Raw genomic sequence first — 144179 nt, 5'->3', positions numbered from 1 at the left:
GGTATTACTGTGCTCAATTGGCCTGCCAACTCTCCTGAACTGAACCCCATAGAGAATCTGTGGGATATTGTGAAGAGAAAGTTGAGAGACGCAAGACCCAACACTCTGGATGAGCTTAAGGCCGCTATTGAAGCATCCTGGGCCTCCATAACATCTCAGCAGTGTCACAGGCTGATTGACTCCATGCCACGCCGCATTGAAGCAGTCATTTCTGCCAAAGGATTCCCGACCAAGTATTGAGTGCATAACTGAACATTATTATTTGATGTTTTTTTTGTTTGTTATTAAAAAACAATTTTATTTGATTGGATGGGTGAAATATGCAAATTTATTGAGACAGGTTTTTTGGGTTATCAGGAGTTGTATGCCAAAATCATCAGTATTAAAACAATAAAAGACCTGACAAATTTCAGTTGGTGGATAATGAATCTATAATATATGAAAGTTTAATTGTAATCATTACATTATGGTAAATAATGAAATTTAACACTATATGCAAATTTTTTGAGAAGGACCTGTACTATTGGAAACGGCCGGTAATGAGATCCTGGGCACTCTGAAAAGGCACCGTATGAACGCTCGGTCCTATGGATGAGTATAAATGGATTTCTTTTTTAATAATGCCTTTCTAAGTCACCTATTGAACATATGCCAATACGGACAGTCCCTTAAGTTAGGCATATATGTATTCTGGTGAAATCTTTGGGCAAAATATTTTGATATAGAGACTCTTTGAGCTTGCTGTTATATTGTACTACTACTTTTCTGCTATGATGACAGAGGTTATGGTGGCTAATTGCCAAGCTATCAGTAAATAGTGTTAGGAGTCGAGTTTCCTCTGCTACACAGGGGAAACTTGATCCGTCTCCGCTGCGGTCTCCCATTCTCCTCCAGCCGCAGTGGAGTCTGCTCAGCAGGGACGTCGATCCCAGCGTCTCGCTCAGTCTGACTCTGTGCGAAGAGTTGCTGCTGCTTCTCCAGTCTCTGCCATTAAAGTCAGTGCTGGTCAGCAGCGAGCGGACTTCTCTGGGACTAAGTCCTTGTCTGCACGTACTGAGCATGCCCAGGGTAAGATCTCCCGTTGGAGATCGAGGGTCATGTGCTCAGGCTCTGCAGCACATTCCATTGGTCCTCTTGGCAGGTCTTGGAAGGGCAAAAGTGCTGTAGCCACTTCCTGTGCTGCAACTATATAAACTGCGCATGACCGCACGGCCATGCGCTAGTATTGTCTCATAACATTATATGTGTGTGTGTAGATGAATGTATGTCGATGGATGAAAGCTCCTAAATATCCCTCCCTAGAGTTGTTGTCTGCTCGCGGATGTTGGTAGCTATCTAGCGCCCGACTAATCATCTGCACGATACACACATTACAGCATCCTCTTGCTGTGTCCGCCTGTACGGCGCCGTGCGCTTGCCTTGCGCTTTCCATACCCTAGCCAGTGTGGTTGGTGGCGTCCGCCTGTGCGGCATTGCTCGCACTCCTGTGCATTTATATATTTAAACTTAGTTTCCTTACACACCCAGTTGTGGTGTAGTGCCAGCGAGGGTCTAATCGGACTTCAATTCCAGTTGGGGTTAAGCACGCTGACTACTCGCTCGCGCTTTAGGTGCGGTACCGCGATCCTGTGACGCAACAGGATTGCTCCCTTCACGCTGGGTGAGGTTGAACCCACGTGTATATACTTTAGTGTACGCCATATAGTCTGTATTTACTAGCAGCAGGTTTTCACCTGCACGGTGGACCCCGGACTGCGAACGCATCTATATCACCTTTCTTGGTGCGTTCCGCCAGTCCTAACAGAATACTAGCGCCAGGGTCTGGCTAGTAAATGATGGACGATCAGCGTTTACAGCGGTACATCCAGCAGCTGGAGGGAAGGTTGGCGGCTCTTGAGCGTTCAACTTCAGCTGTGGATGTCACTGCTGTCGCTGTTCAGGCTGCTAGTGTTGCTGCAGCCACCTTGTCCACTGCCGCTCCTGTCCCGACTCTAACTCGCCTCCCGCTTCCAGAGAAATTCTCCGGTGACAGTAAGTCTTGTAGGGGTTTCGTGAGTCAGTGCTCTATCCATCTCGAGCTTCTGGCCTCTCGTTTCCCTACAGAGCGGGCTAAGGTGGGATTTATAGTGTCTCTTCTGTCGGACAGAGCGTTGCAGTGGGCTATGCCGCTATGGGAGAGTAGCGATCATGTGGTGCAGAGTGCTCCGTTGTTTCTGAGCACTCTGAAACAGGTCTTTTTAGGACCTCGTGTCACCCATGATACGGCGCTCCAATTGTTGGCATTGACTCAGGGCTCGTCCTTGGTCAGTCATTTTGCCGTCCACTTCCGCACCTTAGCATCTGAGCTGGAGTGGTCGGATAAAGCCCTCATTCCAATATTTTGGAGGGGGCTGGCTGACCACGTTAAGGACGCCCTGGCCACTAGGGAGATTCCCGCCACACTGGAGGAATTAATTACTCTATCCACTCGTATTGATCTCCGTTTTCACGAGCGGAGGTTAGAGCGAGCCCAGTGTAGGCAGAGGTTTCGGCTGGCTCCCACCTTCGCCAAACCTTTGGAATCTCCAGACCAGGCTCCTGAGCCCCATGAGCCTGTGGTAGAGTCTCGAGCAGGATCTAAGTCCCGGACCGCTCGTGCACTCCAGATTTGTCATCTTTGCCAACAGTCTGGACATCTTGCCTCCAGATGTCTCCAGCGGTCGAGGAAACGTCAGCGTCTAGTGGTAGTTGGTGGAGGTGCAGTAGACACGGCGACGTTTGCCTCCAAATTGTCCTTTAAGGGGACAATAACATTGGGCTCATCCTCTCACTCGGTGGAACTCTGCGTGGATTCTGGGGCGGAGGGCAATTTTATGTCTTCAGCCTTCGCCCAACGTCACGCAATTCCTCTGGTCATGCTATCTCAACCAGTAACGGTACGAGTGGTGAATGGGTCGACACTGCCAACACAGATTACACATCAAACTATCCCTTTTACTCTGTCCATGTCACCATCTCATCAGGAGATTATATCTCTACTCGTCATTCCTGAGGGAATTGATGAGGTTCTCTTGGGGATACCTTGGTTACGGTACCACTCTCCTCACATCGAGTGGTCCTCAGGCAGAATTCTGGGATGGGGTGAATCTTGTGGGAACAGGTGTCATCGAGAGTGCGTTCAGGTTACTACTACAGAGGTACCCGCAGATCTCTCCTCTCTCCCCAAGCAATATTGGTCTTATGCAGACGTTTTCTCCAAAAAGGCAGCGGAGACTCTTCCGCCCCATCGCCCCTATGACTGTCCTATTGATCTCTTGCCTGGTGCTGAGCCTCCCCGGGGTCGAGTCTATCCATTATCTCTCCCGGAAACGGAGGCAATGTCTCAGTACATACAAGAGAATCTGGCAAGAGGGTTCATCAGGAAGTCAGTGTCACCTGCTGGGGCAGGGTTCTTTTTCGTGCAGAAGAAGAATGGAGAACTACGTCCATGCATAGACTACAGGGGTCTTAATGCTATCACAGTTAAGAACAAGTACCCTTTGCCGTTGATATCTGAGCTTTTCGATAGGCTTCGGGGAGCTAGAGTGTTTACTAAATTAGATCTGCGGGGTGCTTATAACCTGATTCGCATCCGTGAGGGGGACGAGTGGAAAACGGCATTTAACACCAGAGATGGGCACTATGAGTATCTGGTGATGCCCTTCGGGCTCTGTAATGCACCTGCCGTTTTCCAAGACTTTGTCAATGACATCTTCCGGGATATGCTTTCCACCTCAGTAGTAGTCTATCTGGATGATATTCTCATCTTTTCTCCAGATATTGACTCCCACCGGAGAGATGTTGGCAGAGTCTTCGACCTCCTACGGGAAAACTCTCTTTACGCAAAGTTGGAGAAGTGTGTGTTTGAGCAGGAGTCCTTACCTTTCCTGGGCTATATCATCTAAGCCCAGGGATTGGCTATGGATCCTGCCAAACTACAGGCTGTGATGGACTGGCAAGAGCCCCATTCTCTTAGAGCGGTGCAGCGCTTTATGGGGTTCATAAACTATTACCGCCAGTTCATTCCCCACTTCTCAACTCTGGTAGCTACCTTGGTAGCCCTCACCAAGAAGGGAGCGAATCCCAAATTGTGGTCAGAAGAGGTCTCCAAGGCCTTCACTTCTATTAAGTCCCACTTTGCTAGCGCTCCCATCTTACATCGTCCCGATGTGGATAAGCCATTCCTACTGGAGGTGGATGCCTCGTCCGTTGGTGCTGGAGCAGTCCTCTACCAAAAGGATGCTCAAGGTCGGAAGCATCAATGCTTCTTCTTCTCCAAGACCTTCACGCCAGCGGAGAGGAACTACTCCATCGGGGACAGGGAGTTTCTAGCAATGAAGTTGGCCTTTTCGGAGTGGAGACACCTTCTGGAAGGTGTGCGGTTTCCCTTCCAAGTTTACACGGACCACAAAAATTTGGTCTATTTGCAGACAGCTCAGCGGCTAAATTCTCGCCAGGCCAGATGGTCTCTGTTCTTCTCCCGGTTCCACTTTTCCCTTCATTATCTCGCCGGGGAGAAGAATATCCGTGCTGACGCTCTCTCTCGCTCCCTTATGTCAACTGAGGAGGAGGAAGAGGAGCCTCGGCTTATTGTCCCTTCCGAGAGCCTGAGAACCGGGGCGCCGGTTTCGCTAGAGTCTGTGCCTCCGGGCAAGACTTTTGTGCCCATTAATTTGCGACCGGAGGTTCTCTCTTGGGCTCATTCGTCCAGGGTGGGTGGACACTTTGGGACAAAGAGGACATCTGAGCTACTGGCGAGGACGTACTGGTGGCCGCATATGGTCCGGGATGTCAGGGATTATGTTCTGGCGTGTGCCTCCTGCGCCAAAAATAAATCTCCGCGTCAAAGGCCAGCTGGTTTGCTCTATCCCTTGCCGGTGGCAGATAGGCCCTGGGAGATGGTCGGGATGGACTTTGTTGTGGGTTTGCCCAAGTCTCGCGGCTGTACCATCATTTGGGTCATCACCGATCATTTCTCAAAAATGGTGCATTTGGTGCCGCTGCCGCGGTTACCTTCTGCACGGGCCTTGGCAGCGTTGTTCATTAGACATATCTTCCGCCTGCATGTTATGCCAGACAAAATTGTCAGTGACCGGGGTCCCCAGTTTGCGTCTCGGTTCTGGAGAGAGCTCTGTTGTCTTCTCAGTATTGAGTTGAATCTCTCTTCCGCTTATCATCCCGAGACGAATGGGTTGGTAGAGAGGGCCAACCAGACCTTGGTCACATACCTGTGACATTTTGTTTCAGCCAGGCAGGATGACTGGGCATCCTTGCTATCATGGGCAGAGTTTGCACTGAACAACGCCGTAGCTGACTCCACTGGACAAACCCCATTCCTCCTCAACTATGGTCAGCATCCACGGGTACCTGTGCCTATGCCCATGTCTTCCGCCGACTCCAGGGTGGCAGACTGGGCTTTGGAGGCACGGGATATTTGGGACCGCACTCAGGATGCCATTCGGGCCTCTAAGGAGAGAATGGGGTCCTCCGCCGATGCTCATCGGCGCCCCGCTCCGACCTTTGCTCCTGGCGACTTGGTGTGGCTCTCCGCCCGTAACATCAGGCTGCGAGTTGAGTCCACTAAATTTGCTCCTCGCTACTTGGGCCCATTCAAGGTCCTCGAGCAGGTTAATCCTGTGGTCTATCATTTGGCCCTTCCACCACGCCTGGGTATCACCGACACCTTTTATGTGTCCCTCTTGAAACCCGTGTATATGTCCCGGTTTTCCGAGTCATCTGCTGGGACATCGGGTTCGTCTACGGACGATTATGAGGTGAACGCTATTTTGTGGTGCAAGGTGGTGCGTGGTAAAAAATTTTATTTGGTAGACTGGAAGGGTTATGGCCCCGAGGACAGGTCCTGGGAGCCTGTTGAGCACATTCGGGGTCCGCAGCTCATTGCTGCCTTCGAACGTAGCAAGGCCCAAGGAGGGGGGGGCCTAGAAGGGGGGTAATGTTAGGAGTCGAGTTCCCTCTGCTGCACAGGGGGAATCTCGATCCGTCTCCGCTGCGGTCTCCCATTCTCCTCCAGCTGTAGTGGAGTCTGCTCAGCAGGGACGTCGATCCCAGCGTCTCGCTCAGTCTGACTCTGTGCGAAGAGTTGCTGCTGCTTCTCCAGTCTCTGCCATTAAAGTCAGTGCTGGTCAGCAGCGAGCGGACTTCTCTGGGACTAAGTCCTTGTCTGCACGTACTGAGCATGCCCAGGGTAAGATCTCCCGTTGGAGATCGAGGGTCATGTGCTCAGGCTCTGCAGCACATTCCATTGGTCCTCTTGGCAGGTCTTGGAAGGGCAAAAGTGCTGTAGCCACTTCCTGTGCTGCAACTATATAAACTGCGCATGACCGCACGGCCATGCGCTAGTATTGTCTCATAACATTATATGTGTGTGTGTGTAGATGAATGTATGTCGATGGATGAAAGCTCCTAAATATCCCTCCCTAGAGTTGTTGTCTGCTCGCGGATGTTGGTAGCTATCTAGCGCCCTACTAGTCATCTGCACGATACACACATTACAGTGTCCTCTTGCTGTGTCCGCCTGTACGGCGCCGTGCGCTTGCCTTGCGCTTTCCATACCCTAGCCAGTGTGGTTGGTGGCGTCCGTCTGTGCGGCATTGCTCGCACTCCTGTGCATTTATATATTTAAACTTAGTTTCCTTACACACCCAGTTGTGGTGTAGTGCCAGCGAGGGTCTAATCGGACTTCAATCCCAGTTGGGGTTAAGTACGCTGACTACTCGCTCGCGCTTTAGGTGCGGTACCGCGATCCTGTGACGCAACAGGATTGCTCCCTTCACGCTGGGTGAGGTTGAACCCACGTGTATATACTTTAGTGTACGCCATATAGTCTGTATTTACTAGCAGCAGGTTTTCACCTGCACGGTGGACCCCGGACTGCGAACGCATCTATATCACCTTTCTTGGTGCGTTCCGCCAGTCCTAACAAATAGTATATTGTGTATAAGCCCTCGGTGTGTTGGATTGCACTGAGCCTTTGGCACTACTACTAAGACCTCCCCTATCTTTCTCTCTGCATACAAATTGAATTCCTTTATTGTTCACAGACTGCTACTTGCATAACATTTTACACAGGCTATGATAGTTCCTTCTGATTAACTTCTCTATACAGTGCGATGTGATAGCTCCAAAGTATTAATGAGAAGCCCACGAGGTTACATCTCAACTTATGTCTATTCTCTTTGAAAGATAAAATTTTCAGTAAGGTATAAAAAGGTTTTTTGTTACTCAAATTGAATTGCAAATTGTTTGAATTTGACAGGCCTAGAGATTTAATAAATGTGATTCAAAATTGATTCAAATTGGTTCAATTTTTTTCTACTAATGAATACAAATATATTCTTTTTCCTCCACACAAAGCCTTATGGGCAAATTGCAACTTGCATGGAATTATAAGAGATTTCAGCAGAAGAGAAGAGACACTGAAAAATGGGGTATGATTGAGTTTCAATTTTCAAACAGGATTACATAGTTATTCTGATATGGATTTCTCACTCAAGTGCACCAGCCTCATCAGATCAATAATATTTATTCTATAATGTATGCAGTTTTAAGTATGACATCTGGGGGCATAACATTTCAACACAATACATCATTATTCTCAAGTATTTCACTTGTATGTCATGTGTGACATATAAGTGTAATATACAGGGAAATAAAAGATCAAAATATTTGCATAGATCATTATGTGTTATAGCAAAATTGAGTTTTCAGTATCTAAAAGTTCCCTAATCAGTAGGCATTTGGTCAATTCATAAATTCATAAAATGGCCTTAGATGGGATAATAAGGATGCATATATCAATGTTCATTGTTAAAGTACAACAGCTTCTGAGAGCACAAGAAATTTCCTATTGTAGTATAAGCATACTACAATACAATACTACCATACCATTCCTCAACCAAGAATCTACAAAAACCATAGTCCATGCCATCATCATCTCTCGCCTTGACTACTGCAACCTCCTGCTCTGTGACCTCCCCTCTTACACTCTTGCACGCCTCCAATCTATTCTAAACTCTGCTGCCCGACTAATCCACCTGTCCCTGCGCTAGTCCCCAGCTTCTCCCCTCTGTCAATCCCTTCACTGGCTGCCCATTGCCCAGAGACTCAAGTACAAAACCCTAACCATGATGTACAAAGCCATCCACAACCTGTCTCCTCCATACATCTGTGACCTCATCTCCCGGTACTTACCTACATGCAACCTCCGATCCTCACAAGACCTCCTTCTCTACTCCCCTCTTATCTCCTCTTCCCACAATCGTATACAAGATTTCTCTCGCGTATCACCCCTACTCTGGAACCCTCTACCCCAACATATCAGACTCTCACCTACCATCGAAACCTTCAAAAAGAACCTGAAGATCTACCTCTTCCGGCAAGCCTATAACCTGCAGTACCCACCGATCGACCAAACCGCTGCATGACCAGCTCTACCCTTGCCTACTGTATTCTCACCCATCCCTTGTAGATTTTGAGCCTTCACAGGCAGGGTCCTCTCTCCTCATGTACCAGTTATGACTTGTATTGTTTAAGATTATTGCACTTGTTTTTATTAAAAGAATATTCAGAATATCTTTCAAAATGTTAACTGAGGGAAGATATAACATTATGATCCTTTGTAAGCATATTGTATGGAAGGAACAGGTTGATCAAATTGTTTTTTGATCACAAAAGGTGAAACACTGTCTTCAGGTTGGAGGCAAAATGGACAGGTGGAGACTCGATAGTGGTATAAAAGAGGCACGTGTGAGACAAGGGAAAAATTAAGAAAGGATTGGGAGATATCGTTAACGATATCGTTGCAACGTCACGCTTTTGGTAATGTAGCAACGATCCCGCTAACGATCTTGTTATGTGTGACAGCGACCAATGATCAGGCCCCTGCTGGGAGATTGTTGGTCGTTGGGGAATGATCAGGACCATTTTTTGGAGCGTGTGTGATGCCGATCCAGCGATGTGTTCACTTGTAACCAGGGTAAATATCGGGTCACTAAGCGCAGGGCCACGCTTAGTAACACGATATTTACCCTGGTTACCATTGTAAAAGTTTAAAAAATAACAGTACATACTCACATTCTGATGTCTGTCACGTCCCACGGCGTCCACAGGGTTAAAACTGCTTTCGGCAGGAGCGCTGCTAATGTGTCAGCGCCGGCCATAAAGCAGTGCACAGTGGTGATGTCACCGCTGTTACTGCCGGCGCTGACAGTCAGTGCAGGGAAGCTCTCGGCCGGAGCACATGCATTACCAGCGCTCTTGCCGAAAGCAGTTTTAACCCTGTGGACACCGGCGGGGGACGTGACAGACATCAGAATGTGAGTATGTAGTGTTTTTTATTAGAATAATAACAAAACAGGATTATAAGGAAAAGGGCTTATACAATTAATTTAAATATCAATATTTTTATATGTCAACGTAAGATAACATACAAATCTACAAATTGTACTTTACAATTTGCTTTCTAAGAAATTAAAGTGGAATGATAGTTACTTGATGAGAATGCAATGGGAATCGATTGGTGAAATATAATATATAAAATGCAAGGCAAAGAAGGAATTAAAAATAAAAGATTTTTAAAACACTACAATAATTTTATTTTAATAAAAAAATATATATTTCCCAAAAAATATATACACAAGCAATTGGGAATCTTCTAAGGGGATTTGTTCTGTGATATGAATACACATTTTCTAAAGTTATTCATTTGATATGTTTCTTTGTTTTCTTTGATCAAGACCTGCCGGTCTGTTCAAGCAAATATAGCTGCTTTTCAGGAAGATAGCGGGGATTAGAACTCCCAAGAAATAAACCACCCCAATAATTGATGGGGATGTGTATAAAACTTTCCGCAAGTCACACAGTTCTAAATATCTGAATAAGGCTTTTTCAGAGCAGAAACACCATTTTTTTTATGTGTTTTATTTATGTTACTTTTATATTTTTCAGAATCAGTATGACGGATTAATTCAATATCTGCAGACTTTTAGAATAAATCATTTTTAAATGTATGAAAGCGGTTTCATTACTACCATGGATATTAGCCAGTGGTTTGGTTTGAATCAGACGTCCATTTGGGATCACATCCAAGAGATGGAAGCGCCACCAAAATCTCCTCTTTTTACACTTGCACTTGGAGTTGTGGATAGAACAAGACTAGCATAGCTCTATGCATCTCGGATGGGCACCATGCCATAGTTTTGGATCCCAATCATTGTTAAATTCAAGCATAGTGTTGTGCCTATCTCACATAAACGACAAAGGTGAGTGCTTATATATGGATAACCCCTACATTTATATGTTTTTATTGTGCTTATGTAGCGCTCTCTTATTTTCTCTCTCTTTATATTAGTCTCCTGTACAAACCTTTGTTGATCCTCTGTTGTAATCTAATGCTCTATACTTTGCCCTGAGGTGCAGATGCACCATGCTACTGAGTTTCAATGAAGCTTTTCCGCTTGGATGAGAGTAGCAGCTCAAATCACACTTAGGCCGGCGTCATACACAGCGTATGAAAATACGGTCCGTATATTACGGCCGTAATACGCTGAAAAGTCCCGAAAATAGTGGTCCGTAGCTCCTCCGTAGGCAGGGTGTGTCACCGTTTTTTGCGCATGGCATCCTCCGTATGTAATCCGTATGGCAGCCGTAATGCGTGTTTTTATCGCAGGCTTGCAAAACCGACATACGGCTATACAAGGGATCCATGTGTTAAAAAAAAACATATATACTGTCTCTCTCTCTCTCTCTCTATATATATATATATATATATATATATATATATGTCAGTGAGACACATATATATATATATATTAATATTTCATACAGCGCGAGATAGCAGAAAGCCGGTAATTCAATTACCGCCTTTTGCTTTCTCCTTCCTAAACCCGACATGATATGAGACCTGGTTTACATGCAGTAAACCATCTCATATCACCATTTTTTTTTTTTGCATATTCCACACTACTAATGTCAGTAGTGTGTCTATGCAAAATTTGGCCTTTCTAGCTAGTAAAATAAGGGGTTAAATGGTGGAAAAAATTGGCGTGGGCTCCCGCACAATTTTCTCCGCCAGAGTAGTAAAGCCAGTGACTGAGGGCAGATATTAATAGCCTGGAGAGGGTCCATGGTTATTGCCCCCCCCCCTGGCTAAAAACACCTGCCCCCAGCCACCCCAGAAAAGGCACATCTGGAAGATGCGCCTATTCTGGCACTTGGCCACTCTCTTCCCATTCCCGTGTAGCGGTGAGATATGGGGTAATGAAGGGTTAATGTCACCTTGCTATTGTAAGGTGACATTAAGCCTAATTAATAATGGAGAGGCGTCAATTATAACACCTATCCATTATTAATCCAATACTAGTAAAGGGTTAAAAAAAAAAAAAACACACATTATTAAAAATTAATTTATTGAAAAAATCACAAAGGCTGTTGTATTAATTTATTCTACTCTCAATCCACTCACTGAAGACCCTCGATCTGTAAATTAAAAAAAAACAATAAACCAACAATATACATACCTTCCGAGGATCTGGCACGTCCAACGATGTAGATCCATCTGAAGAACTTCGTTATACCAAGAAACAGAAAGATGATCGGCACAGAGCTTCACTATAGCGCAATTGGAGATTCGCTTAAACGATCTGTTTCATACCTTCGGCACATACGGCTTTTTTTAATATTTGCCGACGATATTTTTATGGTGTGGGATGGCGAAGAAATTAAATTTAACGAATTCGTTACTTTCCTGAACAATAATAATAAAGAAAACATGAAATTTACTTCAGTATTCAATAAAAAAGAATTGGAATTCCTAGATGTAAAAATAGAAATTATAAATGAAAATATAGTAACGAAAGTCCACAGAAAAAGCACAGCGACGAACAACATTTTACATTTTAAAAGTGACCACCCGAATCACACGAAGCGCAGTATTCCATATAGTCAATGGTGAGAATACGTAAAATCAACAATAATGAGGAAAATTATAAAACTCAGGTAGAAGAATTAAAAACACGCCTTTCAAACAGAGGATATCCAACAGATATTCTCCAACAAGCAGAAATTAGAGCAGCCAAATTATCTCAAGTTCAGCTGTTAGAAAAGGGCAAAAAAAGAAAAAACAATGGAAAAAGAAAAGATGCAAACGAATATCAAAATAAAAATCGCAGATTCACATTTACATTTAAACATAGCCCTTTAGATAGAGATATACAAACAGCAATACGAAAAAATTGGCATGTGCTGCAGAAAGACGTGGACTTTAGAAATCTCCCGTATACATGTCCTCTATTCTCATATAAAAGATCAATTAATATAGGAGACCTTGTTGTAAAAAATAAAGTATCACCACCAACAAATAATTGGTTAGCAAAAACCATACCGCAGGGTAACCACAGATGCGGCAATTGTAGCATATGCCATCTGCATAAAATTGAGAACCCCTTGCAAATAGGTATAATTGAGCATTTTGTGAAAGACTGCATAACCTGCAAGAGTAAATTTCTGGTTTATGTAATTTTCTGTCCGTGTCAACGGTTTTATATAGGTAAGACTATTAGACATCTCACAGTCCGAATACGAGAGCATTATAACTCAATTCGGACAGGAAAGGGACGCGTGCGTTTTGTAGAACATATGGCAGAGACACATAATAGTGATCCAGATCAATTGCGGTTTGCAGGTTTGGAAATAGTTAAATGTTCACAAAACGGCGGTAATAATGACCGCCTACTGCTGCAGCGTGAAGTGAAATGGATCCTACAAACAAACGCACAGGGCCCAGGGGGTCTTAACGACAAACTTGACATGGCGGTGTTCTTATAATACATTTGTAAATGTTCATTTTGTAATATACTTGTAAATGTTCATTCTGTAATAAGAGATCTCATTGTTTTTAACTCGCACAATTGTAATTAATAGAATCAGGTGAGTCAAAAAAAAAAAAAAAACCTTAAAAAGGAAACGACATCACCTGTTTTTAGCATGGACCTGTAGAAGCGCCGTAGCGCGAAACAGCTGTCGTCCGGTCTCTCCTCACTCCCGCTCCCTCACAGAACACTGCGTATGCCAGTTCATACTATGCATAGTATGTTTTGCTGAATAAAGAGCACACTTGGAAGAAGCGCAAGGGTGAGTGCTGCATCATTTTTCTTCTCATTATAAGATCCATCTGAAGGGGTTAAAATATTTTGCAGACACGAGCTCCGCTAATGCAGGATGCTCATTTCTGCAAAACCCCGGCGAATGAAGCTAAATATAGGTCAATGATCTATATTTAGCTTCATTTGCGGTGAGGCGCCCTCTGCTGGCTGTTCCTAGATCGTGGGAACTTTCCTAGAAAGCTCCCTTGCTCGAGATCATAAGAGGGCGCCCTCTGCTGGTTGTCCTCATATGAACTCGAGCAAGGGAGCTTTCTAGGAAAGTTCCCAAGATCTAGGAACAGCCAGCAGAGGGCGCCTTACCGCAAATGAAGCTAAATATAGATCATTGACCTATATTTAGCTTCATTCGCCGGGGTTTTTCAGAAATGAGCATCCTGCATTAGCGGAGCTCGTGTCTGCAAAATATTTTAACCCCTTCAGATGGATCTACATCGTTGGACGTGCCAGATCCTCGGAAGGTATGTATATTGTTGGTTTATTATTTTTTTTTTATTTACAGATCGAGGGTCTTCAGTGAGTGGATTGAGAGTAGAATAAATTAATACAACAGCCTTTGTGATTTTTTCAATAAATTAATTTTTAATAATGTGTGTGTGTGTGTTTTTTTAACCCTTTACTAGTATTGGATTAATAATGGATAGGTGTCATAATTGACGACTCTCCATTATTAATTAGGCTTAATGTCACCGTACAATAGCAAGGTGACATTAACCCTTCATTACCCCATATCCCACCGCTACACGGGAATGGGAAGAGAGTGGCCAAGTGCCAGAATAGGCGCATCTTCCAGATGTGCCTTTTCTGGGGTGGCTGGGGGCAGGTGTTTTTAGCCAGGGGGGCCAATAACCATAGACCCTCTCCAGGCTATTAATATCTGCCCTCAGTCACTGGCTTTACCACTCTGGCGGAGAAAATTGTGCGGGAGCCCACGCCAATTTTTTCCGCCATTTAACCCCTTATTTTACTAGATAGAACGGCCAAATTTTGCATATACACACTACTAACATTAGTAGTGTGGAATATGCAAAAAAAATGGTGATATGAGATGGTTTACTGTATGTAAACCATGTCTCATATCATGTCGGGTTTAGGAAGGAGAAAGCAAAAGCCGGTAATTGAATTACCGGCTTTTCTCTCTAACAGCGCTGCGTATTCCTCGCAAGTCACACTGCTGGTCCGTGTGTAATCCGTATTTTTGGGGCTTCCATAGACTTTCATTGACGTTTTATTTGCTCAATATGGTGACAAACGCAGCATGCTGCGATTTTCTACGGCCATAGAAAGCCGTATAATATGGATCAGTTTAATACGGCAGATAGTAGCAGGGGCATAGAGAATAATTGTGCCGTATTTTTTGCGAGTTTTACGGACGTAGTTTCTGCGCTCTTACGTCCGTAAAACTCGCAAGTGTGACGCCGGCCTTAAACATTGCTTTCCTTCTGCTTATGTCTGTGCAGACCCAGGGTGTGCCTGTAACCCACCTGAAACAGCCTGAACTGTTAGCAGATAACAGGGAGAATTCATCAATTCATGTTGCTTGGGAAAAATTCACCAGAAAATGTTTTTACAATGCTCACAGATTCATTTTTTGCTCTCTTTTGTCAACTGAAGTCTAGCCTTTCTTCTTGTCCTAGACAACAATAGCATTGGAATGAACTTTTATTGCTTTTATATGCTGTAGAACAAAAGATAAATTATGTTGGACACATTCATTGAAGCATTATATTCAGTTGCAATTTTCTAGACTGTGCACTAATATTTGTTGGAATGATTATTGACAACTTCCTTTGACTTTGTCCATTGACAAGTTAACATATCACAGGACGCTCTTTTATTTCTCTTAGCTAGACTAGGACTGATGACTTTGCCTTGTTTAAAATCACTTGGATTTTTTGATATTCCCAATTGTTTTTGTCAATTTCATTCATGGAAAACTTAATAAAGGACACTATGAAATGTGAAAGAGCAAACATATCTGATTAAGAGACAGTTCGTTGTATATAATATACATGCACAATTAATAAATACTATTTATATTTGCCACATATCAATTTCACAGAATGTTAATGACATGTGTGAATAATAAGTTTTAGGTGAGATAACAGTCTAGAAGTAGAGTATATTGGTAAATTACTAGAGATGTTTTTAGGTAAAATTGTGTTATACAGTTGTTCTAAATTGTGAATTTAAAGAAACCAGCTGAAACGAAGTTCCAAATATTTGAGATTTTCAAATTAATTTCAAAGTGTGACACAGCTAAATTTAAACAATCAAGTAAATAAGGCAGTGCTGAAACATGCAAACATGAAACACGAAAATTGAACTGTATTACTGCACTAGAAATATCAAAAATGAGAGCGTTTAGCGCATAAAAATGGCCAATTTTATGTGTACCTGGTATGAATGGTTAACTGTGAAACCTCTTCTTAGACTAAAATTCTCGCTGTGGAGGGGTATTGGACCTGCTGTGATTAAAACACCTGTGGCTAGGAGGCGGAGTGCTCGGTCAGAAGGCTAAAGAATACATTTAAAAAAACTGACCGTCACATCCAAACATAGACTAAGTGTGAACAGGTGCTGAACCTAGAGTCACCAACTCATATACAGTCAAGTAAATAAGGCAGCACACTGCAGCGCTGAAACATGCAAACATGAAACACGAAAATTGAACTGTATTACTGCACTAGAAATATGAAAAATGAGAGCATTTGGCGCATAAAAATGGCCAATTTTATGTGCACCTGGTAGCCACTTTAGGGTATCTCTCTTATACCAGGTCCTACACTTCCCTTTCCTCGCTGAGAATAAACGTCTCCATCTGAATGGGTACATGTGAAACCTCTTCTTAGACTAAAAATGCCCTAAAGTAGCTACCAGGTACACATAAAATTGGCCATTTTTATGCGCTAAACGCTCTCATTTTGAGTTGTTCATTTTGATGAAAGTTAGGCTGTCTACATTTTCAGGGGACAGTTTATCCATCAGGACACCACCAGCAGCACTGAAGACTGAGGGGCATGACAAAACCTCCAAGGCCTGATAGGCAAGCTCAAGCCTGTTAGGGCTAGCGGAACGCACCAAATATTTAGAAGGATGGCATAAGGTGCGTTCGCAGCCCGGGGTCCATCATGCAGAGATGGAGCCTGCTGCTGAGTAATGATGGACTATATGGTGATATAATGTGGATACACACACGGGTTAGCTTCACCCGGTTTGAAAGAAGCGGACCCTGTTGCATCACAGAGCCGCGGTACTGCACAAAGAGCGCAAGCAAGGAGTCACAGAACTCTGTTCCAAGACTCAGAGAAAGAGTTCCTCTAGACCTCTTGTGCTCGACACCGCTACTGGGGTGTCAGAGATTAATAGAAATAATAATTTAATGCACAAAGGTGCGTACAGTGCAGCTCTGGTGGATGCCACTAACCACCCAGACTTGGGCCACGAAAGCGCTCTATTAGTCACGGTGCCGCACTGGTGGTCACTGCTATCAGACACTGTATCATGTGCTAGCTGTGCGGAATAGCACTGTCAGGCACTAGGTAGCTTCCACCATTCACGAACAGTCAACAACACTAGGGATGGGAATGATTCGGAGCTTTCATCCATCGAGAGGCATACATCCACACACACATTAATAAGTTTATACTAGCGCATGGCCGTGCGGCCATGCAAACGTTTTAGAGCAGAAGCTCTCCAGGACCTTCCCTTGGTCCAATAGAAGCTTCTACAGGGCCTGAGCATGTGTCACCCGACCTCCAATGAGAGGTCGTCCTTTGGGCATGATCAGAAGAAGAAAAGCAGGACTTAGTCCCAGGGACGCCTGCCAGCTGCTGATCAGTACTGGTTACAATAGCTAAGCCTGGACGGATAGCAGTAACCAGCCACACAGTATCAGCTTGAGCCAGACGCTGCGACCGACGTCTTTGCTGAGCAGGCTCCATTGCGGCTGGAGGAGACTGGGAGACCGCAGTGGAGATGCTTCAAGATTCCCCCTGTGCAGCGATGGGAACTCGACACCTAACACAAGCCACTCTTCCATTTTTGAAGACCAAAATGAAAAAGGGGCCAAATTCTCCCTGATGTTATTGATTGTGAGTTCAAGATGCTCCTGAACCATCCTCTCAAGTCGTTCACAAGGTATAAGACTTGTACTCTGTTCTGCTGGTGCACGGGCTGATCTAAAAAAATGTCTGGAATGACTAACAGAAATTTCTTACTCCACTTACACTGCTGCTAATGTTTCTGCGATGATGACTTGACATTTTCGGGGTTGGAAGCCAAGAATTGCGATGCACACTGTGTGCCTGACTGCTGTTTTGGGGAAAACCCCTCTTAAGATCGGATCTATTAGAGTGGCAATCCAGTGGTTAGCACTATTTCTAACCCTAAGAATATATGTATCATGATGAAGATGCAGCAAGAAGGCACTTTTCTGTTTGGCACATCCACGAGGTCCAAATCCATGGTGTGTTGGTAGTGGGGTGACACTTAAGGTTGCTTCCTCTGTCTCCTCCCATCAACCATGGACAACAGAGAGAGGGTCATTATCCTCTTCATCTCCTGACTGTGGCATATACATTACCTCTTCTTCCTTGTACTCCTCAATTTGTTCCTCAGTTCCTATGCCTTCACTAACAGTTTGCCTGGTACCATGAGCCCCCCTCAATCTCTGTTATCAACTCTCCCGTGACACCCACCTGTGCGATGGCAGTCCAGAACTTAGATATTGTTATCCCTTCTGCATCCTTCTCTGATGCACCTCTTCCTCTGGGACACATTCAGACTGTTCAAAATGTGCTCCAGCATGTAGAAGACAGAAATCTGATGATGGGATCACCAGAACTAACCATCTTAGTAGACATTTCAAAACTGCACAAAAGGGTGCAATGATTTGTCATCTGTGCCAACTCCATGATTTGCACCACGGCCATACTGCATTGGCCCAGGCTATGCAAAAGGACATACTGCACCAGTGCTCATTGCTACTGCTACAGTTGCTGCAAAATCTGCAGAATGGAATTCCACAGTATCAGAACATTGCAAATCAGTCAACCGATAGGCCAGAAGACCTTTTGAGTGTTTCAAGCTGATGACCTGCATCATGCGATTGAGTGAGCACACAGCCACCATGCTTTCTAAAGTGCTTTCGGCAGCAGTGATTCCAGGCCAGTATAGTGGCGGAGAAATTGTTGTACCACTAAGTTCAGGATGTGAGCCATGCAAGGCACGTGTGTGAGGTTGCTCCGGCGTAGGTTTGCACCGATATCACACATGGTATTCCCTGGATACATGTTTAGTGGAGACAGTCATTGCTCTATCTCAGCCTGGATAGCTGTCCACAACTATTGAGCTGTTTGACTGTGATCACCAAGGCACATTAATTTTAACACTTCCTGATTCCAGTGATCCCTGGCTGTGCAGTATGGAGGTAGGGGGATTCTCTCTGCACTGCTTGAACACATGTCTCATTAAGAGAGAGGTTGAGGGCATAGATGGAGGCCCTTGAGGTGGTGGAGGAGCCAGAAGCAGAGGAACAATCATTAGATACAGAAGTTTGTCCCACAAGCCTTGAGGATTCCAAGACTTGTGGAGCATCCCCTTGACCTCCTGTCCCACAGCCACCAGAGTCACCTAGTGCCCAGTCAGCGAGCTGTAGGGCTTCTGCCCATGTTTTTTTGTTCAGGTGTCAGCGGTGAAATGCACCCTGGCAGACATAGATTTTTTCAGGGAACGAGTGATGCTATCTGCAACATGCTGGTGTAGCGCAGGCACAGCTTTCTTAGAGAAGTAATGGTGACTGTGCAAATGGTACTGGGGAACTACGATGGCCATCAATTTTTGAAAACCATCTGTATCCACCAGGCAGAAATGTAGGATTTCAGTGGCAAACTGATTGGAGATGGTGGAGTTCAAGATCTTAGCTTTGGCATGTGCAGGAGGTAACATTCTTTTACATGATCACAACTGCGGGACCGAGGGCTGGCTGCTGTGGTGAGACAGGGTGGAGTAGAGAGAAACAGGACAAACTGCTGGACTGTGCTAGGCACTGGGATTCTCCCACTGAACAGGGTGGATCCCAAGCCATGTCTGCCTCTGCAGTCTCCCATTCTGCTTCGGCAACAGTGGGAGCTGTTCAGCAAACACGTCGGTCTCAGCATCTTGCCCAGCCTCATGCTGTTCATTTGGTTACTGCTGGCTCTCCAGCCAAAGCTATAGTAACTAGCAATAGGCAGCAGTGAGCAGGTGTTCCTGAGGCTAAGTTCAGAAAACACACTACTGAGCTTGCTTGTGAGTTGGTGACCTCTCATTGGTGGTCAGTCGTCAGCTGCCCGGGTGACGTGGCATTTCCGGATTGGTCCATGAGTAAGGTCCTGTCTTACTGGACTTGAAGAGGAATTTATAAAAGGTTGCCTGGAGAGCACATCAGCGTGCTAAGATCATTAATGTTTTATGAGTGTGTGGAGCTTAATGATAGTGTGTGTTGTGAATTCTGCTCTTGGGCTCCCTCCGGTGGTTATGAGTGGTAATGCTGCGGTAGTTGGATCGCAGCATTTATCAGGTGTATCTATTTTTTTGCAATTTGGGCTGGGCCATATAGCCTTGCTTGTTCCTTAAGTCAATGCCAGTTGTCCATTGTTTTTGGAGGATTCACATCCCTTCTGGTCTCTCCTGTTCACTGTGCTTTTCTTCAAAGATAAGTCCTGGCGTTGTTTTTGCTGTTCTCCTGCTGTGGACCTTATAGTTCTGTGCATTTTTCATGTTTTGTCTTGTCCAGCTTTGTTGTGAAGGATTTTTTGCAGCCTAGCTGTGTCTCTGGAGATGCAGATATACCCTCCATGTCTTTAGTCAGATGTGGTGTTTTTTATTTTCTGTGGTGGATATTTTCAGGTGTTTTAATACTGACCGCATAGTACTCTGTTCTATCCTTTCTTTTTAGCTAGTATGGCCTCCTATGCTAAATCCTGATTTCATGTCTGCGTATGTTATTTCCTTCTCCTCTCACAGTCAATATTTGTGGGGGGCTGTCTATCCTTTGGGGATTTTCTCTGAGGCAAGATAGGTTTCCTGTTTCTGTCTTTAGGGGTAGTAAATGTCATGATATGTACTTTTGCCCTGTCCTGTATTTGAATAATATGCCATTTGATGTATGTAACTGTTCTCTGGTTTCTATTAGCTGTAATTTATGTATTCTCTTGTGCTGGGAGTTCACCTGTAACAATATGTCTCCTTTCCCCAATACTTGCAGCCCTAAGCTCTAATGTAATTAAGCTTTGTCAACATCACTAGTGGAGGAATAGCCATTCTTCCTCACAGCAGGTGGCTAGTCAAATGTACATACTACATAGATTAAGCGGAGCCCACCAGTCTAGAATCTTCTGGTGGACCCAGCCATTGAATAGAAGGTGTGACCCCTACCCCCCTTCATGGGCGGATCCCAGGAGCTCAGACAATCCATTCTTATTTTGAGATCAGATGTGAGTTGATCCTTGAAGGAGAAGGAGTGGGGATTCTTAGCTGAGGCAAGACCCCACGCCCATCTGGGACTGCGGAAGCGAACGGGGCGAGACTTGAGCTGAGGACATATCTCGTCGTTTGTGAGATTGTTTTGGGATCCCTTGGACTAATTGTGGACTCTGTAGATCTACCTGCATGTGTTGTTCCAGCGTTCTTGATAATAAATCTGTGGAATCATCCCTTGGCCTGTTGTCCCTTCTTGCTCTGCCGTACACCCCGTCACAGTTAATTCTTAGGCTGTGTCGAGGGGTCTAGGGAGCGTTAGGTACCCCCCACGGCTACTTCTAGTTGCGCTGCTAAGTTCAGGGTTTGCGGTCAGTACAGGTGCCACCTTTTCCAGAGTACATCTCATGCTGCTCCAAGGCCACCAGATCATAACAAGTGTGGCCTTGTCTGCTTGTGTTCAGGGTTGGCATATAGCCTTTAGAATCCTGGCACCTCTGGAGAGGAGTTTGAGTGAATTCAGGGCAGGCGTAAAGCCTTTAGAATTCCAGCACCTCCGGAGAGTTCTTATGTGTGCACATGCTGTCTTTGTTTCGACTACCTGTTCCCTTGCCCCAGTGAGGGAAGCGTTCTCATGTGAAGTTAACAGGGTTCGTGTTTTAGCACCATACCAGCTCTGTTACTGTGTGTGATGTGCGAGTGACACAGCTTTTCTGCGGAGCATATTTTCTGTTGCTGTGTGCGATTGACATTGTGCTATACACTGAGTAACAGTGTGAGCTAGCTATCACTCTCTGTGTTGTATCGCCATTGTTCTCATTAGCTGCAGTTTTCCATCTCTGCGGTTGCATTTCATCTTTATTTATATTTAGAGCGATCTGCCAACCCTAAAAGACTGTGAGTGAGGTGCAGGAGGAGATTTTTTGGTAAATTGATAGTTTGTGTTGTGCTTTTGACACAAAAACAGCAGGCACAGCTGATCTCACTCATCCTGACTGTAGGGGGAAAATAAGTGGAGATTCTGCTGTCGGAGATCTGTGTGAGAAAACTTAGCATGATGACAGAGGAGGAAGAAGCAGCAGATGTGCTTGATGGGATGGCCGGTGGTTGACAAGGACTACTAGCCAGAATTTTAGCACAGCAGGATTCTCAGACTAAGGCATATTGATCGCGGATGTGCTTGTTCATGCATGTAATTGTCAAATTATTGCCATTTTTGCCTGAGTTTTTTCATTGCAAATTTGGCAGATAATGTGCTATCTCAGAAAAGGTCCAGGCTAGGCAATCCTTGCCGCCACTGTGTACTGTAGACTCACGACTGGTGTTGGCCTCAGCCAGAGTTGTGGCTGAGGATGGAGTGTTTGTGGTGGTTGCATCACTCCATAACATAACATAACCTCCTTGTCTTCCTCCTGCTCCAACTCCTCTGCTGAGCTACTTAGCTATGCACCTCTGGGTTCACACAAAGTGTGATCTGCAACCTCATCATCAGCCTCTCTGTTCTCCCACTCCTCACCCTGAAAGTCTCCTGCCTCCTCTTCCTGCCTTTACACCACAGTACAGTTTTTAGGGCACCTCTGATCTCTCAGGATCACCTCCACCACCAGTGGTTAACGTCTGTTGATGAGGATATGGATTTTGCTTAAACACTACTTCTTCTGGCCCTTGATAGAACATGAAAATATTTGGAGCTTCGGAGCAGATGCTTTCCCCCTCTGGATTCTGTGAATCTTTGGAGTAGACTTCTGATGCCCATGGAATAGAATGTGTGAACAGCTCTGCAGAATAGTGGTTCCCCACAGTCAGTTGGAAATTTGAAAATTTGTGGCATAGGGGGAGGGTAATTGGAGTGCCCCCTCTGAGGATTGTACAGTGTGTGATGTTAAGATGGAGGAAGAGGAGGAGAGGCCACTTGAAGCTACGCTTTCTATCCACTGGAGCACATGCTATTTCTGAGCCTCTTCTACAAGGTGTAGCGCTATGAGGTTGCCAAAAAAAGGAAGTTGCCCATCAAGTTACAGATGGTGTCAGTTGTCTTTGGATAGGACGAGATGGTATTTGTTCAGTAGAGCTTTTTGTAACCACCTAACCTACGTACACGTCAAACACCAAACCTTTTGCCCCCACTTTTTCCCACTCATGTTGTATGTGCTCTTACCCTTTTGCAGCCTGCTGTTTCACAACCTTTGGCTGGACACCTGTCAGTCACCTGTCACTAAATGAACAATCACTATTTATTTTCTTAGATAGTGTGCCTGAACAACAGTCTTATTCCTAACATTTTTGATGAGTAAATGGGACCTCCTGATTCCTCATTGCAACACAGTTTTAACCCAAATTATTTGTAATAGCAAATAGGGCCTCCTGGCTGAACCTCAATTTTAGGCGTTCATTTTGTAGAGGAAAATTGGCCTCCTGAATCCTCACTGCAACACAGTCTTGTCACAAACAATTTGGATTAACAAACAGGGCCTTCTAGTTGAACCTTCATATTAGGCCTAATGTTATGGCTGGCAATCAGGCAACACAGCGTGCAGTAATCAGCGCACATACAGAGATCTGGCAATAACCAAAAACAATAGGACGAGCTCTGAGACGTGGAATCTCTGTAGACTGCAGTACCTGATCTATCCTCACACAACTATAAGCAGCAGTGGATTGCGCCTAACAACTACCTATGCAACTCGGCACTGCCTGAGGAGCTGACTAGCCTGAAGATAGAAATACAAGCCTGACTTACCTCAGAGAAATACCCCAAAGGAATAGGCAGCCCCCCACATATAATGACTGTTAGCAAGATGAAAAGACAAACGTAGGAATGAAATAGATTCAGCAAAGTGAGGCCCGATATTCTAGACAGAGCGAGGATAGCAAAGAGAACTATGCAGTCTACAAAAAACCCTAAAACGAAAACCACGCAAAGGGGCAAAAAGACCCACCGTGCCGAACTAACAGCACGGCGGTGCACCCCTCTGCTTCTCAGAGCTTCCAGCAAAAGACAATAGCAAGCTGGACAGAAAAAAACAGAAAACAAACTAGAAGCACTTATCTAGCAGAGCAGCAGGCCCAAGGAAAAATGCAGTAGCTCAGATCCAACACTGGAACATTGACAAGGAGCAAGGAAGACAGACTCAGGCGGAGCTAAATAGCAAGGCAGCCAACGAGCTCACCAAAACACCTGAGGGAGGAAGCCCAGAGACTGCAATACCACTTGTGACCACAGAAGTGAACTCAGCCACAGAATTCACAACAGTACCCCCCCCTTGAGGAGGGGTCACCGAACCCTCACCAGAACCCCCAGGCCGACCAGGATGAGCCACATGAAAGGCACGAACAAGATCTGGGGCATGGACATCAGAGGCAAAAACCCAGGAATTATCTTCCTGAGCATAACCCTTCCATTTGACCAGATACTGGAGTTTCCGTCTAGAGACACGAGAATCCAAAATCTTCTCCACAATATACTCCAATTCCCCCTCCACCAAAACAGGGGCAGGAGGCTCCACAGATGGAACCATAGGTGCCACGTATCTCCTCAACAACGACCTATGGAATACATTATGTATGGAAAAGGAGTCTGGGAGGGTCAGACGAAAAGACACCGGATTGAGAATCTCAGAAATCCTATACGGACCAATAAAACGAGGTTTAAATTTAGGAGAGGAAACCTTCATAGGAATATGACGAGAAGATAACCAAACCAAATCCCCAACACGAAGTCGGGGTCCCACACGGCGTCTGCGATTAGCGAAAAGCTGAGCCTTCTCCTGGGACAAGGTCAAATTGTCCACTACCTGAGTCCAGATCTGCTGCAACCTGTCCACCACAGAATCCACACCAGGACAGTCCGAAGACTCAACCTGTCCTGAAGAGAAACGAGGATGGAACCCAGAATTGCAGAAAAATGGAGAGACCAAGGTAGCCGAGCTGGCCCGATTATTAAGGGCGAACTCAGCCAACGGCAAAAATGACACCCAATCATCCTGGTCAGCGGAAACAAAACATCTCAGATATGTTTCCAAGGTCTGATTGGTTCGTTCGGTCTGGCCATTAGTCTGAGGATGGAAGGCCGAGGAGAAAGATAGGTCAATGCCCATCCTACCACAAAAGGCTCGCCAGAACCTCGAGACAAACTGGGAACCTCTGTCAGAAACAATATTCTCAGGAATGCCATGTAAACGAACCACATGCTGGAAGAACAAAGGCACCAAATCAGAGGAGGAAGGCAATTTAACCAAGGGCACCAGATGGACCATTTTAGAAAAGCGATCACAGACCACCCAAATGACCGACATTTTTTGAGAAACGGGAAGGTCAGAAATGAAATCCATCGAAATATGTGTCCAAGGCCTCTTCGGGACCGGCAAGGGCAAAAGCAACCCACTGGCACGTGAACAGCAGGGCTTAGCCCTAGCACAAATTCCACAGGACTGCACAAAAGCACGCACATCCCGTGACAGAGATGGCCACCAGAAGGATCTAGCAACCAACTCCCTGGTACCAAAGATTCCTGGATGACCGGCCAGCACCGAACAATGAAGTTCAGAGATAACTTTACTAGTCCACCTATCAGGGACGAACAGTTTCTCGGCCGGACAACGATCAGGTTTATTAGCCTGAAATTTCTGCAACACTCTCCGCAAATCAGGGGAGATGGCAGACACAATGACTCCTTCCTTGAGGATACTCGCCGGCTCAGATAACCCCGGAGAGTCGGGCACAAAACTCCTAGACAGAGCATCCGCCTTCACATTTTTAGAGCCCGGAAGGTATGAAATCACAAAATCAAAACGAGCAAAAAATAACGACCAACGGGCCTGTCTAGGATTCAAGCGCTTGGCAGACTCGAGATAAGTCAAGTTCTTATGATCAGTCAATACCACCACGCGATGCTTAGCACCCTCAAGCCAATGACGCCACTCCTCGAATGCCCACTTCATGGCCAGCAACTCTCGGTTGCCCACATCATAATTACGCTCAGCAGCAGAAAATTTCCTGGAAAAGAAAGCACATGGTTTGAACACTGAGCAACCAGAACCTCTCTGTGACAAAACCGCCCCTGCACCAATCTCAGAAGCATCAACCTCGACCTGGAACGGAAGAGAAACATCAGGTTGACACAACACAGGGGCACAGCAAAAACGACGCTTCAACTCCTGAAAAGCTTCCACGGCAGCAGAAGACCAATTAACCAAATCAGCACCCTTCTTGGTCAAATCGGTCAATGGTCTGGCAATGCTAGAAAAATTACAGATGAAGCGACGATAAAAATTAGCAAAGCCCAGGAATTTCTGCAGACTTTTTAGAGATGTCGGCTGAGTCCAATCCTGGATGGCCTGAACCTTAACCGGATCCATCTCGATAGTAGAAGGGGAAAAGATGAACCCCAAAAATGAAACTTTCTGCACACCGAAGAGACACTTTGATCCCTTCACGAACAAGGAATTAGCACGCAGTACCTGGAAAACCATTCTGACTTGCTTCACATGAGACTCCCAATCATCTGAGAAGATCAAAATGTCATCCAAGTAAACAATCAAGAATTTATCCAGATACTCACGGAAAATGTCATGCATAAAAGACTGAAAAACAGATGGAGCATTGGCAAGTCCGAACGGCATCACCAGATACTCAAAATGACCCTCGGGCGTATTAAATGCCGTTTTCCATTCATCTCCCTGCCTGATTCTCACCAGATTATACGCACCACGAAGATCAATCTTAGTAAACCAACTAGCCCCCTTAATCCGAGCAAACAAGTCAGAAATCAATGGCAAGGGATACTGAAACTTAACAGTGATCTTATTAAGAAGGCGGTAATCAATACACAGTCTTAGCGAACCATCCTTCTTGGCTACAAAAAAGAACCCTGCTCCCAATGGTGACGACGATGGGCGAATATGTCCCTTCTCCAGGGACTCCTTCACATAACTGCGCATAGCGGTGTGTTCAGGTACGGACAAATTAAATAAACGACCCTTAGGGAATTTACTACCAGGAATCAAATCGATAGCACAATCACAATTCCTATGCGGAGGTAGGGCATCAGACTTGGACTCTTCAAATACATCCTGAAAGTCCGACAAGAACTCTGGGATGTCAGAAGGAATGGATGACGAAATAGACAAAAATGGAACATCACCATGTACTCCCTGACAACCCCAGCTGGTTACCGACATAGAGTTCCAATCCAATACTGGATTATGGGTTTGTAGCCATGGCAACCCCAACACGACCACATCATGCAAATTATGCAGTACCAGAAAGCGAATAACTTCCTGATGTGCAGGAGCCATGCACATGGTCAGCTGGGCCCAGTACTGAGGCTTATTCTTGGCCAAAGGTGTAGCATCAATTCCTCTCAACGGAATAGGACACCGCAAAGGCTCCAAGAAAAATCCACAACGTTTAGCATAATCCAAATCCATCAGATTCAGGGCAGCGCCTGAATCCACAAACGCCATGACAGAATACGATGACAAAGAGCACATTAAGGTAATGGACAAAAGGAATTTGGACTGTACAGTACCAATAACGGCAGAGCTATCGAACCGCCTAGTGCGTTTAGGACAATTAGAAATAGCATGAGTAGAATCACCACAATAGAAACACAGTCTGTTCAGACGTCTGTGTTCTTGCCGTTCTACTTTAGTCATAGTCCTGTCGCACTGCATAGGCTCAGGTTTACTCTCAGGCAGTACCGCCAGATGGTGCACAGATTTACGCTCGCGCAAGCGACGACCGATCTGAATGGCCAAGGACATAGACTCATTCAAACCAGCAGGCATAGGAAATCCCACCATTACATCCTTAAGAGCTTCAGAGAGACCCTTTCTGAACAAAGCCGCTAGTGCAGATTCATTCCACAGAGTGAGTACTGACCATTTCCTAAATTTCTGACAATATACTTCTACATCATCCTGACCCTGGCATAAAGCCAGCAGATTTTTCTCAGCCTGATCCACTGAATTAGGCTCATCGTAAAGCAATCCGAGCGCCAGGAAAAATGCATCAACATTACTCAATGCAGAATCTCCTGGTGCAAGAGAAAACGCCCAGTCCTGTGGGTCGCCGCGCAAAAAAGAAATAATAATCAAAACCTGTTGAATAGGATTACCAGAAGAATGAGGTTTCAAGGCCAAAAATAGCTTACAATTATTTCTGAAGCTCAGGAACTTAGTTCTGTCACCAAAAAACAAATCAGGAATCGGAATTCTTGGTTCTAGCATCGATTTCTGATCAATAGTATCTTGAATCTTTTGTACATTTACAACGAGATTATCCATTGAGGAGCACAGAGCCTGAATATCCATGTCCACAGCTGTGTCCTGAAGCACTCTAATGTCTAGGGGAAAAAAAAGACTGAAGACAGAGCTAAGAAAAAAAAATGATGTCAGGATTTCTTTTTTCCCTCTATTGGGAATCATTGGTGTGGCTCCTTGTACTGTTATGGCTGGCAATCAGGCAACACAGCGTGCAGTAATCAGCGCACATACAGAGATCTGGCAATAACCAAAAACAATAGGACGAGCTCTGAGACGTGGAATCTCTGTAGACTGCAGTACCTGATCTATCCTCACACAACTATAAGCAGCAGTGGATTGCGCCTAACAACTACCTATGCAACTCGGCACTGCCTGAGGAGCTGACTAGCCTGAAGATAGAAATACAAGCCTGACTTACCTCAGAGAAATACCCCAAAGGAATAGGCAGCCCCCCACATATAATGACTGTTAGCAAGATGAAAAGACAAACGTAGGAATGAAATAGATTCAGCAAAGTGAGGCCCGATATTCTAGACAGAGCGAGGATAGCAAAGAGAACTATGCAGTCTACAAAAAACCCTAAAACGAAAACCACGCAAAGGGGCAAAAAGACCCACCGTGCCGAACTAACAGCACGGCGGTGCACCCCTCTGCTTCTCAGAGCTTCCAGCAAAAGACAATAGCAAGCTGGACAGAAAAAAACAGAAAACAAACTAGAAGCACTTATCTAGCAGAGCAGCAGGCCCAAGGAAAAATGCAGTAGCTCAGATCCAACACTGGAACATTGACAAGGAGCAAGGAAGACAGACTCAGGCGGAGCTAAATAGCAAGGCAGCCAACGAGCTCACCAAAACACCTGAGGGAGGAAGCCCAGAGACTGCAATACCACTTGTGACCACAGAAGTGAACTCAGCCACAGAATTCACAACAGCCTAATACGTTTTAAATATAGAGAACTCAAGGCATGGTACACATAAAAAATCATGTGAAGGAGGGTGCCATTACCACCAATGTGCACCAATGGAATATATAATGGACAAATCAGTAATTCAAAGAGAAAACACAAAGAAAAACCCGAAACAAAGTCCGATGTAAGGTATATATAACAAAATGTATTTAAAATATATGCTAATGTGGTACAGTGGGAAACGAATACCAGAAATGGGCACTACACCAGGGACATACAAATGGCAATCATAGATAATTAATATAGCCACAGTGGAAATTCAACATATAAATATGTATATATATATATATATATATATATATACAGTACAGACCAAAAGTTTGGACACACCTTTTCATTTAAAGATTTTTCGGTATTTTTATGACTATGAAAATCGTACATTCACACTGAAGGCATCAAAACTATGAATTAACACATGTGGAATTATATACTTAACAAAAAAGTGTGAAACAACTGAAAATATGTCTTATATTCTAGGTTCTTAAAAGTAGCCACCTTTTGCTTTAATGACTGCTTTGCACACTCTTTGCCTTCAATTTTGAATAAATCCCCAACAGTGTCACCATCAAAGCACCCCCACACCATCACACCTCCTCCTCCATGCCCATGCTTCACGGTGGGAACCAGGCATGTAGAGTCCATCCGTTCACCTTTTCTGCTTCACACAAAGACACGGTGGTTGGAACCAAAGATCTCAAATTTGGACTCATCAGACCAAAGCACAGATTTCCACTGGTCTAATGTCCATTCCTTGTGTTCTTTAGCCCAAACAAGTCTCTTCTGCTTGTTGCCTGTCTTTAGAAGTGGTTTCCTAGCAGCTATTTTACCATGAAGGCCTGCTGCACAAAGTCTCCTCTTTACAGTTGTTGTAGAGATGTATCTGCTGTTAGAACTCTGTGTGGCATTGACCTGGTCTCTAATCTGAGCTGCGGTTAACCTGCGATTTCTGAGGTTGGTGATTCGGATAAACTTATCCTCAGAAGCAGAGGTGACTCTTGGTCTTCCTTTCCTAGGGCGGTCCTCATGTGAGCCAGTTTCTTTGTAGCGCTTGGTGGTTTTTGCAACTGCACTTGTGGATACTTTCAAAGTTTTCCCAATTTTTCGGACTGACTGACCTACATTTCTTAAAGTAATGATGGCCACTCGTTTTTCTTTACTTAGCTGCTTTTTTCTTGCCATAATACAAATTCTAACAGTCTATTCAGTAGGACTATCAAATGTGTATCCACCAGACCTGCTCAACACAACTGATGGTCCCAACCCCATTTATAAGGCAAGAAATCCCACTTATTAAACCTGACAGGGCACACCTGTGAAGTGAAAACCATTTTCGATGACTACCTCTTGAAGCTCATCAAGAGAATGCCAAGAGTGTGCAAAGCAGTCATCAAAGCAAAAGGTGGCTACTTTGAAGAACCTAGAATATAAGACATATTTTCAGTTGTTTCACACTTTTTTGTTAAGTATATAATTAGACATGTGTTAATTCATAGTTTTGATGCCTTCAGTGTGAATGTACAATTTTCATAGTCATGAAAATACAGAAAAATCTTTAAATGAGGTGTGTCCAAAATGTTGTTCTGTACTGTATATACAGTTAGGGCCAGAAATATTTGGACAGTGACACAATTTTCGCGAGTTGGGCTCTGCATGCCACCACATTGGATTTGAAATGAAACCTCTACAACAGAATTCAAGTGCAGATTGTAACGTTTAATTTGAAGGGTTAAACAAAAATATCATATAGAATATGTAGGAATTGTACACATTTCTTTACAAACACTCCACATTTTAGGAGGTCAAAAGTAATTGGACAAATAAACATAACCCAAACAAAATATTTTTATTTTCAATATTTTGTTGCAAATCCTTTGGAGGCAATCACTGCCTTAAGTCTGGAACCCATGGACATCACCAAACGCTGGGTTTCCTCCTTCTTAATGCTTTGCCAGGCCTTTACAGCCGCAGCCTTCAGGTCTTGCTTGTTTGTGGGTCTTTCCGTCTTAAGTCTGGATTTGAGCAAGTGAAATGCATGCTCAATTGGGTTTAGATCTGGAGATTGACTTGGCCATTGCAGAATGTTCCACTTTTTGGCACTCATGAACTCCTGGGTAGCTTTGGATGTATGCTTGGGGTCATTGTCCATCTGTACTATGAAGCGCCGTCCAATCAACTTTGCAGCATTTGGCTGAATCTGGGCTGAAAGTATATCCCGGTACACTTCAGAATTCATCCGGCTACTCTTGTCTGCTCTTATGTCATCAATAAACACAAGTGACCCAGTGCCATTGAAAGCCATGCATGCCCATGCCATCACGTTGCCTCCACCATGTTTTACAGAGGATGTGGTGTGCCTTGGATCATGTGCCGTTCCCTTTCTTCTCCAAACTTTTTTCTTCCCATCATTCTGGTACAGGTTGATCTTTGTCTCATCTGTCCATAGAATACTTTTCCAGAACTGAGCTGGCTTCTTGAGGTGTTTTTCTGCAAATTTAACTCTGGCCTGTCTATTTTTGGTATTGATGAATGGTTTGCATCTAGATGTGAACCCTTTGTATTTACTGTCATGGAGTCTTCTCTTTACTGTTGACTTAGAGACAGATACACCTACTTCACTGAGAGTGTTCTGGACTTCAGTTGATGTTGTGAACGGGTTCTTCTTCACCAAATTAAGTATGCGGCGATCATCCACCACTGTTGTCATCCGTGGACGCCCAGGCCTTTTTGAGTTCCCAAGCTCACCAGTCAATTCCTTTTTTCTCAGAATGTACCCAACTGTTGATTTTGCTACTCCAAGCATGTCTGCTATCTCTCTGATGGATTTTTTCTTTTTTTTCAGCCTCAGGATGTTCTGCTTCATCTCAATTGAGAGTTCCTTTGACCGGATGTTGTCTGCTCACAGCAACAGCTTCCAAATGCAAAACCACACACCTGGAATCCACCCCTGACCTTTTAACTACTTCATTGATTACAGGTTAACGAGGGAGACGCCTTCAGAGTTAATTGCAGCCCTTAGAGTCCATTGTCCAATTACTTTTGGTCCCTTGAAAAAGAGGATGCTATGCATTACAGAGCTATGATTCCTAAACCCTTTCTCCGATTTGGATGTGGAAACTATCATATTGCAGCTGGGAGTGTGCACTTTCAGCCCATATTATATATATATTTGTATTTCTGAACATGTTTTTGTAAACAGCTAAAATAACAAAACTTGTGTCACTGTCCAAATATTTCTGGCCCTAACTGTATGCCATAGAAGAAGTGTAATTAGCAGAAATACCAAAAACTGTATAGATTAATAAAGTGCATGTGCAAAATTGATGAGGTAGCAAGGAAACCAATAGAAAAAACCAATACTTAACAAGTTGATGTATAACACTACAATCACAGTGGTGCCAGCATAATATAAACCAATGTACTGTAGAATAAACAAAGGGAAAAAAGAAAGAAAGCCATCTGGTATTTACCTGCTGTATTTGAGGATAGTCCCTAGGATGTGCCTTGGCTGCAGTAATGTAGACATATTAAGTTATAAGAGAAAAAAAAATGAAAAATGACACTCCGCAGCTCCTCTGACCTAGACACACTCCCCCCTTCTTAAAACATGTCCCCCATTCATCATACAGCACCACTATCCTAGATAAAATCAAAACAAAAGCATTTGTGGAGATGGGATAATTGACAACATTTTGCCGACTTTGAGGGAAAATGCTCGGGAAATCGAACACGAATCCGAATTATTATTATTATTCATTTATATAGCACCATTAATTCCATGGTGCTGTACATGAGAAAGGGGTAACATACAGGGTTATAGATATCGTTTACAGTAAACAGGTTTACAGTGACAGACTGGTACAGAGGGGAGAGGACCTGTCCTTGCGGACTTACATTCTATGTACTATGTGCTATGTTCGTGCCAAATTTGATATTTGCAATGTTTTCTGAACAACTTTGGTCATCTCTAGTCAGGACTTGACCTAGTGACTTCCTGTGCACCAGGCAGAAGCCTTTCCACTTAAGCTATTCAACTTTCTGGACAGTTCCTTGCTAAAACCAGATACCAGTACCTGTTGTTTTTGATCGTCTCCTCCATGTGTTTTCCTGATTGACTCATCCTGTGATTGGACATCTTACTTTATTATTGACATGTACTTGCTTCCCTGCAAGATTAGTGAGTCTCTAGACTTTAGACAAATCCTTCACGTGATGCTGCTCTACACCTTACTGCTGTTTCACATATACTGACCTCTGGCTTCCCTACTGACTATGCAATTTTATTTGTTTCTGAACATGTAGAAATTTGGGAGAAAATTTTGAAAATTTCACAATTATCAGACTTTGAATTTTTTATGCCCATAAACCAGATAGTTATATCACATAAAATATTTAATTAATATAATTTACCACGTGTCTATTTTACAACAGAATCATTTTTAAAACATTTTTTTGGTATGAAGTTGGAAGATTTAACAGTTGATAAGTAATTACTTGTTTCTCCAACAAAAATTTACAGAACCAGCTTTTTAGAGACCACATCCCATTTGAAGTGCATTTAAAGCAATTTGTAAGGAAAAAATTAAAAAAATCATCTTTTCCAACAAAAATGTTGCTCTAGCTCCAAATTTAGAATTTTCAAAAAGAAGATAGGAGAAAATGGACGAAACAGTCTGTTAAGCAATTTCTCCTGAGTACATCAATACCCACTATGTGGTGGAAAACTACTGTTAGGGCACATTGCAGGGCTCAGATGGAATGGAGCACCATTTGACTTTTTGAACACAAAATTGTCTCTAATAGAAAGTGGATGCTATTGCATGTTTGCAGAACCCCAAATGCTAAGCAGTGGAAATCCCCCATTAGTGACTGCTCTTTGGAAACTGCACCTCTCATGGAAGTTATCTAGCTTTGTAGTGAGCACATTGAACCTGCCCAGGCTTCACAGAATTTTATTACGTTAAGCTGTGAAAACAAAAAAATTACATTTTTCTCAAAAAAATTTAGCTTTAGCCCCCAGGTTTTTCTCCTAAGTTCACCAACACCCCATAGGCAGAGGAAAACTACTGTTTGAGTGGATGTTTATTCACAATAGGGTGCAAAAAATAATTATACCCATCGACATTAAGGGCCATTTACCACTATACTAATTACATATCACTATAATGGTGACCAAACATGAATAAAGAATGATCTCCACAGTAGTACTTAAAGTTAAAATATTACTTTATTAATAAACATTTGAAATCAAAATATACATAATAAGAAGGGTACTAGATCCTACAGATTACTATATGACATAGCGTATATAGGCACATAGGGATAAACATAGATTTACCCAAGAATTTGGGGATGTACCAATAGTTGTTTCCTTGCTCACAAACATAACTTATATGTGTAAGGATGGTCATTGATTACCACATAGTAGGGAACCAACTCACACTCCATTATAGGCGCATCATCAGAGGTTGTACTTTATTTGCAATCACAAAGAGACATTTATGTTACTTTATTGTTAATGTGGCCAATTCATTGGAATACCCTATGGTAGCTAAGTCCCTCTTCATAGGATCTAGTACCATTCTTATTATGTACGTTTTGATTTTAAATGTTTATTATTAAAGTAATATTTTAACTTTAAATACTACTGTGGAGATCATGCTTTATTCATGTTTGGTCACCATTATAGTGATATGTTTGAGTGGACGGTAGAGCTTGGAAGGGAAAGAACATCATTTTACTTTTGGAGTACAAAGTTAGTTGTACATGTACATGTACTGCGCATGTCATGTCCCTCCTTTTGATATTTCCCAGCACATGTCAGCTTTTTTGAACAGCTGACATGTGCCCCTAACAGCCATGGGTGGAATCGTGATCCATCCGCATCTGTTAACCAGATAAATGCAGCTATCAATCTCTGCCAGCGGCATTTAATGTAATCTCACTGGAAGCACGTCACTAATCCCGCTTATCATCGCCTGTGTCACATGACCGGTTGCGATGGGTTGGCACGGCAACCTGGGGTCTGCAGGAGACCACTGTGGTTGTCATTACCAGATTGCTATGAGTGCCACCCAGCGATCGGAGTTAATAGCAAGTGAGCATTTCTGCTATGCACAGGCGATCTGATCATCGCCTGTGTGTATCAAGCGAAAAAATACACATACAGTTAGGTCCATATATATTTGGACAGAGACAACATTTTTCTTATTTTGGTTATAGACATTACCACAATGAATTTTAAACAAAACAATTCAGATGCAGTTGAAGTTCTGACTTTCAGCTTTCATTTGAGGGTATCCACATTAAAATTGGATGAAGGGTTTAGGAGTTTCAGCTCCTTAACATGTGCCACCCTGTTTTTAAAGGGACCAAAAGTAATTGGACAATTTACTCCAAGGCTATTTCATGGACATGTGTGGGCAATTCCTTCATTATGTCATTCTCAATTAAGCAGATAAAAGGCCTGGAGTTGATTTGAGGTGTGGTGCTTGCATTTGGAAGGTTTTGCTGTGAAGTAAACATGTGGTCATAGGAGCTCTCCATGCAGGTGAAACAAGCCATCCTTAAGCTGCAAAAACAGAAAAAACCCATCCGAGAAATTGCTACAACATTAGGAGTGGCAAAATCTACAGTTTGGATCATCCTGAGAAAGAAAGAAAGCACTGGTGAACTCATCAATGCAAAAAGTCCTGGGCGTCCACGGAAGACAACAGTGGTGGCTGATCGCAAAATAATCTCCATGGTGAAGAGAAACCCCTTCACAACAGCCAACCAAGTGAACAACACTCTCCAGGAGGTAGGCTTATTAATATCCAAATCTACCATAAAGAGAAGACTGCATGAAAGTAAATACAGAGGGTTCAATGCACGGTGCAAGCCACTCATAAGCATCAAGAAGAAAAAGGCTAGACTGGACTTTGCTAAAAAACATAAAAAAAAGCCAGCACAGTTCTGGAAGAACATTCTTTGGACAGATGAAACCAAGATCAACTTCTACCAGAATGATGGAAAGAGAAAAGTGTGGCGAAGGTGTGGTACAGCTCATGATCCAAAGCATACCACATCATCTGTAAAACACGGTGTAGGCAGTGTGATGGCTTGGGCATGCATGGCTGCCAGTGGCGCTGGGTCACTAGTGTTTATTGATGACGTGACACAGGACAGAAGCAGCTGAATGAATTCTGATGTATTCAGAGCCATACTGTGTGCTCAGATCCAGCCAAATGAAGCAAAACTGACTGGTCGTCGTTTCATACTACAGATGGACAATGACCCAAAACATAAAGCCAAACCAACCCAGGAGTTTATTAAAGCAAAGAAGTGGAATATTCTTGAATGTCCAAGTCAGTCACCTGATCTCAGCCCAATTGAGCAGCATTTCACTTGTTAAAGACTAAACTTCAGACGAAAAGCCCACAAACAAACAGCAACTGAAAACCACCGCAGTGAAGGCCTGGCAGAGTATCAAAAAGGAGGAAACACAGCGTCCGGTGATGTCCATGAGTTCAAGACTTCAGGCAGTCATTGCCAACAAAGGGTTTTCAACCAAGTACTAAAAATGAACATTTTATTTAAAATTATTGAATCTGTCCAATGACTTTTGGTCCCTTTAAAAACAGGGTGGCACATGTTAAGGAGCTGAAACTCCTAAACCCTTCATCCAATTTTAAAGTGGATACCCTCAAATGAAAGCTGAAAGTCTGAACTTCAACTGCACCGGAATTGTTCTGTTTAAAATTCATTGTGGTAATGTCTGTAACCAAAATTAGAAAAATGTTGTCTCTGTCCAAATATATATGGACCTAACTGTATTTGGTATATCGGCATTCAAAATCGGCCGATCTATCAAGCTACAAAAAAAAATTAATCCGACCAGTAAACAGCATAGCGAGAAAAAAAATCGAAACGCCAAAATTATATTTTTGGATCACCACAACATTGCATTAAAATGCCATAACGGGTGGTCAAAACTTCATATTCACACCAAAATGGTATCACTAAAAACATCATCTCAGCATGCAAAGAATAAGCCCTCACCCATCACCAGATCACAAAAAATGGGGACGTTACAGGTTTTGGAAAAATTACGCAATTTTTTTCTTTTAACAAGCTTTGGATTTTTTTTGCCATTAGCTACATGGGAAACTTTGAAGGGAAGGACTGCTATTTCAATTGTACAAACCAAATTTTATTAGAATAGTTTGCAGACTCCATATACATAGCCCCTAAGTGCCAGAAGAGCAAAATCCTATTCTCAAGTGACCCATTTTGGAAATTACCCCACTCTGGGAATTTATGTACATGTGTAGTGACAGTTTTGACTCAATGGGTGTTTTCTAGAAACAAGCAACAATGTATGTTGCTGTGTGAAGGTTGCAAATCTGCCATTGTATTGCCCATACTTTGTGTCCAGTTTGTGCTTCGGGAGACATGGACCCCATAAATTAATCGGGCTTTCATCACTATAGAAATGCTAAACATGTAACTGCTAACTTTAGATTAAGCACACTTTGGGGCTCAGAAGAGAGTATGGCAATAGGATTTGGATGTGCAGAATGCGCTGAATTTCTTTTGGAAGTGTGAGGGGCTATTTGGCATTCTGAAGCCTTTTTGTTATCAGCTTTTATTGTCAAAATATTACATGAAATTTTGATCACATGTAACCTGTGCAGGATGCGATTCACAGGAAACCCCCTGGGGTGATCCATTCACTATAATGAGGCAGCAGAGTTACTGTGGCCTCTGTTCAGTGGTATCTTTCTTTTCAGACATACACAGAACTGTGGTAGACCGTACTTCACCATGACGACCTTGGGTTGCCATGACGACATTGCGATGACGTCGTAAGGGCTCCGATAGGAAAAGAGAGGGACCCCTTCCCTCTCTTAGCCTCCTAGATGTTGCTATTAATATTGATCACAACATTTAGATGGTCAAGGGCGCTGTTGGCACCAATCCTGTCCATGACAGATGATCTCGGCTATAACTTGAACTCCTTCCTAACTATGAAGTAAACTTACGCCAAAGGTTGTGAAGAAGATAATAACACATTGTTCTGACAGATATTTTGGCTTCTTAACTGCTTTCAGACCACCCATAATCTTTAAAATGCTGGGCAGTTCTTCTATTATGAAGTGATGTTCAAAAACATCTTTGCATAGGAGCGCATAAAAACATAGATGATTTATTATTATCTGCGCCTTCTGCATAGCTGTGTACACAACACTGTGTATACAGTCATAGGAAGTGCTATATGTTCCTCTATTCACAGCTGTCATATTATTACTGTATATAGTGAGTGACAAATTCAACGAGCAATCCAAATCGCTGTTTTAAGCACCCATAAAAAAGTCCTTTATATAAAAAAAAATTTTAAAATGCATTTTTGTAATTGTCATGTATTTTTGCAATTGACATATGTAAATTTGCAAACATAACACTTCTTTACTGAAGGAAATAACTAGTTACATTCTCACTGAAATGCTGAGAGGACATATTACATAGTATAGAATACACTCAGTATTTTGCATATGAATGGAAGTTTTTGCAGAGTTGAGAGCATTAAAATGCTTGGATGCTCGTTCCTCAAACCAAGCAATTTCTAATACTGAGATGCTTGTTTTCATTAACCCCTTCGCGACATGCGCCGTACTAGTACTGCGCTGCCGGCACTGCATTAGTGCCAGCAGCAGTACTAGTACGGCGCACCGATCACCGCGGTCTCGCGCTGAGCGCCGCGGTGATCGGGTGCAGGGGTCAGCTGTATATGACAGCTGACACCCCGCAGCAATGCCCACGATCGGCGCTATCGCCGATCGCGGGCATTTAACCCCTCTGATGCCGCTGTCAGTAGTGACAGCGGCATAGAGGGGGATCGCGCAGGGACGGGGGCTCCCTGCGCTCTCCCACTGGAGCAACGCAATGAGATCGCGTTGCTCCGGTGACCCGGAAGGAGTCCCCGGATCCAAGATGGCCGCCGGACTCCTTCCGGGTCATGAAGTGATCTGGCTAGCCGGCACCTGCTGAGAGCAGGCGCTGGAAAGCCAGCTAAACTGCATGTCAGATCGTTGATCTGACAGTGTGCTATGCACAGTGTCAGATCAACGATCTGATCTAATACAGAGATGTCCCACCCTTGGACAATGTTAGAAAGTTAAAAAAAAAAAAAAATAGAATGTGTAAAAAAAAAAAAAAAAAAATCCCCCCCCAAAAAAAAAAACATTTCCCAATAAATCCATTTATTTATGTAAAAAAAAAAAAAAAACAATAAATGTACACATATTTGGTATCGCCGCGTCCGTAACGACCCGCTCTATAAAACTGTCCCACTAGTTAACCCCTTCAGTGAACACCGCAAAAAAAAAAAAAAGAAACAAGGCAAAAAACAACGCTTTATTATCATACAGGCGAACAAAAAGTGGAATAACACGCGATCAAAACGACGGATATAAATAACCATGGTACCGCTGAAAACGTCATCTTGTCCCGCAAAAAAAAAGCTGCCATACAGCATCATCAGCAGAAAAATAAAAAAGTTATAGCTCTCAGAATAATGCGATGCAAAAACAATTATTTTTTTATATAAAAGTTTTTATTGTGTAAAAGCGCCAAAACATAAAAAAAATTACATAAATGAGGTATCGCTGTAATCGTACTGACCCGAAGAATAAAACTGCTTTATCCATTTTACCACACGTGGAACGGTATAAACGCCCCCCCTAAAAGAAATTCAGGAATTGCTGGTTTTTGTTCATTCCGCCTCCCAAAAATCGGAATAAAAAGCGATCAAAAAATGTCATCTGCCCGAAAATGTTACCAATAAAAACGTCAACTCGTCCCGCAAAAAACAAGACCTCATATGACTCTGTGGGCCAAAATATGGATAAATTATAGCTCTCAAAATGTGGTGATGCAAAAACTATTTTTTGCAATAAAAAGCGTCATTTAGTGTGTGACAGCTGCCAATCATAAAAATCCGCCAAAAAAACGCTATAAAAGTAAATCAAACCCCCCTTCATCACCCCCTTAGTTAGGGAAAAATAATAAAATGTAAAAAAATGTATTTATTTCCATTTTCCCATTAGTGCTAGGGTTAGGGCTAGGGTTAGGGCTAGGGCTAGGGTTAGGGCTAGGGTTAGGGCTAGGGTTAGGGCTAGGGTTAGGGCTAGGGCTAGGGTTAGGGTTAGGGCTAGGGTTAGGGTTGGGGTTAGGGTTTCAGTTATAATTGGGGGGTTCCACTGTTTAGGCACATCAGGGGCTCTCCAAACGCGACATGGCGTCCGATCTCAATTCCAGCCAATTCTGCTTTGAAAAAGTAAAACAGGGCTCCTTCCCTTCCGAGTTCTCCTGTGTGCCCAAACAGTGGTTCCCCCCAACATATGGGGTATCAGCGTTCTCAGGATAAGTTGGACAACAACTTTTGGGGTCCAATTTGTCCTGTTACCCTTGGGAAAATAAAAACATAGGGGATAAAATATCATTTTCGTGGAAAAAAAAATATTTTTTATTTTCACAGCTCTGCGTTATAAACTGTAGTGAAACACTTGTTGGTTCAAAGCTCTCACAACACATCTAGATAAGTTCCTTTGGGGGTCTAGTTTCCAATATGGGGTCACTTGTGGGGGGTTTCTACTGTTTAGGTACATCAGGGGCTCTGCAAATGCAACATGACGCCTGCAGACCAATCCATCTAAGTCTGCATTTCAAATGGCGCTCCTTCCCTTTCGAGCTCTGCCGTGCACCCAAACAGTGGTTCCCCCCAACATATGGGGTATCAGCGTTCTCAGGACAAGTTGGACAACAACTTTTGGGGTCCAATTTGTCCTGTTACCCTTGGGAAAATAAAAACATAGGGGATAAAATATCATTTTCGTGGAAAAAAAAATATTTTTTATTTTCACGGCTCTGCGTTATAAACTGTAGTGAAACACTTGTTGGTTCAAAGCTCTAACAACACATCTAGATAAGTTCCTTGGGGGGTCTAGTTTCCAATATGGGGTCACTTGTGGGGGGTTTCTACTGTTTAGGTACATCAGGGGCTCTGCAAATGCAACATGACGCCTACAGACCAATCCATCTAAGTCTGCATTTCAAATGGCGCTCCTTACCTTCCGAGCTCTGCCGTGCACCCAAACAGTGGTTCCCCCCAACATATGGGGTATCAGCGTTCTCAGGACAAGTTGGACAACAACTTTTGGGGTCCAATTTGTCCTGTTACCCTTGGGAAAATAAAAACATAGGGGATAAAATATCATTTTCGTGGAAAAACAAATATTTTTTATTTTCACGGCTCTGCGTTATAAACTGTTGTGAAACACTTGTTTGTTCAAAGCTCTCACAACACATCTAGATAAGTTCCTTGGGGGGTCTAGTTTCCAATATGGGGTCACTTGTGGGGGGTTTCTACTGTTTAGGTACATCAGGGGCTCTGCAAATGCAACATGACGCCTGCAGACGAATCCATCTAAGTCTGCATTTCAAATGGCGCTCCTTCCCTTCCGAGCTCTGCCATGCACCCAAACAGTGGTTCCCCCCAACATATGGGGTATCAGCGTTCTCAGGACAAGTTGGACAACAACTTTTGGGGTCCAATTTCTCCTGTTACCCTTGGGAAAAAAATTGCGGGCTAAAACATCATTTTGTGGAAAGAAATAATGATTTTTTAATTTTCACAATGCTACATTCTAAACTTTAGTGAAACAATTGGGGGCTAAAAGTGCTCACCACACATCTAGATAAGTTCCTTAGGGGGTCTTCTTTCCAAAATGGGGTCACTTGTGGGGGGTTTCCACTGTTAAGGCACGTCAGGGGCTCTCCAAATGCGACATGGCGTCCGATCTCAATTCCAGCCAATTTTGCATTGAAAAGTCAAATGGCACTCCTTCCCTTCCGAGCTCTGCCATGCGCTCAAACAGTGGTTTATCCCCATATATGAAGTATCGACGTACTCAGGACAAATTGCACAACAACTTTTGGGGTCCAATTTATCCTTTTACCCTTGGGAAAATAAAACATTTGGGGCAAAAAGATCATTTTTTGTGAAAATTAATAAAAAAATTTTTTTTACGGCTCTACATTATAAACTTCTGTGAAGCACTTGGAGGTTCAAAGTGCTCACCACACATCTAGATTAGTTCCTTAGGGGGTCTACTTTCCAAAATGGTGTCACTTGTGGGGGTTTCCACTGTTTAGGCACATCAGGGGCTCTCCAATCGTGACATGGGCTCCGATCTCAATTCCAGCAAATCTTGCATTGAAAAGTCAAATGGCGCTCCTTCCCTTCCGAGCTCTGCCATGTGCCCAAACAGTGGTTTACCCCCACATATGGGGTATCGGCGTACTCAGGACAAATTGTACAACGAATTTTGTGGTCCAATTTCTCCTGTTACCCTTGGTAAAATGAAACAAATTGGACCTGAAGTAAAAATTTTGTGAAAAAAAAGTTAAATGTTCAATTTTTTTAAACATTCAAAAAATTCCTGTGAAGCACCTGAAGGGTTAATAAACTTTTTGAATGTGGTTTTGAGTACCTTGAGGGGTGCAGTTTTTAGAATGGTGTCACTTTTGGGCATTTTCTGTCATATAGACCCCTCAAAGTCACTTCAAGTGTGAGGTGGTCCGTAAAAAAATGGTTTTGCAAATTTTGTTGCAAAAATGAGAAATCGCTGGTCAACTTTTAACCCTTATAACGTCCTAACAAAAAAAAGTTATGTTTCCAAAATTGTGCTGATGTAAAGCAGACATGTGGGAAATGTTGTTTATTAACTATATTATGTGATATAACTCTCTAATTTAAGGGCATAAAAACTAAGAGTTTGAAAATTGCTAAATTTTCATAATTTCCGACAAATTTTTGTTTTTTTCATAAATAAATGCAAGTCATATCGAAGAAGTTTTACCACTATCATGAAGTACAATATGTCACGAGAAAACAGTGTCAGAATCACCAGGATCCGTTGAAGCGTTTCAGAGTTATGACCTCATAAAGTGACAGTGGTCAGAATTGTAAAAATTGGCCCTGTCACTTAGGTGAAAACAGGCTTTGGGGTGAAGGGGTTAAAGAGTATAATAGGAGTCAATAGGAAATATGAGCATTTTTCCTACAGACCTAACAAGGAGGTCTGGGAGGCATGGAAAACGTTGAAGTGGATGGGGAAAGTGCTGAATGGAAGATGGTGAAGACCCCTGGAAGCATCTCTAACTCGCAGATTGCTGCTGAGAACAATGGTGTCACACTTTTGCTCCATTTTAAGGACTGACAATAAAAACTTAAACATCAAAAATAACTTGGAGTTTACAGGAAAAAAATGTTAATAAACATTTTTTCCTGTATAATAACTTGTGAATAAGCTAAATTTTAATAGGATTTGAAAAATAATAATAATTGAAGTAAACTAAAATTGATTTTTTTTATAGAAAAATCAGAAATTTCAGTGTCATTTATTAAGAAAGCAAGAAGTACCAACATTTAGAGACTCAAAAACACCTAGTATTAGACATAAAATAGGGCATCAGACACATCATGTTTAAATTGTGATGTAGTCGTACTCCTAGACTCATTAAAGCTCTGCACACAGTGCTAAGTCTGACAATAATTACAAGTTAAGTCATGCACACACTCTTGAAGGTACCAAATGGAGTGCCTGTTAAAAATTAAGAAAGTGTAGTTATGGTACTTCCACTCTCATAAAGGCTTTACACAAAGTGCAAAACCAGGAAAAAATATAAATAGGTCATCCATAGACCCTAGAAGGCAACAACTGATTGGCCTTACTCAAATATTGAACATTAAAAACACTTTATGTGCTTCTCTCATCTGATGGTGTGGAAAAGTTGGGTTTAATCCAGGCTTTGTGAATTTTTGGCAGCGTGAGCTTGTCAGCACTTTATGTTGACTGGTGGCACTTAAAACACGCTCAGACAAGATACTAGTGAAAGAACAGCACAACATCCCCATGGTATAGAGCAGTGTTCCCCAACTCTAGTCCTCAAGAGCCACCAACAGGTCATGTTTTCAGGATTTCCTTAGTATTGCACTGGCAATAATTCCATCACCTGTGCAGTACTAAGGAAATCCTGAAAACGTGACCTGTTGGTGGCTCTTGAGGACTGGAGCACTGGTATAGAGGAACAGTTCATGCCAGGTTTCCAGCTTTGTGACCCAAAAGGGGAAAGTCACAGAGGAATTAGGGAGTATACTGGTTTTGTCAGCCAGGTATTATTTGACCATCTTTTAAAACTTTTTCCATGTCAAAAATACCCATACATCAGGTTATGGACACAGTGAAGGTGTCATTAAATTAGCCCAGGCCTTTGACAGTGTATTCCTGCCTCAGCTGTACCATGTGTGTGTTTAACTCATCTCTCCTCCTTGGTTGGGAAAGACAGTTTGCCCCTTCCACTAGCATTGTCTGATGAGCATTTTTTCAACTTATTTTTTGCAATAGCCTTCTTGTATAATGCCATTTTAGTAGACTTTTCTGACTCATGAAGGAGAGATGCTGTTAGGGTTGGCGGAACACAGAGTATATATATATGTATTATTAGGTGCGTTCGCAACCCGGGGTCCACCGTGCAGGAGAGGAACCTGCTGCTAGCAAATGGCGGCACTATATGGCAGTATAAGCAAACTCTGTTAACTCCAGAGTCGCTAGGAACAAGATGCTGTGCCCTGTTAACCTCACAGAGGTACACAACTACCAACCAGAGCAAAGTGTGGTCATGCAGTCAGAGAAAACAGACAAACAACTCCTCACCAGAGGTGCCGGTATTCTAGCGGCTTATTTCAGTCAAGGCCCTGGGACACTCATACAAACTCCTCACTGGAGGTGCCAGTATTCTAGGGGCTTATTTCAGCCAAACCCTAACCGCATCCAAACATGACCTCACTGGCGCTGAGCTCATAGACATTGGTCTGATACTAGCGCATGGCCGTGCTTCTACTTGTTGTGTTTGTCTAGTAGGGTTAACCAACTGTACTCTTTTTTTTGGCCAAGATGAATGTAATGCGAGAGTCACAGGAAATTCAGGCATAAAGTCTGCCACATGTGCCAAGGTCCCTACAGCTAACACTTGCCTTTCTCCACAATGACGATTACTCTCCATCTCCTTTTCCTCCTTTTCATTCCCCCCTCAGGCCATCCATGTAGGAGAGACGGGACAAAGCTTGTGTGGGTACTAGCCTCTGTTGCGCTAGCAATCAGCTCCTGTTTCTCCTCCTTGGTAGAAATGAGCTAATATGTATGGAAAACGAATGCCAAGCATAAATTTGGCACGAATATTGCACATTCTGATTCGTGATCGGTAACACGAGCATTTTTCTTAAAATCGGAAAAAGTCAGTAACAGTTGGTAAAAGATCGAATAAAAGCTGGCAATTCATGTGCCGCTTACAGTAAAATCGCAGAGTGACAGGTTAGAATAGAATAGATAAAATAGATTTATACACATAGAATACATAGATACATAGATGTCAGTGACACACATACATATATATATATATATATATATATACATATATATATATATATATACAGTGGGTACGGAAAGTAATCAGGCCCCTTTAAATTTTCCACTCTTTGCTTCATTACAGCCAATTGGTAATTCAAAAAAGTTCATTTTTTCACATTAACGTACACTCTGCACCCCATCTTGACTGAAAAAAACAAACATAGAATTTTTTGCAAATTTATTACAAAAAAACCCTGAAATATCACATGGTCATAAGTGTTCAGACGCTTTGCTCAGTGTTGAGTAGAAGCATTCTTTTGAGAAAGTAATGCCTCAATGAGTGTTCTTGGGAATGATGCAACAAGTTTTTCACACCTGGATTTGGGGATCCTCTTCCACCCTTCCTTGCAGAGCCTCTCCATTTCCATCAGGTTGGATGGTGAACATTGGTGGAAAGCCATTTTCAGGTTGCTCCAGAGATGCTCAATTGGGTTTAGTCAGGGCTCTGGCTGGGCCAGTCAAGAATGGTTACAGTGTTGTTCTGAAGCCACTCCTTTGTCATTTTAGCTGTGTGCTTAGGGTCATTGTCTTGTTGGAAGGTGAACCTTCTGCACGCTGGAAGAGGTTTTCATCCAGGATATCTTTGTACTTGCATGCTTCATGTGTCCTTCAATGGCAACCAGTTGTCCTGTCCATGCAGCTGAAAAATACCCCCATAGCATGATGCTGCCACCACCATATTTCACTGTTGGAATTGTATTGGGCAGCTGATGAGCAGTGCCTGGTTTTCTCTACACAAACCGCTTAGAATTATAACCAAAAAGGTCTATCTTCATCACATCAGACCAGAGAATCTTATTTCTCATAGTCTGGGAGTCCTTCATGTGTTTTTTAGCAAACTCTATGCAGGCTTTCATATATCTCGCATTGAGGAGAGGCTGCTGTCAGGCCACTCTGCCATAAAGGCCCAACTGGTGGAGGGCTACAGTGATAGTTGACTTTGTGAAACTTTCTCCCATCTCCCTACGGCATCTCTGGAGCTCAGCCACAGTGTTCTTGGGGTTCTTAATAACCAGTCTCACCAAACCTCTTCTCGCACAATTGCTCAGTTTGGCTGGATGGCCAGGTCTAGGAAATTTCTTGTGGTCCCAAACTTCTTCCTTTTAAGGATTATGGAGGCCACTGTGCTCTTAGGAACCTTGAGCACTGCAGAAATTCTTTTGTAACCTTGGCCTTCGCTGTGCTTTTCCAAATTTCTGTCTCTGAGCTCCTTGGCTAGTTCTTTTGATCTCATGATTCTCATTTGGTCTTACATGCAATGTGAGCTGTGAGTTCTTATATATACAGGTGTGTGCCTTTCCAAATCAAATCCTATCAGTTTAATTAAACACAACTGGACTACAATGAAAGAGTAGAACCATCTTAACCCCTTCATGACCCAGCCTATTTTGACCTTAAAGACCTTGCCGTTTTTTGCAATTCTGACCAGTGTCCCTTTATGAGGTAATAACTCAGGAACGCTTCAACGGATCCTAGCGGTTCTGAGATTGTTTTTTCATGACATATTGGGCTTCATGTTAGAGGTAAATTTAGGTCAATAAATTATGCGTTTATTTGTGATAAAAAAGGAAATTTGGCGAAAATTTTGAAAATTTCGCAATTTTCACATTTTGAATTTTTATTCTGTTAAACCAGAGAGTTATGTGACACAAATAGTTAATAAATAACATTTCCCACATGTTTACTTTACATCAGCACAATTTTGGAAACAAAATTTTTTTTTGCTAGGAAGTTATAAGGGTTAAAATTTGACCAGCGATTTCTCATTTTTACAACGAAATTTACAAAACCATTTTTTTAGGGACCACCTCACATTTGAAGTCAGTTTGAGGGGTCTATATGGCTGAAAATACCCAAAAGTGACACGATTCTAAAAACTGCACCCCTGAAGGTGCTCAAAACCACATTCCAGAAGTTTATTAACCCTTCAGGTGCTTCACAGCAGCAGAAGCAACATGGAAGGAAAAAATGAACATTTAACTTTTTAGTCACAAAAATTATCTTTTAGCAACAATTTTTTTATTTTCCCAATGGTAAAAGGAGAAACTGAACCACGAAAGTTGTTGTCAATTTGTCCTGAGTACGCTGATACCTCATATGTGGGGGTAAACCACTGTTTGGGCGCACGGCAGGGCTTGGAAGGGAAGGAGCGCCATTTGACTTTTTGAATCAAAAATTGGCTCCACTCTTTAGCGGACACCATGTCACGTTTGGAGAGCCCCCGTGTGCCTAAAAATTGGAGCTCCCCCACAAATGACCCCATTTTGGAAACTAGACGCCCCAGGGAACTTATCTAGATGCATAGTGAGCACTTTGAACCCCCAGGTGCTTCACAAATTGATCCGTAAAAATGAAAAAGTACTTTTTTTTTCACAAAAAAATTATTTTAGCCTCAATTTTTTCTTTTTCCCATAGGCAACAGGATAAAATGGATCCTAAAATTTGTTGGGCAATTTCTCCTGAGTACACCGATACCTCATATGTGGGGATAAACCACTGTTTGGGCACATGGTAAGGCTCGGAAGGGAAGGAGCGCCATTTGACTTTTTGAATGAAAAATTATCTCCATCGTTAGCGGACACCATGTCGCGTTTGGAAAGCTCCTGTGTGCCTAAACATTGGCGCTCCCCCACAAGTGACCCCATTTTGGAAACTAGACCCCCCAAGGAACTTATTTAGATGCCTAGTGAGCATTTTAAACCCTCAGGTGCTTCACAAATTGATCTGTAAAAATGAAAAAGTACTTTTTTATCACAAAAAAATTCTTTTCGCCTCAATTTTTTCATTATCACATGGGCAATAGGATAAAATGGATCATAACATTTGTTGGGCAATTTCTCCCGAGTACGCCGATACCTCATATGTGGGGGTAAACCACTGTTTGGGCACTCGGCAGGGCTCGGAAGGGAAGGCGCGCCATTTGACTTTTTGAATGGAAAATTAGCTCCAATTGTTAGCGGACACCATGTCGCGTTTGGAGAGCCCCTGTGTGCCTAAACATTGGAGCTCCCCCACAAGTGACCCCATTTTTTGAAACTAGACCCCCCAAGGAACTTATCTAGATGCATATTGAGCACTTTAAACCCCCAGGTGCTTCACAGAAGTTTATAACGCAGAGCCATGAAAATAAAAAATAATTTTTCTTTCCTCAAAAATGATTTTTAGCCTGGAATTTCCTATTTTTCCAAGGGTAATAGGAGAAATTGGACCCCAAATGTTGTTGTCCAGTTTGTCCTGAGTACGCTGATACCCAATATGTGGGGGTAAACCACTGTTTGGGCGCACGGCAGGGCTCGGAAGGGAAGGCACGCCATTTGGCTTTTTAAATGGAAAATTAGCTCCAATCATTAGCAGACACCATGTCACGTTTGGAGAGCCCCTGTGTGCCTAAACATTGGAGATCCCCCAGAAATGACCCCATTTTGGAAACTAGTCCACCAAAGGAACTAATCTAGATGTGTGGTGAGGACTTTGAACCCCCAAGTGCTTCACAGAAGTTTATAACGCAGAGCCATGAAAATAAAAAGAATAAATTATTTTCTCAAAAATGATATTTTAGCCTGCAATTTTTTATTTTCCCAAGGGTATCAGGAGAAATTTGACCCCAAAAGTTGTTGTCCAGTTTCTCCTGAGTACACTGATACCCCATATGTGGGGGTAAACCACTGTTTGGGCACATGCCGGGGCTCGGAAGTGAAGTAGTGACGTTTTGAAATGCAGACTTTGATGGAATGCTCTGTGGGCGTCACGTTGCGTTTGCAGAGCCCCTGGTGTGCCTTAACCATAGAAACCCCCCACAAGTGACCCCATTTTAGAAACTAGACCCCCCAAGGAACTTATCTAGATATGTGGTGAGCACTTTGAACCCCCAAGTGCTTCACAGACGTTTACAACGTAGAGCCGTGAAAATAATAAATCATTTTTCTTTCCTCAAAAATGATGTTTTAGCAAGCATTTTTTTATTTTCACAAGGGTAACAGGAGAAATTGGACCCCAGTAATTGTTGCGCAGTTTATCCTGAGTATGCTGGTACCCCATATGTGGGGGTAAACCACTGTTTGGGCACACGTCAGGGCTCGGAATTGAGGGAGCAACATTTGACTTTTTGAATACGAGATTGGCTGGAATCAATGGTGGCGCCATGTTGCGTCTGGAGACCCCTGATGTGCCTAAACAGTGGTAACCCCTCAATTCTACCTCCAACACTAACCCCCCCCACACCCCTAACCCTAATCCCAACTGTAGCCATAACCCTAATCACAACCCTAACCACAACCCTAATTCCAACACTAACCCTAAGGCTATGTGCCCACGTTGCGGATTCGTGTGAGATTTTTCAGCATCATTTTTGAAAAATCCGCGGGTAAAAGGCACTGCGTTTTACCTGCGGATTTTCCGCGGATTTCCAGTGTTTTTTGTGCGGATTTCACCTGCGGATTCCTATTGAGGAACAGGTGTAAAACGCTGCGGAATCTGCACAAAGAATTGACATGCTGCGGAAAATACAACACAGCGTTTCCGCGCTGTATTTTCCGCACCATGGGCACAGCGGATTTGGTTTCCATATGTTTACATGGTACTGTAAACCTGATGGAACACTGCTGCGAATCTGCAGCGGCCAATCCACTGCGGATCCGCAGCCAAATCCGCACCATGTGCACATGGGCTAATTCTAAAGGTATGTGCACACGCTGCGGAAAACGCTGCGGATCCGCAGCAGTTTCCCATGAGTTTACAGTTCAATGTAAACATATGGGAAACAAAAATCGCTGTACACATGCTGCGGAAAAACTGCACGGAAACGCAGCGGTTTACATTCCGCAGCATGTCACTTCTTTGTGCGGATTCCGCAGCGGTTTTACAACTGCTCAAATAGAAAATCGCAGTTGTAAAACCGCAGTGAAATGCGCAGAAAAAACGCGGTAAATCCGCCATAAATCCGCAGCGGTTTAGCACTGCGGAGTTATCAAATCCGCAGCGGAAAAATCCGCAGAGGACCAGAATACGTGTGCACATACCGAAACCCTACCCCTAACCCTACCCCTAACCCTACCCCTAACCCTAACCCTACCCCTAACCCTAACCCTACCCCTAACCCTACCCCTAACCCTACCCCTAACCCTACCCCTACCCCTAACCCTATTCTAACATTAGTGGAAAAAAAAAATTTCTTTATTCTTTTATTGTCCCTACCTATGGGGGTGACAAAGGGGGGGGGTCATTTATTATTTTTTTTTATTTTGATCACTGAGATAGATTATATTTCAGTGATCAAAATGCACTTTGGAACGAATCTGCCGGCCGGCAGATTCGGCGGGCGCACTGCGCATGCGCCCGCCATTTTGGAAGATGGCGGCGCCCAGGGAGAAGACGGACGGACCCCGACAGGATCGGTAAGTATGATGGGGTGGGGGGGAGCACGGGGGGATCGGAGCATGGGGGGGTGAATCGGAGCGCGGGAGGGGTGGAACGGAGCACGGGGGGTAGAACGGAGCACGGGGGGGTGGAACGGAGCACGAGGGGGTGGAACGGAGCATGGAGGGGGGTGGATCGGAGTGCAGGGTCGGTGATTGGAGGACTGGGGGGTGATTGAAGCACGGGGGGAGCGGACAAGAGCACGGGGGGGGAGCAGAGCACAGGACAGAGGGGAGCCGGAGCAGTGCACCGGACAGATCGGGGGGCTGGGGGGGGCGATCGGTGGGGTGGGGTGGGGGCACATTAGTATTTCCAGCCATGGCCGATGATATTGCAGCATCGGCCATGGCTGGATTGTAATATTTCACCAGTTATAATAGGTGAAATATTACAAATCGCACTGATTGGCAGTTTCACTTTCAACAGCCAATCAGGGCGATCGTAGCCACGAGGGGGTGAAGCCACCCCCCCTGGGCTAAATTACCACTCCCCCTGTCCCTGCAGATCGGGTGAAATGGGAGTTAATCCTTTCACCCGATCTGCAGGGACGCGATCTTTCCATGACGCCACATAGGTGTCATGGGTCGGATTGGCACCGACTTTCATGACGCCTACGTGGCGTCAAAGGTCGGGAAGGGGTTAAGGAGGATCACAAGAAATGGACAGCATGTGACTTAAATATGAGTGTCTGAGTAAAGGGTCTGACCATGCGATATTCACTTTTTCTTTTTTTAATAAATTTGCACAAAATTTCTACATTTGTTGTTTGTTTTTTTTTTAAATTACCAAATGGCTCCAATGAAACAAAGAGTGAAAAATGTAAAGGGGTCTGAATACTTTCCGTACCCACTGTATATGTCTCTTCCCAAATTGTTAGATAGAGCATAAATATCTGTTAGCAATTTTATTTGTCCGGTGCTGGACAAAAGACCATTCCTGGCTTTTCTAGGCTCCTAATCGAGATTTGTTTCTCTTTATTAAACTGTCGCTTCTCTTACATTTTCTAAATTTTGTTAAAAAAAAATAGTAGTGGGCTATTGGCCAGTTTCTGGACATTTTAAGCAAGTCTAAGAGATTGGGTTAATATGCTCCATAGACATATTCAGGCCGCAGCATGTTAGGAGTTGAGTTTCCTCTGCTGCACAGGGGGAATCTCGATCCGTCTCTGCTGCGGTCTCCCATTCTTCTCCAGCCGCAGTAGAGTCTGCTCAGCAGGGACGTCGATCCCAGCGTCTCGCTCAGTCTGACTCTGTGCGAAGAGTTACTGCTGCTTTTCCTGCTTCTGCCATTGAAGCCAGTGCTGGGCAGCGGCGAGTGGACGTTTCTGGATCTAAGTCCTGCTTTTCTCTGTCTGAGCATGCCCAGGGCAGGATCTCCCGTTGGAGATCGAGGGTCACATGCTCAGGTACTGCAGCACATCCCATTGGTCCTTTTGGCAGGTCCTGAAAGGGCAAAACTTCTGTAGCTGTTTCCTGTGCTGCAGCTATATAAACTGCGCATGACCGCACGGCCATGTGCTAGTATTGTCTTGTAAATATGTGTGTGTGTTGTGAGTGAAAGTCGCTCTTTAAATAACCCTCCCTATTGAATGTCTGTTCGCGGAAGGTGTATGTTTGCTATCTAGTGCCTGACTTATCCAACAGCACGAAACACACATTACAGCTACCAGTTGCTGTGTCCGCCAGTACGGCGCTGTGCGCTTGCTCTGTGCTTTCCTGACCCAAGCCTGGGTGGTTAGTGGCGTCCGTCAGTGTGGCACCGCACGCACTCTTGTGCCTTAATATTATTATTTATGTTCCTCTGACACACCCAGTTGCGGTGTTGTGCCAGCAAGTGTCTAATCGGACTTCAATCCTGTGTAGGGGTTGAGTCCGCTGACTTCTTGCTCGCGCTTTATGTGCGGTACTGCGGTCCTGTGACGCAACAGGATTGCTTCCTTCATGCAGGGTGAAGTTAACCCATGTGTGTATACTTAGTACCGCCATATAGTCCGTCTTACTAGCAGCAGGGTCTTTTACCTGCACGGTGGACCTCGGACTGCGAACGCACCTAATACCATAACATCTGATTCTTGGTGCGTTCCGCCAGTCCCTAACAGAATACTAGCGCCAAGGTCTGGCTAGTAATGACGGACGATCAGCGTTCACAGCGGTACATCCAACAGCTGGAGGGTAGGTTGGCGGCTCTAGAGCGTGCAACCTCAGCTGTGGACGTTACTGCTGTCGCTGTTCAGGCTGCAAGTGCAGTTGCAGCCAGTTTGTCTGCTGCCACCCCTGCTCCGACCTTATCCCGTCTCCCGCTTCCAGACAAGTTTGCTGGTGACAGTAAACTATGTCGGGGATTCGTGAGCCAGTGCTCCATACATCTCGAGCTGCTGGCTGCACGTTTTCCTACGGAACTCTTGTCTCTTTTGTCGGGCAGGGCGTTGGAGTGGGCAACGCCGCTTTGGGAACGTGGTGATCGTGTGGTACAGAGTGCTCCTATCTTCCTGGACGCTCTGAGGCAGGTCTTTTTGGGACCCCGTGTCACCCACGATACCAGGCTCCAATTGTTGGCAATTACTCAGGCTTCGTCCATGGTCAGCCAGTTCGCCATCCTATTCCGGACTCTAGCTTCTGAGCTGGAATGGACTGGCAGATCATGTAAAGGACGCCTTGGTCACCAGGGAGATTCCCGCCACACCGGAGGAGCTTATTACTATAGCTACCCGCATCGATCTCCGTTTTAACGAGCGGAGGTTGGAGTGGACCCAGTGTAGGCAGAGGTTTCGGCTGGCTCCCACCTTTGCCAAACCTCTAGAATCTCCTGTTATGGCGTCTGACTCCCATGAGGCCATGGAGGTTTCTCGAGCGGGACCTAGGTCTCAGACCGCTCGAGTACCTGTGGTGTGTAAAAATTGCCAGCAACCGGGACATTACGCTAATAAATGTCCACGGAGGTCGGGAAAACGATCGCGTCTAGTGACCATTGGAGGAGGTTCACTGGACACAGCGGCATTTTCCTCCAAATTGTCCTTTAAAGGGACAATCCTGTTAGGCACATCCACTCTTACAGTAGAGCTTTGTGTGGATTCAGGAGCAGAAGGAAATTTTATGTCTTCTGCTTTTGCTCTGCGCCACGCAGTACCTCTGGTTATGCTTGCCAAACCAGTAACCGTTAGAGTGGTGAATGGGTCGACACTTCCGCTACAGATCACACATCAGACTGTCCCTTTCACATTAGCCATGTCCCCATCCCACCAGGAGATTATTTCCCTTCTTGTCCTTCCCGAGGGAATGGATGAGATTCTGCTGGGAACACCCTGGCTCCGTTTCCACTCCCCACATATTGAGTGGACCTCTGGGAGGATATTGGGTTGGAGTGAATCCTGTAAGGGCAGATGTGTGAAAGAGTGGATTCAGGTTTCCACCACTGAGATGCCCGCAGATCTCTCTACTCTCCCCAAATACTATTGGTCTTTTGCAGACGTCTTCTCCAAAAAGGCCGCGGAGACCCTTCCACCTCACCGTCCCTATGACTGTCCTATAGATCTCTTGCCTGGAGCAGAACCTCCTCGGGGACGTGCCTATCCCCTCTCTCTCCCGGAAATGGAGGCTATGTCCCAGTACAGCCAGGAGAATTTGGCAAGAGGGTTTATTAGGAAGTCAGTGTCACCAGCAGGGGCAGGGTTCTTCTTCGTACAGAAGAAGAATGGAGAGTTGCATCCTTGCATAGACTACAGGGGTCTTAACGCCATCACCGTTAAGAATAAGTACCCGCTGCCCCTGATTTCTGAGCTTTTTGATAGGCTACGGGGAGCTAAGGTATTTACCAACTTAGACCTGCGGGGAGCTTATAACCTGATTCGCATCCGTGAGAGGGACGAATGGAAGACGGCGTTTAACACCAGAGATGGGCACTATGAGTATCTGGTGATGCCCTTCGGGCTCTGTAATGCCCCAGCCGTTTTCCAAGACTTTGTCAACGACATCTTCCGGGATATGCTTTCCACCTCGATCGTAGTCTATCTGGATGATATTCTCATCTTCTCTCCAGATATTGACTCCCACCGGAGAGATGTTTGCAGAGTCTTCGACCTCTTACGGGCAAACTCTCTTTACGCAAAGTTGGAGAAGTGTGTGTTTGAGCAGGAGTCTTTACCTTTCCTGGGCTATATCATCTCTGCCCAGGGATTGGCTATGGATCCTGCCAAACTACAGGCTGTGATGGACTGGCAAGAACCCCATTCACTTAAAGCGGTGCAGCGCTTTATGGGGTTCATTAATTATTACCGCCAGTTCATTCCCCATTTCTCAACTTTGGTGGCTCCCTTGGTAGCCCTCACCAAGAAGGGAGCAAATCCCAAAGTGTGGTCTGAAGAGGTCTCCAAGGCCTTTTCTTCTACTAAGTCTCATTTTGCTAGCACTCCCATCCTACATCGTCCCGATGTCGATAAGCCATTTATAATGGAGGTGGATGCCTCTTCCGTTGGTGCTGGAGCAGTCCTCTTCCAAAAGGATGCTCAAGGTCGGAAGCATCCGTGCTTCTTCTTCTCCAAGACCTTCACACCAGCGGAGAGGAATTATTCCATCGGGTACAGGGAGTTGCTAGCGATGAAATTGGCTTTCTCAGAGTGGAGACATCTCTTGGAGGGGGCTCGTTTTCCCTTTCAAGTTTTACAGACCGCAAAAATTTGCTCTATTTGCAAACAGCCCAGCGGCTAAATTCTTGCCAGGCCAGATGGTCCTTATTCTTTTCCCGATTCCACTTCACCCTCCATTATCTCGCTGGGGAGAAGAATATTCGAGCTGATGCTCTTTCTCGCTCTGTTGTGTCATCTGAGGAGGAGGAAGGAGAGCCTCGGCTTATTGTTCCTTCTGAGAGCTTGAGAACCGTGGCTCCGGTGTCGCTTGAGTCTGTGCCTCCGGGCAAGACTTTTGTGCCCATAAATTTGCGACTGGAGGTTCTCTCTTGGGCTCATTCCTCCAGGGTGGGTGGACACTTTGGGACAAAAAGGACATCTGAGCTGCTGGCGAGGACGTACTGGTGGCCGCATATGCTCCGAGATGTCAGAGATTATGTTCTGGCGTGTGTCTCATGCGCCAAAAATAAGTCTCCTCGACAACGGCCGTCTGGGTTACTCTATCCCTTGCCGGTGGCAGACAGGCCCTGGGAGATGGTCGGAATGGACTTTGTAGTGGGTTTGCCCAAGTCTCGCGGCTGTACCATCATTTGGGTTATTACCGATCATTTCTCGAAAATGGTGCATTTGGTGCCGCTTCCACGGTTACCTTCTGCACGGGCCTTGGCAGCGTTGTTCATAAGACACATCTTCCGCCTACACGGCATGCCAGACAAAATTGTCAGTGACCGGGGTCCCCAATTTGCGTCTCGGTTCTGGAGAGAGCTTTGTCGTCTTCTCAGCATTGAGTTAAATCTCTACTCCGCATATCATCCCGAGACGAATGGGTTGGTAGAGAGGGCCAATCAGACTCTGGTCACATATCTACGACATTTTGTTTCTGCCAGGCAGGATGACTGGGCATCTTTATTACCATGGGCAGAGTTCGCCCTTAATAACGCTGTAGCCGACTCCACCGGTCAGACTCCTTTCCTCCTTAATTACGGCCAGCATCCACGGGTTCCTGTGCCTATGCCCGTGTCCTCTGCTGACTCCAGGGTGGCAGACTGGGCAGTGGAGGCACGGGACATTTGGGACGGCACTCAGGATGCCATTCGGGCCTCGAAGGAGAGAATGAGGTCCTCCGCCGATGCACATTGGTGCCCTGCCCCGACCTTTGCTCCTGGCGATTTAGTGTGGCTCTCCGCCCGTAACATCAGGCTGCGAGTTGAGTCCACTAAATTTGCTCCCCGTTACTTGGGCCCATTCAAGGTCCTCGAGCAGGTTAATCCTGTGGTCTATCGTTTGGCCCTTCCGCCACGCCTGGGTATCACCGACACCTTTCATGTGTCCCTCTTGAAACCCGTGTATATGTCCCGGTTTTCCGAGTCATCTGCTGGGACATCAGGTTCGTCTACGGACGATTATGAGGTGAACGCTATTTTGGGGTTCAAGGTGGTACGTGGCAAAAAATTTTATTTGGTAGACTGGAAGGGTTATGGTCCCGAGGACAGGTCCTGGGAGCCTGTTGAGCACATTCGGGCCCCGCAGCTCATTGCTGCCTTCGAACATAGCGAGGCCCAAGGAGGGGGGGGCCCTAGGAGGGGGGGTAATGTTAGGAGTTGAGTTTCCTCTGCTGCACAGGGGGAATCTCGATCCGTCTCTGCTGCGGTCTCCCATTCTTCTCCAGCCGCAGTGGAGTCTGCTCAGCAGGGACGTCGATCCCAGCGTCTCGCTCAGTCTGACTCTGTGCGAAGAGTTACTGCTGCTTTTCCTGCTTCTGCCATTGAAGCCAGTGCTGGGCAGCGGCGAGTGGACGTTTCTGGATCTAAGTCCTGCTTTTCTCTGTCTGAGCATGCCCAGGGCAGGATCTCCCGTTGGAGATCGAGGGTCACATGCTCAGGTACTGCAGCACATCCCATTGGTCCTTTTGGCAGGTCCTGAAAGGGCAAAACTTCTGTAGCTGTTTCCTGTGCTGCAGCTATATAAACTGCGCATGACCGCACGGCCATGCGCTAGTATTGTCTTGTAAATATGTGTGTGTGTTGTGAGTGAAAGTCGCTCTTTAAATAACCCTCCCTATTGAATGTCTGTTCGCGGAAGGTGTATGTTTGCTATATATCCAACAGCACGAAACACACATTACAGCTACCAGTTGCTGTGTCCGCCAGTACGGCGCTGTGCGCTTGCTCTGCGCTTTCCTGACCCAAGCCTGGGTGGTTAGTGGCGTCCGTCAGTGTGGCACCGCACGCACTCTTGTGCCTTAATATTATTATTTATGTTCCTCTGACACACCCAGTTGCGGTGTTGTGCCAGCAAGTGTCTAATCGGACTTCAATCCTGTGTAGGGGTTGAGTCCACTGACTTCTTGCTCGCGCTTTATGTGCGGTACTGCGGTCCTGTGACGCAACAGGATTGCTTCCTTCGCGCAGGGTGAAGTTAACCCATGTGTGTATACTTAGTACCGCCATATAGTCCGTCTTACTAGCAGCAGGGTCTTTTACCTGCACGGTGGACCTCGGACTGCGAACGCACCTAATACCATAACATCTGATTCTTGGTGCGTTCCGCCAGTCCCTATCACAGCATTACTCATTTTGGAACATGGTCATTGCCTTTACCTGAGCTCTGTAGCACTGCCTTTCACCTGAGTAATACACCCCACATTCTGTCTGGTTGGGTAGTTTCCAGAAGAAGCGAGTAGGCTTATGCAGATTGGTCAATGTCTCCTTCCTTGAAGAAGCTGATTCAAAGTAAAATGAGGCTTATACATGTTCCTAACATGGGTTTCAGGCCTGACAGACTGACCACAATGCAGGCCCTTGCTTGCATGCACTGTATTCAGAATTTAATTCAAATGCTTTTAGTGTCTGGTAGAATCCAATTTAGTAACATTGATCATACACCTTCCCCAACTCCTGATATGACAGTGGCTCAGGTTTATGGCACCTGATGGCCATATGAAAAGGTGAAGCGAGAGCCGCATAATGACATGGCATTGGACGTGGTGGTGGTGGGCAAAGGCCAAAATTCAAATGGGCATGTTTTAACTGGTGTTGTAAAGTGCTGAGGAATATGTATTCCGCTATCTAGCAAACAATTTTAAATAAGGGAGCGTCCTCCCAATTGTAGGACTGTGAACCATCCCAACTGTATGATACAGGGCCACCTGAGGGCCCTTATCAAACTCAGTTTACATGGCACCTGCTGGCCATTTGAAAATGTGAAGCGTGGGCAGCATAATAACATGGCCGTGGACATGGTTTTGATGGCGGGCAAAGACCAAAAGTCAAATTTCGACTCCTAGAAAAAGGTTTAACTTTCTCTCCATATTGCCATCTAGATCCTTTCACTATGGTAAAGGACCTACACCTGTTTGCCAGGAAATTGATATTTAAAAAGTTACATTATAAAAACAACACAGGTGACAACACAACCACGGCTGGGAAAGAGAAATTTTAAGAATTTTGGATTCCCTATTGCAGGAAAATGAGACAACTGAGGTGAATAAATATCCAGAAAATCTATTTGGCAAATAAAAAAAAAAATCCACCATTGAGCACTTGCCCGGTTATAGAAGTGTTTGCCAAAATGGTAACTGCTGAGATCAAAAATTTGAGGCCTAAGCCATTCCAAACATCCAATATTAATAAAGAAGAATGACAGGCATTGGCTGAAAAACAATCTATAACTGAAGCAGATAAAGGTGGAAATTTGGTTATCTTGCCCACAAAACAATATGAAAAACAGGCTTCTAAATTGTTCAATGACCCTCACTGCTATAAGAAAATACACTTCAATCCTATCAACAACTTCTAGATTGAATTGGTAAGTATTTTAGAGAAAGCCTTTGATCAGGGAATCATTTCTAAAAGATGGTGGACTCCATTCGCAGCCTACACCCTAAATTGCCTACTTTCTACCTAATTCCCAAATTGCATAAAAATCTGGTAGGTCCCCCAGGATGACCAATTGTGGCTGGAAATGGTGGCCTTAATGAGATGGTCTGCAATTTCATTTATCAGTATTTAAAACCCATAAAGGCATCATTCCCATCATTTATTCAAGATACCACTGCTGCATTACAGAAACTTCACAATCTCTGCTTAGAGAATCATATGACTATGGTCACAGCAGATGTAGAAGCCCTATATACCTAGATAAAACACCAGTACAGACTTAGGGCAGCTGCCTTCTACTTGAAAACTAGTAATCTTGCATCAGCATTGGTTGACTTGCTTCTTGTTTTTCCATAGTATGCCCTTACCCATAATATCTTCACTTTTAACAAGCAGACCTATCTCCAGCTACAGGGTACGGCAATGGGGGCCTCTTGTGCACCCTCCTATGCTAGTGTTTTTCTGGGGGCATGGGAGAAAGACATCTTCCAGGAAGACACAATTCCAGAGATGGACAAGGTACAAGGATGGATGCGTTACATAGACGACATCTGGTTTGTATGGGAAGGAACAACTGATGAACTATATGTTCTAATGGACAAATTGAATAACAACTCCCTTAACATTAAATTAACATACAAATATGGGAGATACCTTGATTTTCTTGACCTCAAGATAGGAGCATCAGAAAAAGAAACAATAATGACTGATTTATACAAGAAGCCTACTGCTACTAATTCCCTGTTACATTCCACATCTTCATACCCCCCAGCTACCATTAGGGGTATCTCAGTTGGCCAATTCCTCCGAGCACGAAGAATTTGCTCTAAGGATGATACCTTTGAAAACCAAGCTGCAGACTTGGTGCAGAGATTTTCTAATAGGGGATACAGCAAAAGATCCATCAGGCAAGGTTATAGGAGAGCAAGGAGCACCAACAGAGACCACCTTATCTACCCGGCTCTGAAGAAGGATTGTGTACCTACAGATGGCCAGGTGCAATTCATCCCCATTTATAGCAACCAGTGGGATGATTTGAAAACTATACTTATCAAACAATGGGCAATACTTAAAACAGATATCTACTAGTAGTGTTGAGTGATACCGTCCGATACTTGAAAGTATCGGTATCGGATAGTATCGGCCGATACCCGAAAAATATCGGATATCGCCGATACCGATATCCGATACCAATACAAGTCAATGGGACATCAAGTATCGGAATGTATCCTGATGGTTCCCAGGGTCTGAAGGAGAGGAAACTCTCCTTCAGGCCATGGGATCCATAGTGAGGTGTAAAATAAAGAATTAAAATAAAAAATATTGATATGCTCACCTCTCCGGCGGCCCCTGGACATCACGCTGGTAACCGGCCGGCTTCTTTGTTTAAAATGAGCGCGTTTAGGGCCTGCGAATGACGTCGCGGCTTCTGATTGGTCGCGTGCCGCTCATGTGACCGCCACGCGACCAATCAGAAGCCACGACGTCATTCTCATTCACGAAACTCCTAATTCTAGGAATTTAGGACCTGCGAATGACGTCGCGGCTTCTGATTGGTCGCGTGGCGGTCACATGAGCGGCACGCGACCAATCAGAAGCCGCGACGTCATTCGCAGGCCCTAAACGCGCTCATTTTAAACAAAGAAGCCGGCCGGTTACCAGCGTGATGTCCAGGGGCCGCCGGAGAGGTGAGCATATCAATATTTTTTATTTTAATTCTTTATTTTACACATCCCTATTGATCCGATACCGATACCCGATACCACAAAAGTATCGGATCTCGGTATCGGAATTCCGATACCGCAAGTATCGGCCGATACCCGATACTTGCGGTATCGGAATGCTCAACACTATCTACTAGTGCATAGTCAATATGATCCAGGGCGAAACAATGGGAGAGAACCTTTACACCACGGGTTCTTCCCCTGTGGTTTTTGTAAGGCCTGGTCTAATTTACGTAAGTCATCTTCTTTTTCCAATTGGAATAGAATGAAAAACTTTGAGATCAGGAAACATCTCATATGCACTACTTGTGGGGTTATTTATTTTGCTAAATGTCCATGCGACCTGATGTATATTGGCCTCATTATACGTGAACTTAAGATAAGGGTCAGAGAACATGTCAGAGGCATTGAAAAAGCACAGATGGTTGAAGATCTATCCACCCCTAAAACCCTGCCTCGCCATTTCAAAGCCAGTCACAATTGTAATGCCAGGGGGCTTTTAATCCGGGGCATTGATCAAGTAGATCTAGGCATCAGGGGTGGCGATCTTGGTAAAGTTTTGGCATAGTATGAAAGTAAGTGGATTTATCATCTTGGTACTCTTACACCGCAAGGTCTTAATGAGAGTTTTGGTTTTAATTATTTTTTGCAGTTTATTCATTTTTCTGGGGTTTCCCCTTAGGTGTGGGGTTCCTTTGGGATTTTCTTATTTTTATCATTATCTTTTATGGTTTTAGTTTATCATGATTTTAATCCTGATCTTTTTTATTTTCTTTATACTTACCCAGGATGTGTCCATTTTTCTTTGGTCCATCGAAGACTTTCATTCTGATATGATGAGCAGTATTTTTACTTTGGTTAGAACGGTTGGTAAGAGGGTTTTCTTCAATTGATACAACCAACTTATAAGGACCAGGAAGAAGAGGTTGGAAAGTACAAGACATTCCTTCTCCCTGGAATAATGGCCTATATATATCATCCATTTCCCACTGGTCTCCTCTGTGGAGAATGGACTATAATCATCAGTAATTACCCTCTTGCCCTCATCTCAGCTGTATTTTTTCACACTGCTTCCTTCCCTTTCCCTCTTTTCCTACCCCTTTCTCTCCCCCCCCCCCATCCTTTGGTGCTATATATTTTCAAAATTTTATGTATATGAATGTATTATATGAATGTATTTATATGTATGCACATCTCATTCTTCTGTACTTTAATTAATAAATTATTCCTTTTTACATTGCGCACTTTCTCTCACCTTCTTTTCAACCAGGTTCCACATTGTCACTTCTCAGCCTAAGCTTTGTAGTATGGATGGTATTATTAGTGATATCTACTATATAAAGCTGAATGTGTGTATATGTGTGTGTGTATGTGTGTGTGTGTGTATGTCCGGGATTGGCATCTGCACCATCGCAGCTACAGCCACAAAATTTTGCACAGTCACACATCTGGACCCCGAGAGCGTCATAGGCTATATTGTGAGGCGAAATTTTAACCCCGCGCGTTCCAATTCACCAAACAATTTTGCCCCTATCTACATAATGGGGAAAAAAGTGAAAGGAAAAGTGTTGGAAGCGTCGCAGCTACAGCAACAAAATTTTGCACAGTCACACGTCTGGACCCTGAGAGCGTCATAGGCTACGTTGTGAGATGAAATTTTAACCCCGCGCGTTCCAATTCACCAAACAATTTTGCCCCTATCTACATAATGGGGAAAAAAGTGAAAGAAAAAGTGTTGGAGGCGTCGCAGCTACAGAAACAAAATTTTGCACAGTCACACGTCTGGACCCCGAGAGCGTCATAGGCTATGTTGTGAGGTGAAATTTTAACCCCGCGCTTTCCAATTCACCAAACTATTTTTCCCCTATCTGCATAATGGGGAAAAGTGAAAGGAAAAGTGTTGGAGGCAAATTGACAGCTGCCAAATGTGAACAAGGGGGACTTAAAGAATGAGAACGATGGCGCCAAAGAGTATATACCGATCAGTTGCTAAGGTGGGGCCCCGACATGAGATACTCACCACACATGGGGATATGAACACACACACAAAATGCGCCACACACTACCACGTGCTTGAACACATATACCACCCTCACCACACATTTCACCACACATACACCAAACTCGCCACATAAAAGTCGAAACACAAAAGTCGCCGCTCAAAACTCACCTCATGGAAAACTCGCCACACGCAAAACTTGCACACGCGGAAAAATTGCCACATGCACAAAATTTGCAACACATGCAAAAGTTGCCTCACACAAAACTTGCACATACTCAAAAGGCACCACACATAAAACTCGCCATGTGCAAAACTCGCCATGTACAAAACTTGCTGTACACAACTTGCTACACTAACCTGTCACATGCAACTCGACACACTAAAAGTTGCTACACGCATGTTGCCACACAAAACTCATCTCACAAAAGTCACTACATGCATGTCGCCACACGCAACTCAACACACTCAACTTGACACATGAAACTCGCCCAAAACACACACAAGTCTGGTATTATCCTTCAAAAATAAAAATCTGATTAATAAGCAGACAAACTACAAGAGCAACAAATGTACCATATAGGAAATACGGCAGCTGTCAGTCACATGATCTGTCTATTATGTGTATGTGTGAGCTAATATATACTGCCAGGGGGAGGTCTTCCTGTTGGCTGGGGATTTATCAGGCTGCCAATTTAGCTTACAAATACTGAGGTAAAAATACTGAGCAAATAACGTGTGAACGAGGTCAAATACAGGAGGAGATGACACACAGGTATATACTATATACAGGAGGAGATGACACACATATATATACTATATACAGGAGAGATGCCACACAGGTAAATACTATATAGAGGAGGAGATGACATACAGGTACATACTATATACAGGAGGAGATGACATACAGGTATAAACTATATACAGGAGGAGATGACACACAGGTATATACTATATACAGGAGCAGATGACCTACAACTATGTACTATATACAGGAGGAGATGACATACAGGTATATGCTATATATAGAAGATGACATACAGGAATATACTATATACAGGAGGCGATGACACAGATATATACTATATACAGGAGGAGATGACATACAGGTATATACTATATATAGAAGCAGATGACATACAGGTATATACTATATATAGAAGATGACACAGTTATATACTATATATAGGGGAGATGACACACAGCAGGTATATACTATATACAGGGGAGATGACATACAGGTATATACTATATACAGGAGATGACATACAGGTGTATACTATATATAAGGGAGATGCAAACATGTATATACTGAGGTGAAAATGAGGGGTGTGAGGTGAAAATGAAAAGGTGTGAGTGCAAAATCAGAGGAGCGAGGGAAAATAGTGAAGTGATCAGAAAATGACAGATGTGAGGTCGAAATGACAAGTATTAGGGGGGAATGAGAGGAGTGAGGGAGAAAATGAGAGGGGGAAATTGAAAGATGTGATTGGGAAAATGAGAGGCGTGATGGGAAAATAAGAGAAGTGAGGTGCTATAACTAACCACAGATATTTACTATGCCCTGGCAACGCCGGGCTCTTCAGCTAGTCTACTATATAAAGCTGAATGTGTGTGTGTGTTTGTGTGTATGTATGTATGTATGTATGTATGTATGTCCGGGATTGGCATCTGCACCGTCGCAGCTACAGCCACAAAATTTTGCACAGTCACACGTCTGGACCCCGAGAGCGTCATAGGCTATGTTATGAGGCGAAATTTTAACCCCGCGCGTTCCAATTCACCAAACAATTTTGCCCCTATCTACATAATGGGGAAAAAAGTGAAAGGAAAAGTGTTGGAAGCGTCGCAGCTACAGCTACAAAATTTTGCACAGTCACACGTCTGGACCCTGAGAGCGTCATAGGCTACGTTGTGAGGTGAAATTTTAACCCCGCCCTTTCCAATTCACCAAACAATTTTGCCCCTATCTACATAATGGGGAAAAAGTGAAATGAAAAGTGTTGGAGGCGTCGCAGCTACAGCTACAAAATTTTGCACAGTCACACGTCTGGACCCTGAGAGCGTCATAGGCTATGTTGTGAGGTGAAATTTTAACTCCGCGCTTTCCAATTCACCTAACTATTTTTCCCCTATCTACATAATGGGGAAAAGTGAAAGGAAAAGTGTTGGAGGCAAATTGACAGCTGCCAGATGTGAACAAGGGGGACTTAAAGAATGAGAGCGATGGCGCAAAAGAGTCTATACCGTACAGTTGCTAAGGTGGGGCCCCGATATGAGATACTCCCCACACACGGGGATATGAACACACACACAAAATGCGCCACACACTACCACGTGCTTGAACACATATTACCCTCAGCACACATTTCACCACAAATACACCAACCTCGCCACATAAAAGTCGAAACACAAAAGTCGCCGCTCAAATCTCGCCACGCGCAAAACTCGCCACATGCAAAAACTAGGCTCACGCAAAACTCGCCACAAGTGCAAAACTCACCTCATGGAAAACTCGCCACACGTAAAACTTGCACACGCGGAAAAATTGCCACATGCACAAAATTTGCAACACATGCAAAAGTTGCCTCACACAAAACTTGCACATACTCAAAAGGCACCAGAAATAAAACTCACCACGCGCAAATCTCGCCATGCGCAAAACTTGCTGCACACAACTTGCTACACTAACCTGTCACATGCAACTCGACACACAAAAAGTTGCTACACGCATGTTGCCACACAAAACTCATCTCACAAAAGTCGCTACATGCATGTCGCCACACACAACTCAACACACACAACTTGACAAATGAAAATCGCCCTAAAACACACACAAGTCTGGTATTAACCTTCAAAAATAAAAATCTGATTAATAAGCAGACAAACTACAAGAGCAACAAATGTACCATATAGGAAATACGGCAGCTGTCAGTCACATGGCCTGTCTATTATGTGTATGTGTGAGCTAATATATACTGCCAGGGGGAGGGCTTCCTGTTGGCTGGGGATTTATCAGGCTGCCAATTTATCTTACAAATACTGAGGTAAAAATACTGAGCAAATAACGTGTTAACGAGGTCTAATACAGGAGATCACACAGGTATATACTATATACAGGGGAGATGGCACACAGATATATACTATATACAGGAGAGATGACACACAGGTATATACTATATAAAGGAGGAGATGACATACAGGTACATACTATATACAGGAGGAGATGACATACAGGTATATACTATATACAGGAGGAGATGACACACAGGTATATACTATATACAGGAGCAGATTACCTACAGGTATATACTATATACAGGAGGAGATGACATGCAGGTATATGCTATATATAGAAGATGACATACAGGTATATACTATATACAGGAGGAGATGACACACAGATATATACTATATACAGGGGAGATGACACACAGGTATATACTATATACAGGAGGAGATGACATACAGGTATATACCATATATAGAAGGAGATGACATACAGGTATATACTATATATAGGAGGAGATGACATACAGGTATATACTATATATAGGAGGAGATGACATACAGGTATATACTATATATAGGAGGAGATGACATACAGATATATACTATATACAGGGGAGATGACACACAGCAGGTATATACTATATACAGGGGAGATGACATACAGGTATATACTATATACAGGAGATGACATACAGGTGTATACTATATATAAGGGAGATGACAAACATGTATATACTGAGGTGAAAATGAGAGGTGTGAGGTGTAAATGAAAAGGCGTGAGTGCAAAATGAGAGGAGTGAGGGAAAATAGTGTAGTGATCGGAAAATGACAGATGTGAGGTCGAAATGACAAGTGTTAGGCGGGAATGAGAGGAGTGAGGGAGAAAATGAGAGGTGTGAGGGAGAAAATGAGAGATGTGAGGGGGAAAATTAAAGATGTGATTGGGAAAATGAGAGGCGTGATGGGAAAATAAGAGAAGTGACGTGCTATAACTAACCACAGATATTTACTGTGCCCAGGCAACACTGGGCTCTTCAGCTAGTTATTTATAATACTATTAACCGATATCCCTAATTTTATCCCAGTGTTTTATATATAATTAGATTCATTGATGTTCATGGGGAATTCACCATGAGGAACACTAATTAATTTAATTTAATTATAAAATGTATTACAGACTATTTTTTCTTTTCTTTTCAATTATTTCTTTTATTGAATACTGAAAGCATGATAACACCATTAGAAGTATAAGTAAACAACATGGTATATAAGGGTGAAATGCATAAAACATTAATGTGCATAGCAATGAGAAACAGAAATAAAGGTAAAGATGGGAAGGGTGCAGAAGAAGGAAGGGAAGAGAAGGAAAGAGAAAATTGGAGAGAGAAGGCGGAGGAAGCAAGAGAGAGAGAAAGTGGTAGGGGGAATCTGGCATCACTACTGTCCGAGCTTCATATTGGATAAGAGTTTATACGTGCAAAAGGTTTGAAGAAGATCTGAAGCTGATCCATAAGCGCCAATTTTCTTCGAAGGATACCTGTGTTTGGTTCACACAGGCCACAACTTCAGCCATATGGTATAATTGATCTATTTTTTTCAATAATTTATGGAGAGTGGGGGTCTGGGTTAAGTAATTAGAAATCATGAGTTTGGTCGCAGGAATTATATTGCAAACCAGGCGGGAGGTTCTTTTTTGCTTAGAGCATATGGCGAAAGTCAGTAAAGTTATTTCAGGTGACAACAACACCGATGTCCCTGTGATGTCACTAGAGAGTTTCTCTGTTGTTACCCAAAAGCGACAGAGGACTGGGCACAACCACCAAATCTGAAAATAATCTCCTTCTTCTTCTTCACAATGCCAGCATCTGGTCTGATGTTATTTAGGCAATCCAGTAACACAGTGTGCCAGTAATCAGAGCACATACAGTGATCTGACAATAACCCAAAAACAATAGAACGAGCTCTGAGACGTGGAATCTCTGTAGACCGCAATACCTGAACCTATCCTAAACACAACTAAAGGCAGCTGTGGATTGCGCCTGACACTACCTATGCAACTCGGCACAGCCTGAGGAACTGACTAGCCTGAAGATAGAAATACAAGCCTGACTTGCCTCAGAGAAATACCCCAAAGGAAAAGGCAGCCCCCCACATATAATGACTGTTAGCAAGATGAAAAGACAAAACGTAGGGATGAAATAGATTCAGCAAAGTGAGGCCCGATATTCTAGATAGAGCGAGGATAGCAAAGAGAACTTTGCAGTCTACAAAAAACCCTAAAGCAAAAAACCACGCAAAGGGGGCAAAAAGACCCACCGTGCCGAACTAACGGCACAGCGGTACACCCTTTGCGTCTCAGAGCTTCCAGCAAAAACGAATAGACAAGCTGGACAGAAAAAACAGCAACAAAAGCAAAGAAGCACTTATCTAAGCAGAGCAGCAGGCCACAGGAAAGATCCAGAAGCTCAGATCCAACACTGGAACATTGACAAGGAGCAAGGAAGACAGAATCAGGTGGAGTTAAATAACAAGGCAGCCAACGAGCTCACCAGAACACCTGAGGGAGGAAGCCCAGAAGCTGCAGTACCACTTGTGACCACAGGAGTGAATTCAGCCACAGAATTCACAACAGTACCCCCCCTTGAGGAGGGGTCACCGAACCCTCACCAGAGCCCCCAGGCCGACCAGGATGAGCCACATGAAAGGCACGAACAAGATCTGGAGCATGGACATCAGAGGCAAAAACCCAGGAATTATCTTCCTGAGCATAACCCTTCCATTTAACCAGATACTGGAGTTTCCGTCTAGAGACACGAGAATCCAAAATTTTCTCCACAATATACTCCAATTCCCCCTCCACCAAAACAGGGGCAGGAGGCTCAACAGATGGAACCATAGGTGCCACGTATCTCCGCAACAACGACCTATGGAATACATTATGTATGGAAAAGGAGTCCGGGAGGGTCAGACGAAAGGACACAGGATTGAGAATCTCAGAAATCCTATACGGACCAATAAAACGAGGTTTAAATTTAGGAGAGGAAACCTTCATAGGAATATGACGAGAAGATAACCAAACCAGATCCCCAACACGAAGTCGGGGACCCACACGGCGTCTGCGATTAGCGAAAAGTTGAGCCTTCTCCTGGGACAAGGTCAAGTTGTCCACAACCTGAGTCCAGATCTGCTGCAACCTGTCCACCACAGAATCCACACCAGGACAGTCCGAAGACTCAACCTGTCCTGAAGAGAAACTAGGATGGAACCCAGAATTGCAGAAAAATGGAGAGACCAAGGTAGCCGAGCTGGCCCGATTATTAAGGGCGAACTCAGCCAACGGCAAAAAGGACACCCAATCATCCTGGTCTGCAGAAACAAAACATCTCAGATATGTTTCCAAGGTTTGATTGGTTCGTTCGGTCTGGCCATTAGTCTGAGGATGGAAAGCCGAGGAAAAAGATAGGTCAATGCCCATCCTACCACAGAAGGCTCGCCAGAACCTTGAAACAAACTGGGAACCTCTGTCAGAAACAATATTCTCAGGAATGCCATGCAAACGAACCACATGCTGGAAGAACAAAGGCACCAAATCAGAGGAGGAAGGCAATTTAACCAAGGGCACCAGATGGACCATTTTAGAAAATCACAGACCACCCAAATGACTGACATCTTTTGAGAAACGGGAAGGTCAGAAATGAAATCCATTGAAATATGTGTCCAAGGCCTCTTCGGGACCGGCAAGGGCAAAAGCAACCCACTGGCACGTGAACAGCAGGGCTTAGCCCTAGCACAAATCCCACAGGACTGCACAAAAGTACGTACATCCCGTGACAGAGATGGCCACCAGAAGGATCTAGCCACTAACTCTCTGGTACCAAAGATTCCTGGATGACCAGCCAACACCGAACAATGAAGTTCAGAGATAACTTTACTAGTCCACCTATCAGGGACGAACAGTTTCTCGGCCGGACAACGATCAGGTTTATTAGCCTGAAATTTTTGCAACACTCGCCGCAAATCAGGGGAGATGGCAGACACAATGACTCCTTCCTTGAGGATACCCGCCGGCTCAGATAAACCCGGAGAGTCGGGCACAAAACTCCTAGACAGAGCATCCGCCTTCACATTTTTAGAGCCCGGAAGGTACGAAATCACAAAATCGAAGCGAGCAAAAAATAACAACCAACGGGCCTGTCTAGGATTCAAGCGCTTGGCAGACTCGAGATAAGTAAGGTTCTTATGATCAGTCAATACCACCACGCGATGCTTAGCTCCTTCAAGCCAATGACGCCACTCCTCGAATGCCCACTTCATGGCCAGCAACTCTCGGTTGCCCACATCATAATTACGCTCAGCAGCAGAAAACTTCCTGGAAAAGAAAGCACATGGTTTCAACACTGAGCAACCAGAACCTCTCTGTGACAAAACCGCCCCTGCTCCAATCTCAGAAGCATCAACCTCGACCTGGAACGGAAGAGAAACATCTGGTTGACACAACACAGGGGCAGAACAAAAACGACGCTTCAACTCCTGAAAAGCTTCCACGGCAGCAGAAGACCAATTAACCAAATCAGCACCCTTCTTGGTCAAATCGGTCAATGGTTTGGCAATGCTAGAAAAATTACAGATGAAGCGACGATAAAAATTAGCAAAGCCCAGGAACTTTTGCAGACTTTTCAGAGATGTCGGCTGAGTCCAATCCTGGATGGCTTGGACCTTAACCGGATCCATCTCGATAGTAGAAGGGGAAAAGATGAACCCCAAAAATGAAACTTTCTGCACACCGAGAGACACTTTGATCACTTCACGAACAAAGAATTAGCACGCAGGACCTGGAAAACCATTTTGACCTGCTTCACATGAGACTCCCAATCATCTGAGAAGATCAAAATGTCATCCAAGTAAACAATCAGGAATTTATCCAGATACTCACGGAAGATGTCATGCATAAAAGACTGAAAAACAGATGGAGCATTGGCAAGTCCGAACGGCATCACTAGATACTCAAAATGACCCTCGGGCGTATTAAATGCCGTTTTCCATTCATCTCCTTGCCTGATTCTCACCAGATTATACGCACCACGAAGATCTATCTTAGTGAACCAACTAGCCCCCTTAATCCGAGCAAACAAGTCAGATAACAATGGCAAGGGATACTGAAACTTAACAGTGATCTTATTAAGAAGGCGGTAATCAATACACGGTCTCAGCGAACCATCCTTCTTGGCTACAAAAAAGAACCCTGCTCCCAGTGGTGATGACGATGGGCGAATATGTCCCTTCTCCAGGGATTCCTTCACATAACTGCGCATAGCGGTGTGTTCAGGCACGGATAAATTAAATAAACGACCTTTAGGGAATTTACTACCAGGAATCAAATTGATAGCACAATCACAATCCCTATGCGGAGGTAGGGCATCGGACTTGGGCTCTTCAAATACATCCTGATAATCAGACAAGAACTCTGGGACCTCAGAAGGAGTGGATGACGAAATAGACAAAAATGGAACATCACCATGTACCCCCTGACAACCCCAGCTGGATACCGACATAGAGTTCCAATCCAATACTGGATTATGGGTTTGTAGCCATGGCAACCCCAACACGACCACATCATGCAGATTATGTAGCACCAGAAAGCGAATAACTTCCTGATGTGCAGGAGCCATGCACATGGTCAGCTGGGCCCAGTACTGAGGTTTATTCTTGGCCAAAGGTGTAGCATCAATTCCTCTCAACGGAATAGGACACCGCAAAGGCTCCAAGAAAAACCCACAACGTTTAGCATAATCCAAATCCATCAGATTCAGGGCAGCGCCTGAATCCACAAACGCCATGACAGAATACGATGACAAAGAGCATATCAAGGTAATGGACAGAAGGAATTTGGACTGTACAGTACCAATGACGGCAGACCTATTGAACCGCTTAGTGCGCTTAGGACAATCAGAAATAGCATGAGTGGAATCACCACAGTAGAAACACAGCCCATTCAGACGTCTGTGTTATTGCCGTTCAACTCTGGTCATAGTCCTAGCGCACTGCATAGGCTCAGGTTTAATCTCAGACAATACCGCCAGATGGTGCACAGATTTACGCTCGCGCAAGCGACGACCGATCTGAATGGCCAAAGACACAGACTCATTCAAACCAGCAGTCATAGGAAAACCCACCATGACATCCTTAAGAGCCTCAGAGAGACCCTTTCTGAACAAAGCTGCCAGCGCAGATTCATTCCACAGAGTGAGTACTGACCACTTCCTAAATTTCTGACAATATACTTCTATATCATCCTGGCCCTGGCACAAAGCCAGCAAATTTTTCTCAGCCTGATCCACTGAATTAGGCTCATCGTTTAGCAATCCGAGCGCCAGGAAAAACGCATCGACACCACTCAATGCAGGGTCTCCTGGCGCAAGAGAAAATGCCCAGTCCTGAGGGTCGCCGCGCAAAAAAGAAATAATAATCAAAACCTGTTGAACTGAATTACCAGAAGAATGAGGTTTCAAGGCCAGAAATAGCTTACAATTATTTTTGAAGCTCAGAAACTTAGTTCTATCACCAAAAAACAAATCAGGAATAGGAATTCTTGGTTCTAGCATAGATTTCTGATCAATTGTATCTTGAATCTTTTGTACATTTATAACGAGATTATCCATTGAAGAGCACAGAGCCTGAATATCCATGTCCACAGCTGTGTCCTGAAGCACCCTAATGTCTAGGGGAAAAAAAAGACTGAACACAGAGCTGAGAAAAAAAAATGATGTCAGAACTTCTTTTTTCCCTCTATTGAGAATCATTAGTTTGGCTCCTTGTACTGTTATGAAGGCAATCCAGTAACACAGTGTGCCAGTAATCAGAGCACATACAGTGATCTGACAATAACCCAAAAACAATAGAACGAGCTCTGAGACGTGGAATCTCTGTAGACCGCAATACCTGAACCTATCCTAAACACAACTAAAGGCAGCTGTGGATTGCGCCTGACACTACCTATGCAACTCGGCACAGCCTGAGGAACTGACTAGCCTGAAGATAGAAATACAAGCCTGACTTGCCTCAGAGAAATACCCCAAAGGAAAAGGCAGCCCCCCACATATAATGACTGTTAGCAAGATGAAAAGACAAAACGTAGGGATGAAATAGATTCAGCAAAGTGAGGCCCGATATTCTAGATAGAGCGAGGATAGCAAAGAGAACTTTGCAGTCTACAAAAAACCCTAAAGCAAAAAACCACGCAAAGGGGGCAAAAAGACCCACCGTGCCGAACTAACGGCACGGCGGTACACCCTTTGCGTCTCAGAGCTTCCAGCAAAAACGAATAATCAAGCTGGACAGAAAAAACAGCAACAAAAGCAAAGAAGCACTTATCTAAGCAGAGCAGCAGGCCACAGGAAAGATCCAGAAGCTCAGATCCAACACTGGAACATTGACAAGGAGCAAGGAAGACAGAATCAGGTGGAGTTAAATAACAAGGCAGCCAACGAGCTCACCAGAACACCTGAGGGAGGAAGCCCAGAAGCTGCAGTACCACTTGTGACCACAGGAGTGAATTCAGCCACAGAATTCACAACAGTCTGAGCCCCAGTCCTCCAGTAGCGAGTCTGGATCGGTGTAGTGTACCATTGCGCTACTATTTTAAAAGAGTGTTCTTGGGATTTCACGCAGCTCGTTGGGCCATGTGAGTGTGCATAGACATGATCTATTTGTGATTGTGTGAGTTTGTATCCTAGGTCCTTTTCCCAGTGTGTGATGTATGCTCTCCTCAGGCAGAGATCTCTTGACAAAAGTATCTGGAAATTGTAGAGAGGACCTTAGCAGGTCTTGTTGTTCTGGAGCAGAGGACTTCATATGGTGTAAGTTGGCGTGGTAAGTCTGGGCAGTATTGGATACGTTTCAATAACTCCCTTAGAGAGTTATATGGTAGGAAGTTGAAGCTCGAGGGGGCCAAAAGATTACTCAGTTTAGACAGCGGGAGTAGTGCCCCACCAACCATTATCTGGTTAATAGAAATTTGTCTTAGTCTTTGGGCACGGTCCCCCTCCACTCGTCACATCCACAGGCGGTGATAAGATATCAGAGAATTTTAGTAAAGGAGATGAGTGGGGAATCAAAGATACAGACTATTTTAATATGAATGTATTACTTGCACTTTAGGGTTAATTATTCACTTTTTTATTTATTCACTTTTATAACTCACTCTATTGTATTATTCACTCTTGCATTATCCTATATTTCTTTATGACAATTATCTGAAAAGCTTGAATAACAGTGCCCCTTATTCACTTCTTAGAGTAATTTACTGACTTTCACTATAAATAATATCTCCTTTCCCTTAGCATTACTATTTTATATCACCATTTTATTAGCCATTTTATATGTATTCATAACATTATGAATCTTATTGGTACTAAGATAATCAACATATTTGTTACCTCCCCAAGTCACTTCTCTAATTTTTCTGCCGTCATCAAACACATTCTTTATTTCATACAGTCTAACATTCACCGGTATTATTGGGTTGTTTTTCCATGGTCTGCGCATGCGCTGGATCCGGATTCCCCTCTGACTTCCGGAAGTGCTCCAGATGTGTGATCGCAGTGCGCTCCACTGCGTTCCATGGAGCATATTCCGGAAGTCCCATTAGTCACAGGGGGACAGCATCCTGGACACATGTGCAAATTGCACCCGAAGACAACCTATCACTAATGGACACTCCATGTCTAAATGTATCAGCACCTCTCACTGCACATGCCCCCAGATGAAGCGAGCAGCAAAATGGCGCCCGTCGGGTGGGAGGTGAGAGCACAGCCCCACTACTAACACTCATGGTTAGTACTTCCAGCTGCACAACCTATTCACCAGCCTTATTTAAGGTAATGAATGTTTTATAGGGGGCTTTTCAACCCCTACTGTAGCTATCCAGCATATAGATTGTGCATTTATTATATACAGTGGTGTGTTTATCCCTAGCTAATTGTTGGATAAACATATTTCATGTACTAACATATAGGCTTCAAAATCTGTATATTTCACTGTTCAATCATCACAAAAATAAACTTGGGTTAAAAAAACTTTGAATTACAAAATGCGTTGAGCGTGGGGTAAGTGAAGGGGAAGTGCTGATAATGGTGAACGCAGATGCCGAGGACCTGGGGCAGGTATGACTACCTGTGATGCTGGAGCACAAGAAACTAGCCCATCCATGACACATGCTTTCCTGTCCACTATGCCAGAAGGCACAGTACACCACTTCAGTGCTAACAAGTGTTGATTTGATAGCAGATAATTCTTCCAGCAGGCTTGGCAGCACTACCCAGTCTTCTACACATTCAGCCACACCAGCTTACAGTCTGAATGACTTAATCCTCACTCTGATCTTCCTTCCTCCCACCATGTTCAGTCCCAACTCGATGGGCCACATGCGTGGATCCAAGATAGGTACAATTGGGTGACACCACTGCCTTTTTCACTATGGTAGGTGCTTCACACTCTCCTGTCCATAACACTGTGTAGTGTAGTGGGGTTGGTGAAGTGTGATAGACAGGCAGTGACCACAGGAAAAGTTCAAAACAAAGTCTCTTTAATGTCTAACATACTCAGAAACAGAAAACAAATGGTATCCTCGTATTGTCAGGTGACATCAAGCTCACAGATTAGTAATGGAGAGGTGTCTATAAGACGCCCCCATTGCAAACCCCATAGTGATATTATAAAAAAACACACACAGAGAATAAAGTTATTTAATTGAAATAATGACAGACTCCTTTATTGAATCTACATTAAACCAAACTCACTGAATGCCTAATCCACTGAAGCCAATGTCTCCTGTAACAAAATAAAATAATAAACCACAATATTCCTCACCTGTCCGCTGAGAAGATAATAATCCATTATGTCCCATGATGATTATGAGGATTTTGTCAAAGGAACCCCCAAGGAAGAAGAGAAATGCGAAACGCGTGTCGGGGATATGAACTGCATTGCCAGATTATATACCTTCTCTTCTGGCCTATGCACTTTACTTTTTGCTATCTACTTCTACTCTTCTACTGCTACTCTGCCATTTTTAGTATTTTGCTGAACTATACCTCTACTTGGGATATTGGTCATTGATATTTTAATTCATATCAGCACTTTGTGTATGGTTATGCTGCTGTTATATAGTTAGTCAAAGCACTATGCACTTTGTGTAATCTATATTAATGATATGCATAACCATATATATATATATATATATATATATATATATATACTGTATATATATATATATGTTAGGAGTCGAGTTTCCTTTGCTGCACAGGGGGAATCTCGATCCGTGTCTGCTGCCTTCTCCCATTCTGCATCGGCCGCAGTGCAGCCTGCTCAGCGGAGACGTCGCTCCCAGCATCTCACTGAGACTGATACTGTGCAAAGGGTTACTACTGCCTCTCCAGGCTCTGCTATTGTACCCTGCACTGATCTGCGGCGAGCATGCTTTTCTGGGACTAAGTCCTGCTTTGCACACACTGAGCATGCCCAGGGCAAGATCTCTCAGTGGAGATCTAGGGTCACATGCTCAGGTACTGCAGCTACTTCCATTGGTCCTTCTTGGAAGGTCCTTGTAGGTGCTAGGACTAAGTCCTGCTTTGCACTCTGAGCATGCCCAGGGCAAGATCTCTCAGTGGAGATTTAGGGTCACATGCTCAGGTACTGCAGCAACTCCATTGGTCCTTCTTTTAAGGCCCTGTACGTGCTGCAACTATTTAAGGCTCGCATGTCCGCACGGCCATGCGCAAGTATCAAATGTGTTTTGGCTTATGCCAGTGGATACTATACCACTCCGTTCTTATGTGGTGTGAAGCTGTAGCATTGGGACTGTACACTCAGGCAGGCAGCTAGCGTCAGTGGGGGCAATTAGCCGTTGGCTTAGCATCTGGTTCCTTCATGTGTGCGGTTAGCACAGAAGAGTTCCAGAGCAAGCACAACCCTAGTTAGGGTTTTAGTTTTGTGTACAGCGCGATTCTGTGAGGCAACAGAGTTCGCTATCAGTTCACACGGGGTGAAGTTTAACCCACATGTGAGCTCAGAGTCCATCTGCCTTTACACTTAGCAGCAGATATCTCTGCACGGTGGATCCCGGGCTGCGAACACACCTTGTAGCTATCTACCTATTACTCTATGCGTTCCGCTAGCCCTAACATATATATATATATATATATATATATAAATATATATATATATTTTGCAGATTAAATTGATAGCAACAACAGGATTAGCCCTGATTGAACTGTTGATATTAGGGTTGAGCGAAACGGGTCGGCCATTTTCAGAAGTCGCCGACTTTTGGCAAAGTCGGGTTTCATGAAACCCGACCCCTGTGTGGGGTCGGCCATGAGGTCGGCGATCTTCTGAATCTGGTATCGGAATTCCGATACCGAGTTCCGATATGTTTGCAATATCGGAAATCGGTATCCGAATCCATATTTAAGTGTAAAATAAAGAATTAAAATAAAAAATATTGCTATACTTACCCTCTGACGCGCCCTGGTACTAACCGGCAGCCTTCCTTCCTTAGAATCAGCGCATGAAAGACCTTAGATGACGTCGCGGCTTGTGATTGGTCGGGCGACCAATCACAAGCCGCGACGTCACCGAAGGTCCTTCAAGCGCTGATTCTTAGGAAGGAAGGCTGCCGGAAAGAAGCAGGGCGCGTCCGAGGGTGAGTATATACCTAATAGTCACCCTCGGACGCGCCCTGCTTCTTTCCGGCAGCCTTCCTTCCTAAGAATCAGCACTTGAAGGACCTTCGGTGACGTCGCGGCTTGTGATTGGTCGCGTGAGCGGTCACATGGGCGGTCGCGCGACCAATCACAAGCCGCGACGTCATCTAAGGTTATTCACGTGCTGATTCTAAGGAAGGAAGGCTGCTGGTTAGTACCAGGGCGCGTCAGAGGGTAAGTATAGCAATAATTTTTATTTTAATTCTTTATTTTACACTTAAATATGGATCCCAGGGCCTGAAGGAGAGTTTCCTCTCCTTCAGACCCTGGGAACCATAGTATCCCATTGCATTGCATTGGGTTTCGTGTTTCGGCCGACCCCGACCCCGACTTTTCTATAGGATCGGCCGATTTCACTCGACCCGACTTTTGAGAAAGTCGGGTTTCGTGAAACCCGACCCGATCCTATAAAAGTAAAACTCGCTCAACCCTAGTTGATATAATTTACCCCATGTATTTTGACTATTAGACTCACAGTGAATCATTCAATCTTTAGGAGGGTACTCTCTCTAAATTTCTCTATACTGATTCAGGGCAAATATTTCTAAATCCTGTATTTCTTTGTACTGTTTCAAGACATCCTATATTTAGGCATATGAAAGTTTCTTTTTGACTTTTTTTGTGATTTGGAACTAGTATGTCTCTGGCAGGCAGTTTCTTTTTTGCAATTGTGTCTCCATATTTTAGCTTAACTAAGTTAGAGGTGTTTTTGAATAAATATTCTTGTATTTTATTTTTTGGCCTATGTGTTATGGACCTGGTGGTTAGGAGCACCTGGAACGACCTGATGGTTAAACTAACACAGAACAAGCTCTGGGAAGTGGGAGCTCTGCTGACCGCAACCCCTAATCCTATCACACACAGTAGAAATAGCCGTGGAGCGTACCTAACTCTACCTAGACGCCTCTTCACAGCCTAAGCGCTAACTAGCCCTTGAGATAGAAAATAAAGCCTACCTTGCCTCAGAGAAATTCCCCAAAGGAAGAGACAGCCCCCCACATATATTGACTGTGAGTTAAGATGAAAGTCACAAACACAGAGATGAAACAGGTTTCAGCAAAGGGAGGCCAGACTTACTAAACGGACTGAGGATAGAAAAGGTATCTTTGTGGTCAGCACAAAAAACTACAAAAAACCACGCAGAGTGTGCAAAAAGACTTCCGCATCGACTCACGGTGCGGAGGTGCCACTCTGCATCCCAGAGCTTCCAGCTAGCAAGACAAAATCATGATAGCCAACTGGACAAGGAAACAATGAACAAATAATTAGCTAGCAGGGACTTAGCTTCTGCTGGAGTAGACAGGTCACCCGAAAGATCCAAGAGCGAACTGAACCAGTACAAGAACATTGACAGCTGGCATGGAGTAACGATCTGAGTGGAGTTAAATAGAGCAGCCAGCCAAAGAATAAACTACGTCACATGTGGAAGGAACCTCAGAAGCAGCAGCTCCACTCACAGCCACCAGAGGGAGTCCATGGACAGAACTCGCCGAAGTACCATTCATGACCACAGGAGGGAGTTCGATAACAGAATTCACAACAGTACCCCCCCCTTGAGGAGGGGTCACCGAACCCTCACCAGAGCCCCCAGGCCAATTAGGACGAGCCAAATGAAAGGCACGAACTAGATCGGCAGCGTGAACATCAGAGGCAATAACCCAGGAATTATCTTCCTGACCATAACCCTTCCACTTGACCAGGTACTGGAGTTTCCGTCTCGAAATACGAGAATCCAAAATCTTTTCCACCACATACTCCAACTCCCCCTCGACCTACACCGGGGCAGGAGGATCAACGGAGGCAACCATAGGCGCCACGTATCTCTGCAATAACGACCTATGGAACACATTATGGATGGCAAAAGAAGCTGGAAGGGCCAAACGAAATGACACAGGATTGAGAACTTCAGAAATCTTATATGGACCAATGAAACGAGGCTTAAACTTAGGAGAGGAAACCTTCATAGGAACATAACGAGATGACAACCAAACCAAATCCCCAACACGAAGTCGGGGACCAACACATCGCCGGCGGTTAGCGAAACGTTGAGCCTTCTCCTGGGACAATGTAAAATTGTCCACCACATGAGTCCAAATCTGCTGCAACCTGTCCACCACAGTATCCACACCAGGACAGTCCGAAGGCTCAACCTGCCCTGAAGAGAAACGAGGATGAAAACCAGAATTACAGAAAAACGGCGAAACCAAAGTAGCCGAGCTGGCCCGATTATTAAGGGCGAACTCAGCCAAAGGCAAGAAGGACACCCAATCATCCTGATCAGCAGAAACAAATCATCTCAGATATGTTTCCAAAGTCTGATTAGTTCGTTCGGTTTGGCCATTTGTCTGAGGATGGAAAGCCGAAGAAAAAGACAAATCAATGCCCATCTTAGCACAAAAGGACCGCCAAAACCTCGAAACAAACTGGGAACCTCTGTCCGAGACGATGTTCTCCGGAATGCCATGCAAACGAACCACATGCTGGAAAAACAATGGCACCAAATCAGAGGAGGAAGGCAATTTAGACAAGGGTACCAAATGGACCATCTTAGAGAAGCGATCACAAACCACCCAAATGACCGACATCCTTTGAGAGACAGGGAGATCTGAAATAAAATCCATGGAAATATGCGTCCAGGGCCTCTTCGGGACCGGCAAGGGCAAAAGCAACCCACTGGCACGAGAACAGCAGGGCTTAGCCCGAGCACAAGTCCCACAGGACTGCACAAAAGAACGCACATCCCGTGACAGAGAAGGCCACCAAAAGGATCTAGCCACCAAATCTCTGGTACCAAAGATTCCAGGATGACCAGCCAACACCGAACAATGAACCTCAGAGATAACTCTACTAGTCCATCTATCAGGGACAAACAGTTTCTCCGCTGGACAATGGTCAGGTCTCTCAGCCTGAAACTTCTGCAGCACCCGCCGCAAATCAGGGGAGATGGCAGACAAAATTACCCCCTCTTTGAGAATACCTGCCTGCTCAGGAACACCCGGAGAGTCAGGCACAAAACTCCTTGACAGGGCATCAGCCTTCACATTCTTAGAGCCCGGAAGGTACGAAACCACAAAATCAAAACGGGAGAAAAACAGCGACCATCGAGCCTGTCTAGGATTCAACCGTTTGGCAGACTCGAGATAAGTCAAATTCTTGTGATCCGTCAAAACCACCACGCGATGCTTGGTGTTGTGAATTCTGTTGTCGAACTCCCTCCTGTGGTCGTGAATGGTACTTCGGCGAGTTCTGTCCATGGACTCCCTCTGGTGGCTGCGAGTGAAGCTGCTGCTTCTGAGGTTCCTTACACAGGTGACGTGGTTTATCCTTTGGTTGGCTGCTCTATTTAACTCCACTCAGATCGTTACTCCATGCCAGCTGTCAATGTTCCTGCATTGGTTCAGTTCGCTTTTGGATCTTTCTGGTGACCTGTCTTCTCCAGCAGAAGCAAAGTTCCTGACAGTTATTATTTGTTCATTGTTTCCTTGTCCAGCTGGTTATCATGATTTTGTCTTGCTAGCTGGAAGCTCTGGGATGCAGAGTGGCATCTCCGCACCGTTAGTCGGTGCGGAGGTCTTTTCGCACACTCTGCGTGGTCTTTTGTAGTTTTTTGTGCTGACCGCAAAGATACCTTTCCTATCCTCTGTCTGTTTAGTAAGTCTGGCCTCCCTTTGCTGAATCCTGTTTCATTTCTGTGTTTGTGACTTTCATCTTTACTCACAGTCCATATATGTGGGGGGCTGCCTTTTCTTTTGGGGAATTTCTCTGAGGCAAGGTAGGCTTTATTTTCTATCTCTAGGGCTAGCTAGCTCTTAGGCTGTGAAGAGGCATCTAGGGAGAGTCAGGAACGCTCCACGGCTATTTCTAGTTGTTGTGATATGATTACGGCCTGCGGTCAGCAGAGCTCCCACATCCCAGAGCTTGTCCTGTGTGAGTTTAACTATCAGGTTGTGCCGGGTGCTCCTAACCACCAGGTCCATAACAGCTTGGCTCCTTCAAGCCAATGTCGCCACTCCTCGAATGCCCACTTCATGGCCAACAACTCTCGATTGCCAACATCATAATTGTGCTCAGCAGACGAGAACTTTCTAGAAAAGAAGGCACATGGTTTCATCACCGAGCCATCAGAACTTCTTTGCGACAAAGCAGCCCCTGCTCCAATCTCAGAAGCATCAACCTCGACCTGAATCGGAAGCGAAACATCTGGCTTGCACAACACAGGGGCAGAAGAAAAACGATGCTTCAACTCCTGAAAAGCCTCTACAGCCACAGAGGACCAATTGACCACATCAGCACCTTTCTTGGTCAAATCAGTCAACGGTTTAGCCACACTAGAAAAATTAGCGATGAAGCGACGGTAAAAATTAGCAAAGCCCAGGAACTTCTGCAGGCTCTTCACAGATGTCGGCTGAGTCCAATCATAAATGTCCTGAACTTTAACAGGGTCCATCTCGATAGTAGAAGGGGAAAAAATGAAACCCCAAAATGAAACCTTCTGAACTCCAAAGAGACACTTTGACCCCTTCACAAACAAGGAATTCGCACGAAGGACCTGGAACACCATTCTGACCTGCTTTACATGAGACTCCCAATCATCCGAAAAGACCAAAATATCATCCAAATATACAATCATGATTCTATCCAGGTACTCTTGGAAGATGTCATGCATAAAGGACTGAAATACAGATGGAGCATTAGAAAGCACGAATGGCATAACTAGGTACTCAAAATGGCCCTCGGGCGTATTAAATGCTGTTTTCTATTCATCGCCCTTAATACGCACAAGATTATACACCCATCGAAGATCTATCTTGGTGAACCAACTAGCCCCCTTAATCCGAGCAAACAAATCAGACAGCAGCGGCAAAGGGTACTGAAATTTGACTGTGATCTTATTAAGAAGGCGGTAATCAATACAAGGTCTCAAAGAACCATCCTTCTTGGCCACAAAAAAGAACCCTGCTCCCAACGGTGATGACGACGGGCGAATATGACCTTTCTCCAAGGATTCCTTTATATAACTCCGCATAGCGGCGTGCTCTGGCACAGATAAATTGAACAGTCGGCCCTTAGGAAACTTACTACCAGGAATCAAATTAATAGCACAATCGCAATCCCTATGAGAAGGTAGGGCACTGGATTTGGGCTCATCAAATACATCCCGGTAATCCGACAAAAATTCAGGGACTTCAGAAGGAGTGGAAGGCGAAATTGACAGCAATGGAACATCACCATGTACCCCCTGACAACCCCAGCTGGACACAGACATAGATTTCCAATCCAATACTGGATTATGGACCTGTAGCCATGGCAACCCCAAAACGACCACATCATGCAGATTATGCAACACCAAAAAGCGAATATCCTCCTGATGTGCAGGAGCCATGCACATGGTCAATTGAGTCCAGTACTGAGGCTTATTCTTGGCCAAAGGCGTAGCATCAATTCCTCTCAATGGAATAGGATACTGCAAGGGCTCCAAGAAAAAACCACACCGCCTGGCAAACTCCAAGTCCATCAAATTCAGGGCAGCGCCTGAATCCACAAATGCCATAACAGAATAGGACGACAAAGAGCAAATCAGAGTAACGGACAAAAGAAATTTAGACTGTACCGTACCAATGGTGGCAGACCTAGCGAACCGCTTAGTGCGCTTAGGACATTCGGAGATAGCATGAGTGGAATCACCACAGTAAAAACACAGCCCATTCCGACGTCTGTGTTCTTGCCATTCAGCTCTAGTCAAAGTCCTATCACATTGCATAGGCTCAGGCCTATGCTCAGAGAATACCGCCAAATGGTGCACAGCTTTGCGCTCCCGCAAGCGCCGATCGATCTGAATGGCCAAGGACATAGACTCATTCAGACCAGCAGGCGTGGGAAATCCCACCATGACATCCTTAAGGGTTTCAGAAAGACCCTTTCTGAAAATTGCCGCCAGGGCACACTCATTCCACTGAGTATGCACAGACCACTTTCTAAACTTCTGACAATATACCGCCGCTTCATCCTGACCCTGACACCAAGCCAGCAATATTTTATCTGCCTGATCCACTGAATTTGGTTCATCATAAAGCAATCCAAGTGCCAGAAAAAACGCATCTACATCACGCAATGCAGGATCTCCTGGCGCAAGGGAAAATGCCCAGTCTTGAGGGTCACCACGCAACAAAGAAATAATGATTTTTACTTGTTGAACGGGGTCACCAGAGGAGCGGGGTTTCAAAGCAAGAAACAGTTTACAATTATTTTTGAAATTCAGGAACTTAGATCTATCCCCAGAAAACAAATCAGGAATTGGAATTCTAGGCTCTAACATTCTGAACCACAAAATCTTGAATGTTTTGTACCCTTGCAGTGAGATGATCCACACAAGAGGACAGACCTTGAATGTACATATCTACACCTGTGTCCTGAACCACCCAGAGGTTAAGGGGAAAAGAAAGACAAAACACACTGCAGAGAAAAAAAAATGGTCTCAGAACTTCTCTTATCCCTCTATTGAGATGCATTAATACTTTGGGCCAGCTGTACTGTTATGGACCTGGTGGTTATGAGCACCTGGAACGACCTGATGGTTAAACTAACACAGAACAAGCTCTGGGAAGTGGGAGCTCTGCTGACCGCAACCCCTAATCCTATCACACACACTAGAAATAGCCGTGGAGCGTACCTAACTCTACCTAGACGCCTCTTCACAGCCTAAGAGCTAACTAGCCCTAGAGATAGAAATTAAAGCCTACCTTGCCTCAGAGAAATTCCCCAAAGGAAAAGGCAGCCCCCCACAAATATTGACTGTGAGTTAAGATGAAAGTGACAAACACAGGAATGAAACAAGTTTCAGCAAAGGGAGGCCAGACTAACTAAACAGACTGAGGTTAGGAAAGGTATCTTTGCGGTCAGCACAAAAAACTACAAAAGACCACGCAGAGTGTGCAAAAAGACCTCCGCTCCGACTCACGATGCGGAGGTGCCCCTCTGCATCCTAGAGCTTCCAGCTAGCAAGGCAAAATCATGATAGCAAGCTGGACAAGAAAACAAAGAACAAATAATAAACTAGCAGGGACTTAGCTTCTGCTGGTGTAGACAGGTCACCCGAAAGATCCAAGAGCGAACTGAACCAGTACAAGAACATTGACAGCTGTCATGGAGTAACGATCTGAGTGGAGTTAAATAGAGCAGCCAGCCAAAGAATAAACTACATCACCTGTGGAAGGAACCTCAGAAGCAGCAGCTCCACTCACAGCCACCAGAGGGAGTCCATGGACAGAACTCGCCGAAGTACCATTCATGACCACAGGAGGGAGTTCGATAACAGAATTCACAACACCTATGCTTTCTTGTTTCATTTTTGATTGGCATTGCTTATTCATAGTTTTTAAAATATTCTTGGGTGGATTTCGTTGCTATATAAGCCTAAAAAACTTGTTAAAAATGTATCTATATTTATATTGCTCAACATTGGGAGTGTGAATTTTTCTGAACATTTCCTCATGCTAGAGTTCATGTGAGTTTATGCCACCAGGCGGAGCAGCACTGCAAGTCAAAGAAGCTGCATTCCATTCATTCCCCAGTTTCTACAGCCAGGGGTGGCTGCATTAGCAGGCTCCTGGTTGTAAAACTATTTAACCCCTTCAGATGGATTTACATCATGGGACATGGTGTACTGCGGACAGTTATGGGATATTGTTGTTTTTTTTTAACTTTTACTTTTTTTTCAGAAGATCGAGGGTCGTCAGTTGGATTGAGAGTAAAATAAAGATATTAAAACCCCATGTGGTAATTTATTTCATTAAAATATTTTATTCACAATGTGTGTGTGTGTTTATTTAACCCTTTATTACTATTGGAATAATAATGGATAGGTGTCTTATTGACATCTCTCCATTATTAACCAGGCTTAATGTCACCTTACATTTGCAAGGTGACATTAACCCCTCCTTACCCCATATCCCACCGCTACTCGGGAGTGGGAAGAGAGTGGCTAAGTGCCAGAAGAGGTGCATCTGACAGATGTGCCTTTTCTGGAGTGGCTGGGGGCAGATATTTTAAGCCAGGGAGGGGCCAATACCCATGGACCCTCTCCAGGCTATTAATATCTTCCCTCAGTCACTGGCTTTCCCACTCTGGTGCAAAAAATTGCACGGGAGCCCACGCCAGTTTTTTCCATGATTTAACCCTTTATTTTAACACCTAGTGCTCCCACTTCTAACATTATTAGTGAGGCATATGTAAAAATGTAAGGGATATGAAATGGTTTACTGTATGTAAACCATGTCTCACATCTTAGCAAATAGATCAATGGCTGCACTCAACTGTACTAAAGCAAGGGAATGTGTGATACATGAAATGTGAATAGCATAATGGCTTGTGAAATCTATGAAAAAACACATGAGATGCTTAGCACAAAATTTGGCCAAAAAATGTGAGCTCATCCACCAAACGTCAACGTCATATCCTGTCGAGTTTGATAAGGAGATATTGTGACGCCCAGGAGACCGGGATACCCAGCACCGGACCAATGGGGTCTGTCTCTTGAGGGGGATGTCACGGGTGGCTTGACCCGGTGCTGTGGCCTCAGGCAATGCACAGTGTAAGGGGTATCGTGAGGGGACAGGCACTTACTTGATCAGCAGCAGGTTCTCCCAGCGGCGATGATCCCGATCCTGGATAGATGGCTATTGTCCAAATGAAAGACTGAGGCACTGAAACTTTTAACCAGTTTACTTTAACATAAAAGGATTTACAACCAGTCCTGTCACCGGAGTCTGTATGGGAACTCTGAGTTACTTTGACCCTGCCGGGGTCTTCGCCTCTTATTTTGCGCAATTTCTGTGTGGCCCTGCTGCTGTATGTGAACTGGCTGCCGGCCCAATCTGTCCCCTCCGGGTCCTGGTTCGACGGGCAACCCGAGTCCTTTTATCGGTTTACCCCCTCTGGGAGTACCGCTGAACTCTGTGTCTGTTGCTGCGTCTGGCCCTAGTGAAGCTGATATCACCTCACGTTTTTCCGGTTGTTGTATTAGATATAATGAATACAGCCACGGATCCGGTATCCGTCTTGGCGCCTGTTCTGGGTAGTGATTAATGCTACCCGGTTCTCACAATGTCCTTTTTCTCTATCCCTCTTCTCCTCAGGCCGGTGATTTAGGCCTGGTAACAGTCACAGGGCTGTTAGAGATTCAACTGTATGACCTCTCACTATCAGCTGCTTGGCCCAACTGCCATTTCTTCTCTCAGACCAGAATGGATCAAGGGGAGTCTCTGGAGCTCCCCCTTCTGGCCGGAGGTGGTAGTGCAGTCTTGCTATTTTAGTATTTGTACTTACTGTCAGTAACTATTTTTGTGGCAAATACCCCTAGGGGTGCCACATTCCCCCTTAGTTAAGAACAGTACTCCGGGACTGTGGGACAATAACATTTTGAAATAACAATTAATATGTACAGAGTCTTAAAAATGAAAAGTTACAAAAACCACTCAAGGAAACAAAAATAGAGTTCTGTAAAAAGTCACTTCAAATAGCGTTCTTTAATACAGTTCTATCCTTGAAGGTATTAGGAACGGCACTGTACTTAGTGTCCAGGAATTTAGTTCCATTTTTCCAACGGAGTTATCAATATAAAGTCTAAAGAAAGTTCAAAAAGAGCAAAAAGCAAAGTTCAAAAAGCAGTCTTTCCGGAGCTTTGATTTAGTGCCTCCGGGCTGATAAAAAGTTCAAGAATATGCACTAAGTTCATACAGACAAGTCTCTGTAGGCACTGGGCTTAAACGTTGCAGACTGATAGCAATGACTATACTACATTTTCTGTTTAACTATATACGGCATAACATATATACAATTCACATTATGAGCTTTATAGTTGGTAATCTGCATACCTGGCCGGTAATTGACCCTGGGTACTACGCTGTGATCTACGTAATAGCGGTGTCTCTTCATGTGGTGTACTACTGTCTACTGCGGATGTAGTATCTGCCCGCTCTGCTAAAGACAATTCCACGACTATGGAGTTGGCAAGTCCACCGTGAATGGGATTACTCTGACCAGGAATCTGTTCTTCCTGGCCTGGAACCTCCTGTAGTATGGGGTCAGCCTCTTCCTGTCTTGGGACTTCTGGTATTGGGTTCGGTGTTGGGTAAAAGGCCACCATGGGAACCACTACTGCACCATGGTATGTTAGTAGGGTTTTGGGAAAGTCTCCTATACAGGTGTGATACACTTCCTCTTCTTTTTCCTTTACTGGTTGAACCTGTATGGGTTGAATAACTTCTGGTTCTGGCTGGACAACGTCTGGCTCTTTCAATGCTTCCGGACATAATTTAAGATTGTCTCTTGACACTAGTACAGATGTTAAGCCTCCGTTTTTGCTAATGAGACACATTTTAGGATTATCCACTCTTGTTGGTAAAACTGTGTAGGGTACGGCTTCCCACTGATTGTCCAGTTTATTGGTTCGACGATTTCTCTTGAGCACTTGGTCACCCGGTCTTAATGGGGTCGCTAGAGCATTCTGGTTGAAAGTTCGCTCTTGTCTTTCTCTAGTTTGCTGAAGGCTTCTTTCCACACTCTCTTGCACTTGGCGATACTGCTTTTGCCGTATGATATCCCAATTGGAGTCTTGAACTTCTGCGTCTGGTTTCAGAATTCCCATTTCTAGATCGATTGGTAATTGGCCGGGTCTTGCACGCATAAGGTAAGCTGGGGTGCAGTTGGTGGAGCTCACCGGGTCATGATTATACAGATCCACCAAGTCAGGCAATTTCTCTGGCCATTGATTCCTTTCTGTCTCAGGTAAAGTCTTTAGTAGGTCTATTACAATATGGTTCATCTTCTCGCATAAGCCGTTTGTTTGTGGATGATAGGCCGTCGTCCGGATCTTTTTGCAACCATACATATTACAGAATTCTCTGAAGATCTCTGATTCAAAGGCTGTACCTTGGTCGGTGAGAACCTGTTCCGGATATCCATGGGGTCTACAAAAGTACGTTTGGAACGCTTTGGCTGCTGTTTTTGCTGTCAGATCTTTTACGGGTACTACTACCAAGAAACGTGAATAATGGTCCACGATGGTCAAGGCATAGACATAGCCGGACCGGCTTGGTGTCAACTTCACGTGGTCCATGGCTACAAGTTCAAGTGGTTGTTTGGTGATTATGGGCTGCAGTGGTGCTCTTTGGTTCTTTTGATCGTTTCTTCTGAGGTTACACGGGCCACAATTTCTGCACCACTGTTCGATTGATTTTCTCATCCTGACCCAATAAAATCTTTCTCTTAGAAGTACTTCTAACTTTTTCCAACCGAAGTGACCAGCACCATTATGGTAAGCTTCGAGGACCATCTTCACATCTTGTTTAGGCACAATAATCTGCCAAACCAATTCATGTGTTTTCGGATTGGTGTATCTTCTACAGAGCTTCCCTTGATACAGGAACATTTTGCCTCTCTCTTTCCAGAGTTGATGCGTCTCTTCTGGGGCATCCTCATAGGGATATGCACTTTGCTCAGTCAACAGTTCCTTCACCAACTTCACAGCTGGATTGCTGTCTTGGGTGTCAGCCCATCTATGGTGTGCTAACGGATTAAAATTCACCTCTTGTTGTTTCTGATAGGTACTTGACTGATGATGTTTTGCCTTGGGACGATGGAAGGCTGGTAGTTCAATTTCTTCAAGCTCCCCCGTTTCCTCTTCTACATCTCTCAAGTGTGGCATCCGGGATAGGGCATCGGCATTTCCATTCTTGCGACCTGCTCGATACTTGATTATGAAGTTGTAATTAGATAACCGGGCTATCCATCGCTGTTCTAACGCACCTAATTTGGCTGTGTCCAGGTGGGTCAACGGATTGTTGTCAGTATAGACAATAAATTCTGCAGCGGCCAGATAGTGTTTGAAACGCTCCGTCACAGCCCAAACTACTGCCAGTAGTTCCAATTTGAAGGAGCTGTAATTTTCTGAATTTCTTTCAGTAGGCCGGAGCTTTCTACTTGCAAAGGCGATGACTTTCTCCCGACCTTCTTGCTTTTGTGACAGCACCGCTCCTAGTCCCACATTACTGGCATCGGTGTAGAGGATGAAAGGTTTATGGTAATCTGGGTATGCCAGAACCTCTTCTCCGGTTAGTGCCTTCTTTAGTTGTTCAAAGGAGTCTTCCCTTTCGTCGTTCCACTGAAAAGGAGGGTTTCGGTTTGAAGGTTTCTTCGTCTGCCCTACCAAGGTGTCTTGCAAGGGTGCTGCCAACTTGGTAAATCCTTTTATAAATCTGCGATAGTAACCCACCAATCCCAGGAATTGTCTCACTTCTTTTGCGCTGGTAGGTCTTGGCCAATCCCTTATGGCGCTTATTTTCTCGGGATCTGGTGCTACTCCCTCCGAACTCACGATGTGTCCCAGGTACTGTACCTTTGGCTTGAGAAGGTGACATTTGGATGGCTTGACTTTCATGCCATACCTGGATAAGGCTTCGAACACTTCTGCCAGGTCTATTAAGTGTTGTTCGTAAGTCTTTGAGTAGACGATCACATCATCTAGGTACAGGAGGACGATCTCGAAGTTCTTGTGTCCGAGGCAGCATTCCATCAGCCGCTGGAAGGTACCGGATGCGTTGCAGAGTCCGAACGGCATGCGATTAAATTCACATAGACCCATTGGTGTGGTGAATGCCGTCTTTTCCTTATCTCTCTCAGCCACAGGGACTTGCCAATACCCGCTTGTTAAGTCTAAGGTGGAAAAATAATTAGCAGATTTCAAAGCAGTTAAGGACTCTTCTATCCTAGGCAAGGGGTAGGCGTCTTTATGGGTGATGTTATTAATCTTCCGGTAGTCTACGCACATTCTCATGGTTCCGTCCTTTTTTTTGACAATCACTAGAGGGGCCGCCCAGGGGCTACAGCTATCTCTTATTACCCCGGCCTGTTTCATTTCCCTCAGCATATCTTTTGCACATTGATAGTGAGCGGGCGGTATGGGTCTATATCTTTCTTTTATTGGGGGATGGTCACCTGTGGGGATTGTGTGTTCTACCCCTTCTATCCGTCCGAAGTCCAATGGGTGTTTACTGAAGACTTGTTCATATTCCGTCACTAGCCTATACACCCCTTGTTTTTGATGGGTAGGTGTTGAATTAATGCCCACGTGTAGCTGTTGGCACCAATCCTCCATTTCTCCATCTGAGCCATTGCCTTCCACCTGACAGGTTGGTTCTAAGGGCTCAATGGTTGTGATGACATTGTTGTCAACAGTATATAGCTTTGCCATTGTAGCATACCTTGGCAAAGTGACCTCTTCCTCTCCACAGTTCAAAAGTCGTACCGGCACTCGTCCCCGGTGTACCTCGACTATCCCTCGTGCTGTGAGTATAGTGGGCCTGCTGTCGGTGTACACTGGTTCTATTAAGGCTTGATAATCTCGTCCCTTAGTACCAATGGCTGCTCTACACCATACCAGCATTTCTGTTTTTGGTGGGATTACAATAGACGTTGGATCACTTACCCTCACACTGCCGATTTCTCCACCTGCAACTTCTACCTGTTGCCTTAACATCAATACTTTTATTTCCCTCCGGAGAACTCTCTGCTGGCAGGATTGGGCAGTTTCAGCAATTTGCTGTAAGACAGAAATGACTTCGGAAAAGCAGTTCTCTAACACATTCATTCCTATCAATACAGTTGGTTCACAGTTCCGCCGGTCAACATCAACAACAATTATACCCTGTTTCTTCAGTTCTACTTTACCAATCTTTATGGTCATCTCCCTGAATCCTAGTTTCGGTACCAACTTACCATTACTGGCCCATATATCTAGTTCAACATCAGAGGGCCCTTTATCAATATCTGCCTCAGGCCAGTACCTCTTATAAAGGATATACGGTATAGATGAAATCTGGGAACCTGTGTCCAGCAAAGCGTTGAGGGGAATTCCGTCCAGCACGATAGGGATAATGGGTCGTCCTCCGATGTACCTGTCGTACCAGGGTGTTGGGCCTTGAAAGTTCATTCCTGCGAAGCGGCCCGCATTCCCAGGGGATTCCCGTTTAAATCACAATCTCGTGCAAAGTGGCCCGGCTGCTGGCAACGGCGGCAAATGGGCTGTCCATCCGGTTGGTAGCGGTCGCGGGGTCGTCCTCTCCATGTCGGGTATCTCCGGGGTCTCATCCATGGAACATCCTCTCTACAGTTTGCCAACTCCATCTTGTGTCCTCTCATCTCCTGCATGGTTTTAGCCATTGAAGCAACAACATCAGCTAAAGAGTCAAGCTTTTGTTGAAGAGCCTCATTAGTACTGGGCCCCAGGGGCTTAGCAATGGCCCCAGACATAGCTGATGTCACTGGCACTCCCTGTTGTTGAGGTGCCTCTGCCATGGGTTGCGCAGGATCCTGATCCCGAGGTGCCTCTGCCAGCTGGAGACGTATAGCGCTCTCCTTTAATTGGGCAAATGTCAATTCAGGGTTCTTAAAAACAAGCATGCTCACATGCCCCCGGTGAGAAGGGGTGTAGAGTCCCTCAATAAATTGATCTCTTAGCAGTTTATCCGCTCCGGTGTTAAAAATGGGTTCAGCCAGTGTAAGTGATTTAAGGGCTTCCTGCAGGTTTAAGGCAAAGTCTCTCACGCCCTCATTAGCTTTTTGTTTGCAACTAAAGAATCGTATTTTAGCTTTGCTGCTGGCCGTGGTTTCAAATGTAGCTTTTAATCCAGCAAATATGCGTTCAACAGTGCCTTTTAGATCAGCTGCCCATGCTGTGACTTCTCGCTTAGCATGGCCACTTAACTGCATCATCAGGAGACTAACACGCTGAACTTCACCCACAGGGAACATGTCAAAATGGGCCAGCATCTTTTCTCTGAAATCGTCAAGGGTATTAGGCTCACCTTCATACATTGGAAGCCATGGGCCACCCGGGGTATATGGCATCAGCACCGGCATGATGGGCGCCACTCCTTGCACCGCTGCGCTGCCGGACTCTCTATTGACACTCTGTCTTTCAGCTGCATTAGCGTTGCCGAGTGCTGCGGCGTCTCCGTGCTGCGACATACTGTGCCCCCTTAGTTAATCCGGACCCTTCCGGTCCTCCGCTTCCGTCGGGATAGTGTAGATTCGTTCCGCTGTGCAGCAGGATCGATTTTCCCCTTGCTCTGATGTCAGAGCGCTCAGCTTGGTGCCGCCCACAATGACACGCCCCCTGCTGCTCCCACCCACCGCGCTCTGTAATGGCGGATTCTGAAGTTTTTCAGTTAGACTGGGGCTCAGGTGATGGCGTAGCTCAATTAACAGTCTCGTGCCTAACGGTTATGAAGTGATTACCTCAGGGGATGGTGGCCATCTTTACTCCATTATAACCAATGGGGAAAAGTCACTTTCAATAGTTTTCAATGGGGAATGGAATTTTCTTTAATAAAGTCAATTTTCAAGATTTTTCATCCCAGTTTTCACAGTTTTGGGCTCCAATCACGGCACACAATACCCGGTATACGGGCTGGCTAGATCCTGTTCGTGACGCCAATTGTGACGCCCAGGAGACCGGGATACCCAGCACCGGACCAATGGGGTCTGTCTCTTGAGGGGGATGTCACGGGTGGCTTGACCCGGTGCTGTGGCCTCAGGCAATGCACAGTGTAAGGGGTATCGTGAGGGGACAGGCACTTACTTGATCAGCAGCAGGTTCTCCCAGCGGCGATGATCCCGATCCTGGATAGATGGCTATTGTCCAAATGAAAGACTGAGGCACTGAAACGTTTAACCAGTTTACTTTAACATAAAAGGATTTACAACCAGTCCTGTCACCGGAGTCTGTATGGGAACTCTGAGTTACTTTGACCCTGCCGGGGTCTTCGCCTCTTATTGTGCGCAATTTCTGTGTGGCCCTGCTGCTGTATGTGAACTGGCTGCCGGCCCAATCTGTCCCCTCCGGGTCCTGGTTCGACGGGCAACCCGAGTCCTTTTATCGGTTTACCCCCTCTGGGAGTACCGCTGAACTCTGTGTCTGTTGCTGCATCTGGCCCTAGTGAAGCTGATATCACCTCACGTTTTCCGGTTGTTGTATTATATATAATGAATACAGCCACGGATCCGGTATCCGTCTTTGCGCCTGTTCTGGGTAGTGATTAATGCTACCCGGTTCTCACAATGTCCTTTTTCTCTATCCCTCTTCTCCTCAGGCCGGTGATTTAGGCCTGGTAACAGTCACAGGGCTGTTAGAGATTCAACTGTATGACCTCTCACTATCAGCTCCTTGGCCCAACTGCCATTTCTTCTCTCAGACCAGAATGGATCAAGGGGAGTCTCTGGAGCTCCCCCTTCTGGCCGGAGGTGGTAGTGCAGTCTTGCTATTTTAGTATTTGTACTTACTGTCAGTAACTATTTTTGTGGCAAATACCCCTAGGGGTGCCACAATAGCAAAAGCCGGCAATTGAATTACTGGCTTTTCTGCTATATAGCTCTGTATGAAATATAAATATAAATATACATATGTGTCTCACTGACATACACATATATTTATATATAGACTGTATATATGTTTTCACAAATATTTGAGCCCATGGATCCATTCTATGTCCATTTTGCAAGCCGGCGAGAAAATCTCTCCATACGGATGCCATACGGATAATTTTTGGAGAAAAAATTGCATCCTTCCATTGAATACGGGTCACTGTTCAGGAAGTTTTCTGTGTATCTCGGCTGTAAAAACAGACCGCATTTTGATATGTTAGGTGTGACGCTGGCCTTAGGAATGGCTCAGTTCGATCAACAAGCACATTATCATTTTAGGGTGATGTGATGTACCAGTTCTGGGGCTGCTGCAGGCTGCTATTTTTAGGCTGGGAAGAGGCAAAAAACCATGGCCCTTAACAGCCTTATAATATCAGCCAGAAGCTGTCTGATTTGCCTTAGCTGGTTACTAAGAAAGGGAAGACTCCATTTCTTTTTTTGAATTATTTGTTTTTTTTATTTATTTATTGCTAAAAATGACAGGGAAATACGGTGAGAGATTACATTTTTTTCTTTTCTTTTTTCTTTTGTCTGATCTTCAAGCCATTGTACAGGAAAGAATGTTTCCTAACCATTTTTCTGATTTTGTATGTTTTATTGTCAGTCATTAAAAGGGGCATAATACTCTGATAATGTTGTTTCCAGCAGTGACGTGGAAGTCAGATATGCTTTCGGGGGTCTCTAACATGATGTTCCCATTTCATTTCAGTGGTGTTTCCATTCATTTCAGCAAATTTCCACCACCACCCCCACAGACATGCCAGAAAAATGTTTGAGATTCCAATTGTCTTCCATTATTTTTGTTTTTCAAAATGAGCACCCGGGCATTATGATTTCTCAATTTGAGTAACGAGTACCCAAGCATTTTAGTGCTCGACCATTACCAGTATTCACTTTACTGGCACCATTAATTCCACAGAGGTGTACAGATATTTTCCTCACTGTCCCCTTGGGGATCAGAATCAAAATTCCCTTTTATTAAAGGGGTTGCCCGGTCTAAATTAATAAGTCCACATTTATTCTGTCTGCGAATCAAACTAATTTTGTCTAGAGAAATGATCACTATAGTATTAAAATGGCGGTCACCTTATTACACTGACAGAAACCTGTGCTAGTGAGCATGTGCTATAGGATGCTCAACTGCTGTGACTTGGAGATACTGTTATTGTTTTGCAGAAAGCAAGGGCACACAAAATTTTGAGTTGCCTCTTCTTACCTCAGCAACTCTTGTATCTCCAGTATTATTGCTGCAGACAATTTTACTGCATATGAAAGAGTTCAGTGCTTCCAACTGCACATGCTCATAGGCACCTGTCCAATATTGCATTCCATAAAACAATATCATTTTTCTTAGAGCTGTACCCTTGATCTCCTCTTTATCGCTAACACCACAACCCTCCTTCTCTTATATCATCACCTCTTCCTGACAATAATCTGGTTCCCAGGTCCTATTCACTACATTATCCACATTATCATCATCATCATCCTTTGCTCAGATCACAATTATCTAATTGTAGAAAATGTGCTGAGCTTTGTTACCCCTCCTCTCATGATTTAGACTTCTAGATGTGCCAATGTATTGTAATATTGATGGAATGACTTAAAGAGTAACTGTCAGTTTATCTTTTTTTAAAAATCAATACTTCACATGAAAATAAAAAACTTTGTAACATAGAGTGGCTTGCAAAACTATTCACCTCCTCTGCATTTTTTATATTTTGCTACCTCACAACCTAGATCTCGCTGTTTTTTTTTGAGGGTTTGCATCAGTTCATGTAAAGAACAAGCCTACAACTGTGAACATTTGGTTTTCTTTTTATTTTGGAGGAAACAACAAATATTAGAAAATTATTGAAAACTTCAGAGTGCATAACTATTCACCCCCTAAAGTCACTACAATGTAGAGCCTCCTTTGTGGTGATTACAGCTGCAAGTTGCTTTGGATAAATCTCTATGAGCTTTCCAGATCTTGCCACTGGGATTTTTGACAATTTCTCAAAGTAAAACTGCTCCATCTCCTTCAAGTTATATGGTGAACAGCAATCTTCAAGTCTGTCCACAGATTCTCATTTGGATTAAGGTCTGGGCCTTGACTAGACCACTCAAAAAAGTTTACACATTTCCCCTTAAGCGACTCGAGCATTGCCTTAGCAGTATGCTTTGGGTCATCTTCTTTTTGGAAGCTAACTGGTGTCAGAGTCTCAAATCACTGACAGACTAAAACAGATTTTACTCAAGAATATCACTGTACTTGACTTCATCCTTCTATCTCTTGTCTTGGACTATTTTCACTGTTACTGCTGCAGAAAAAATCCCTACAGGATGATGCTGCCACTACCATGTTTCACTATGGGGATGGTGTTATTGGGGTGATAAGCTGTGTTGGTTTGGATCTAGATATAGCGTTTACCTTTGTGACAAAAAAGTTCAATTTTGGTCTCATCTGACCACAGGACCTTCCTCCATGCATTTGGGGAGTCTCCCACATGTCTTTTAGCAAACTCAAGGTCAGCCATACATTTTTTGTGTGTAAGCAAAGTTTTTTTTCTGTCCATTCTTCCATAATGGCCACCTCTATGGAGTGTGTGGCTTACTGTGGTCACATAGACAGATATACTAGTTCCTGCTTGGGAACTCTGCAGTTCCTTCAAGATTACCTTAGGTCTCTGCTGCGTTTACCTTTGTGACAAAAAAGTTCAATTTTGGTCTCATCTGACCACAGCACCTTTCTCAATGCATTTGGGGAGTCTCCCACATCTTTTAGCAGACTCAAGATCAGCCATACATTTTTTTGTGTGTAAGCAAAGGTTTTTTTCTGTCCATTCTTCCATAATGGCCACCTCTATGGAGTGTGTGGCTTACTGTGGTCACATAGACAGATATACTAGTTCCTGCTTGGGAACTCTGCAGTTCCTTCAAGGTTACCTTAGGTCTCTTTGCTGCGTTTACCTTTGTGACAAAAAAGTTCAATTTTGGTCTCATCTGACCACAGCACCTTTCTCAATGCATTTGGGGAGTCTCCCACATCTTTTAGCAGACTCAAGATCAGCCATACATTTTTTTGTGTGTAAGCAAAGGTTTTTTTCAGTCCATTCATCCATAATGGTCACCTCTATGGAGTGTATGGCTTACTGTGGTCATATAGACAGATATACCAGTTACTGATTGGGAACTCTGCAGTTCCTTCAAGGTTACTTTAGGTCTCTGCGCTGCCTCATTGATTAATGCCCTGCTTGCCTGGGCTGAGATCTTTGGTGGGTGGACTACTCTTGGCAGGTGTGTTGTCTAACCATGGTCTTTCCATCTGATGATAATGAATTTAATGGAGCTCCAGGAAATCATCAAAGGTTGGGATATTTTTTATAACCCAACCCTGAATTGTACTAGTTTGAAGATATCCTTGGTCTTCATAGTGTTGTTTGGTTAGTGGTGCCTCCTGCTTAATAGTGTTGCAGTTTCTTTTTCCTTTCAAAAAAGGAGTGTAAATACTATCAGTCCATGTGACACTAAGATTTCACGTAGGTGGACTTCCTTTCGCTTAGCATGTGACCTATGAAGGTAATTGCTTGCACCACAAATTTTTAGGGGTCTCAGAATTAAAGAAGTGAATACATATACGTACACATGCCAATTGTTAGTTCTTTGATCCCATAAATTTAATTTATGCATATATTTCTGTCACTTCACTTCACCAGCTTCGATTAATTAGTGCTGATGAATAAGACGCAAATAAGATTTAAAAAATATTTAAACACAGATTGCATCATAACAAAATAGGTTAAAACCAAGAGAGAGTGAATACTTTCACAAGCCACTGTATCTTCTTATAGAAATCTGCCTCTTTATTCCTGTGGACTGATCATTCACACTGTAAACTTTGAATGCAATAATAAAATCTTTATTCCCTAAATAAATAACTTGCAACAGAATGACTGCATCTGCCTCTCGCCCCTCTGTCTTCCCATCTCTTCTTTTAATTTTATAATCAGCACATATCATCTCCTACCTCATTAAGAATCAAGTCTTTAATCACTTAAGACTAAGTTTACCCATACATTTCAAATATTGATAATGAAAGATCAGTCCAGGAGGAGAAAGAATTAGATTTCTCTGAAATAATATATTACAAAATATCTTATTTTCACAAGTACTATTGATTTATGGAATGCAATTATAATGATGGTTACAATTTAGGGGTCATTCCATGAAAGTTACTGTAGGGCGATTATTATTTGTTAATCTTATTTGTATTTGTCCTATTCAGTGTTTTTACTATATGATCACAATAAAGATGTTATGCTTTGTTCTTTGAGTCTTTTATTTCTTGTGGTTTTTTTTTTACTATTGCAGTGTTCTTTTTTATCTTAGCGTAAATCTATGTTCCTTTAGCCATATACACCTCAAATCTTCTCTTTATACCTGTACCTGCAATTTTTTTGCACCCTCTTCTAGAGTTTTGAGGTGAAATCCTTGTTTGTTGACCAAATTTTAAACTTTTTACATTTTTATGATAAAGTAGTTGCATTTAGCATACTGCTGACTATTACATGTGGATTTGCCATTTTTTCTCTAGACTATATTATGATTGAATGATGTCAGAACGTATACTGTTATTGCTAATTGAGGCTGCATGGCTAATTGAGTGCCTGTTCAGATGAGTTACATTCTCCAAAAGTATCCACAAAAGGCATATAGTCAATGATCATAAAGCAATTGAAGAAACTGGCCTTGTCTGACAACACATGTTTTATTTTATGAAGACACAAAAGAGCACAGTGAGGCCAAAAATACTCTGTTGTAAAATAAATCACAGTAATAAGCAAGTGCTAGTCAAAAGATGGAAAAAAACAGGGTATTTAGTTGATACTTTTTTGCAAAAAAATGTATACAAAGCTGCTCCACCAATCGTCAAGGTATACCCATATAGAGCAGTCCTACCTAATGTATATAATCCCTATCTGATGTATTTAAAAACCTGATCATCTGTATAGTAGGGTTCAGAGAGGGAATATCCATGTGGACATGCTGGATGGAACAGCTTTGATGCAAATGACCCATAAGATTTATGTAATGCTAGTAGCCAGATGTGTGCATGTCACTTACCTACAACTACAGTATATGTGATGTTGAACACTGCCAGATAACAGCATTAACTCTATATGTTTATCCTGTTAATGTGATTTTTTTTTGTTTTCTTTATTTCAGTAATTTAATTTATGGATAATCTGAACCTACAATTCATTCTATTTGTGATATACAATATATATCTCTATCTATCTATCTATCTATCTATCTATCTATCTATCTATCTATCTAAGTATCTCTGATGTAGTTAATACAATTTAGTACCTTGAATTGGATTATTTTACTAAGTTGTAATAATAGATAAGGTATGTATTTTGATAACGCTTATATATATTTGTATATATAAAGATTATCAAAATAAATCAAAATAAATACCTTATCTGTTATTACAGCTTAGTAAAATCATCTTATACAAGAGATTACATTGTATTAACTACATCAAAGATACTTAGACATAACTATGTGATACACATAAACCTTCCATTGCAATGGAAATACACTTACACAATTCTTAACACAGAATTATAGTGCACCATTTATCTTGCATTGCTCATTTCTGAGATTCAATCAATCTATAGAAATGCTAGTGTGCTACACCTGCTTCACTGCCTTTTTTTGTTTTTCTATGATTAATTTTCATCTGTTTTTGTTTTCCTTGTGTTGTTAGGTCATAATTTAAAAACACAAAGACTTTTTTTTTTTCGCTTTTACTTACATGATAGATGTCTGCTTTGAAGATATTTCAAAGCCCTGTTCAAATTTTCAGGATGGAACTAAATAGTTTTTTTGCCCTGTGGGCTGTTCTTTCTTGCCACCAACACCATATACAAAGAGAAAAGTGTCTCACTCGAGAAAATAACTTGGTCCTATATATCTAATAAAGAGGCTTATTAAATATGTTTGATGTAGGAAAGCATCTAGGTTAGCGGTGCAGAAATCCCCCCTTCCTGCAAATATCTAAATTTTAAATCTTTTAGATAACGCAGAGGAACTATTATGTTAATAAATCTGTGTGCGTGCGTGCTTATTCCCTCTAAAACTAATATTGGGAGCAGTGATAAGTACATTAATAAAAGAGCTTGGTCTGTTCATGAGCTTGTTTAGATGTGGAAACAAGAGAATTGGGCCTTGTCATTAGGACTCTTGTGATGCACCTTTCAGCATGACATTAATCAAGCTGTGTGTTTCAATCCATCTATTATCCCATTTCTTAGTGCCAGGAAAACAGATCTTCATCAAATTTGAGAAACTCGATTAGGAAGTTCCTTAGGTTTGTCAGAGCCACTAATGAACAGAGTAGAAAAACCTTTGATGTTCTGTCAGAGCTGTAAATGCTCACAAAATCGCTTGATTGCACTCAAAAGAACACTTAACTCTTGGATTGCTACGAATTTCAAGTATTCATGAACAAATTCATTCATATTATATAAAAAAAATATATTTTGAGTTTAACATGCTCATATTAATTATCTTAAAATCATACAGTATTGGAAAAGCATCCTTAATCTTCAAAGCTTTTAACACCTTCACCCCTGGAGCTATTATCATTTTTTCGTTTTTTGCTCCCCTTCTTTCCAGAGCCATAACTTTTTTATTTTTCCGGGAAGAGTCATGGCAATCTCGCAAGGCTGGGTGGGGAGAAGCTAGTGGGACCCATCTTGAATGACAAGTTTGCTTTTCATCTCATTCATGGCTATCTGTTCACATTATGTTTTGGCTGAAGTACTGCAGTGTTTATCAGAGTAAAAAACCTCCATTATTCTTGACAAAAAACCAGTACACAGGCAGAGATGCTTACCTGTCCAAGGCCTCCAAACAATTACACTAACCAAAGTGCAGCGGACCCAAGTTAAGATGGCGGATGACAGATGCACAGGTGCAATAATTCCGATAATGCAGCTAGCCTAGAATCAGGATTTGGCCGCCTGGCACACCTGTGCAAAATGATCTGTATGCTGAAAAAAAAAAAGACTAAATAGCCACAGCCAGCTCACCGATCCACGCAGGTGCACGGAACTTCATCTCGGACCAGGATGAGTGAATAGCAGAAGGAATAGAAGAAAGGCGTTCCAGCTCCTTTAAAAATTTCAAAAACTTTATTTCTCCATTAAAATGCGAAACAGCAATCCTTGCCTTAGTGCGAAAATGTGAGTGCAGAGTACATGCGACGCATTTCGTTGCATTGAGTAAGATCATTTAGATCGAAACGCGTCGCATGTACTCTGCACTCACATTTTCGCACTAAGGCAAGGATTGCTGTTTCGCATTTTAATGGAGAAATAAAGTTTTTGAAATTTTTAAAGGAGCTGGAACGCCTTTCTTCTATTCCTTCTGCAAAATGATCTGTACGGTATGTGGCATTTTCACACAGAAATGCAGAGCTTATGGCTCAAGGCCTATTAATGATGCCATTGCTATAGCAATGGCTGGCCTGCTATATGGCATCATTTTCCACTAAAATGTTGCTTTGGCTGCAAGTTTATAAGTTTCAAAATGGGTAATAGGAGAAAATGAATGGTATAATTTGGTATGCAGATTCTTCTGAGTATGACAATAACTTACGTGTTCAAAAACTACTTTTGAGGCACAATGGAATATTCAAAATAGAAAAAGAGCCATATTGGAGTTCTGATTTTGCTGAAGTTGCTTGAGGGTACCATATGACATTTGGCAGTGATAGAACAGCCGATCCAGTTAATTCATCTAGGTGTGCAATGAGCATGTTGACACTACATACCTCACAAAATTTTATAGCATTCGGCGGTAAACAATGAATAACTACAGTTTAACCAATAAAATGTTGGTTTAGCTCCAAGTTTTTAATTTCTTTAAGGCTAATAGAAAAAATGGAAGACACAGTGTGTTGTGAAATTTTTCCTTTAAAAATTTTTCCTGCCAAAAACCTACATGCTATCGCCAAATACTTTTCCGGCACAGTGGAAAGTTCAGAAAGGAAAGAGAGCCACATAATAGAACATATTTTCCTGTTATGGCTTGCGGGGACCAGGATTCACTGGAAGAGCCTCTGAGGAGCCGGGACAGCAGAACCACCTTAAGTGACCCGATTTTACAAGCTACACCTCACAATCAACTTATCTATGGGTGTAATGATAATATTGATGTCATGGGAGTGTCATCGAATATTACACCATTGAGCAATAAAGAAAAAAATATTACCTTTTTACAAAAAAAAAAGTTTTGTTTTAACCCAAGATTTTACATTTTCACATAATTAAATAGATAAAAATGGCACCAAAAATATTCACACAATTTCTGCTGATTGTTTCAATTTCCATATATAGCTGTACAGTACTGCTTAACCACGCAGCAAGACTAGAGATGGATGGAGCCCTTCTGTTGCCAGTGGTTTAGACACTAATGGCTGTGTGTTGAGTTGTTTAGAAGGCACAACTAATTTACACTGTTATACAAGCTGTACACTGACTACTTTACTTTGTATCAAAGTGTCATATTTTCAATGTCGTCCCAAGAAAAGATATAATAAAATGTTTACAAAAATGTGAGAGGAGTACTCACTCTTGTGATGTACTGTATATGTATTTATTAGTATAATATTATTTTCCCTTTTTCAAGTCTAAAACACCCTGAAATATAGGGAGAAAAAAGGGGAACAGGTGCTGCGCCCGATCTAAGTGTTGTAAAACCTGTTTCTAGATTACACATTATAATAGTTGCACTCACCAGAAACAGGCAAAATAAGGCTAAGGGTATGTGCACACGTTGCAGATTAGCCTCTGGAATTTTCTGTGCGGATTCTGCATCTCCAGGCAGAAAACGCAGGTGCAGATTTGATGCTTTTTTCTTGCGGATTTTGCATGGTTTTCCTGCTGATTTCCTGTGTATTCTGTGCAGTTTTCATGCGTTTTTACTCATGCGAATTTCTATAATGGAATGGGTGCACAAACGCTGCCGATCTGCACAAAAGAAGTAACATGGTTCTTTTTTGAATCCGCTGCGTTTTCCGTGCGGATTTTTCTGCACCATTAGCGCACCATTTTTTTTTGCCATTGATTTACATTGTACTGTAAATCACTTGCAGATCTGCAGCGTTTCTGTGTGGAAAAAAATGCTGCAGTTCTGCAGGAAATCTGCAACGTGTGCACATAGCCATAAACAGGATCCCACAGGAATCCCAAGGAGGCGGACTGAAGCTCGACCAGCTTGGCTCGCAGATGGCTTCAGACAGCTGTAGTGAAGGCAATCAATAGACAGAAAAACACCCAGATTATTGTCGGCGCTTCCGTCACATGATTCTCGTGGATGTCAAATATAATCAGTTATTTAGGAGTTACAGGATAAAACAACACGTTTCCACTCCAACATCCCGGAGTCTTCTTCAGGTTATTAAAAAATGTATATCCTAAGGATATATACCATATTTTCTGGTGTATAAGACGACTGGGCGTATAAGACGACCCCCAACTTTTCCATATAAAATATGGAGTTTGGGATATGCCCGCCGTATAAGACGGGGGTCATCTTATACACCCAGTCATCTTATACGGCGTGTGGTTCCCAGGGTCTGGAGGAGAGGAAACTCTCCATCAGGCCCTAAGATCAATATTCATGTAAAAAATAAAGAATAAAAATAAAAAACATGGATATACTCTTCCTCGGACGGCCCCTGGCTCACAGCACTGCTAGCGTCTGCCTCTGTTCCTTAGGAATGCAGTGAGTGAAGGACCTTCAATGACGTCGCAGTCACATAAGCGGTCAGGTGACCGGTCACCTGACCGCGACATCATCGAAGGTCCTTCACTCACTGCATTCCTAAGGAACGGAGGCAGACGCTAGCAGCGCTGTGAGCCAGGGGCCGTCCAAGGGTGAGTATATCCATGTTTTTTATTTTTATTCTTTATTTTTTACATGAATATGGAGTTTCCTCTCCTCCAGACCCTGGGAACCACACGCCGACATGCAGGATCGCTCCCTGCACATGCCGTACCCGGCGTATAAGACGACCCCCGACTTTTGGGACAATATTTAGGGGTCAAAAAATCGTCTTATACGCCGGGAAATATGGTAAGCGCCAACAACTATCTGTTTTTTTTTCTGTCTATTGATTTTCCGTTTTTGTTTTTTATTATGTGATTTTTAAACATTTTATTCACCTTTTTACTTAGTGCTTCTATGGGACTATAACTTGTATTACTCTTTTCACTGATATAATGTACTGCAATGCACACACCATGTGCCTTACCAAAAAGCACTATCCTGGTCTGTCTACAAGACTATTCCCCAGAAAGATTTTGGCTTACTCATATACATTTTGTTAATCTGCAGTCTAGTTTTTTTATGTCTCTGTTTCAGCAGTGGGATCCTCCTGGTTCTCCCCTACCATAGCGTTTAATTTTATTCAAATGTTAACAGACAGTTTGTGCTGACACAGATGAACCTTGAACCTACAGGACAGCTTGAATTTCTTTGGAACTTGATTGGGACTGCTTATTCACTATCTGGACTATTCTGCTTTTTCATCAATATTTCTCTGCTGTCCTCGTCCAGGGAGATTAATTTGTGCTGTGGGTTGTAATCAGGGCCGGACTGGGACTAAAATTCAGCCCTGGCATTTGAAGTTACACAGGCCCACTTGTCGCATGGTGACTGTATAATATCTTTGTACACTTGTAGGTTACAAGAAGTGAGGGGAGTGTAACACGACTATATAACATAATTACAGCTGTATCCAGCATTACAGCTCAGTCCCCATAGAATGTAATACAGCACAGCCCTTATAGAGTGTAATGCAGCACAGCCCCATAGAATGTAATGCAGCCAGCCCCCATAGAATGTAATGCAGCACAGCCCCCATAGAATGTAATGCAGCCAGCCCCATAGAATGTAATGCAGCCAGCCCCCATAGAATGTAATGCAGCCAGCCCCATAGAATGTAATGCAGCCAGCCCCCATAGAATGTAATGCAGCACAGCCCCCATAGAATGTAATGCAGCCAGCCCCATAGAATGTAATGCAGCCAGCCCCCATAGAATGTAATACAGCCAGCCCCCATAGAATGTAATGCAGCCAGCCCCCATAGAATGTTATACAGCATAGCCCCCATAGAATGTAATGCAGCCAGCCCCCATAGAATGTAATGCATCCAGCCCCCATAGAATGTAATGCAGCACAGCCCCATAGAATGTAATGCAGCACAGCCCCCATAGAATGTAATGCAGCACAACCCCATAGAATGTAATGCAGCCAGCCCCATAGAATGTAATTCAGCACAGCCCCATAGAATATAATGCAGCCAGCCCCCATAGAATGTAATGCAGCACAGCCCCATAGAATGTAATGCAGCACAGCCCCATAGAATGCAATGCAGCCAGCCCCCATAGAATGTAATACAGCTCAGCCCCCATAGAATGTATTGCAGCCAGCCCCCATAGAATTTAATGCAGCAAAGCCCTCATAGAATGTAATGCAGCCCCCCATAGCCCCACAATCCAGTTATCACTCATTGATGTACATATAAGAAAAAAAAAACACTCTACTCACCTTTCCCCTTGCCCCGCGCTGCTCCAAGCTCCGGTCTCAGCAGCTGCAGTCTGCCCGCCCGCCACACAGCAGGTGCTCGATGATATGACATCATCGTGCATCCACAGTGTCAGAGGCAGAGTGGGGAATGATGGGAGAAGGAGCGTCAGCAGACTCTCTCTCCTCCATCATTGCATTCAACTGTACCGGCGTCATAGACGCCGGTATAGTTGAAAGTGGGGTGCCGGGGAGTGTGCCGACAGCGGGGTGAGTGTGCTGACAGCGGGGGGAGTGTGCCAACAGCGGGGGGGAGTGTGCCGACAGTGGGGGGGAGAGTGCCGACAGTGGCACACTCGAGCGGCCCGCTACTGCCACCGGCCCTTCTGGCATTTGCCAGAACTGCCCGATGGATGGCCAGTCAGGCCCTGGTTGTAAACTTCTCATGCACCGTGTACACAGGAACATCATAATCTCTGGCGATGGACTTGTAACCTTCAAATTGATGATATGTTTAAACAATTTTGGTTCTAATGTCCTCAAACACTTCTATTTTCCTCTTACTGTTCTCCATGCTTAGAGTGCCACACATAGTGACACATAATGCAAAGATTGAATCAAGTTCTCCTCTTTTTATCTGGTTTCAGGTGTAATTTTCATACTGACCACAACTAATACTTGTGATAGTGGAATTTGAAGGAGAATTACATGTAAACTGTTTACCCTCATTTTTGGAAAGGTGCCATCAATTCTGCCCAGACCATTTTGGGGGTTTTGTATGAAACTGTATCCAATTTGCCCTTTTTTTGTCTGTTTGTTGTGTTGTTACAATACACACAAAGTAAATAAACACATGTATAAAAAAACATGTAATTGCCATCATTTTCTTGAAGAATACCGTATTTTTCAGACTATAAGTTGCAGTTTTTCCTCCAAAAATGTGGAGGAATGGGGGTGCGTCTTATAGTCTGGATGTACAGTTGCGTACGGTGTATAGTCTGGCTGTGGTGGGGATGTGGGGGAATGGCATTGGCGAAGCAGTGGGTCACAGGAGGCTGGAGACGGCGGCCGCAACTAACTCCTGTTCCCGCTGCTAAAGAGAAATGAATATTCAATGCATTCCACGTACATGGGTGTAGAGAGCAACGAGTATTCATTTCTCTTTAATAATAGTATCTTGGTATGATTTCCTACAACCCCGGTATGGGTACACATGGCCCCATCATTATAATTGGCCCCCAACCCCATCCTGGCCTCATCAGAAAACATTAAAAAAAATTTCACTTACCTACCCGGCGCTCCCCACACAGTGTCCTGCTCCAGTGCCAGCAACTACTTTATGCTTGTAAGCAGTGCATGGCAGGGATGTCATGCGCTGGTCTCAAGCAGAGCACAGCTGCCGGAATACTCGCAAGAACTGTGCGCGCAAAGAACAGTGACTATTCAATGCTCTTCTGTAGCACGCAGTGTCAGTAACCGGCTTCCTGATGCTGCTGGCGGTCATGTTTGCTGCTACTTAGGAGAAATTAATATTCATGAATAGGACAAAGGGCCTCGCGTCTGCTTGCCCAACTATATCCCCAACATCAATTAATAACCTTATGTACATGGAAATATACAAATCAGAATTTTGGGTGGGGTTTTGCATTGTTCAACCTGCCAGCTCTGATAACTCGGCAACAGAGAAAACTGGTATTCTATCACAACTGTTGCACCCAGTAAACTGATACATCACTGGAATCAGGGTTTCTGCCTCATGTTGCTGTCAGATTACATTGCAAAAACCTGTTGAAAGATTCCCTTATCTGCACACCACTCTCACTTTTTTAGATTGTTCAAGGTTAAGTACAGACCTCCCTATCAACTACAGCTGGGACATGTCTTATGAGTGAACCAAGTACCCAGAACATTCTGGTTGCCTTACAACTAACTCTAGCTTCCTGTATGGCACACATCCTGAATTTAGCTGGTGCAAGATCACTTTAAATATATATATATATATATATATATATATATATATATATATATATATACATACTCTTGAGGAAGGTTGTGGCTATAGTCAGGAAAGTGTATACTCATTTTAATTTTTCTAAATTCAAAAAGCACGCCCTCCTGGTTTCACTAAAAAGTGGAGTCTTCCTGACTTCGCCCTCTTTCCATGCTACAACCAAATGCAATTCGATGCTGCACATGTTGAATTGTCTGCACGAGCAATGTTCAATGGTGACAGACTATATGATGTGCAGCCAAACAGAAGCATTAGATACTTTAGGATCTGTCATTGGCAGCTGATGAGTGAAACATGTCACCTATAGGGATGAGCAAACGTGCTCAGTGATATTCCGTTATCACTCAAGTATCACGTTGCTCAAATGTGCTCGTTATTCAGCAAGAAATGGGCAGTGCTCGAGTTAAATCTTGAATGCCAGCCCAGATCTTTGGCATATGTTACACATCCATAAAGCATGCAGGGAATGCCTGTAAGCTACTGTAATGCCGTAGCCATCTTGGTTATGGCATTACTGTGATTGGCTGTCCATGTGACATCAGAGGTTATAAAAGGACAGGAGCGGCCCGGCTCGGGGCACTGATGCCACTGCACAGCTCTTTGACACTTCGTATTGGAGGGATAGAGTGCTTGTCAATGCCTATGTGCACAGTATAATGAATCAGAGGTCTGTAGTCTTTATACAAGTGTTGAAGCAGAACCATCATACTAACAGCCCTTCTTAGAGCAAATCATTTGCTTTACTGTTTGTATCACATACAATCTGTATTTAGCCTAGAGAGTGAGAGAGAGTCACGGGAGCAGGCAGAGCGACAGAATCCAGTCTGTAGACAGGAATTGGCCTGTGCAGTTTGTTGGCAAATATATAGCTGTATTTTTTTCTGGGGGCTCAATAAATTGATTACCGTATCTTACTGAGTATAAGATGACCTTTTAACCCCTGAAAATCTTCTTAAAAGTCGGGGGTGGTCTTATACGCCGGGTGTCATCTTATAGGACGGGTGCTGATCAACCCCATATAGTGGAGGGAAGTGGTCCCGATGATGATACAGGGAAGGTGTAAATGGAGTATCCCCCTCATTGTGGCAGCGATGCTCTCTGTTCTGGGGGGTGGCGGCTCCTCTTTGTGCTGTCCACAATACAATATGGAACCTTAATATGGTTTTTAAATATTTTGTCAACTATCCTAATACATGTATTATTTCTAGTGATGAGCGAGTGTGACATCCAAATATTTGTTATTGCTTGGAGATATAGTTTTCATCGCCTCAATTGCATGATTTATGGCTTCCAGATATGCTGAATACATGTGAGGAATGCCTGTTTGTTAGGGAATTCCCACATGTATTCAGCGTATCTGGAAGCCGTAAATCATGCCACTGTGGTGATGAAAACTATATCTCCGAGCAATAACAAATACTCGGAGGTCACCCAAGCGTGCTCGGGAAAAGCCGAGCAACGAGTACACTCGCTCATCACTAATTATTTCTGAATAGATCCCACAGTAGGAATTTAATAAAATAAATCTATGGTGGCTTTTACTGCTGGACAGTTCTTTCTTGTGTTACTTGTATTTTTCTATTAAATCCTGACTCTCATCTACTCTTTCACACTATGAAGCACAGCTTTACTTTTTACATAACTATAACTTTGCAAGGGTAATTGGACATTATAAAGATTAGATATTGCAAAATAATTGTGTTAGTTCTGATATTTGGCATTTGTATGGAAAATAGTTTTTTCTTGACTATACAGTATATTCATTTTACTTCTAATCATTTTACATTAATGAGCCTCTAAACTGTGTCAAGTTGTTTCTCCAGGGAGTTGCAAAAAGACAAAATAAAATTCTGCACCTGTTACATCTGGCGATGTTTATCCCTGATCCCAGTGTTTCCGACATGCCAATGAAACTACTGATATTACTTTCTGATTTGCACTTGAAATGCCATCCAATCAAGAAACAAAAATGATTATTTACTTTGCATGGTTAATCTCATAGGTTCCGACAGAATAATGTCGGATATGTTTTTCTGAATTAACTGTACGGCTGCTACTTGGCAAGTCACATTACCAGTATCAAGACAGTGGGATGAAAATAAAATATAAATTTGCTTTCTGGGTTTATTCCAATCTGGCAGCTGTCCATCTGTGACCACTGGTGTCTATACCATCATCAGGACATAAAGCAAAGAGATCAAAGCCAAAGAAGACCAAGTGTTCTAACATAGATCTTTTCTGGCAGGAGACACCTTAGCCGCAGTACTAAATAATCAAGATGCTTCCTGTGGTTTTTGAGAAACATTTTTTCTCAATAAGGAACTATTTCCATTCTTTCACTTTTACTTGTTTTAATATATACCATGGCATGTAGTCTATTTAAGTAGCATTCAGATTTGCAGCTCTGTCCTTTAATTATAACATTATTTGTAATCAATAGTTTTCATGTGCTACATATAGAAGCAAAAACATGCAATGGTAGGGTACATAACTATGCACCATCCAAAATTATACATTTTGAAAAGGTTTTGGAATAGCGAGATGCATAATTGAACGTAAAAGAATAATAGTTCCTTTATATTGTATGTTGTATTTTTTTTAGATAAAAGAAATGGTTGAAAATGGATAAAAGTAGCCACAAGAAAATAGATAACAAAAAATTTGCTTGATGCAATTGGATAACAAAGCAACTAAACCTATTTATTTTGCCACATAACACCAAGGTTCCAAATATCTACTATATAATTCACCCCATGTTTTCTTTCTGCTCTCCAAAATCTACTACTAGGGTTCAGAAGCTAAAAGCTGCAGAAATTACCAAATGCAACTAACTTTACAGCGACTATAGGAAGGTTTTAAAATAAAAATTCTTACTGATTACCACTAATCTCAAAGAATTGTTAAAGGGAACCTGTCACCCCCAAAATCGATGGTAAGGTAAGCTCACCGTTATCAGGGGCTTATCTACAGCATTCTGTAATGCTGTAGATAAGCCGCCAATGTCACCTGAAAGTGGAAAAAAAGAGCTTAGATTATACTCACCTGGGCGGGCGGTCCGATCCGATGGGTGTCTCAGGTCCGGAATAGTGTCTCCCATCTTCATTCCATGAAGTCCTCTTCTGGTCTTCACGCCGCGGCTCTGGCACAGGCGTACTTTTCTGCCCTGTTGAGGGCAGACCAAAGTACTGCAGTGCGCAGGCGCGGGAAAGGTCAGAAAGGCCCAGCGCCTGTGCACTGCAGTACTTTGCTGTGCCCTCAAAAGGGCAGACAAAGTACGCCTGTGCTGGAGCCGTGGCATGAAGAGCAGAAGAGGACATCATGGAATGAAGATAGGAGGCGCCGGAGCAGACCTGAGACACTCATTTGACCGAACCACCCCTGAGTGTTATGAAAGGCAATTCAGTACTACAATGGACATAGCGGTCAGAGCACATACAGTGATCTGACAATAACCCAAAATCATAGAACGAGCTCTGAGACGTGGGAACTCTGCAGACCGCAATCCCTAATCCTCTCCAAACAACACTAGAGGCAGCCGTGGATTGCGCCTAACTCTGCCTATGCAACTCGGCACAGCCTGAGAAACTAACTAGCCTGAAGATAGAAAATAAGCCTACCTTGCCTCAGAGAAATACCCCAAAGGAAAAGGCAGCCCCCCACATATAATGACTGTGAGTTAAGATGAAAAGACAAACGCAGAGATGAAATAGATTCAGCAAAGTGAGGCCCGACTTTCTTAACAGATCGAGGATAGAAAAGGTAACTTTGCGGTCTACACAAAACCCTAAAGAAAACCACGCAAAGGGGGCAAAAAGACCCTCCGTACCGAACTAACGGCACGGAGGTACACCCTTTGCGTCCCAGAGCTTCCAGCAACAAATTAGACAAGCTGGACAGAAAAAATAGCAAACAAATAGCAAAGAAGAACTTAGCTATGCAGAGCAGCAGGCCACAGGAATGATCCAGGGAAAAGCAAGTCCAACACTGGAACATTGACAGGAAGCCAGGATCAAAGCATTAGGTGGAGTTAAGTAGAGAAGCACCTAACGACCTCACCAGATCACCTGAGGGAGGAAACTCAGAAGCCGCAGTACCACTTGTGACCACAGGAGGGAGCTCTGCCACAGAATTCACAACAGTACCCCCCCCTTGAGGAGGGGTCACCGAACCCTCACCAGAGCCCCCAGGCCGACCAGGATGAGCCACATGAAAGGCACAAACAAGATCGGGAGCATGGACATCAGAGGCAAAAACCCAGGAATTATCTTCCTGAGCATAACCCTTCCATTTAACCAGATACTGGAGTTTCCGTCTAGAAACACTAGAATCCAAAATCTTCTCCACAATATACTCCAATTCCCCCTCCACCAAAACCGGGGCAGGAGGATCAACAGATGGAACCATAGGTGCCACGTATCTCCGCAACAATGACCTATGGAATACGTTATGTATGGAAAAAGAATCTGGAAGGGTCAGACGATAAGACACAGGATTAAGAACCTCAGAAATCCTATACGGACCAATGAAACGAGGTTTAAACTTAGGAGAGGAAACCTTCATAGGAATATGACGAGAAGATAACCAAACCAGATCCCCAACACGAAGTCGGGAACCCACACGGCGTCTGCGATTAGCGAAACATTGAGCCTTCTCCTGGGACAAGGTCAAATTGTCCACTACATGAGTCCAAATCTGCTGCAACCTGTCCACCACAGTATCCACACCAGGACAGTCCGAAGACTCAACCTGTCCTGAAGAGAAGCGAGGATGGAACCCAGAATTGCAGAAAAATGGCGAAACCAAGGTAGCCGAGCTGGCCCGATTATTAAGGGCGAACTCAGCCAAAGGCAAAAAGGACACCCAGTCATCCTGATCGGCAGAAACAAAGCATCTCAGATATGTTTCCAAGCTCTGATTGGTTCGTTCGGTCTGGCCATTAGTCGGAGGATGGAAAGCCGAGGAAAAAGACAAGTCAATGCCCATCCTACCACAAAAGGCTCGCCAAAACCTTGAAACAAACTGGGAACCTCTGTCAGAAACGATATTCTCTGGAATGCCATGTAAACGAACCACATACTGGAAGAACAATGGCACCAAATCAAAGGAGGAAGGCAATTTAGACAAGGGTACCAGATGGACCATCTTAGAAAAGCGATCACAGACCACCCAAATGACTGACATCTTTTGAGAAACGGGAAGATCAGAAATAAAATCCATAGAGATATGTGTCCAAGGCCTCTTCGGGACCGGCAAGGGCAAAAGCAACCCACTGGCACGAGAACAGCAGGGCTTAGCCCGAGCACAAATCCCACAGGACTGCACAAAAACACGCACATCCCGCGACAGAGACGGCCACCAAAAGGATCTAGCCACCAACACTCTGGTACCAAAGATTCCAGGATGACCAGCCAACACCGAACAATGTACCTCAGAGATAACTTTATTGGTCACCTATCAGGGACAAACAGTCTCTCCGCTGGACAACGATCAGGTTTATTAGCCTGAAATTTTTGCAGCACCCGCCGCAAATCAGGGGAGATGGCAGATACAATTGCTCCTTCCTTGAGGATACCCACCGGCTCAGACAAACCCGGAGAGTCGGGCACAAAACTCCTAGACAGAGCATCCGCCTTCACATTTTTAGAGCCCGGAAGGTACGAAATCACAAAGTCAAAACGGGCAAAAAACAGCGACCAACGAGCGTGTCTAGGATTCAACCGCTTAGCAGACTCAAGATAAGTCAAGTTCTTATGATCAGTCAATACCACCACGCGATGCTTAGCTCCTTCAAGCCAATGACGCCACTCCTCGAATGCCCACTTCATGGCCAGCAACTCTCGGTTGCCTACATCATAATTTCGCTCAGCAGGCGAAAACTTCCTGGAAAAAAAAGCGCATGGTTTCATCACTGAGCAATCAGAACCTCTCTGCGACAAAACAGCCCCTGCTCCAATCTCAGAAGCATCAACCTCGACCTGGAACGGAAGAGAAACATCTGGTTGACACAACAAAGGGGCAGAAGAAAAACGACGCTTCAAGTCTTGAAAAGCTTCCACAGCAGCAGAAGACCAATTGACCAAATCAGCACCCTTCTTGGTCAAATCGGTCAATGGTTTGGCAATACTAGAAAAATTGCAGATGAAGCGACGATAAAAATTAGCAAAGCCCAGGAACTTTTGCAGACTTTTCAGAGATGTTGGCTGAGTCCAATCATGGATGGCTTGGACCTTAACAGGATCCATCTTGATAGTAGAAGGGGAAAAGATGAACCCCAAAAATGAAACCTTCTGCACACCAAAGAGACACTTTGATCCCTTCACAAACAAAGAATTAGCACGCAGGACCTGAAAAACTGTTCTGACCTGCTTCACATGAGACTCCCAATCATCCGAGAAGATCAAAATGTCATCCAAGTACACAATCAGGAATTTATCCAGGTACTCTCGGAAAATGTCATGCATAAAGGACTGAAACACTGATGGAGCATTGGCAAGTCCGAATGGCATCACTAGATACTCAAAATGACCCTTGGGCGTATTAAATGCAGTTTTCCATTCATCTCCTCGCCTGATTCGCACCAGATTATACGCACCACGAAGATCTATCTTGGTGAACCAACTAGCCCCCTTAATCCGAGCAAACAAATCAGATAACAATGGCAAGGGGTACTGAAATTTAACCGTGATCTTATTTAGAAGGCGGTAATCTGTACAAGGTCTCAGCGAACCATCCTTCTTGGCTACAAAAAAGAACCCTGCTCCTAATGGTGACGATGACGGGCGAATATGCCCCTTCTCCAGGGATTCCTTCACATAACTGCGCATAGCGGCGTGCTCAGGCACGGATAAATTAAACAGTCGACCTTTTGGGAATTTACTACCAGGAATTAAATTGATAGCACAATCACAATCCCTATGCGGAGGTAGGGCATCGGACTTGGGCTCATCAAATACATCCTGGTAATCAGACAAGAACTCTGGAACCTCAGAAGGGGTGGATGACGAAATTGACAGAAATGGAACATAACCATGCACCCACTGACAACCCCAGCTGGACACCGACATGGATTTCCAATCTAATACTGGATTATGGGCTTGTAGCCATGGCAACCCCAACACGACCACATCATGCAGATTATGCAACACCAGAAAGCGAATAACCTCCTGATGTGCAGGAGCCATGCACATGGTCAGCTGGGTCCAGTATTGAGGCTTATTCTTGGCCAAAGGCGTGGCATCAATTCCTCTCAATGGAATAGGACACTGCAAGGGCTCTAAGAGAAACCCACAACGCTTAGCATACTCCAAGTCCATCAAATTCAGGGCAGCGCCTGAATCCACAAATGCCATGACAGAATACGATGACAAAGAGCAGATCAAGGTAACGGACAGAAGAAATTTTGACTGTACCGTACCAATGGTGGCAGACCTAGCGAACCGCTTAGTGCGCTTAGGACAATCAGAGATAGCATGAGTGGAATCACCACAGTAGAAACACAGCCCATTCAGACGTCTGTGTTCTTGCCGTTTAACTCTGGTCAAAGTCCTATCGCACTGCATAGGCTCAGGTTTAAGCTCAGGTAATACCGCCAAATGGTGCACAGATTTACGCTCACGCAAGCGTCGACCGATCTGAATGGCCAAAGACATAGACTCATTCAAACCAGCAGGCATAGGAAATCCCACCATGACATCCTTAAGGGCTTCAGAGAGACCCTTTCTGAACATAGCTGCCAGCGCAGATTCATTCCATTGAGTGAGCACGGACCACTTTCTAAATTTCTGACAATATACCTCTATCTCATCCTGACCCTGACAAAGAGCCAGCAAATTTTTCTCTGCCTGATCCACTGAATTAGGTTCATCGTACACCAATCCGAGCGCCAGGAAAAACGCATCGATATTACTCAATGCAGGATCTCCTGGCGCTAGAGAAAATGCCCAGTCCTGAGGGTCGCCGCGCAAAAAAGAAATAACAATCAAAACCTGTTGAACTAGATCACCAGAGGAGCGAGGTTTCAAGGCCAGAAATAATTTACAATTATTTTTGAAACTCAGAAACTTAGTTCTATCTCCAAAAAACAAATCAGGAATAGGAATTCTTGGTTCCAACATAGCTTTCTGATCAATAGTGTCTTGAATCTTTTGTACTCTTGCCGAGAGCTGATCCACAGATGAAGACAGACTTCTAATGTCCATCGCTACACCTGTGTACTGAACCACCCAAATGTCTAGGGGAAAAAAAAGGCAAAACACAGTGCAAAGAAAAAAAAATGGTCTCAGAACTTCTTTTTTCCCTCTATTGAGAATCATTAGTACTTTTGGCTTCCTGTACTGTTATGAAAGGCAATTCAGTACTACAATGGACATAGCGGTCAGAGCACATACAGTGATCTGACAATAACCCAAAATCATAGAACGAGCTCTGAGACGTGGGAACTCTGCAGACCGCAATCCCTAATCCTCTCCAAACAACACTAGAGGCAGCCGTGGATTGCGCCTAACTCTGCCTATGCAACTCGGCACAGCCTGAGAAACTAACTAGCCTGAAGATAGAAAATAAGCCTACCTTGCCTCAGAGAAATACCCCAAAGGAAAAGGCAGCCCCCCACATATAATGACTATGAGTTAAGATGAAAAGACAAACGTAGAGATGAAATAGATTCAGCAAAGTGAGGCCCGACTTTCTTAACAGATCGAGGATAGAAAAGGTATCTTTGCGGTCTACACAAAACCCTAAAGAAAACCACGCAAAGGGGGCAAAAAGACCCTCCGTACCGAACTAACGGCACGGAGGTACACCCTTTGCGTCCCAGAGCTTCCAGCAACAAATTAGACAAGCTGGACAGAAAAAATAGCAAACAAATAGCAAAAAAGAACTTAGCTATGCAGAGCAGCAAGCCACAGGAATGATCCAGGGAAAAGCAAGTCCAACACTGGAACATTGACAGGAAGCCAGGATCAAAGCATTAGGTGGAGTTAAGTAGAGAAGCACCTAACGACCTCACCAGATCACCTGAGGGAGGAAACTCAGAAGCCGCAGTACCACTTCCCTCCACCAACAGAAGCTCACAGAGAGAATCAGCCGAAGTACCACTTGTGACCACAGGAGGGAGCTCTGCCACAGAATTCACAACACCTGAGTGAGTATAATCTAACCTCTTTTTCTCCTCTTTTAGGTTACATCGGGGACTTATCTACAGCATTACAGAATGCTGTAGATAAGCCCCTGATGACGGTGAGCTTACCTCACCATCGATTTTGGGGGTGACAGGTTCCCTTTAATACAATTGGATGGATCTATCAAACAAATATTCTGGTGTAAATACAATGAAATATTATTTTTGGGCTGAATAATTTTTGGGGGATACCAAAATGTGAAAAAAGTGAGCAAGTCTTCTCTTAGGAAGTCATGTGCCTCCTTTATTAGCTATTTCAGCATTTGCCCTTTTGTGAAATATGACAAATATTGCATTTGGAGAGATAGTGTTAATAAATCTGCTGCATATGTTTAAATTAGGCCTTAGGATGTACTGTATTAGAATAGGTTTGTCTAATCCAAGATGCCCAAACATATACACTGAGTAAAACAAGCCATGGAAAAAATGAAGAATACAGATGATCAATTTAATAAGCTGGCAAACAGTCAAATGTAAGGTACCAAAATATAGACTAGGTTGTAGTCAGAAGTAGTGGTAGCTGAGACAAGCAGAGTTGGTGCCAATAAGAGTAGTTGTCTGGTTCAAAATGGTAAACTAGTAGGCAACTCACATAGATTAATTCATAAAAGTGTCTGTAATGGAGGTGGTGGAACCACTGCACCATGATTCGAGAAGGGGCACCTCACGTACGTCCTATCATGTGGAGGTGCCTCAAATAATAAGTGTTTCTCAGCCATTGGCTGGTGACCTTTTAAGACAGCACATGCTGCCCTTTAAAGAAGGTGGGAGCACATGTCCTAAGCACAGTGCCCAAGGATCTGCTAGCTCTGTGCAGACCCTGGGCATCAGCAGCAGGGGAAGGAGTAGGGAGTGCAGGATCAGGGCCGTGGTGGTGAGTAAGTTGGCATCCCTGCCGGGGGAGGGAGGAGGCATGCAGGGATGCTGGCGCTACAGTTTCAGTATTTTGCAAAAAATTATTATTTTTACAAATATAAAGAAGAAGAATGTTTTTATGGCTCTTTCCTGATATTTATTTAAAGGAAGATTAGCAAAAATTCAAATAACTAAACACTATTACGAATTATACACAGTTACACAAATTGCACTACAAAATTTGAAACCCATAAAGTGACAATTATTTTTTGCTAGTCACTTGTACTCCTGCACCAGATCATCTCTTATAATTGTCCAACAGTACTCTGCAAGCATTTATGTTTTACAGTTTCCTTGATATATTTATCCATAGCCTCAATATCTTGGTGAAATCTCTCACAGTGCTTGTCACTCACTGCACAGCAGTTTGAAGGAAATAGATCTAGATGCGAATGTAAGAAATTAATCTTTAAGGACATGTTGCAGAGAAAAGCCTTACATGTTTGGAGGAGATTTCCCATGAACTCTTTATATTTACCTGATCTTGAGTTTACCAAAAAAATAGTTACCCCTAATACAAATGCTACCATGCAGCTTTTCTTTGCCCTGCAACACACAGAGAAACTTCTAATCTTGAAAAAGTGTATGTACCTTAGGTCCAATTAAGAATCCTTTATTTATTTTGCTTCACTAAACCCTAGCAATTTATCAAATAGATACTTGAATTCTTTACCATTTTTTATCCATTGCCTAAAATTCTTCATTAGGCTCTACTTTGATATGCAATGGTGGTAAAAAAAATTCTTATGTGGGTCAACAAGTGCTAGATGCAGGACATTTTTACTCCCTTGCTGTGAATGTCGGAGATGCCAGTCTCTTTCATTGTAGTGATATTCTCTTGCATGTTTATCCCACCCACACAGAAAGCAGTAGTACTTTTTGTATCCACTATGGAAAGCAAGTAAGAGGGCAACCACCTTAAAGTGACCACAGTGTGGCCACAAATATTGGTCATAGTTCAGGCACTTCAACAGCTGTTTGATGTTGTCATAGGTTTCCTTTACGATGACTGCATAATCAAATGAACTTGAAGGTAGGATATTGCCATTATGCAGTGAGATGGCATTTAGGCTTGTTTTGGATGAATCGATGATTATGTCTTATTTCAGAGCTTCCAATAATCTGTTAATGTTGTTGCATGCCACCAGATCACCCTACATGAAAAAATGTTGGCTAGGATCTTTATAACCATTGTAAAGCAAAGAAATCTAAGCATTGCCGGCTTGGAGATTCCATTTCTGCAGCCTAGAACCTAAGAGCTTAGCTTTACTGTTGGGCAGATCCAAATCTCTAACAAGATTGTTTAGTTCAATTTGTATTAAAAGGTGTGGTTCAGTTGAGGTTGCTGATATAATGTCAGTGTCATGAGAAGAAGATGCTTCATGACGTCAAGCACCACTTTTTTCTTTACTTGACAAGACTGAAAATGTTTTTGATGCTTTTGGAACTGGCAGTCCTTCTGTATGTGGTACTGGACGTATTGGAGATGGAATGTCTGGATCCTGCAATGTCCACTTCTTCTTCCTCGAATCTCCTTTTCTAATGGTGGCACCATGCAAAAATGACAATTGGCAGTGTGATCAGTTGGCTCTTTCCAGATAATTGGGACTGCAAAAGGCATAGATTGCCTCTTTTCATCGAAGCCACTGAGTAAGATATGATGCGCATGTATTGCAGCATATGTTTGGAGCCCAACTCTCTTCCTGATTTCCTATTCTGCAGCCAAAATATAGGTTGTAGACTTTCCTTATCATGGTAGTCAAGTTTTGCCTTTTTGACACAACAGTGATTTCTCCATATAAATAGCAAAAACAATCCGCTCTGTTAATTCAAGAATGAGATATATCAGAAAAAAACATATAGAAACAAGTCAATATGCTAAGAAACTAAGGTAAGAAATCCTAAAACTCTGCACCTTAAACAGAGAACATTTACTGTATAAAAATAGGTGATGCGTGTGTAATTAGGATTACGTCTTTGTAACTCAGTTGGCATTTTCTGATTGGTCAATTTAAGTTGATGGACTACCGAAGGCTCAATAGACTAAACAGATTTTTGTAATAGACTAGCTGCTAACAATGCAATAATGATGATGATGATGATGATGAAATAATAAAGACACAATTTTTCTATAAACCTGCATGAATGGTGTCATAAGTAATCACAACCTCCTATGGATCTTGAAAATTAAAGCCAATCAGGAAAGGTAAGCATCATATAAATTTTAAGCACCACAAAAAATGTCCAACTTCTTTCTTAATCAATTTGGCTGTAGAACTGGTTATATGTGGCAGTTACAGGAAAAAATAATATCATAGAAACAAGAGCCAGATAAAAGTGTTCATAGTCAGATTTGAATTCAGGGGTCAAAATAATTTAGAAATGGGTAATTTCATTACTGAACCTAACAACTTTTGAAAATATGTAGAAGAGTGTAACCTATCTTCGAACACTACCTGGAATAGACATACATTTTTTTCCAAAGCAATTTTGAACAGTTTTGCAAACTGCTCCAGGTCTCTCATATTTGTAGTGTACTTTCTTACAACAGTACTTTTAAGATCTCTCCACAGATGTTCAATGGGATTTAGATCTGGACTCACTGCTGGCCATGTCAGAAGTCTCAAGTGTATTGTTTCCATCCATTACTGGGTGCTTCTTGAAGTATGTTTCAGGTCATTGTCATCCTGGATTTGTTTACATATTGCCAAAGGCAAGTAAACCCTGACTAAAGATTCCTAAATCTAACAATTAACTTTTATTTATTCATTTAATATATAGGATTAAGGTGCACTACTAAAATTATATACATTGTGATATTATTTTTACAAATCTTATCCCTTACTTCAGGAGATATAAGCCAATTAGACAACTAATGTATCTCTCTAATGAACATTTCAGGACTAATCATAATCTATTGTTGCCTAGTATGGCCACAGACCACACATTATTGCTTAGTATTCAATGACCAACACATTAATGCTTTTTAAAATAAAAAAATGCTGCCTGCCCAATTGGAGAGAGATACATTAGTTGTCTTGAGAAAGCAATTCCTTTAGTATAGCTTGGGCAATTAGAGCAGCCTTATATGAAAGGAACTATATCCTAATGTGGAGACATGGGGGGTCAGTGGGTGCCCTAGTCCGCTAGCCTAAGCTGCATGGATCAGGGATCATCCCACCGAACAGGTTAAGATAAAATTTAGTGTTGTCACAAATAGCAATATTTTATCCTTTGTGAGGTTACATACAGCATTCCTCAAAAAGGGATAGCTACCATATCTACCTTCTGAATATCTACTCATATGACTTTATAAATGACCAATATATATCTATAACTACCACAAAACACCAATTACCAATTGGCTTCTATCTCCTGAACTAAAGCAAGAGGTTTCTACAAATGCTGACTGTCGAAATACATGTAATTTCAATGGTGCACCATAACCTTATATTAACCCCTTCATGACCATGGGATTTTTCGTTTTTCCGTGTTCGTTTTTCACTCCCCTCCTTCCCAGAGCCATAACTTTTTTATTTTTCCGTCAATTTGGCCATGTGAGAGCTTATTTTTTGCGGGATGAGTTTTACTTTTGAACGACATCATTGGTTTTAGCATGTCGTGTACTAGAAAATGGGAAAAAAAATTCCAAGTGCGGTGAAATTGCAAAAAAAGTGCAGTCCCACACTTGTTTTTTGTTTGGCTTTTTTGCTAGGTTCACTAAATGCTAAAACTGACTTGACATTATGATTCTCCAGGTCAGTACGAGTTCGTAGACACCTAACATGACTAGGTTATTTTTTGCAAAAAAAGTGCAGTCCCACACTTGTTTTTTGTTTGGCTTTTTTGCTAGGTTCACTAAATACTAAAACTGACTTGATATTATGATTCTCCAGGTCAGTACGGGTTCATAGACACCTAAAATGACTAGGTTATATTTTATCTAAGTGGTGAAAAAAAATTCAAAACTTTGCTAAAAAATTTTTTTTTAAAAATTGCGCCATTTTCTGATACTCGTAGAGTCTCCATTTTTCGTGGTCTTGGGTTCGGTTGAGGGCTTATTTTTTGCATGCCAAGATGAAGTTTTTAATGATAGCATTTCGGTGCAGATACGTTCTTTTGATCGCCCGTTATTGCATTTTAATGCAATGTCGCGGCGACCAAAAAAAGTAATTCTGGGGTTTCGAATTTTTTTCCCGCTACGCTGTTTAGCGATCAGGTTAATGCTTTTTTAATTGATAGATCGGGCGATTCTGAGCGTGGCGATACCAAATATGTGTAGATTTGATATTTTTTTTATTGATTTATTTTGATTGGGGCGAAAGGGGGGTGATTTAAACGTTTATATTTTTTTATTTTTTTTTTTACATTTTTTTCAACTTTTTTTTTTTTACTTTTGCCATGCTTCAATAACCTCCATGGGAGGCTAGAAGCAGGCACAACGCGATCGCCTCTGCTACATAGCAGCGATCTGCTGATCGCTGCTATGTAGCAGAAATGCAGGTGTGCTGTGAGCGCCGACCACAGGGTGGCGCTCACAGCCACCGGCGATCAGTAACCATAGAGGTCTCAAGGACCTCTATGGTTACAATGGAGACGCATCGCCGACCCCCGATCATGTGACGGGGGTCGGCGATGACGTCATTTCCGTCCGCCCGGCCGGAAGCGGTAGTTAAATGCAGCTGTCTGCGTTTGACAGTGGCATTTAACTAGTTAATAGGTGCGGGCAGATCATGATTCTGCCCACGCCTATTACAGGAACATGTCAGCTGTTCAAAACAGCTGACATGTCCCGGCTTTGATGCGGGCTCACCGCGGAGCCCTGCATCAAAGCAGGGGATCTGACCTTGGACGTACTATCCCGTCCAAGGTCAGATAGGGGTTAAGTAAATAAATGAAAGATTTAGGAATCTTTAGTTAGGATTTATTTGCCTTTAGAAATTTGTAAATTGTGTAATTTACACGCTACACTGATTCTTTGAACATTATTTGGTTGTTTATAGAGATGAGCAAGTACTGTATACTCGCTGCTCGAGATTTCCTGAGCATGCTCGGGGAGTCTCTGAGCATTTGTAAGTGCTCGGAGATTTAGTTTTTGTTGACGCAGCTGCATGATTTACAGCTGCTAGCCAGCATAAGTGCATGTGGGGTTTGCCTGGTTGCTAAGGAATCCCCACATGTAATCAAGCTGGCTAACAGATGTAAATCATTCAACAGCAGCAATGAAAACATAATCTCCGAGCACTAAAAAATACTCGGAGGATGCCCAAGCATGTTCGGGAAATCTCGAGTAACGAGTATACTCTCTCATCACTAGTGGTTTATTGTCCTGCTGGAAGACCCACGACCAAGGACGCAAACCCAGCATTCTAACACTTGACACTTCATGGCGACCTAAAATCCTTCGGTAAGTTTCAGATTTCATGTTTTGCATTCAGTCACACTGCCATAGGATTTATTTTGTTATTTAGTTGCATTTTCAATTTTCTAATAAAAGCTGCATTTTATGGTATTTTGTAAGATACAGGCAGGCAGGCAGGTTCTGGCAGTAATGACTGGAATCTAGGCAGGAAAGTGGAGGCGGGCATGACTGATAGACAGACAGGCAGGTGAGCACAGCTGATAGACAGGCTGGCAGGTGGGCATGGCTGATAAACAGAACTGGTATACTGGATACAAGCACTGAGACCTGAGAACTAGCAAGAGTGTTAGAAACAAACAAACAATACTGCACAGGTACCCCCACTTGGTGGAGGTCACTTAAATAATAAGTGTCTCTCAGATATTGATTGGGGACAATTTATGATGGCATGTGCTGTTCTTTTAAGAAGGCTAGATGGCGCACCCATGCCCTAAGCACAGCAGCAGGAGGATAAGGGAGAAGTGCGGGGTCATGCCTGTGAGTGTGTCAGCATCTCTGCTGGGGGTGGGAGGCAGATTGTTGAGACACCAGTGCCACAGCAGCAGGAAATGGAGGGGAATGACAGTGATGGTGAGAGAGGTGGCATCTCTGCAGGTAAGGAAATGCAAGACACAACGCTACAGTTACTTGGTATCTGGACTAGTAGACCTGCTGCAACTGGGATTATATGCGCTTATTTAAATGCTGTGTAAACACATTATAAGGTTAGCATAACCTTTAATTATTTATCTATTTCAACTGGATAATACCCTATTGTGCTTTTCTCTCTCTTTTAACTTACATTTCACTAATGGCACACTGGTTAAACCTTGTGAACCCTGGGACGACACACGTGTCTAGCTCCATCAGGGTTTCCTCCACCTCCTATACCAGTTCCTGCACCTCATCCTCATCTTTCATCTCCAAATTATCTTCTTGGAGTATGTCATCCATATTAGTGATGGGCGAGTATACTCGTTACTTGAGTTTCTCCGAGCATGCTCGTGTGGTCTCCGAGTACTTTGGCATGCTCGGAGATTTAATTTATGTTGACTCAGCTGCATGATTTGTGGCTTCTAGACAGCTTGAATACATGTGGGGATTGCCTAATAAACAAGCTGTCTAGCAGCTGCAAATCACGCAGTTGCGTCAACAAAAACTAAATCTCCGAGCATGCCAAAATAGAGACTACCAGAGCATGCCCTGAGAAACTCGAGAAGCGAATATACTTGCTCATCACTAATCCATATCAATCGCAAGCTGGAAGCACTGTAGAATTACCTCGGTTAAATGGCAACAGGTTCTGCTGAAACTAATTTGCTTTGGAAACAAAGAGCACACTGCTGCAGAGTTATTGAAAGGTATAACAGACCAGACAGACCTGTGACTCCTGCCTCTGAAGCTACAACCAGGGTAGGGACTGGGAATTTTTGCCTGTTGAAGTCTTTCTCACAGGACTGACTTTATCTCTAGCTTACATTCCCATGATTCCTAAGTTATATGTATTTTGGCCAACACTGATTATTAGTTGTTCAACCTTCTCGACCAAGGCTAAAACGAGAACTTTCCATCTCTCTTTCCTGCACCGGAAAGGGCTAGTAAAATGAAGCACTACCAGAGGGCCTCAGTAGAACAATTAGTTAAAAAACTCCTACCTGACAATGCTGGTGGTTGATGTCATAGTTTTTTGGGCAAACAAGGAGGAAAGTTGAGGGAAACACACATCAGGTCCAACAGAGGCATAAAAGGGTATACAGTTTATGGTTTCTTCTTTTTCTGGTCCTCTTACTGCACCATATTAACAGGGTCATCATGACTCATGAGGCCCTTGTTCCTAACATTTAAAGGGCCATAATTATTGTTGAGTGATACCTTTCGATATCCAAAAGTATCGGTATAGGATTGGATCGGCCGATATTCAAAGAATATTGGATATTGCCGATACCTGATACAAATGCAAGTCAATGGGACCAAAATATCAGAATTAAAATAAACCCTTTCTTTCCTTGTAGGTTAATTCTACATGAAGGAAAACAACTAAGAATAATGTAGGATGTATTGGGGGAGGTGGAGGAGACATTAAAGGCATAGAAGATTAGCCCAATCAAATGGAATAGCAGGAATTAATTTTTTTTTTTAAGACATTCGGAGTTACAAAGCTATTGACTATGTTATGATTTTTTATATTTAGTCAGATATTTATGTTTCACTACTTCCATGCTGTTCAACTTCTCCCACACTTTCTTCTTCATCATCATCAGCAGCATCATCTTTTCCATCAACTTCTCCTTCACCTTATTCATCTTCTTCTTCTTTACCTTCTTCATATTTTTTTTTTACATTCTTCTTTTATTCAACTATTATTCTTCATAATCAACTTCTTCATCTTCTTCTTCTTCATCATATTCTTATTTGTGACATCCAGGCCTTCCTGTAGTTGTTATCTATAAAAGTTTGAAGATTACACCTTCCGTTCTGCTTGTCACAAAAGATTTCCAACAGGATTTGTCCGCGATCAGTTTGGCCTGCAGCAGTTTGGTCTGAAGAAGGCGGAAGGAGATGAGTGAGAGGCGAAGATATGCACTGCGCATGCCCACGAATCCCAGGCCTGCAGTGTAAATAAATCAGAAGACACGGCGGGGCGGGATCTCTGACAGGGCAGTCGCACAGGCTCAGCCAGCCTGACAACAAATGATGTCTGCAGACGGGCAGCGCTAACTGCGCAGGGCCAAGGGACAACATAACAGCGCAGGCTCCGGGACAGATTCAAACAATGCTGAGGAGGCGGCGCATGGTGCCAAGGGGGTGCGAATGGCAGCTGTGCTGTGTCTCATTAAGAAGGAAAGTCCAGCCTTCGGAACGGTTTCAGGGTATGAGGGGACACATTTTATAAGTGTTAACTTCAGCATGTGCAAGGAGCATAATGAAAAGAGGCACCTTTTCCTTGTGCAGCATTAGTGCGGCACAGGTGGCTCTTTTAGTTACAAATGCCTTGGGGGACAGGTTCCCTTTAATATCTGTTGTTGTGTCAGCGTGGCGGTCGCAGGACACATTGCTGGCTACACAGCAGGGAAACAGCTGACGTTACTGAACCCCACTGACACATGAGCGAGTGTTTTTCTCTGTGCAGCCAGCACTTCCAAGCACCAACTGGTGGTATTGGAGCCCAGGGAATCCAGGAGGAGCAGTGTAGGCCGAGGCCTGCACTGGAGGCAGTTTAATATCTGTTGTAGTGTCTGCGTGGCGGTCGCAGGACACATTGCCGGCTACACAGCAGGGGAACAGCTGGCGTTCCTGAACCCAACTGACACATTAGCGAGTGTTTTTCTCTGTGCAGCCAGCACTTCCGAGCACCAACTGGCGGTATTGGAGCCCAGGGAATCCAGGAGGAGCAGAGTGTAGGCCGAGGCCTGCACTGGAGGTAGTTTAATGTCTGCTGTTGTGTCTGTGTGGCGGTCGCAGATCACGTTGCCAGCTATACAGCAGGGGAACAGCTGGCGTTACTGAACCCCACTGACACAGTGGCGAGTGTTTTTTTTCTGTGCAGCTAGCACTATCGAGCACGAACTGGCGGTATTGGAGCCCAGGGAATCCAGGAGGAGCAGAGTGTAGACGGAGACCTGCACTGGAGGCATTTTAATATCTGATGTTGTGTCTGCATGGCGGCCGCAGGACATGTTGCCGGCTACACAGCAGGAGAACAGCTGACATTACTGATCCCCACTGACACATGAGCGAGTGTTTTTCTCTGTGCAGTCAGCATTTCCAAGATCCAGCTGACCGTATTGGAGCCCAGGGAATCCAGGAGGAGCAGAGTGTAGGCCGAGGCCTGCACTGGAGGCAGTTTAATGTCTGCTGTTGTGTCTGTGTGGCGGTCGCAGATCACGTTGCCGGCTACACAACAGGAGAACAGCTGGCATTACTGAACCCCACTGACACATGAGTGAGTGTTTTTCTCTGTGCAGCCAGCATTTCCAAGATCCAGCTGACCGTATTGGAGCCCAGGGAATCCAGGAGGAGCAGAGTGTAGGCCGAGGCCTGCACTGGAGGCAGTTTATTGTCTGTTTTTGTGCCTGTGTGGCGGTTGTAGGACACGTTGCCGGCAACACAGCAGGGGAACAGCTGGCGTTACTGAACCCCACTGACACATGAGCGAGTGTTTTTCTCTGTGCAGCCAGCACTTCTGAGAACCAACTGGCGGTATTGAACCCCAGGGAATCCAGGAGGAGCAAAGTGTAAGCCGAGGCCTGCACTGGAGGCAGTTTAATGTCTGTTGTTGTGTCTGTGTGTCGGTCGCAGGACACATTGCCGGCTACACGGCAGGGGAACAGCTGACAATACTGAACCCCACTAACACATGAGCGAGTGTTTATCTCTGTGCAGCCAGCACTTCTGAGCACCAACTGGCGGTATTGGAGCCCAGGGAATCCAGGAGGAGCAAAGTGTAGGCCGAGGCCTGCACTGGAGGCAGTTTAATCTCTGTTGTTGTGTCTGCGTGGCGGTCGCAGGACACGTTGCCGGCTACACAGCAGGGGAACAGCTGGCGTTACTGATCCCCTCTGACACAGTGGCAAGTGTTTTATTTCTTTGCAGCCAGCACTATCGAGCACCAACTGGCGGTATTGGAGCCCAGGGAATCCAGGAGGAGGAGCGTGTCGGCTGAGACCTGCACTGGAGGCATTTTAATATCTGATGTTGTGTCTGGTGGTCGCAGGATACATTGCTGGCTACACAGCAGGAGAACAGCTGGTGTTACTGAACCCCACTGACACATAAGCGAGTGTCTGTGTGTCGGTCGCAGGACACATTGCCGGCTACACAGCAGGGGAACAGCTGACAATACTGAACCCCACTAACACATGAGCGAGTGTCTTTCTCTGTGCAGCCAGCACTTCCGAGCAACATTTGGTGGTATTGGAGCCCAGGGAATCCAAGAGGAGCAGAATGTAGTCCGAGGCCTGCACTGGAGGCAGTTTAATGTCTGTTGTTGTGTCAGCGTGGCGGTCGTAGGACACATTGCCGGCAACACAGCAGGGGAACAGCTGACGTTACTGAACCCCACTGACACAGTGGCGATTGTTTTTCTCTGTACAACCAGCACTTCCGAGCACCAACTGGCGCTATTGGTGCCCAGGGAATCCAGGAGGAGCAGAGTGTAGGCCGAGGCCTGCACTGGAGGCAGTTTAATGTCTGTTGATGTGTCTATGTGGTGGTCGCAGGATACGTTGCCGGCTACACAGCAGGGGAACAGCTGGCATTACTGAACCCCACTGACATAGTGGCGAGTGTTTTTCTCTGTGCAGCCAGCACTTCTGAGGACCAACTGGCAGTGTTGGAGCCCAGGGAATGCAGGAGAAGCAGAGTGTAGGCCGAGGCCTAATTGGAGCAAGTTGAAAGGGAGCCTTTAACCCCCCAGGTGTTTGAATCTGAAAGAGCCAGCTTGTGCAGCAATAATGCTGCAAAAGGAAAAGGTGGCTCTTTTAACTATGCTCCTTGCATACGCAGAACTAAACACTTCTAAAATGTGTCCCATTATACCGTGAAACCGTCCCGAAGGTGGGACTTTCCTTTGTAATGGGACGCAGCACAGCCTTCATTCCTACCCGCCTCTTCAACGTTGTTTGAATCTGTCCCATAGCCTGCGCAGTTATGTTCAGCCATGGCTATGCACAGTTAGCGCTGCCCGTCTTCTGACAACATTTGGTGTGAGGCTGACTGCGCCTGTGCGGCCGAGCTGCCCGAGATCCCGCCTCGCAGTGTCGTCTGATTTAATCACACTGCGGGCCTGGGATTCATGGGCATGCGCAGTGCATTTCTTCGCCCGGCACTCATCTCCTTCCGGCTTCTTCAGACTGTGTGGCGTCATGGCCGTGGCATGCTATTAGGGATCAGCTGACGGCGCACAGTCTGAAGAAGGCAGAGGGAGATGAGTGAGAGTCTCAGGTGAAGATATGCACTGCGCATGCCCATTAATCCCAGGCCCGCAGTGTGATTGAATCAGAAGACACTGCGAGGTGGGATCTCAGGCAGCGCAGCCGCACAGGCACTGTCCGCCTGACACCAAATGATGTCAGAAGATGGGCAGCGCTAACTGCGCATGACCAAGGTTAAACATAACAGTGCAGGCTACGGAACAGATTCAAACAACGCTGAGGAGGCGGTGCCTGGCGCCAAGGGGGTAGGAATGATGGCTGCATTGCATCTCATTAGGAAGGAAAGTTCCACCTCCGGGCCGTTTTCACGGTGTGAGGGGACACATTTTATAAGTGTTAAGTTCAGCGTGTGCAATGAGCATAATTAAAAGAGCCACCTTTTTCTTGTGCAGCATTACTGCTGCACAAGGTGGCTCTTTCAGTAACAAACGCCTGGGGGGGACAGGTTGACTTAAACTTCAGATGTAGTGTCAGCGTGGAGGTAGCAGGACACATTGCCGGATACACAGCTGGGGATCAGCTGACGTTACTGAAACCCAATAACACTGGGTCATGTGTTTCGACTGTCCAGATAGCACTTTTGAGCAGCAACTGGCAGTGTTGGAGCCCAGGGATTACAGTTCAGGTGGTAGAAACATGAACGCAACAGGAGACCTGGATAATGTAGCCAACCAATTTTTTAATCTGGAAGAGGAGTTGCAAATTCCTGCGAGATACAGGCCTTGTTCATTTTCAGAAAAGTAAGCCGGTCAACATTATCGGAGGATAGTCGCATGCGACGGTCTGTTAGTACACCACCTGCAGCACTAAAGACGCGTTCCGATAATACACTAGCAGCAGGGCAAGCCAGCACCTCCAATGCATACTGGCTAAGCTCTGGCCATGTATCCAGATTAGAGACCAAAAACTTGAAGAGGGAAGAGCCATCTGGGAGCACACTGAGAGGGCAAGCCATGTAGTCTGTCACCATCTGACAGAAACTTTGCCTCCTGCTGACTTGAGCCGTCTGTGATGGTGTAGACATTTGTGGCAGGCACACAAAAGTTTGCCACAGTTGGGCCATACTGGTCTTGCCTTGTGCTGAGGCACTGCTTCTGCTCCCTGTTTGTGCTGACCTTACTCCACTGCCTCGATGCACTGAGCTGCTTTGTAAAGAACTAGCAGCACTGCTCTCAGTTGGAGAGGAGAAGATGATGGAATGCACCAGTGTGTCTTGGTACTCCTGCATTTTACGCTCCCCGTTCAATGGTGTTAAGAGAGTTTGTAAGTTGTCCCGGTAGCGCGGATCTAGGATGGTGTACACCCAACAATCAGCCGTATGGAGAATGTGGGCGATGCAGCGGTCGTTTTTCAGGCACTGCAGCATGAAATCAACCATGTGCTGCAGACTGCCAACTGGCCAAGAAACGCTGTCCCGTGCTTGAGGCGTGATCTCTGCCTGCTCTGCATCACCCCACCCTCGCTCTACACACTGACTACTTGAGAATTGTGTAAGTCCCTCCTCTGGACCGATGTCTTCCTCCTCCATTGACTCCTCCTCATCCTCCTCACAAGGTGTCCCCTGCCTAGGCCTTTGTGAGGAGCCATGTTGTGCTGACTGTCCAGAAGCAGATGGAATTTGTGACTCCTTATCCTCCACCTCTTCCACAACATCATCCCTTAGCGCTTGCAGTGTTCTTTCAAGCAGGCTGATAAGGGGGACAGTCATGCTGACTAGTGCATCATCTGCACTCGCCATCCACATGGAATCATTGAAGGCACTCAAAACCTGGCAGACGTCCTTCATAGTGGCCCACTCAGTGGTTGTGAAATCTGAACGGCGCGCAGTGTGACTTCTTTGCGCCTGATGCAGCTGGTACTCCTTTACTGCTTGCTGCTGCTCACACAACCACTCCAACATATGTAACATGGAATTCCACCTGGTGGGTAGGTCACATATGATGCGATGTTCCGGAAGGCGGAATCGGCGCTGCAGAGCTGCAATGCACAATCTTGCCATGCTGGAACGCCGCAAGTGAGCATACTGTAGGCGGACCTTCTCCAGCAGTGCATCAAGATCCGGATAGTTCCTCAAAAAACTCTGCACGACCAAATTGAGCACATGTGCCAGACATGGGATGTGAGTGAGGTTGCCTAGGGCCAGAGCTGCCACCAGATTTTGGCCACTGTCACACACTATCATGCCTGGCTGGAGATTCGCTGGCACAAACCACACATCGCTCTCCTGATTGATGGCATTCCAGAGCTCCTGCGCTGTGTGGCTTCAATTCCCCAAAGAAATTAATTTCAGTACGGCCACGGCTGAGCTCATATCGGTCATAACAGGTAAGAATTCAAGGGTCAATGTGGAGGTAGACCGTGACGGCTCCTGTAGCGATGATTCTGAGGAACTGGAGTATGAGGAGGAGGCAATGTGTACAGACTGGATTCCTGCAATCCTTGGAGTTGGCAGAACACGTCCTGCACCACTCGCACGATCTGAACCCAGCTCCACAATATTAACCCGATGGGCAGTGAGGGAAAGGTATTGCCCCCATCCATGGTGACTGGTCCACGCATTGGTGGTGAGGTGGACCTTGCTATTGACAGTGTTCAGTAGTGCGTGTTTTATGTGTCCCTCCACATGTTTTTGCAGGGTAGGGATGGCTTGCCTGTTGAAATAAAAGCGGCTAGGCACATTGTATTGTGGGACTGCCAATGCTATCAAGTCACGGAAGGTGTCAGTCTCCACCAGCCTGAATGACAGCATTTCAAGGGATGCTAGTTTTGCAATGCCAGCATTCAGAGCCTGTGCTCGGGGGTGCTTTGCCGAGAATGGCCGCCTTTTCTCCCATGCCTGTGCTACCGATGGCTGTAGACTGGGCTGGGAGTGTGAGGATGACTGGGAATGTGGTGCTGTGGGTGGAATTACACTGGGTCTCTGGACAACAGTGCCAGAGGCTCTTCCATGGCGATCCTGGGAGGAAGCTGAACCAGCTGTGTGTGAGCTGGAGGAAGAGGCAACAACATGAGCTGAAGAGGTGGCAGGTGCCGCTGTAGGTTGGCCTAGGTCTTCTGTGTGTTTTTGTAACTCCACCGCATGCTTGGTCCGCACATGTTTCCACATATTTGTGGTATTGAGGATGCTGACACTTTTCCCTCTTTTGACTTTCTGATGACACACCTTGCATTTGACTAAGCAAATGCCATCTGCAGCTGTGTCAAAAAAGGACCAAGCACTGCAAGTCTTGGGAGCACCCGTTTTGTTTTTTGGAAGAGCCATGCTCCGAATGGGTGCCGAAATTGGAGGCTACAGGCACCACAGTCTTCCCCCTCCCTCTCCCTCTTTGGGCCATTCGGGGAATCTCCCCCTCAGAGCTGCTCCCACCACCTTCCTGTACCTCACGCCACGATGGGTCAAGGACCTCATCATCTACACTACTCTCTTCCACCAACTGCTTCTCCTGGGTAGTCTCGGCAGCACAGTACACACCAGAAAGTGGCACCTGAGTCTCATCATCAGATGCGTACTGAGGTGTGCTGACTGGAGGCACTGGCCCACCCGCCTCTTCAGAATCAGAGAGACAAAGCTGTTGGGCATCACTGCATACTACCTCTTCTTCCATTTCTCCAATGCTGCTTGGCTGCCCCCCTCTTTCCAAGCCAAGTGATTCAGAGAACAGAAGTAGAGACGGCTCTTGTCCTGGGCTCTCTGACTGCCTGGGCAATTTGGCAGGTGGTGAAGAGACAGATGGATGCTCTCCAGTGTTCTGAGAGGATGTGGCACTAATTGAAGTCGATGCGTTAGCTGCCATCCATCCGACAATGGCTTCAATTTGTTCTTCCCGCAGCAGCGGGGTACGGCGATCTCCTACAAAGCTGTGCATGAAGGACTGTTCCCTGCTGAAACTGGGTGATGATGAGTCACCGGTGTCCGCAGCAGGCACAGAATCCCCACATCCTCTCCCTGCTCCACGCCCACGCCCACGTGCCTTACTCCCTGCCTTCTTCATCTTGGTAGACTGATAAAGATAGGCAGAAAAGTACTAAGGGCTTAGTGTGCTTATTCCTGAACAGCTCCTAACAGGTATAAGAAACACTAATTTTCTAAAGTGTAGACTCGACTTTTATATGAGCTAATGTAGCCTACACAACTGTAAAGTGTGTTTGGTGAACTTTATTATTTTTATTTTTTGCAGAACAGACTACAGAGTGAGCTGCACTCACATATAGACTGTGCAGACAGCCGTGAACGACGCTGCAAGGCCAAAACAAGCTCCTCTATGTAATCCTATATAGTATTTTTCCACAATCTAGCAGGATACGGATGGAAAGCCACTAATAGGATAAATTTGAAAAAATGTGCAGCAGGCTGCACTAATTGAGAAACGGTCAATGGAACGGTATGAGGCAGTAACTACAACTGGCTGTGGCGGTAGAACAGACTACAGAGTGAGCTGCACTCACACACAGACTGTGCAGACAGCCATGAACAGCGTTGCAAGGCAAAAGCAAAGTTCTCACACAGCGGTTGCTAAATTAGCCTGGGTAAAGCACAATGAAGCAAATCGCTATCTCTAAACTGGTCCTCAGTCAGAACACAGCGACCTGTCCCTAACTGAATTCACAGCAGAGTGAGCTCAAAATGGTGGCGGCGACTTTTATAGTGCATCATGACATCATTTCAGCAGCCAATCACAGCCATGCCAGCACTTACATGCCTACCATGCAGAACAGGATGTGCCCACACTTCTAATCATTCCTCATTGGCTGAATTCGGGCTCTTTGAATTATGTGAACTTCCGATTCTGGTATCCGATATACTGAAAGTATCGGAACTCGGTATCGGAATTTCGATACCGCAAATATCGGCCGATAACCGATACTTGCGGTATCGGAATGCTCAACACTAGCCATAATGCGTCCCTCGTTCAAAATATTTATAAGGTTATCCAGCAGCCCTCATTCATAATTTTTAGAGGGTCATTATGCAGCCCTTGCACATAATTTTTAGTGGGTAAACAAGCGTCCCTCTCTTAAAATTTATAGAGATTCATCAGGTACCCCTAACTGATAATTTTTGGAAGGTGAACGGGCGGCCCTTTCTCATAATTTTGTAGGATCATCGTGCAACCCTCACTCTTAATATTTTCAGGGTATATATGATGCTATGCTTCCTAATTTGTACAGAATGTATCTGAGGTCTACCTCTACAATTCTCATATATACAGTGGGTACGGAAAGTATTCCGACCCATTTAATTTTTTCACTCTTTGTTTCATTGCAGCCATTTGGTAAATTCAAAAAAGTTCATTTTTTTCTCGTTAATGTACACTCTGCACCTCATCTTGACTGAAAAAAATAGAAATGTAAATATTTTTGCAAATTTAAAAAAAAAAGAAAAACTGAAATATCATATGGTCATAAGTATTCAGATCCTTTGTTCAGACACTCATATTTAAGTCACATGCTGTCAATTTCCTTGTGATCCTCCTTGAGATGGTTCTACTCCTTCATTGGAGTCAAGCTTTGTTTAATTAAACTGATAGTACTTGATTTGGAAAGTCACACACCTGTCTATATAAGACCTCACAGCTCACAGTGCATGTCAGACCAAATGAGAACCATGAGGTTAAAAGAACTGGCCAAGGAGCTCAGAGACAGAATTGTGGCAATGCACAGATCTGGCAAAGGTTAAAAAATAAGTTCTGCAATACTCAAGTTTCCTAAGAGCACAGAGGCCTCCATAATCCTTAAATGGAAGAAGCATAGGACCACCAGAAGTCTTCCTAGACCTGGCCATCCAGCCAGACTGTGCTTTTTTTTTCTAAAAAAAACACATGAAGAACTCCCAGACTATGAGAAATAAGATTCTCTGGTCTGATGAGATGAAGATAGACCTTTTTGGTGATAATTCTAAGTGGTATTTGTGGAGAAAACAAGGAATTGCTCATCACCTGCCCAATACAATCCCAACAGTGAAACATGGTGGCAGCATCATGCTATGGGGGTGTTTTTCAGCTGCAGGGACAGGATGACTGGTTGACATTGAAGGAAACATGAATGCAGCTAAGTACAGAGATACCCTGGATAAAAACCTTTTCCAGATTGCTCTGGACCTCAGACTTGGCCAAAGGTTCAACTTCCAACAAGACAATCACTCTGGTAGGCATGGCACTGTATAAGGAAGCCTCCACCATCATAAGTTCACAGGCCAGAGCCCCCGTTACTTCCACCCACAGTGCAGCGTGGCCCCGGGATGCCCTGCCTACATCCAGTCAGCAGGCCGGAGCCACTGTAACTTCCTCCCACATTGCGATGCTGCCCCACGAAGCCCTGCCCACTTCAGGTCCACAGTCCTGAGCCACTGCGTGGACCTGAGAGGCTCCGCCCACTTACATATGCAGCGCCGTGTTCCCGAGCCCACAGGCCCAGATGTGCCAGGCCCCAACCTACTCAGCTCCTGTCCATGTCTCCAGGCAGGCCTTGCTCACCACACGTCACCTGTTATGGCTGGCAATCAGGCAACACAGCGTGCAGTAATCAGCGCACATACAGAGATCTGGCAATAACCAAAAACAATAGGACGAGCTCTGAGACGTGGAATCTCTGTAGACTGCAGTACCTGATCTATCCTCACACAACTATAAGCAGCAGTGGATTGCGCCTATCACTACCTATGCAACTCGGCACTGCCTGAGGAGCTGACTAGCCTGAAGATAGAAATACAAGCCTGACTTACCTCAGAGAAATACCCCAAAGGAATAGGCAGCCCCCCACATATAATGACTGTTAGCAAGATGAAAAGACAAACGTAGGAATGAAATAGATTCAGCAAAGTGAGGCCCGATATTCTAGACAGAGCGAGGATAGCAAAGAGAACTATGCAGTCTACAAAAAACCCTAAAACGAAAACCACGCAAAGGGGCAAAAAGACCCACCGTGCCGAACTAACAGCCCCTTTGCTTCTCAGAGCTTCCAGCAAAAGATAATAGCAAGCTGGACAGAAAAAACAGAAAACAAGCTAGAAGCACTTATCTAGCAGAGCAGCAGGCCCAAGGAAAGATGCAGTAGCTCAGATCCAACACTGGAACATTGACAAGGAGCAAGGAAGACAGACTCAGGTGGAGCTAAATAGCAAGGCAGCCAACGAGCTCACCAAAACACCTGAGGGAGGAAGCCCAGAGACTGCAATACCACTTGTGACCACAGAAGTGAACTCGGCCACAGAATTCACAACAGTACCCCCCCCTTGAGGAGGGGTCACCGAACCCTCACCAGAACCCCCAGGCCGACCAGGATGAGCCACATGAAAGGCACGAACAAGATCTGGGGCATGGACATCAGAGGCAAAAACCCAGGAATTATCTTCCTGAGCATAACCCTTCCATTTGACCAGATACTGGAGTTTCCGTCTAGAGACACGAGTATCCAAAATCTTCTCCACAATATACTCCAATTCCCCCTCCACCAAAACAGGGGCAGGAGGCTCCACAGATGGAACCATAGGTGCCACGTATCTCCTCAACAACGACCTATGGAATACATTATGTATGGAAAAGGAGTCTGGGAGGGTCAGACGAAAAGACACCGGATTGAGAATCTCAGAAATCCTATACGGACCAATAAAACGAGGTTTAAATTTAGGAGAGGAAACCTTCATAGGAATAAGACGAGAAGATAACCAAACCAGATCCCCAACACGAAGTCGGGGTCCCACACGGCGTCTGCGATTAGCGAAAAGCTGAGCCTTCTCCTGGGACAAGGTCAAATTGTCCACTACCTGAGTCCAGATCTGCTGCAACCTGTCCACCACAGAATCCACACCAGGACAGTCCGAAGACTCAACCTGTCCTGAAGAGAAACGAGGATAGAACCCAGAATTGCAGAAAAATGGAGAGACCAAGGTAGCCGAGCTGGCCCGATTATTAAGGGCGAACTCAGCCAACGGCAAAAATGACACCCAATCATCCTGGTCAGCGGAAACAAAACATCTCAGATATGTTTCCAAGGTCTGATTGGTTCGTTCGGTCTGGCCATTAGTCTGAGGATGGAAGGCCGAGGAGAAAGATAGGTCAATGCCCATCCTACCACAAAAGGCTCGCCAGAACCTCGAGACAAACTGGGAACCTCTGTCAGAAACAATATTCTCAGGAATGCCATGTAAACGAACCACATGCTGGAAGAACAAAGGCACCAAATCAGAGGAGGAAGGCAATTTAACCAAGGGCACCAGATGGACCATTTTAGAAAAGCGATCACAGACCACCCAAATGACCGACATTTTTTGAGAAACGGGAAGGTCAGAAATGAAATCCATCGAAATATGTGTCCAAGGCCTCTTCGGGACCGGCAAGGGCAAAAGCAACCCACTGGCACGTGAACAGCAGGGCTTAGCCCTAGCACAAATTCCACAGGACTGCACAAAAGCACGCACATCCCGTGACAGAGATGGCCACCAGAAGGATCTAGCAACCAACTCCCTGGTACCAAAGATTCCTGGATGACCGGCCAGCACCGAACAATGAAGTTCAGAGATAACTTTACTAGTCCACCTATCAGGGACGAACAGTTTCTCGGCCGGACAACGATCAGGTTTATTAGCCTGAAATTTCTGCAACACTCTCCGCAAATCAGGGGAGATGGCAGACACAATGACTCCTTCCTTGAGGATACTCGCCGGCTCAGATAACCCCGGAGAGTCGGGCACAAAACTCCTAGACAGAGCATCCGCCTTCACATTTTTAGAGCCCGGAAGGTATGAAATCACAAAATCAAAACGAGCAAAAAATAACGACCAACGGGCCTGTCTAGGATTCAAGCGCTTGGCAGACTCAAGATAAGTAAGGTTCTTATGATCAGTCAATACCACCACGCGATGCTTAGCACCCTCAAGCCAATGACGCCACTCCTCGAATGCCCACTTCATGGCCAGCAACTCTCGGTTGCCCACATCATAATTACGCTCAGCAGCAGAAAATTTCCTGGAAAAGAAAGCACATGGTTTGAACACTGAGCAACCAGAACCTCTCTGTGACAAAACCGCCCCTGCACCAATCTCAGAAGCATCAACCTCGACCTGGAACGGAAGAGAAACATCAGGTTGACACAACACAGGGGCACAGCAAAAACGACACTTCAACTCCTGAAAAGCTTCCACGGCAGCAGAAGACCAATTAACCAAATCAGCACCCTTCTTGGTCAAATCGGTCAATGGTCTGGCAATGCTAGAAAAATTACAGATGAAGCGACGATAAAAATTAGCAAAGCCCAGGAATTTCTGCAGACTTTTTAGAGATGTCGGCTGAGTCCAATCCTGGATGGCCTGAACCTTAACCGGATCCATCTCGATAGTAGAAGGGGAAAAGATGAACCCCAAAAATGAAACTTTCTGCACACCGAAGAGACACTTTGATCCCTTCACGAACAAGGAATTAGCACGCAGTACCTGGAAAACCATTCTGACTTGCTTCACATGAGACTCCCAATCATCTGAGAAGATCAAAATGTCATCCAAGTAAACAATCAAGAATTTATCCAGATACTCACGGAAAATGTCATGCATAAAAGACTGAAAAACAGATGGAGCATTGGCAAGTCCGAACGGCATCACCAGATACTCAAAATGACCCTCGGGCGTATTGAATGCCGTTTTCCATTCATCTCCCTGCCTGATTCTCACCAGATTATACGCACCACGAAGATCAATCTTAGTAAACCAACTAGCCCCCTTAATCCGAGCAAACAAGTCAGAAATCAATGGCAAGGGATACTGAAACTTAACAGTGATCTTATTAAGAAGGCGGTAATCAATACACGGTCTTAGCGAACCATCCTTCTTGGCTACAAAAAAGAACCCTGCTCCCAATGGTGACGACGATGGGCGAATATGTCCCTTCTCCAGGGACTCCTTCACATAACTGCGCATAGCGGTGTGTTCAGGTACGGACAAATTAAATAAACGACCCTTAGGGAATTTACTACCAGGAATCAAATCGATAGCACAATCACAATTCCTATGCGGAGGTAGGGCATCAGACTTGGACTCTTCAAATACATCCTGAAAGTCCGACAAGAACTCTGGGATGTCAGAAGGAATGGATGACGAAATAGACAAAAATGGAACATCACCATGTACTCCCTGACAACCCCAGCTGGTTACCGACATAGAGTTCCAATCCAATACTGGATTATGGGTTTGTAGCCATGGCAACCCCAACACGACCACATCATGCAAATTATGCAGTACCAGAAAGCGAATAACTTCCTGATGTGCAGGAGCCATGCACATGGTCATCTGGGCCCAGTACTGAGGCTTATTCTTGGCCAAAGGTGTAGCATCAATTCCTCTCAACGGAATAGGACACCGCAAAGGCTCCAAGAAAAATCCACAACGTTTAGCATAATCCAAATCCATCAGATTCAGGGCAGCGCCTGAATCCACAAACGCCATGACAGAATACGATGACAAAGAGCACATTAAGGTAATGGACAAAAGGAATTTGGACTGTACAGTACCAATAACGGCAGAGCTATCGAACCGCCTAGTGCGTTTAGGACAATTAGAAATAGCATGAGTAGAATCACCACAATAGAAACACAGTCTGTTCAGACGTCTGTGTTCTTGCCGTTCTACTTTAGTCATAGTCCTGTCGCACTGCATAGGCTCAGGTTTACTCTCAGACAATACCGCCAGATGGTGCACAGATTTACGCTCGCGCAAGCGACGACCGATCTGAATGGCCAAGGACATAGACTCATTCAAACCAGCAGGCATAGGAAATCCCACCATTACATCCTTAAGAGCTTCAGAGAGACCCTTTCTGAACAAAGCCGCTAGTGCAGATTCATTCCACAGAGTGAGTACTGACCACTTCCTAAATTTCTGACAATATACTTCTACATCATCCTGACCCTGGCATAAAGCCAGCAGATTTTTCTCAGCCTGATCCACTGAATTAGGCTCATCATAAAGCAATCCCAGCGCCTGGAAAAATGCATCAAGATTACTCAATGCAGAATCTCCTGGTGCAAGAGAAAACGCCCAGTCCTGTGGGTCGCCGCGCAAAAAAGAAATAATAATCAAAACCTGTTGAATAGGTTTACCAGAAGAATGAGGTTTCAAGGCCAAAAATAGCTTACAATTATTTCTGAAGCTCAGGAACTTAGTTCTGTCACCAAAAAACAAATCAGGAATCGGAATTCTTGGTTCTAGCATCGATTTCTGATCAATAGTATCTTGAATCTTTTGTACATTTACAACGAGATTATCCATTGAGGAGCACAGAGCCTGAATATCCATGTCCACAGCTGTGTCCTGAAGCACTCTAATGTCTAGGGGAAAAAAAAGACTGAAGACAGAGCTAAGAAAAAAAAATGATGTCAGGATTTCTTTTTTCCCTCTATTGGGAATCATTGGTGTGGCTCCTTGTACTGTTATGGCTGGCAATCAGGCAACACAGCGTGCAGTAATCAGCGCACATACAGAGATCTGGCAATAACCAAAAACAATAGGACGAGCTCTGAGACGTGGAATCTCTGTAGACTGCAGTACCTGATCTATCCTCACACAACTATAAGCAGCAGTGGATTGCGCCTATCACTACCTATGCAACTCGGCACTGCCTGAGGAGCTGACTAGCCTGAAGATAGAAATACAAGCCTGACTTACCTCAGAGAAATACCCCAAAGGAATAGGCAGCCCCCCACATATAATGACTGTTAGCAAGATGAAAAGACAAACGTAGGAATGAAATAGATTCAGCAAAGTGAGGCCCGATATTCTAGACAGAGCGAGGATAGCAAAGAGAACTATGCAGTCTACAAAAAACCCTAAAACGAAAACCACGCAAAGGGGCAAAAAGACCCACCGTGCCGAACTAACAGCACGGCGGTGCACCCCTTTGCTTCTCAGAGCTTCCAGCAAAAGATAATAGCAAGCTGGACAGAAAAAACAGAAAACAAGCTAGAAGCACTTATCTAGCAGAGCAGCAGGCCCAAGGAAAGATGCAGTAGCTCAGATCCAACACTGGAACATTGACAAGGAGCAAGGAAGACAGACTCAGGTGGAGCTAAATAGCAAGGCAGCCAACGAGCTCACCAAAACACCTGAGGGAGGAAGCCCAGAGACTGCAATACCACTTGTGACCACAGAAGTGAACTCAGCCACAGAATTCACAACAGTCACCGTCGTGAACCACTGGCCACCCCAGACCGGGCCCATGTCTCTCCTGCAGGCACATCCATGATGCCTGCACGGGGGGCGTGGGGTCAGGTTGCAGAGTCCTCAACGCCATTTTAGAGTGAGCTGACCAGTCCAACCCGACTGACCAGCGCGCTCTGCAGCAAGAACAGTATGTCACAAGCACGCACACTGTCACATGTAACAAAAGCACACAAATCACAAATTATACACCACCGACACCCTCTATGAGCCACACACAAATTGCTAAAGAATTTCCATTAACCCCTGCCCTTTCAAGCACATCCATCTCTGCAACTCTTGCAGACATAATGCCACCTCTCCTGTTATGCCCTACACCTACAATTACGGCCCACAGCCAGCATATTGACCCCCCATTCCTGAAATAAGCACCCCAATACACTCCCTAGCCACAGCGGTCGCAGGCCTATATGCCTCAAACCCTCCCAATCCTCCTTCGAAGATTCCTGGCATCATTCTCATGGTCCCACTGATTGCCACTACCGATGCAGACACAGTTCATGTAGGAGACGCCACAGGTCTCAGTCCTCTAGATGGCGTTCACCATCCACATCCAGTTGGTCCAATTCATCTGGGAGTCACGGGAGACAGTCTCATGCACACGACAGAAGACCGCGGTTATGTCATTCATCCAGGACTGTAATCCAGAGGGATCCATCTACACCCCTCAGAGCCTCCAGCCAGATCATCGCCCACACAGGAGCCCGAGAGCCACCATCAGCGGCAGTCACTTGACCTCAGGCATATGACAGAGCTCAGAAGTCACGTTCTCCGTCCTTGGCCAATGGCTGGGGAGACCCATCCCTATCTCCGAGGGCCACCAGCCAACACCGACTTATTGAGATAATGTGAGCCGGAGTTCCTCCATCACATGGAGCCACTCATGCTCAGGCACATGGCAGTCAGCAACAGCTACGTGCCACATCATTGGCTACCGGCTAGGGAGGGCAATTCCCCATCTCCCTGCGCTTCTCGCCAATATCACGTCAACTCTATGGCGGGAACCAGAGTCGAGTCCCTCCATCCCCAGAAGACATTCAGCCTGCCTTGAACAGCGGTGAGTGTTTTGTTTTCAGCGAGCACCATACTCAACAGAATGCAGGAGAGAGCAATTAGCATTGGCTATTAGGGCACTAGTTCAGCAGTTGACTCATCAAGGGGGGGTCTGTTATGATCCGGTGACCTTGGAGCCGCATGGAACTTTCTCTGGAGTTGGTGGAAACTATACTGACCGCAAATCCTGATCTTATCACAGCAACTAGAAGTAGCCGTGGGGTGTACCTAACAAATCCTAGACACCTCGACACAGCCGGAGGACTAAATACCCCTATAGATGAAAATAGGAAAACTACCTTGTCTCAGAGCAGAACCCCAAAGGATAGGCAGCCCCCCACAAATATTGACTGTGAGTAGTAGAGGAAAAGACACACACAGGCAGGAAAGAGGATTTAGCAAAAGAGGCCACTCTAGCTAAAATAGGAAAGGATAGGATAGAATACTAAGCGGTCAGTATTAAAACCCTTCCAAAAATATCCACAGCAGAACATACAAAAAACTCCACCATCTAACTAAAGATGTGGAGCGTATATATGCAACTCCAGAAAATCCAGCAAGACAGAGAAAAACACTGACTCAATCTAACATAGTCATAGTAACATAGTAACATAGTTAGTAAGGCCGAAAAAAGACATTTGTCCATCCAGTTCAGCCTATATTCCATCATAATAAATCCCCAGATCTACGTCCTTCTACAGAACCTAATAATTGTATGATACAATATTGTTCTGCTCCAGGAAGACATCCAGGCCTCTCTTGAACCCCTCGACTGAGTTCGCCATCACCACCTCCTCAGGCAAGCAATTCCAGATTCTCACTGCCCTAACAGTAAAGAATCCTCTTCTATGTTGGTGGAAAAACCTTCTCTCCTCCAGACGCAAAGAATGCCCCCTTGTGCCCGTCACCTTCCTTGGTATAAACAGATCCTCAGCGAGATATTTGTCCCCTTATATACTTATACATGGTTATTAGATCGCCCCTCAGTCGTCTTTTTTCTAGACTAAATAATCCTAATTTCGCTAATCTATCTGGGTATTGTAGTTCTCCCATCCCCTTTATTAATTTTGTTGCCCTCCTTTGTACTCTCTCTAGTTCCATTATATCCTTCCTAAGCACCGGTGCCCAAAACTGGACACAGTACTCCATGTGCGGTCTAACTAGGGATTTGTACAGAGGCAGTATAATGCTCTCATCATGTGTATCCAGACCTCTTTTAATGCACCCCATGATCCTGTTTGCCTTGGCAGCTGCTGCCTGGCACTGGCTGCTCCAGGTAAGTTTATCATTAACTAGGATCCCCAAGTCCTTCTCCCTGTCAGATTTACCCAGTGGTTTCCCATTCAGTGTGTAATGGTGATATTGATTTCTTCTTCCCATGTGTATAACCTTACATTTATCATTGTTAAACCTCATCTGCCACCTTTCAGCCCAAGTTTCCAACTTATCCAGATCCATCTGTAGCAGAATACTATCTTCTCTTGTATTAACTACTTTACATAGTTTTGTATCATCTGCAAATATCGATATTTTACTGTGTAAACCTTCTACCAGATCATTAATGAATATGTTGAAGAGAACAGGTCCCAATACTGACCCCTGCGGTACCCCACTGGTCA

The sequence above is a fragment of the Ranitomeya imitator genome, chromosome 3 (assembly GCF_032444005.1).
Source record: "Ranitomeya imitator isolate aRanImi1 chromosome 3, aRanImi1.pri, whole genome shotgun sequence".
NCBI lineage: Eukaryota > Metazoa > Chordata > Amphibia > Anura > Dendrobatidae > Ranitomeya > Ranitomeya imitator.
This window is presented reverse-complemented; position numbering follows the sequence as displayed.